Below are 114,599 nucleotides of genomic sequence, written 5' to 3'. Positions count from 1 at the left end.
ATTTTTAGCTTAATCTTGGACAATGTCAACTGGCCGAATTCTCTATTATCCACGTAGCTTGGCGTCCTCACCAGAATTTTGGTTCAAGATCAACACAACTGACTCGATTAGTAATTTGAGATCACCATAAAATTTTATTGAAATTTTTAGTGCAAATTTGGAAACTGAATTTTGGGATATCTTCTTTGAGTTTATAACTACACCCCAAAGAAGACATGACAATATATAGGTTGAAATTGTTTTGGACTTCTGTTAAAGCGATTTGAACAACTCTCATACAGCTTCCCTTCTTGTTGCAATCATTTAGTCGTTACTTGAGAAAAATTGAAACGTGTCATTTAATCATGTGTTTAGAAAAAGAAATGGTTGTACATCTGCATTAGCCAAATTTAATTACATTCAATCGTTCTTTTTGGTTATTTATGATTCTGGTGCTGTTTATTTGCAAATATATTGCTTTCTTTTCTTTTCAATAATAATAGTAAAAAAAAAAAAAACTTAGGCAATGCTACCGGCCTTATATAACTAGATACACACTTTTTTATAGTTGATACACAGAATTATCTTGAATTATTTTCTTGAATTAACTATGCATAATTATAACACAAATTAATTTTTTTATGGAGGCTACATTAATGTAGAACGCGGATATGGAGAGCAGGGGAGCTTTACCGGGCTGTGGTGTCAGGAAGACACTAATCAGACCGTGCGACTTGCTTAAGAGAACTCAGACCCTCCGATTTTCTCTTCCAAAAGCGGACCATCCGATTTGCTCTTTTCCAGGCCACGTGTCGTTGGCGTGGTGCTTCCCACAAACGGTGCCCCTTTAAGAGTCATTGCATGCGTACCCAGGGAATTCACTTTCCCTTTCTTCCCCACCCAGCATACAGAATTCCATCTTCTTCCTCCCTCAACGTTTTCAGCTTCATCTGTTTGAGGGGAAAAAAAGCTAAAATGTCAAAGAAATCGAAATCTAGAAATGTTGATCGTTCGGAACTTCACATTGTAAAATATCTCAACTATTCTGATTATGTAAGTTTTTTTGTTAAATCCCTTTTATATTTTTAGAATTATATTTTTTATTTTTAGAAATTTAATTATATTTATGGTTGTTAGGAGTTGAACTGAATAACATATATATGAGTTAGTGTATAATTTTATTGATAGAAATTTAAAAATAAATGTTTAAATAAGGTGTAAATGTAGTTGGTTCTTGTTTAAAGTTGTTTGTAATATAATAAATTATTAAAAAAAATTAGTTTTAAGAATTTTTTGGAATAATATTAGAAGTTATGGTTAATTGTAGAAGTTTAGGAATATATGTTTAAATAATAGTTAGAAATATATATGTTTAAATGTAGTTAATTGTTGTTTAGATTCTTTTTTAATATAACATATTAGAAGTAAAAAAATTGTTGTTTAGAATTTTTTGTAATAATATTAAAAATTATAGTTAAGTGGTTAATTGTTCTAATTAAATTTAAAAATTTAGAAATATGTATTTAAATAATAGTTAGATAAGGGAGTTTAAATGTAATTAATTCTTGTTTAGAATTTTTTTTTTCGAATATGAATAGTTCAGTATTAAAAACGAGTTGTTTATAAATTTTTGTAATAATATTTGAAATTAGAGTTAAGTAGTTAACTGTTATGTTTAATTCTAAGAATTTATGGTTATATGTTTAAGTAATAGTTAAAAACATGTGTGTTTAAAAATAAGTAATTCTTGTGTTTAGACTTTTTTCCAATATAATAGATTAGTATTAAAAATGACTTGTTTATAATTTTTTATAATAATTTTAGAAATAATAATTAATTAGTTAACTATTATAATTAATTAAAAAAATTATAATTTTAGGATACTTTCGGTGTATATTTTTTTGGAACAATGTTGATAATTTTAAATAGTAAATTAGGATCTGTGTAGTATAATGTATTTGTATTTTTTGTAGTAATTACTTGTTTCTTATTAGCCTTTTAATGGACAAAAGTATGTTATTTTAGTTGAGGTTTTATTATTATTACATTGGAACATTATTAGTTAGATAGAAAGTGAAAGTATGTATTAGTGATTATTATCTGCAGTAAGTTAGACATAGGCTCTATGCACATTAATTAAAATTAGAGATGAAAATGTTATTACTTAGTAAATTGGATTCAATATAATTATATATTTTAATTAGATTTTTTAAAATTATGTATGATAGTTGTGTAATTTGAATCGTGCTTGTGCTATGTTTTTGTAGGGTTTACGGATGTTGACATGTGATCACCCTGTCCCTCCGGATCGGTACAATGAGAGAGTGAAGGAGCATTTACGATCAACTGGGTTTTACCATGTCACCCAGATTGGAGTAGTTCAATGTCAGAAAGTACTGGTAAATGCTTTAGTGGAAAGGTGGTACCCGGACACACATACCTTTCACCTTTCGGTTGGTGAATGTGCCGTGACACTGGAAGACGTGGCTATGATCTTTGGTCTTCCGACCGACTGCCTTCCAGTGACAGGGATGACTTTGAGTAGTTTTGAAGCCTTAGAGGCGAAGTGTCTGCACCAATTTGGGGTCGCACCGAGAAAGTCGGATTGTCGAGGAAGCGGCATAAAACTGACGTGGCTACAGAATTTAAAAGAACGGTTACATTTGACTGATGAGAACAGTATACAGGTGTACGTTAACTGCCACATCATGTTGTTGATCGGTACGATCTTGTTTGGAGACAAATCTGGGGCATCTGTCCACTGGAAGTTTCTGCCTCTGCTGAGTGATTTTGCTAGTATTGGACAATATAGTTGGGGATCAGCATGCCTAGCACACCTGTACAGGAGTTTATGCAGGGCATCACGTTTTGACTGTAAGGAAATCGATGGCCCGCTAAAACTTCTACTGTGTTGGGCATGAATGCGCCTACCATATCTAGCGCCGGTTCCTAGGGAACCTCATAGTTTTCCGTTTGCAAACAGGTTACATTATCTTACATTTACCTGGTATCTTCATGTTTAGAATCCAATTGTGTTAATGAGATGCGTTATATTAGGTGGCGTAACTGGGAGCGTGGAGACCGAGTCTATAGATATCTCAAGCTTGCTCATTTTAGGAAAGTCTTGGATGATCTTCAGGAAGGCCAGGTGTGTTTGCATTAACGTTCTATTTGGGTCAAATCTAGTGATTTAGTTATTTGGATTTTAATTATTTGTTTGCTTTATTGTTACCAGTTTTTGTGGGTTGCATATTCTGTCATAATTCCTACAGACATCTACATGCACTCGGTGATCTGGAGTGCAACGGTTCCGTTGGTATCTTTTGAGTGTATTGAATGGCATGCTACCGACAGGTTTAGACGACAGTTCGGTTTCGTTCAGGGAGTTCCTCATCAGGAACGGAATCTAGACCGGGCACACGGAGAAGTCTTAATTGGTCTTAAGAATCTGAACTGGGCCACAGCCACGAGTCATTCATTTTGGGTGATGCAGTGGACAAACAGGTATAATCACGTTCTTACTGAGGAACCCATGGCTCCGCAGCATCCATTAGATACTTATATGTACTGGTACCGTTCAAAGTATGGCGATCACTTGAACTTGTCAGATCTTGTGGTCCAAGAGGATGTTGAGGGTGACCAGATTATGGATGATGTAAATGAAGAGCAGGAGCCACAGTCACCGCTGCCTCCACCGCCATCTCCACCTCCACCTCCACCTCCACCGCCAGAAGAACAACGTCATTCCACAAGCCAATATGTACCTCAGACACAGTTTACTACGTCGTTCCCGATACATAAGTAGAATTGGGTTATGCCACAGTTTGACTCAAGGGACGAAGGTTCTTTTAGCCAGTTGCTTGGGTTCATGGCCTCAACATGGCCATTAGGCCGACTTCATGGTGGGTAGGCATTTGTTTGACGCGAGGTATCCATTTCTCACCTACTCAGGTGCTTCTGGAGGGTTTGTATCTGGTGATTCTAGTAGGAGTGACGGTAGTCGAGGAGTTCTGAATAGTCAAAACCCAAACCGTGTTTCGATGATTTTGATTGAAGAAAATGTTAAGACATTTGAGCATGAGACTGATGAGTACTTAGTGGATGAGCCAGATGACAAGGAAGACGAGGGGGATGAGAACGAGGACATGGAGGAGGAAGAAGATGAGGACATGGACCAAGATGAAGAATTCCGTAATGACGCAGGTTCAATATTGTTTTACTTCTTCAGTCAATTGATGTTATCATAGTATTGTATGGTTTGTTGGGTAGGAATGATTAAATTATACGCTTGTTTGGTCAATTGATGATATTATATTCATGTATGGTATGTTGGTTAATGTTGATCATACTATATACTTGCTTGGTCTGATTGCATTATATACAGGTGACAAAAATACTCCAGTTGAGACAGGCAAAGGCTACAATCTCAGGATTGATCCACCGCGTCGTAGCGCGAGTCGATACACACCGTCTGTGTTCAAAAAGGCCGCGAAGAAATGCAAGAACCTTGTGAACTTTGGAAAGTGGACAGCGAGGAAGTAGTTGTGGTGTAGTTAGTTTTCTCTATGTATCTGTTATCTTTCGTCAAGTATACTTTAACTACTTATGTATGACTAAACTTTCCTAAGTACTAACTAAGTATTGTATGTTTCAGTTGAATTTTCTAAATTTCATTAAACAATTATACGTATGATGACTTTGCATATGAATCTTTACTTGGATATAGATTACAATGATTCAATTATCATAAAGTACATTGACACAGGTTACAATGATTCAATTATCATAAGGTACATGTACATAAGGTTACAATGATTCAATTATCATAAAGTACATATACATAAGTTACATTTTTTTTAAATATCATATAAATCTACTGCACATTATGATCAGTACCTGGACCACCTCCCTGTCGGCATCTACTACGACTGTGTCCCTCAGCCTCACATTGCCTACATCGCCTCGGACGACGTAACATCCGTGTGTCCATCTCATTCAAGAAGCGCGTCATCCTGGGGCAACCTTTGGAAACGCGTCTCAGATACGGATTCGGTACGAATCAAGGACCATTGTAAGAAGGCCACGTAGTTGGATTCCCGAGTGGCCTAAACCTAGCCCGATAAACGCGTCTAACTTGGTCCATCTTAAAAACATCATGCACATACACCTGCCAATCTAGTCGTTGATTTGCACAACATGCAAACACATGCCGGCAAGGAATCCGGTCCACCTGGAACTCACCACAGTCACATCGTTGACGACGGAGGTCAACAGCATACTCCACTCCACTTGGCATCTCGCGTACTTCAAAGACCTCATTCTGCCTGTCGAAACAATTAACCTGAATGTTTCTTGATGCAAGTTGATTTGCATGAATTTTGGAGGTCACATACTCAGAAAAAACATGGCCAGCATTGATCCGAGCCTCCGCCTCATCTCTTTTCCGTGTGAACAACTCATTAAGTCTGTAGAATGTTACTTTCACAAGTGCAGTGATGGGGAGATTGCGTGCACCTTTCAAGACTGAGTTGATGCATTCCACTAGATTAGTCGTCATGTGACTCCATCGGTAACCACCATTGAATGTCAACGCATACTGTTCACGGGGTATACGGTCTAACCAGTTAGTGTACGCCTCGCCCCGCTCTCACAAACGCTGGTACCACACTTCATACTCGCGAACCATCCTCGAATATCTTGCACAATATCAGATACCAGACAAAAGATAAGGTTCACGAAGTTTATATTTATCGCAGGTATGTTAATAACGAACTTTGAAGAACTTAATGTTACCTATATTGACGACAAGCTTTTGAAGGTACAGTGCCTTGAATTTTCTAAGAAAGTTCGACTCTATATGCCTGATGCAAAACATGTGAAAAGTTCTAGGAGATGACCAAGCTCCGTTACTGCGTTCCACAGCTGCATTTATGGACTCATGTCGGTCCGATATAAGTCCGACACCATCCCGAGTCACAACATGTTGACACAGGTTACTAAGAAAAAAGTGCCACGCATTAGAAGTCTCTCCCTCGACAATAGCAAATGTAATCGGGACGATATTGTTGTTACCATCCTGGGAAACGGCCACTAACAAGCAACCCTTATACTTTCCGTATAAGTGAGTCCCGTCCACCTGTACAACTGGCTTACAATGTCTGAATGCTCTAATGCAGGGATAATAGCTCCAGAAGACTCGATGTAATACCCGGAAATCAGTTACCAAGTCATCCCCTTGATATGCAGGCATAGTCTCAAAATGTACGACAGCTGATGGCTCCTTATGACACATGGCCTCGAACCATATGGGCAACGCTTCGTACGATGCTTCCCAACCTTCAAATATTTTCTCAACTGACTTTTGCTTAGCCAACCAAGCTTTCCGATAACTGATGGTGTAGTTGAACTTCGACTGCACTTCAGCAATAACTGATTTTACCTTTAACGAGGGGTCAACCTTAATCAACGGCTTTATGGCTTTTGCAATTGTATTTGAATCCAGCTTCGAATGATCCTGAGAAATGGTTGTTCTGGTACAAGTGTGACTGTCGTTGTACCTCCTAATAACCCAACAGTACTTTCTGTTGATCATGCTAACTCTGATAAGCCAATCACACCCTGACCCGTACTGTGTACACTTCGCATAAAATGTCAACGGCTCCGACTCGTACACACGGTAGTCTACACTTCTTCGGAGGGTATACTCATTCATTGCCTTAATAATAGCTTCCCTAGAACTGAATTCCATCCCACGGCAAATTCACCATCTGCGACAAAAGGAACTTCTGCCAGGACGGTAGCCATACCATAAGTATTTAATAAACGATTGTGTAATGACCAAAATTAAAAGTAAATCAATACTGACAACATCAATAATGATATAAATAAGTTTTACATTACGTTATTATCTCAATCTCAATAAAATAAAAACACAAACACATTAATACATACTGTTAATTAATACAAATTATCTAAATAACTAAAAATAAATACTAATCGCCTAAATAACCAAAAATATATACTATAACAAATACTCATTAATAAACCCTAATTAACTAAATAACTAAATAAACACAAATTAACTAAATCACTAAAAATAAATAGTAATCGCCTAAATAACTAAAAACAAATACTATCACAATACTAATGAATTAACCCTAATTAACTAAATATCTAAATTAATACAAATTAACTAAATAACTAAAAATAAATACCAATACCCTAAATAACTTCATAAATACCATAATAAATACTTATTAATAAATTCTAATTAACTAAATAACTAAATAAATACAAACTAACTAAATAACTAAAAATAAATACCAATTGCCTAAATAATTTCATAAATACTATAATAAATACTATAACAAATACTTATTAATAAATCCTAATTAACTAAATAACTAAATAACTAAATAAATACAAACTAACTAAATAACTAAAATAAATACCAATCGCCTAAATAATTTCATAAATACTATAATAAATACTTATTAATAAATCCTAATTAACTAAATAACTAAATAAATACAATTTAACTAAATAACTAAAAATAAATACCAATTGCCTAAATAACTTCATAAATACTATAATAAATACTTATTAATAAATTCTAATTAATTAAATAACTAAATAAATACTAATTATTTTAAAATATTTTTATCTTAAACTTGACTAAATAAACTCTTTTACAAATAATAGATTGAGTACTTGCACTCATATAGTCTGGAAACTCTGGAGCATGCATAGTTTCCAAATCCAAAACTCGCATGAAAGATGGCTCCTCAAATGGCACCTCGTTCACGAGTGCATTTGCCACGTCTGTCACATTCGGAGCCACAGTGTCGTCACCTTACTCTTCATCTCCGTCTGGACCAACAACTTCGTAATTGCTTTCGAACTCTTCCTCACTATCACTATTATAGTCTTTCCGTAAAATATTTTGGTCGGCCTCAGATTGTTTGAATTCAATGTATAACTCGATGAACGAGATTTGAGCACGACTTTTAATATACATTGAAAACATCTCCTGCATGCTCGCCTCATCCGTTATATATTTGGTCTGAAATTGAATGAATCCACCAAATACTGGTACAGGATATCTGTATAAAATACATGATATTTTTCTTAACATCTCCGAATCTATCTTCTCACAAATCACGCCTTTAAACTCTTCGAACGAAATTGTGAAGGGAATAACAACATCTAACGGATCTTCACAAACAAATTTTACTCCTTCAGGCGTTTGCAACAAAATCTGACCAAAATAATACACTTTCAAAAGGACTCTATCATCCATTCCTTTCACTCACTTAAACAAAAACAGAAATTTCACCATCAACTTTTTTTTTCCAACCCAAGTAAACAGACACCAGACCCAGAGAAAGAAGAAGAGAAGTCGAACAAGATGAAGAAACTTGGATCTGGTCGGCTGTCTGCGGTTCGCACACCTTCACAAGTATATATATACACACACAACTCGGACCAACCGAGTTGTTTAACCTAATTCAAAAATACTATATAATAATGAAAACGGACCGTCCGATTTCATTTACTGTAAATTAAAAAAAATAGTCCTCATGCACAACTCGGACCCAGCGACTAGTAGAACCAAATTCGAAAAACAAATCAACGGAAAAAATGGACCATTCGATTTGATCACGAAGATATCGCACGGTCCGATTTTGTTTAAGTGAATTTCGTATCCTTCAAACAAAACGGACCCTCCAATTTGCATACAAAATTTTAAAAACAAAGAATTCAAAAAGTCCGATTTCTTCACACCAAATCTGACCAAAAAGCTGTCCACAAATTGGTATAGTATCCCATCTTCCATGACCCAGCACAACACCTTCACCTCTTTCATAATCAAAAAAATAAGTCTAATTATAAACGGTTAAAATATTTTTATCCATCAAACATTAAAAATGTATCCGATCCTTAATTATCTAAGATATGTCCTTCGCTTAATCTGAGAGAATAATTCGTTAACTAAAAGTTAACAAATGTTACTTTAAGATAATCCTTCGCAATGGTACAAGAGTTACAGATAACCATTGAACAAAATTTCAGTTTCCAGAATAATTGAATCTGATATCAAACCATATAATAATGTTCTATGATTCACGATCTTGAGTCATGCCATGGAAAACAAAGCCAAGTGAAGCGATCATGCTTTATAGATAAAACTTGAAAAACATATATAGGACTAAAAAGAAAGATTCAAATACAAAACGGTAGAGAAAATAAAACATAACCATACATTAAATAAAAGGTATGCTTAGTTGTCTTCGTGTGAAGTTGATAATTGAGAATCATTAGATAATAATTTAATCAAATATATCGAATCATTTAACGATTCTCAATTAACGACTTCACATAAAAACAACTGTACATGAGTTTTTGTCTTAAATTAAATCAGCTAGCACCAGATTCACCACCGTGGCCATGGCCATGGCCATTTCCATCACCACCACCACCGTCGGCGGCGGTCACTGCAACAGCATCTCCGTGAGAATCAGGAACCGCTGCTGCTTCTGTTTTTGAAGCTTGACCACCTTTGATGATGTTTCCCTTGTCAGCATCATCTTCCACCTCGTTTTCCTTATTCTTTGGCCCTCTGATGCAGAAACAAAAGCCATTGAACTTCATGGTTGACGACACAAGTAAGAAGCTAAGTGATGAAGGATTAAGGAGTATAAGGGAAACAGAAAAGAAATAAAGTAGACCACACTGCCAGCTTACATTTGCTGTTTAATTTTTTTTTTCTTTTATAGCAGAACGATCAAGGATGACTAATGAGAATGATTGATAGGTACTATAATTGTTTTAATTATTATTATTTTTATGTTTTTTGCTTTTCATGGTCGAAAAAGTCACCCGGACTAAACGGACATTGATTGAATTTTGCTCTCGAGTGAATATTTCATTCGATTCCTGACAATTACTTCGAAAGAACAACGAGGTCTCTAAGAAAAAAAACATCCAATTCAGCTTTTGATATTTTTTTTTGGAATTGATTAGTCCCTGTGTCAAAAAAATAACATTGATTTTTTTTTTACACAAAGGTCGCGTTGTCCTTTCGAAGTAATTATCAGGAATCGGGTTGAATTTTTTTTATCAAGAGTCTCGTTATCTTTCGAAGTAATTGTCAGGACTGTTTTGAATTTTTCTCTAACAAATAAAGGCATTCATAGGTCTAATCTATATATATATATATCCATTCTATATTATTAATATCGCATTCTTTCGATTAATAACATCATTGACATGGGATTTAAAAAAATTTGTCCATTGAGACAAAATATACATAATATAAAAATAATTTTTATAATTAAAATTTGTTATTGTAAAATATAATTAATTTTTAAAATTTTAACTAATAAATTAAAACACGCACTAAAATAATAATTTAAATAATAACATATAATATAGAATTTTATTTTATTAATATAATTTAAATATAATTAATTATTTATTGAGATAAATATTATATTTTTTAATATTTAATTTGACTGAAATAAATAAATTAATTTTATTTTAATTTGTATTAATTTTTTGTCTTATGTATTTTGATTAATGCTTTTAAAAGTATTATAATTAATTATTTATTTAATTTGATTGAAATAAATATTAAATTATTTAATATTTTGTTTGACTACGTTACTATAACTCATCAATCATATTAGTTATTTAATTTGATTGAAATAAATAAATTAATTTTGTTTTAATTTATATTAATTTTTTCGTCATATATATTTTGAAAAGGATTTTAGTTTCTGCAACTATTTAGAAGTGATACTTAGCACTATTACCTAAACCATCAATAAACAATCGTTTAATGTTTATTATCCAGTAGCAAGGTCCATCTTTTCATTTTTCTTAATAAGTGAAGGCTTGCTTGAAATTTAAAAATAATTAAAATATATTATGTCTTACCAAAAAAAAAGTCAAGAATCAAATAAAATCTTTAGCTTAGTATAATATATACTTCTATGAATAAAAAAGTATGGTATTAGTATAATTTACCTTTCTAAATTTGTAATAAACAGAAAAAATGGGAAAGACAGACATATGGCAGAAAATTAAGTAAGTAGTACCTAATCGTAAGGAGAGGGAATAAAATTTTATAGGTGAATTTTCTGTGTAAAAAAAATTTATCGTGTATCTATTATAAATCTACCATTTTTCTAATAACCATCATAATAGTTATAAATAGGATTGGAATAATACTATTTAACCTCGGGGTCTTACCCCAAAAAAAGTGTATATGCTACAGAAATATTGCTTTAATTTGAGATTCTTCTTTTACATGTTGGTCCTAATATTTTACAGAGATTCGATGCCTGTTTCTAACGAGGCAGGTAAAAATCCATTTTGGCTTAATTTTTAATCAATGCAAACCATAATAAATAAATACATATGCTTGCAAGATTGAGATGATGCATTATTTGGGTAAACCACAAAAAGATAAACCTGAATTATTTCATTGTCGATAAAAATATTTTTAAATTTTATTATCGACAAAAATACTATTAAATTATTTAAAAATAAGACAAAAATATTTATTCATGAATTGAGATGTTTTATGTTAAAAGAAAAGAGTAATGTGTAAAGTACAAAAAAAATGTTTTTGTTAATGGAGTAGGTCTAATCACAACTGAATATTTTTGGTATATTTTTAAATTATTTGAAGATATTTTTGTTAATAACAAAATTTAAGAATATTTTTATCAGCTCTAAATTAATTTGAGTGCATTTTTTATGATTTAACCCACGTTATTTTATTTCATGGGTTTAATACTTCGGTTGCTTAAAGAATCAAGAAATTCTGCGTGTATATATATATAATATAACAGAAAAAGCTATGATTGATGACGTGATATTGGTCTCTATATGACGATAAAGAACCACTGAATCTTATAATAAAGAAAAAGAATCAAGAAAATTTATATATCAAAATAAGTATGAAAAAAAAAAGTATTATTTATAATGCCAAATTGGTCTCTATACTAAGTGCACCGGGTTTTCAAACAATGGTTATTCTAACTTTTAAGAATAGTAATTAATATGCAGAAACGATGAGTCGTACGGTAGAAGGTTAGTATTATTTATATAAAAAATGCGTTGTGTGTAATCGAAACGCCCCCAAATTTAATTCATGAGAATTAATTGTTCTACTCAAGAAAGTGATAGTGCTTTGATTCTACTATACAAAATGAAATGGTACAAAGAATGGGCGTTCTAGTGTTCTGCAAATTCATGTTTGAGTTTAACAAAGGCTTCACATGCTGAGTGTATAACAAAATTGCTCATATTGAAACCATCTTGCTTCTTTTCTATTAAACTAAATATTAATGATGGTGAAAAAAAATAATAAGAATCTGTCAACCATACAAATACACGTCTTCAAGGCTTCACAATTGCAACCAGAATATTATCATCCCGTTAACTCCTCATTGCCATCACTGTACAGCCAACGATCTGTCTTGCTTCATTTTCACAAGATTGCTTTGAATGTTGCGAAGAACTGGCCCATAGCTGCAACATATCAATTACATTAATTTTGATGCAATAAACTTAATACTAGAGCGAACAAGTGTGCGCATCATAGAGAGAAAATATGGATAGAACTTTACAAGCGTGTAATGCCATCGTATGCTTGTTTGACTTGTTCGAGTTGTGCAGAAAGCCGCATGACTTCTGCTGATAGTGCCTCTGCTCTACTCTGTTCTTTTACAAGTGCACCCTGCCACATGAACAAAAAGGTGCAAAAGAATAATGTGTAGATGACAAATTGTCAAAGCAGCACAGAGAGATCTCAACAAGTTTTCCATAAGGAAAAAATCAGACTGTTCTTAAGATCTAATGTGGCAGTTTATTTAGACATCGGATGTGTAACACATGGGACCCATCAAGCCAACATGAAGAGACAACACAGACTAAGGAACAAATATGCTATGCATAAGGTAAGTACTTTACCTTCACAGATGCCATCTCAGCCGTGGTTGCCGAGGAACCAATCTCATGAGCCTTGCCCTGGAAGCCCGTGGCCTGTTCCATTCTTAATTTATCTAGAATCCCACGAAGCTCTTCATTTTGCTTAAGACACTCCAGTACCTGCATCATCACATGTCAGCAGACAATTTACCCAAAGAAGCAAAATTCTTTACAGCCTGAAACTATCATATTTGTTTGTAAAATCAGAAACCCCAAAAAACGATCTAAAAATTAAACATGACACAAAACAGGGCAGCTTGTTACCTGGTTTTCCCATCTCGCTGCAGCTCCAACTGCCTCTTGATATGAATTTGAGAGATTAGAATTCTCCTCAAAAAGTCTCTCTATTTCAGTGGATTGAGAATCAATCTGCCAACATGATGTTCAAAACAATCGTGAGACAAAATGGAATATAGACAGCAAAGTACCTAATAAAATGTAGATATACCTCCAGTAGAAGTTTCTGCCTACTGCTTTCCAACCTTTCAATGGCTAATGCCATATCATGCAACTGCCTTTCAAGTTTTTGCTTGTCTTCCTGATAGACAGGAAATTGAAACAACATTAGACCAAACTAACTCAAATCAGCTCACAGATGTCAAGAAATTAATTCACTGAATAATCCATGATAAAGAAGTTTATCTCACCATAGATAATGGCTTGTTAGCTACTACTTTATCTGAGACTTCTGCATTGCACAAGCCAGGGTCAATGACATGTTATAGTGCATCAAATCTACTAGATGAAATGTCAACTCAAATGTGAGAATTAGAACCAAATGCTGAGTCCATAGAAATTCTTGCTAGTAAATATGCAGTCATTTGTACAAAGAATAGTTGAAACGAAACAATCATGGGCTATGAATATACATCAGTTTGAAGTCCAAATACCATACAACACCACTAACAGCAGTAATAAACAAAGAATCAACTGATATATGAAAAGCATAGTGCTTCCACTAATCTCTTCAATGGCTTCAAAGGTCTTGAATTCAGATCCAAGGATGGCATAAACATAAAAGAAGAGCAACTAGTTACATACATGAACGGCATCATGGTTTGTTTAATTAAGCTTTTAAAATTTGGGTCTTGATAACAAGTGCTCCAAGGGCATTAGTTAAGGACACCACAAATACGAAATTTTAATATGCATTGAATGCATTGATAATATATATGTGAAGAGTCAAAACTCGCTATTAAGCTTTTAAATTTATAACCAACGCCCTTAGGGCATTCTTTAGCTAAATCCTTAAAAATTGACTGTAACTTGTGCAGGAGTGTTGATGAAAAGAACCTGAAGCTTCTCTAGACATGGAGTTGAGTTTCTCTTCCAACTCCTGCTTTTCGGATGTCAATGCTACAATGCGGGTTTGTTCTTTTGCCAATTGTTCCTGCTCCTGGTGCCTCAGCATTGTCTCTCGCTATAGATTTTAATCACCATCGGTATTCAGAAAGCAACCCAAACAGAAAAAACGACGTCACAATTGGTAAAAGGCTTATATCATAACATCACCTGCAACTGTAATCTTAAGCCAGCTAACTCCTTTTCCAATATTTGAAGTTGATCTGGAGGAGGACCAAGTGGTGAAATTGCATTAACTGGACTTGTCATTGATTGCTGCTGAATTGAGTTCAATTCAGCTCTCAATGCAGCTGCATCTTCCTCAGCCTATAACAAGAGCAAACAAGAGTTTATAATAAAAAATTTACCAGCATTGCACGGATTTCATCTAAAATAAAGCAACCATACACGATATTGCTCATCTTCTGCTTCCTTCAAACGCTTCTTCAGGGTACGAAGTTGTGCTGAAAGGTCCTCCTGCACTAATATGCATGATGTCATATAGATAGTGAAAGATAAAAAATAAGGAGCAACTAGGGGACATGAATACATCATGTGAGTGTAGTTACCCGTGCAACAACTGCAGCATCTTTCTCCATTGCAACATCCTTGAGAGCTCTCCTGAGAGATGGCACTGTATTTTGCTCCTGCATGAATCAGATTAAATCTCAAAACTACAATGCACGTGTTGAAAAGCAAAAGTGCAAAGCTATTCCAATTTCGCGAGGCAGTAATATTTATAATCAGATTTGTAACTCCAACCCAAAAAGAAGAAAACAGAAATTCAACAACTTTCTTTTGTTTACCAGATCATTCAATTGCTTGCGCATTGTGTCGTTATCGATTTCCACCGTTTGAAGCTGCAATAATTGACAGATTAGAAATACAATCAGCCTAGTTTGTTAACTTCTAATCTTTCATTGGCTTCAAATAAACAAGTAACATATATATATATATTAAGGTTCACCTTGAAAGTTATTTTCTTGTTTTCTTCCTCCAACACTGTATTCTTCTTTTGCAGGTCTTTTAGTTGAGATAATACCGCACTAATGTCTGTCTATATAATTTTAAACGCACAGAAAAAAGGAAGGAGGGTTTCAATACCAAATCAGATAATTCATTGTGTAAAGGCATAAACAAAATAGACATGGTATCAAATAGCATGCTTAACACGTAACCTCAGACAATCTATTGGCGCTCTCAGACTTTGTCATTCCCGCAAGTTCTGAATCCAGAAAGGAAAAGGAAAAGGAAAATCGTGTTCATTGCAGGAACCGATACTGCATATTAGAAATCGTGGAAGATATTAAATGGATAGTATTCTAACCGGAGCTTCTAGGAATCTGGCTCAGATCTGGCCCCGAAGATGTCTTGCTCAATCTCTCCGCCGCCCTCTTCTGACGAATTTCCTCCAGCTGAGACCAATCAATCATTCAATGCAAACGAAAACTCAGACATGGATAAACCATCACGTATCGAATAAAAGAAAATCATCACCAAAAAAAAAATCAATATGATAAACGTGGTGATGGAGAAAGGCGAGGGAAGAGAGAGTTGATTGATACCGTTCGTCGACCAAGAGATGCATGGCGCGAATCCATGCTCAGCAATTTTCAGTTTCAGATGGCGACGGCGATTGCTATTGCTATGTCCCTCTGCAATTTCACCGCCCCCTAGTTTTCTTTTTCTTTTCCCTTTCCTTCTCCGTCGAGTGACCGGTTTGTATTCGAATAACAATAATGTTGAACCAAAACTGAATAATAACGTCTGGGTGGTGTAGTTGGTTATTACGCTAGTCTCACACACTAGAGGTCCCCGGTTCGAACCCGGGCTCAGACATTTTTTTACTTTTGTTGGGCTTATCCTTTTTTTTTTTGTAGTAAATGGGCCTACCAACTAAATGCTTGTCTTTTTAAGTGCTTGTCTTTTGTTGGGCTTTTTTTTTGTAGTAAATGGCCTACTAACTAAGTGCTTGTTTGGAGTCATTATCTTAATTAAAAAAAAAAATTTTCAATAAAAAATATCTCTTTTTATTTTTTAGCGTAATTAGCAAATTTCTAGTAGTAAAAATAAAAGTACTATAAAAATAAAAAAATATCTTTTTTAAGAAGCTGAAATTTACATCTTTTTTTAAAAGATCTTTTTCCTTAAAAAAATATTTTTTATTTAATAAATAAACAAAAAAATATTTTTATATTATTATACTCAAACATAATGCTTGTTTGGGCCCCATTATCTTGATAAAAAAAAATTTTTAAAGAAATTTTTTTTTATTTGTTAGCGTATTTGGTAAATTTCTAGTAGTAAAAGTAAAAGTATTAGAAAAATAAAAAAACATCTTTTTTAAAAAGTTGTAATTTACATCTTTTTTTAAAATATTTTTTTCTTTAAAAAAATATATTTTTCATGTAATAAATAAATAAATAAATACTTTTATATTATTATACCCAAATATAATTGATATATAAAAAAATATTTTTATATGAGATATCCAAACATAAAATCACTCTTATTTTTATATAAGATCTTTTAATAAAAGATAATTCAAAAAAAAATTTTAAAACTCACCCAAACAAACTCATAATTAATAAATAAAAATATTTTTTTCATAAAATATCTAAATATAAAATTACTTTTATTTTTACATAAAAAAAAAAAAAAAACTCAAAAAACATCATTCTTATAAGATCACCAAACAAGCCCTAAGCCCAGAAGACCCTTACGCGTGTGCCTGCGTGAAGTTTCATTTGAGAGTCAAAACTCGGAAGCGATCGTTGGTGGTTTGTTTGCACTTTGCAAGGCGAGGTGGTATTGGTGCGAGGGAGAATCGAAAATCGCAAGATGAGGAAGGAAGACACAGTGAAGCTGATTAGCGCTGAGGGTTTCGAATTCGTTGTTGATAAGGAAGCTGCTATGGTTTCACAGACCATACACAACATGCTTACCTCTCCAGGTTGCTCTTATTTCCATCCTTGTTAATAATTCTTCCACTTGCGCTGTAAAATTAGGGTTCCGCTCATTTCACTCTTCTGATCGTATTGATAGGGAGTTTCGCTGAGAGGCAGCACGGCGAGGTTACCTTCCCTGAGATCAGCACCACCATTCTCGAGAAGATTTGCCAGTATTTTTACTGGCATCTCCAATTCGCGAGGTATTTGCTCCTTTTTTCAGAGGCATGTGTTCGTGACTTCATGAAATTTAATGTGAATTCTGTTGTATGAGAGTTTTTCGTGAATTTTGTGGTAGTGTATCCGAAGCTACCTATATTCGAAAATTTTGTATATGCTATGGATTTTTAGATCTGTGATCCTTGGTTTTATCGTTGAAAAATGTCAACGCAGGGTTTTGGGGGGAAATTTGTGTCGTTAGGGAAATTCAACTTATTAACACTCCCTTTACATGGCCAGCTAAACTGTGATTTTGTTGTCCTGGTTCTAGTAGGGCATTTGATTTTTGCTTGGTGCCTACCATTGTGTGATCCTTCTATTAAGTAGGATGGATTCTCGATGAGCAAGGAGGTTTTTACTCTGTTTAACTATTTGATTCTAAAAAGCGGCCGTTTGTGTTTCACTTCTACTTCTTAGGTTTCAGACTGGATTCTTCATGTATTAGAGTCTGGGATTTTGCTGAATTCAGTGCTCCATCAAAGAGATATTGTTTTACATGGTCTTATGTATCATGTGGTTGCGCTTTTCATTGTGTGCACTTCTTTTATCATTTTACTTTCTCTTGTCATCCGTTTCAAATGTTTGAATACTACTGGACAGCTTGAAAATTCGAAATACTACTGAAAAATCGCAATGCTAATTGAGTTGGCCCCTTTTTTCTATCTGATGTTTTGGCCCCCTTCCCCCCTTCTCTAATCTAACCATCATCAATGTTAGTCTTTCTTATGTGTTGCAATGTAAGCTATACTTTCCTTTAGGAAGTAATTGAAAGCTCTGTAGCTCTGATCTGAAATCTCTTAATTCATGCGATGTTATTTTCATAAAAAAATAGTTCTATTGACTTGAATAGTGAAAATCTTGCTGTTGTTAGTGGGAAAGAGACAGAGTTTCCTATTGAACCTGAATTAACTTTGGAGCTAATGATGGCTGCCAATTACCTCCATACATGAGCATTTCCTAGGGGTAGTAGCTCTCCATTCTCATTGTAAGCCTTCATTATTCTCTTGGATTTAACAAGTTTATTATCTATAGTGATTATTTTTGTTGACTTAGCGTTTGTTTTTGGTGTTTTTATATCCACTGTGTCATTCATGCAGATGGAGCTGTTTCTCAGAAGAGCTTTCATAAAGATGTGACTGTATAATTTGCTGCCATTGGAGACTGTATCTTTGCAGGAACATAGTATTATGTAATATGTGTAATCTAATGGTCATAGGACTCAGCTTGAAAAAGTTGCATATGAGAGTGGCTGTTAGATGCTTACTGTCGATGATGCCATTATGTGTACATGAACTGATTCAATGAAAGTGTTGATTTAAAGTGAGCATTACTATCTCAAAATAATAGGAAAATCATGCCTTTCTTATTCTCAGTTAGGTCCTCCATATGACCACCCAAAGAAAACATTGCTATCCGAATATGGTAAAGAAATTCACTAGCGTCTTTCGCGATTCAAACATGTGGTGGACACTCCCTTGCTTAATGCATAACAAAGGCGTGGAGTCTGAAGTGGTTGAAAATGAAAGGGAACTTGTCACCCTTGATCTGAAAATATTTGTCCATTCCCTATTCCATTGAACCAAGACAAAAGCATCTGAATATTTTTTCCTTCTCCCCATGACACAAGAATATGTTGAAAAATGTCATTATTCTGTCGACATATTAAGTAATTGAAAACCCAACTTTGGTGTAACTCTGTTTTCAATTTCCCTTTCATTTTTCACCTATGTTGCGAACACTTTGCTGGGTACTGTTGTCCTAATCATATTATCAGTTTCTTATACTTTTTTTTTCCCTCCTCCTCCTTTTAGGATCTAATTGTTTTTTAGATGCGTAAAATCCTCCCAAGTTTCTCATTCTCGCAATTCTCTACCGATATTTATAGGTAGAATCATGGTAAAGTCTTCATTATCTGATACTGTCCTATTGTATGGTGCCTTACTCCCTAGGCAAGAATTTAACGTAGATATGTTTTAAGGAAAACTCAATACAGAATTAATTCTTGTGCAGCCCCTCTTGCAACTTCACAACTTGCAAAGGGAACTAACACGATTGCACTATATCATATAACCATGCATGTGGATTTGTTAATAAACAAAGAATAATTTGTTTTGACTACAGAAAAACAGATACTTTCCAAACAAGAAGAAGCTGCTTCTTTTTTCCCACTTTTTCAATTAACTGACTGTTAATATTGACAAAAATGGTCATCATTGTTTGCACTTGAAATGCAAAGAAAAAGCCGTTCATATGCAGCCACCATCTTGGTGGCAGTGAACAATTTCAAACCTCTTTGACGAGCAACCTGACCTTTATTGTGTAGAACTTCCTTTCCATCCACCCATGATTCATACACAGCCTTCTTTAGAGCATTCACTGTTGGTGAAAATGTATAACCCATTTCACCGCCAACAATCACAGACCCCACAATGCTTGCAAGCCTTGTAGCCATTACTGGTTTCCCACTCAGCATAGCTTCTATCAAAGTGTGATCCAAACCCTGTGCTCTCAAAGTGGGGTTGACAAATAAGTCAATAGCATTATAGAATGAGGCCAATTCAGATTGTTCAAGAGGCCCCAGAACCACTACATTTTCCCCAAGTCCTCTGTACCTTGCTGCCCAAGGACCATCACCTGCAACCATAATGATGCTACTCTCTTGGAATGTGCTGTTTTCTACCATTATCTGCTTCAAAGCTTCAAGCATCAAAGGGTGTCCCTTATCCTTCACTAATCTCCCAGCCAGTCCTATCACCAGTGATTTAGAATCCGGAATGCCATGCCTCTTTTTGAACTCCTTCCCTATCGAAATATCCGGCCTGAAAACATCTTCGTCCACGCCATTCAGTATTATGTGCACCCTTTCTTCCGGGATCATGTAGACCCTCTTTAGGATATCTCCTGCATGATCACTGGTGGCGACGTGGTGAGCATAATTTGGGAAGAATTTCACTTCCTCAACAACCTTGGTAACTCTTTCAGCCAATGCATTTGCCTTTGATTCTTGGGGGCTTCTTAGAAGTTCTTGAATGATGTCGGAATGAATAGTCTCGTACGCAATACCATGCCAACTAACAGCCAATTTAGTGACATTGCGCGATCTAGTGTACCTAAGGCCAACACTTTCAGTATGAACAATGTCAAATGGTGATCCTGTTTTGTTCTGTTCCTGAAACTGTTCCCAAACTAAAGCTTGGTCAAGGTAACCACCTGGTGTTGGTTTTGAGAAGTGAAAGTACAAGTTTCCAAGTTCAGATTTCGGGATAATAGAGGAACCTGGTGAAGTGGTGAATATGTGAAGTTCATGGCCTCTTTTTGCAAGAGCAATGTGGAGAGTCATAGCATGGCGTTCGAGCCCTCCGGCATGAGATCCCTGAGGCCATTTCTTGACAAAGAGTGCAATCTTGAGAAGCTTTGAAGGTGGCTTTGATGAGAAGATAAGGTGGTTCCATGCAAAAGGGTATGAAAGGAGGTTGATGATGGTTTGGTTTTGCTTTTCTTCTGTTACTCTTAGATGGTATGGTGAGAAATAATAGCAGTGGCTCCACGAGTGGAATATGATGACAGAACAGAAAGAAAGGGTGAAAAGGATGTAACAGATATGTCGAAAGCTGAACATGGAATTAGAAGCTCTAATTTCCTTTGCCATGAACATATCTGAAAATGAGATGAGAGTGAGACCACTCATATGGTAGCTTTAAGGGTGATGATATTTCTTTAATAATTAGTTTTGAAAACACGCAAAGGGTAGCAGACATAAACACATGGTCTCAACTCTCAACGCTAATTTTGCTTCACCAAAATCTCGTACATCGGTGTAGTTTTAATTAATTCACCGAACCCATGAAGTGCAAAAATAGAGAAATGTAAAAACTCGCCGTTGCCGGGGATCGAACCCGGGTCGTCCGCGTGACAGGCGGAAATACTCACCACTATACTACAACGACTTTGATGCTAATCCAGTTGGTAATTATGTTAATTTCTATAAATATTTTCATAGTCTTTCCAATTGAAGAAAGTATAAATCCACTTACAAATGATCAACCATTACTATTTTCATGGTATTTTAGTTTCACTCAACATCAATAAGACTTGGATAGCAAATAACACCAACTTTTTCTTTGGTTGTCCATAATATTCTTAACTTGATAGATTAAGGATTAATCTGTATATATTATATAATATATAATATAATTAAGAATATAAAAATTTTTATATTCTAATAAAAAAAAATTTAATATAATAATCAAAGAAACACTTTTTAAGTTAATAAATAATTTAAATAATAATAAATAGAAAATTTTTCAAACATAAAAATCTATTTCATTTTTATGGAATATTCGAGCAGAAATAGATCCCTTTTTATTAGAAAACAAAAAAGCTATCGAATGAATCGTTGTACATTTTAAATTTGAATTAAGAATTTGACAAAAAATTTAAGTGGTTATTAACAAAATAACTATTTTTTGATAGTCCTATATAAAATTATGTATTAGAAATTGAAATAAAGAAAAAGGAAAGATTAAAAATGCGAGATCTTAAAACATATCTCTTCGTGGTACTAGTGGTAAGTACTCTATGGTTCGGAGCTTTAGCGGGTCTATTGATCGAAATCAATCGTTTTTTTCCGGATGCATTGATATTCTATTTTTTTAATTATAGTTATTGTCGCAAGAAGGGGTGAAGAGGATTCAAAATCGAAAAAAATATCAAAAATTCCTCCTATTTTTTTTTTAGAATTCGAATCGAATAGAATAAGTTAGAAAAGAGAAAGAATAAAAGAAAAGGTGGATTTGGCATTCGCGAAACTCGAAATCTGGTACAGACTTCAAGCGAATCTGAGCTCTATTTAAGAGTCTACTGTTTATTAATGGATTGCTGCATGCATATGGCAGAATTTGAACTCACAGCACTTGTTTAAACGAAAGAGTGAATTGACCACTGGACCAAATCAAGTTGATTAAGTAATACCAAATTTAGTAGGCAAAAATAGAAATATACAAACTCATCATGTATTAATTAATAGTTCACCTGATTACAATGCGTCATTGAAGGCGAAGGATTGAAGGACATGATACACATAATCTTTTATAAATTATAAATCGTATTATTTCATTAGCTCATAGCAAATTTTATATATTGACTACTATTGAAGATATGAATTATTAAACTTATCCAGACATAAGCTCATAGTTTCCTATTATATATTTGCGTGCGATTTGGTGTCTATGCATTCTATTATATATGATTTCTGGTGTGTGGTTGCCATAATGAAACGCAATACTCTCCCACGTTTGAAGAGGCAACACTATTACTTGTTGTTCTATCTTCTTTAATTTCTTGCAAAGAAAATAATGACCTGCAATACTACACCAAATCAACTGAAAGTATTATTATTCAGGGAATAAAAAACAAAAACAAAACATATAGACAATAGCATAAATAAATAAATTAGTTAATAGAGGGGGAGGGGGTGTGATCAATTTGTTGGAAGTGGTTAGCATGTAATGTAAATCAACTATGTTTTTTTTTTTTTATCAAAGAAAGAAGATTCGAATCCGCAATCTCTTAATTGAGCATGGAAAGATTATGTCATTTGAGTTATAACTCATTGGCGTAAATCAACTATGTTAGGTATATACTAAAATAATTATCAGTATAAAATATATATATTAAAAATAAATTAAATTATATGTTTATATACGAATAAAATAATATATAATTTTGATGATTAATTTTAATGTTTAAATAATATTTTTAAATGTCAATGGAGGCAGGTTGGGTTGTAGGCTTGTAGCAAGTTCAACGAATGGCTGGTGACTGGTGAGTAATATTAATACAGGTGGATAAATATACCGTCCAACTACTAAACCCAACATATATCAAACTAAAAAATGGCTTGCTAATTAACATATTATCTTTGACAGTGATATTGATTTGAGGTCTGAATATGAAAATCCATGCTAGACAAATTATATCTTTCAATAAAATCTCTAATATTTATCTTTCTATAAAACCGCATCTGTTCATCAAAAGGAATTAGTTATAACAAGATAATAATTTTGGATTCACGTCGTAAATACTATATCGAGAAACTAACAAAGTGACAGATAATTTTACAAATAAGGTATGTTTTTAAGATTTGAGGCTTCATGTGTACTTCAAGGTTATTCTAACCCTATTTTTGTTTAAAAAAAATTGATCGAGTTTACAGAAAAAAAAATTGTTATATACACATCAAAAATTAACTATTTAACCACTCATCATTTATTTATGTATAAATATATATTTTAATTTATTTTTAATATATATTTTATACGAATAAAATAATTGAACAATTAATTTTTGATGTATAGATTATAGATAGATGGATTTTACATTCTTATCCCATATTCAAACAACAAATTATAAAAACACTAGTTGTCATTTTTAAAGATTTATTATTATTAAATTAATTTAAATATTTATTTTTATATGCCAATTGTTTAAAAAATTAAGAGAATTACTTATTTTTTATTTTTTCTCTTCTCTAAAAATTGAATAAAAAATAATATTTAAAAAATACTTAATTACACCGAAAAAATTAATGTTTGCAAATATTTTATATACATCTTTTAAAAAAAATAATAGAAAATTATTAAAATTTATTATTTTTTATTATCAGTTAACTATTAATGTTTAAAAATATAAAATAAAATATATTAAAAATTACTAAACTAAAGTAATTAAATTGATGATTAAGTAGTTGTCAAAAACAATAAATTTTGACAACTTCTAATGTTTCTTGAGCTATTAAGAAGAATGTTAGGGGTTAGTAATTTTGGTGTTTTGTAATCATCAATTGTCTATTAATAGTATTTTTAATGGTGTGAGATTACATCTAATAGTGAGAGATCACTCACTTTTATTTTAATAGTTAAGTGCTGACAAAAAAACATAAAAATTGCTGGCCCTAAATTTTTCCGATCTATTAATCCATCACTTTATAAACCCTCCGATGAAATTCATATATGAGGGTGGTTGATATATATTCCGGTTGCAAACATTTTAAAAAGCATGGCATCACCTGACTCCTCTCATTGATTTAGCCAAGTCTCCGTTTTTGGTTTCAACTAGTCTCTTCTCAAACACCCCACTTTTCTAAACCAATTAAATAGGCACGTCTCACTGTCTGACTAACCTCACCCCAAAACAGAGCACACACTATGTAATCATTATACCCTGCTTCTCCTTCTTCTCCTTTTTCTCCTTCTCCATCATCAACTTCATCTCCTTTTAGTCAGTTGTGATTATTATTATTATGGCTGCTGATGACACTTCACTACCTTCTCAACATCATCAACAACAACAACAACATCTTCTTTCTCCAAACCTGCCACCAGAGGAATTTCACCATAAGGAAGATGATCTCATCGCGGAACTAACTCACCACATGGATCGCTTCTTGCTTCAAGATCATCATCACGATGATCATCATGACAAATACGATTTCTCATCACAACTTGTATTCTTCTTCCTCCTCTCTCTCTCTTGTTGTTTTTTCAGTTTTCATTTTAACAACTTCCTCTCCTCTTTTTAAAGTCATGGGACTTGATGGCTTCACCGCAATCAACTCTCTGGTCACCTTTGCCATCTGAAGCTTCCTCTCAAGAACCCTCGCCGCCACCTACACCCAAGGGACTCTGCTCCTACCAATCTCTCATCCACGAACAAATCAGAGCCATTGAAGTAAGATCGTCACACCTCATAACGCTTCTTCTAATTTCATTAATTTCGTTGCTAACTTAATTCCTATGTGATTATAATGAACAGTTGTCACGGTTAAAGCAGGAGCAGGTTCTTTCATTGAAGCAGAAACTGATGAGTGAATCCGAGGACAGAGAACAAAATCACGACGACTCTTTGTGTCAGCAGCAGAAAGGTAAAGGTGGTGGTGGCGGCGGCCTTGGAAGGAGGATTCGTCCGCCTCCACGGCCAGCTCCTCTGCTTCTGCAGCAGCAATGTGGTGGAGGCATGAGGGCACTCTTCCTTGGTAGTTCCGCTTCAAGAGGTGGCACCGGAGTTTTCTTGCCTCGTGCCGCCACCGCCACCACTCCCCCACCACATTCAACCGCCAAACAAGGTAATAATAATACGAAAATGCTTGATAACTAAAGAAAATCAGCAAAATACAATCATAATTTATCTTATTTAATATTTATTAATTATTATAATAATTAATTAATATTAAATAAAATAAATTTTAACTATTTTTTTTTTTTATTTTCTACTTAATATTATCCATCTCATCATCTATCACTTTTATCTTTTGAGAAATTTCATGTAAGTAAATGGTTTTGACTTTTGACTTTTAACACAGATTAAACTAGAACTAATATAAAATGTGTGGTTTAAGTTTCTTTCTTTCTTTTTCTTTTGTATAGTTATCAAATTTAATAGTTATTACTTATTAGTATAAAATTCAATGTAATTATGATTTATGGAGTAGTGATAATTATGTATCATGAGATGTGTGTGAGTGCAGTGCGCCAGTGCGTAGAAACTTAATGTATATTGATTTTTAAAAATATTCTATCCGTATTAAATATCAGTTATTAAATGAATTAAATATATATTAAAATACAAAATATAAAATATATGAATTAAATAATATATGTATTTTTATTTTTTTATTAAAATTTTTTTTATGATTATTTTATTTTATAAATTTGGTGAAGATAGATCTGGTTCATTCACTTTGGGATTCTGTGTCCTTTCCCACAGTGTTGTGTCGGTTTCCTTGTTGTTGAACAAGTTGGTTAGTGAAATGGAATATGAACAAGAACCATTCCTCTTTTTTTAAAAATATTCCAATAAATTGTGTAATCTAGGAACTAAAGTGGCTTTTATCTTCAAAAGATTTCATCCTAGTTTCATCCCCCAAAAACCTATGAGAGAGGGGAAGATCTATAATATAGTGTGGGAAATTGCCACTTTGCATGATAATAGTGACCAAATATTCTTTTAATGGAGTTTGAACTAACATGCTTGATTCTTCCCTGATTTCCTTTCGGCAAAAGTAGATGCTCTACTAATAGCAAAACTCATTACTTTACGTCATTTAATTTGTTGAGCCATAATCATAGAAACAAACAAGTACAACAGTAACTCACAGCTAATCTAAATAAACACACATTAATGAATAATAAGAAAAAAAAATGTTTTTGCCCAAAAAAAAAAATCTAGATTCCTCTTATCACAACAAATAATTGATTTAATAATTAATTTTAAGTATATATATAAAAGAGTAAATGCCCTTTTCGGTCTCTAATTATTTGTTCGATGGACTTCCCACCCCTTAAGAAATCTAAATACCCAAATCGGTCCCTATCTAGTTTGATATATGTACGTTCCAGTCCTTGGCTAGGAACCGAAAAGGATATTTACTCAAAGTAAATAGGGACTGGAACATACATATATTAAAGTAGATAGGGATCGATTTGGGTGTTTAGATTTCTTAGGGGTGAAAAGTTTATCGGATAAATAGTTAGAGATCGGAAAGGACATTTACTCTATAATATAATTAAAAATTTTATTATTCTGTGTCTTAAGTATATAAGTTAATTATACTATACAAAAAATATTTTAATGTTATTTATTATTTTTATATATTGAAAATATAAAAAAAATTTATTTTACAATAAATATTATTAAACTAATTTTTTTTTATGGTATGTTTAATTTATGTCCTTAGGACACACAGTAGCAAAATCCTATAATTAATCATAGAATTTCTAATTAATACTTCATTACCATTACTAGTATCATGTTAGTTGCAAATCTTAATTACATGAAAATTGAATTAAGTTTTGTGTTAGCAGGTAAAGGTTGCTCCACAGTTCTGATACCTGCGAGAGTGGTACAAGCTTTGCAACAACACTTTGACCAAATGGCTGCCACAGCTGGACCCAAAGCTGCTGCGTTTCCTCCTCTCCATGGTATCCTACCCTAATTATCAAGCTACCATTTTCTTCTATATGCTTAATTAATTAATTTCCAACTGTCTAATAATTAATACTAAGTTATAATATTTATATCAGCTCAACTGTGTACTTTGATTTGCATGCAAGTTATTGGTAATCACTATAAAAAGACAAATACAGCCGTATCCTTTAATATAGGGTGTTCCTATATCCATGGTATGCTTAATTAATGGCAGATAGCAATATTTCATGTCCCCATTTATTGCCCCTTTGTTTTTGGGTGCTGGAGAAATCATTTCATTTGACTAATAACAGCACAAGAAGAATGTTAAAAGAGTAATAAAATTTATTATTTTTTGTTAGTAATTAATTATTAATATTAAAAATAGGGGAGTGCTAGGGGAACAATGAAAATTTTGAACAACATGAACAACCACCAATCAAATGAAAATACACTATACTCTAATTTAATGCTACTAATTAAATTTACTCTTTTAACCCTATTAATTCACATTGTTTACACATTGTTCAAAAATCTTGTTTGTTACCTATACTTTTCCTTAAAAATATAGGTTAAAAATATATTATTAAATTATTAGATTAAAGAATAAATTTGGGTTGATCGAGTAGTCAACTCATTCGTCCAATTCAAATCCACAACAGATTAATCTTTGATCTGTCGATTTAAAAAATACTGTAGACAACAAAAAAAATTATTCAACTAAAGACAAAAAATAATAAACAAAAATCATAAATTCTACTGATTTTTTAGATTTTTCATAATATAATACTGTAATGGAATTAAATATAATATTATTTGTATGATTTTGCAGATGTTCTAGTGAATACTAATAGGGATGGCATGTATTCACTTGAGAAGCGGCAATCACGGAAAGCACCGATCCAGAATGATATGATTCTGCCTCAAGAGTGGACGTATTAACACTTCACAGAGGCACATTCACATGCACTTCTTTAGCACATAGGAAAATAATGATAACAATAATAAATAATCTTAATCATAAAATTATGCAAGGAAAAGGAACTGTCCTTGAGGAGGGAATCTTTTCTCAGATGCATTGTGGGACTAGGAATGATCAATAATACATACGGATTTTTATAATAATATATTTTGTTTTAGGTAGGGTATAAGGTACTCAAGAGCCGTGACACACAAGAATACAAAAAATGTGTAAAATAATAAAGGGTATTTTACTTGTTTGGCTAAGCAATTAAGCTGCGGTGTTGACTCTCAGCGGAGGATGTCTTTTTTTTAAAATCCTTTGTAGAAAATAAATAAATAAATAAATAATAATTCAGCTCAAGTTGTGGCAGGAGTTTCCTTCATCTTGTTATTTAATTAATTTGCTTTCCTTTTCCGCAGGCCATCATATACGTATATTATATGATGCAAGTATATGTGTTGGTAGCATATTATTATTTTTGGATTATTATTCATTCATAGTTAACCAAGGTTCTTCTTAATTATACACTCTGGCGTCAGGAATCAAGTTGGGAGTTTGGGGGTTTTTAGATTCCAGAATCTGGAATATGGAAAACACGTCAACCTAATCGGACAAATTATTTTGTTGTGCTTTTATCATCATTATTTCTCTTTCTTTGACTAGCGTAGCATAGAATAGAATAAGATAAGGAAAGAAAACAATTTGATATCTTTTTCATGTTTTTTGTTTTGTTAATTATTTTTAATATATCATTTTTCATAACATAAATGAATGAATCCAAGTAAATAAATGGGGGTAAGTAATGAAAGTTTGGGTGTTGAAGTGAGGGGTTAGTTGGCGATGATGTTGAAATGTGTGCATGTGGTGTGTGGGGTCATGAGGTGGCAGATTCCTTCCCTTTCCTTTATTTTATTTGGTCAAACCTTCAAATATTTAGAGAGAAATGTTATGTTGCCTATTATTTTGTACTAAGTTATTAAAAAATATAAATAAAAAGTATTTAATAAATTTTACATCATTTATTTTTTATTTTAAATATTTTATTTTTTACTTTAAAAAAGAAATTAGACAATTTAAGCACTATAATAAAGACACTATCAAATTTACCATATTTATATCTCCAAATGTATGTATTTGCTAATTGTTAATTGTAGACTTTCATAGGGGATATAGGTAGTGCTATCCCAATTGCATCTGCTATAGTGCCATACCCCAGTAGTTAATAAAGAAAAGAAAAAGAATAAAAAAACAACAATGAAATTAAAAATTAATTATAAAATTATTTATTTGTATAAAATATATTAAAATATAAAATATATAATAAAAATAAATTAAATATATAATGATTAATTTTATAATTAATTTTTAATATGAATATAATATTTTTTAAATTAATTATTTATATAAAATATTTAAATATAAAATATATATTAAAAATAAATTAATAATATTTATATTTATATATTTATTGACAAATATATAGTAATTAATTTTTTTTGTTTACGTAAAATTTGGATGATGTTCCACCTGACTTTTTTTTGTAACATTAACCAAAGCTCATCCTCATCCACCACCCACAATAATTCTAGGCCTCGACACATACAATTCTCTTTTATGCATAACAACTTATTTATACACCAGTGGGCTCTTATTTTTCTTTTACGGGTTTTGGTCAGAAAAAAAAGCATGCGCTCTTAGCCCAAATAAGTTTTTCACACATGTCCCACCATTTTTCATACGGCTCCACTAGAAAGACAATAAAAAATCTGAATAATGTGGACAACCGGCTGAAAATTCGGCCCAATAAAATTAAAAAAAAAATATTTCACTCAAATTACTCAATCAAAAAATCCAATTAAGTAATTCAAAAATGAGTAAAGTATTATTTTTGTCCCCAACGTTTGGGGTAAGTCTCAAAGTTGTCCCTAACGTTTCAAAATTGACTCAATGCTGTCCTGCCGTTAGAGATCCGTTAATAGAATTGACGGTGGGACAAAATTGAAACAATTTTAAAACGTTAGGGACTTAAATAGGACGAAAACGTTGGGGACAAAAATGATACATAAAAATAATTTTTAATTCAATTTTGTCTTTCAATAATATCAATTTTTTACTGTACATAGTATTCAATTATTTTTTAACTACATTTAAGTAAATTACACTTAATCACATTATTTTTATCTTAAAATAAAATTATTTTTTTATAATTTTAAAGAATTTTGATACATTAGAGATAAAAGATATAATTTATATTTTATTGTATATATATATTTTTTTCTTTTCCGCAAGTTTATATACTAATCATTCTACAAATATTCCATGATAACTAAAAATCTTTAAGAGTAAAATTATAAAAAAAATTAATTTATTTAGAATGAAAGTAATATGATTAAGTATAATTTACTTAGATGTGATTAAAAAATAATTGAATACTGTGTATAGTAAAAAATTGATATTATTGAAGGATAAAATTAAAATTTATTTCTATGTAATGTTTTTGTCCCCAACGTTTTCGTTCTCTTTAAGTCCCTAACGTTTCAAAATCATCTCAATTTTGTCCTGCCGTCAATTCTGTTAACGGATCCCTAACGACAGGACAACATTGAGTCGATTTTGAAACGTTAGGGACTTAAATAGCACTAGGGACAACTTTGGAACTTACCCCAAATATTGGGGACAAAACGATATTTACTCTTCAAAAATTTTAACCATCTATTATACCTTACTTTACCAAAGCACAAGTTTCTCCCCCAAGTTCTCTACTGTCGCCCCGCCGTCACTTCCCCTATCGTCGCCACCGAGATCCTCCTTACTGTTGCTAGTTCGTTAACAAGGACCCTCATTGGCATTTAAGAATAACCATCCACTTAAGAATAAAAACAATCATCTGCATACCTAATAAATTGAACATCTAACATATTCTAATTGTATCTAACTAAACTCGTTCCAATCAAATAACCATCTACAAAAGAATTAAAATAACTATCCGCATACCTACTAAAATGACTATCCGGCCATAATATGAAAATAACCATCGCATCTAAAACTAGAACTTTCACTGCTTACCTTATTGGATTGTTGACCATCTATAATGCATAAATTGATAAGATTGTCACCTGAAAAGGAAAAATTGTCACTGCTTAATGAGGATGGGAGATTAGAAACTCCATCAACGATTACCAAAGGGGAAGGCACGCGTTGCTATTCACTGCTACGTCTGAAGTGGCTGCGGATGGACAGCGGTGCGCAATAAAGCTACGTCGGTACGAGCTACTAAGGAGGAGGGGCAACGGCGCAGGGTGAGTCTGCAGCGTCGTGCATGGGCAGCGGTGTTGGAATTGTGTCTGAACAATGTTACGAAGCAACAGCGTCGGAGATGTGCCTCCAGCACCGATGACGAGTATTGGGCATGCATTGGAATTCGATGATGGTGAGTTTTGGGAGAGGGATCGAAAATGGAAAATTATGGTAAAACTGAAAGTAACCGTCAATAGTTTGAATGTGCTTAATTGCTAATCCTAATTTTTCAAATTTTAAATTTTGAAATGAAATGAAATAATTAATTAAGATTCTGATTTTTTATTTTTAATTTACCTTCCTTTTTAAATCTATTGTTCACATTTCACAACTTCACATTCTTCACTATTCTCATTGTCTCTTTGTATTTTTCCTTTTTCCTAAACTATTTTATTTATCTCTCCTAACTCTTAACTCTTAAATCCGAACTTGTGTTCCTTTCAACCAATAACAATCAAATAAGATAATTTGTTAAATAATTTCACTTCTTTTCTAGGGGTGGCAAGTCAACAACTCTACCTATCAATAAAGTTAAACGCAAAGCAAGTTGATCTGCCTTATCAATATGTACTCTATATATATATTATATAAAAATATATTAGAATTGAGTGTTGAATCAAAAACTTTTTATTTATATAAAAATTCTTTAATTATTAAACTAAGATCTTGAATTACAAATTTAATATTTTATTTATATAAAAATTAAATTTATTTAATAATATATAAATATTAAGTTATAATCCAAAAATTTATTAAATTATTAAATATTATATTTTTTTTGTTATAATCTACAAATAGAGTCAAGATACTTACAAATTAAAAATAGATAAAATTAAAATTGACATGTTATATATTGACAAATAAAATTAGGATTGAATATAAACTTTACTTTGATCCAATTCTTTTCTACCTTTTTTTCTCCCCTCTCACTTGAGTCACTTCTATCCTTCCTGCCTCATTCCAAACAAGCAAAGCTAAAAAGGAAAACGAGGCTTTATCGCACGCACTAACTTCGTTATCACCTCCACCACTTAACAATGTTTGGTTTACGTGTAAAGAACAATATATCCAGCTTTTATTAAATCTCACCAATTTTTTTTTTTTATTAAAAGTCACAAGTCATTTTATATAAATACATCGATTTTTTTTTTTTTAAATATGTGTTATAGGTTTAAAATTGTAAAATATGCACAGTAGAATCCGAAATGCACGGGTCGTTCTCCACCGCACCAAAACAAAAGAAAACGCATCATAGCGAGAAAGTGAGGGAGCTCTTTCAAGGGTAGAGACATTGGAGTTTGGGGAAGAAACGCATTGTCGTTTGCACTTCGAGGAAGGACACTCTATTTAGTATTTACTCCCATTATTACTACTAAAACCCTCTCATGCTTCTGCGTTTTCTGGGGTTTCTCGCTCACACGTCGTTCTGCTGCTAAACGACGGCACCGACACTCCTTTTCTTCTTCTACAAGCTATAAACGACATCACTTTTACTTGCTTTTCTCGTTTCCCCGTCTCTCGCCTTCCTCCATGGTAACTGAGCTTCTGATTTCTGTTTTCGCCTTTGCTTTTGTTTTCAGATTCTTCTTCTTCTGATCTTAGCTAATGCTTTACGATTTGCATAGCTCAACGTTTTTTTTTAATTTATTCAAGCTGAAGTGCTTTTTCGTTAAAAGGTGTTTGTGTTGTTCCTTTTCTCAGCTTCTGGAGTTTTATCGTTTCCATTTTTGTTTTATTACTATATTTTTTGGAACTCCAAACGAGGCGCTAGTGTTGTGGACTTGTGGTGTTTTTAGATTCTCATAGCAAAGTGCATTTTGTGAGTTCTGATTTCGGAATCGGTAACTTCTGGCTAAGGTTTTTGGTATCGCAGAATCAACAGTAGTCGCTCATTTTTTTAATTTTTAATTTTTATTTTTTGCTATATCTCTTTGGATTTATCAAAATTTGAGATTGCGTTCGTTGCATTGCATGGACCACTTGTGTTTGTTTTTACTTTCTGCATATTTTGGTTCTCTTGATTTAGGTTTTTGTCCCTATGCTTCTCATTGGCTTTACCTGTTTGAATTTTGTTTAAACGAACGTTTTATTTGTTTTTATTGTTATCTATTTGTTCCCTTGTTTTTCTCATACTTTTTACCCGTTCAACCGGGTCAATTTTTGTTATCAGAATCGCTACAATTGAAACCAGAAAAACTCCACTTAGCCACACACTTGAGCTTGGCCTTTGCCCTTTACTCACTGTTTACAATTTCAATTTTTTTAGTCTTATCCATGCCTACCATATGTGGGATTCTCCATTTGCATGTACCCGAGGTTAATTTCTTTTATTAATTTTCCCCTACTTTGTTTCTTAGTGTAGTTAATTGTTTACAGAGCTGGAGCTTGATGTACTTGATTAGTTGGTGCGGTAAATCTATAACTCAATGCCGTTCCGATATCACTTATTTGTTTTGCATTTGGTTCACAACTCCATATGGTTATAAAATTTAAACAACGCAAATTAATATGGTTGTATAAGATGCCCCTTATATTGATTTAATTTTACATGTTCACTAAAATCAGCATGAAAGCTCTATTTTTGGAATTTTTTTTTTAATATAATCCAGCTGTGTTGTGCAGCTGTAAAGGTGAGACGAAGAATTTGCTCAACTGCAATCACTTTTGAAGAAAGGTAGTAGATTGTTTCCAGAGTGGGAGTTCGGAAAGTCTATGCAGTTGATATTAGGTTAGAACATAGTTTAACCATCTGCCAGCATGAGCAGAAAACTTAGTGATAGTTCAAAGCCAGAGAAATCTTTTTTGTCATATGCTGATCTTCATCATGAAATCACCAAAAGTGAGGAAGAGATTTCATTAGAACCCAATGATAATCATCTAAAGCAAGAGGACTGTAGAATGGCAAGCGAGGAAGATGAGCTGGTGAAGTACATGTCAAAGTTGCCTGGCTATTTAGAGAGAGGTGTAAATATTAATGAGAAGGTTTTGAATGTTGGGGTCCTAGACTGGGCCCGTCTGGAGCAATGGAAGTGTGGCTATAAGCACGTACCTGATAGAAGTAGCCAGAGCTTGTCATCTACTAGTCATACATCATCTTCTACATCAGCAGATGGATTCTCTGGTAAGTCTAACAGAGGTCCTAGTTTGTCTCCTTGTCAAAGGATATTCCGTCCATCAATTCAGTCTCACTCTGTGGCATCTTCAGTGCAAGAGAACCCTGGAGTTGTAAAATCCTTTGGAGGAGGTGTTGGGAATTTTCAGAATGTTGGAGGAGGTCGCCATAGTAACGGTGTCACAAATGGCAAACATGTTCGAGCTGGTGATCATCTTCCCCAAAACTATCCTACCATTATACCCAAAGTATGCAAAAGGGAAAGTACGAATCCATATAATGATAGGGAAAGTGGCATCTTGCCAAATGTCCGTGGGTATGAGACAGCATCATGTACTAAGCTGGAAATCAACAAGCAAAATGGTGGATCGGAAAAGAGAGTGGAGAATTTGAGCAAATCAAATATTGATACTGTTGACCAGGGTGCAGTCAGGGAAAGCAAACCCATTGTCGTTCTTTTGCCTAGAGACAACCCCCAAAACAGTCATTGTGCAGCTCCTAATATGCAAACATCCTCAGATTTTAAGTTAGGAACTCCTTCTCTGACAAAATATTCAGAAAAAGTTAAGGAACATTCCCACAAACATGCCTGTCATCTGTCAAATGAAGTTAGCAGTAGCTGTTCACAGTTTAAAGGGTCAGGATCTAGTCCCACAGATCTAGAAAGCATCAAAGTTCCAGCCTCTACCATTTCTGCACCATTTCCTGTAAAAGGGGGAATAAGCCCATGCAAATCTAGAAAGACTGAGGAAAGGAAACAAACAATTGCCACAACTTTATCTGCTAATGGGCCTCCCCATGGAATAAATCAGAAAGTAACTACTGAGAAGTCAAGAAGCTCCTCGCCTTTTCACCGCCTAGGCATCAGCATTGGCTTTACTAGCAAATCTGGCTGTAAGGACACTTCACATGTGCCACATCAGAGCTCTTCAGCAACTCTTAAATCTAGTTCAGAACATGTCAGGGGTTATGCTAGGTCCAACATATCGGGCAATGATAGAGCTGGGGATGCTGCCAAAGGCAGGACCAGCCCTTTAAGGAGGTTATTGGATCCACTACTAAAACCAAAGGCAGCAACTTCCAGCCACTCCATGGAGTCATCTCAGAAAGATTCAATGTTAATAAATAAGAATTCCAGGTTAGGTAATGAGAAATTCTCTATTCTTATGCCTGAAAGAGAATCGGACAGGGACCACAGGGTAGGTTGTGCCACAATAAATGCTGCTAATTCATCAAAGGACAAGAAATACATGGCATCAACGTTTCAAGGTCTTTTGAGAATTGCTGTGAAAAATGGCCAGCCCCTTTTCACATTTGCTGTTGACAACAATAGCAACATTCTAGCAGCCACTGTGAAGAGCTTACCTGTCTCAGCAGAGGATGAAAGCAAATGTATATATACCTTTTTTACCTTTCGGGAAAATAAGAAGAAGAATGGAATTTGGATGAATCAAACAGGCAAAAGCAAAGGTCCTGATTACATTCACCATGTTGTTGCCCAGATGAAGGTTTCTGATTTGCACCATTATGATTCAGCCAGTCAGAACTTTGTGGACTCTTCAGCGAAAGAGTTTGTTTTGTTTTCAGTAAAGCCAAGGCAGGGTGATTCTCAGGTCACTGACTACCAGCCAAATGATGAGCTTGCTGCTATTGTTGTCAAATCACCTAGAGCCATCAACGTCATGAAGTACGAGCATCAGAGCAGTTGTCAAAATGACATTATTAAAAACAATGTAGGGGTAACAGTGGTACTTCCTGGTGGTGTTCACAGTCTTCCAAGTAATGGTGGGCCTTCTTCACTAATTGAGCGATGGAAAACAGGTGGATCATGTGATTGTGGTGGTTGGGATTTGGCATGCAAACTTAAGATTTTTGCAAATGAAAAACATACCTGTGGAAAATCAGGAACGTCCAAAGCTTATCTTTCAGATCGATTTGAGCTTTTCCTCCAGGTATTTTTTGTTGATTAATGTTATTGCCTCCTAATTATTTTCTCTGTGTTGATTGCAGTTGATTATCATATGGATAACTAGTTACTAATGTGTATCATGAATATCAATGCTAACTACAGGGGAATGACCAAGACCAAGGACACCAACCTGCTTTCAGTTTTTCCCCATTCAGACCTGGTATATATTCAGTAGCTTTTGATTCGTCGCTCTCACACTTGCAAGCTTTCTCCGTCTGCATTTCGCTAGTGGATGGCAAGATGCCATATGAACTTTGTCGATCAAGAGACTCCACTGGAGTAAAAAACCTGAGAGAAATGATGTTGGCACAAACAGAAGAATTAAAGGCTTTTGGTACTTCGGAGGACACTCCTGCAAGTTATGTGGCTTATCCTCCTCTCTCTCCTGTTGGTAGAGTCTAAAGTTAAACATGGAGTAGAGTCAAATTCTGATATTTCCTTAACTGCATTGAATGTGCAATAAGAGAAACCAGAAAAGAATGGTTTTCCCACAGAGATTAGCATCAGTTGCTCGAATCTACCGCATATAGATAATAGCTTCACGAGTTCATGACTTGATCTGTTGTGGCAAAGCGGAATATGAGAGAAGAATGATAATCCCTTTTTACTCCATTCTTCCAACAGAAGCAGGTATTCAAATTGTACTGTTTGATAAACTATGATTATGAGATATCAATCAAGGAAGTGTGAATAGTTGAAGCAAGCTGTATTTTGTAGCCTCTAGTATAGTAGTATTTCTTAAATATTTGTATCTATTACTTGGTTGAATATCAAATCAATGAATAAAATCAGGCATCCTGACTTTAGAGTCGTATCCATTACTATCTCAAGGCAATATATAAACTTGATCACCACCGTGTGACAACAAAGGCTCACATACACTGAAAGAAGGAAGTATCTGGTAGATGGTGCTAGTTCTTGTTGCCATGGTGATTACTTCAGTCTCTCATCGCATTTTCTAATTTACAAATTGCAGAAACGGGTTGAGTCAGTTTTCATCTTACTATATATGCATATGCTTTTATTGATAATAGCTTTCATGACTGGAACTTTGAATTTGTTATTGGGCTCAAACATCGAGAGAAAAAGGGGGAAAAAAGGGGGGGGGGGGGGCTAGAAATTGTTAAAAGGGAAAAGTGGTGAGAATTTAGTGTGTAAATGATATAGCATATTTTTATTTTTACAGTATATATATATATATTTGTTGGTTGGGGAATAGGGACTCTTTCAAGGATATGACTAATTCTTTGTTATTGCTGATCATTCATTTACGGACAAACAGCAATTCAAACTTTTGACGTGTTGGTTAAGTTTGCAAAAAGGGTGTAGAATATGAGCCCACACAACACATTTAATCATGATTCAAAATCTAGGCAAGAGCCAAGAATATATTTTGTTACAACATTTAAGGTATTGGAGTGAATTGATGGTGCAATTGTGCAACAGTAGCCATGGTCCAATCATGCAACTACTTGTTAGTAGTTAATTCTCCTTTCCTTTCAATGTTGGTTTTCAAAACCTTTTCTTTTTCTATAACCGGAATCCAGACACAGTTATTCACTGGTTGCTACGTCACAAATGGCCCCTTTGTTCTGGTTTCTCTGATTTTCCCCTTTCCTATCATCAGAGCCACTGCCCATTGCACTGCTGTTTTACCTTTTCTTCTTCTGTACTCATAATTAACATGACTATTTCCCCCCTCCCTCCCTCTGTAATATGTTAAATGTTTGTCCTTCTTTTTCAGTGTCTCAAAGGTCAAAGCACTCCATTTCCATGCAAATGACGTACTCTCAATGCAGATACTAACAGATATTATTGCCGCCTCCTCAGCCAGAACAAGCTCTTTAGTGAAAAACACACAAACCCAGGGGTAATAAGCAATTAAGCCCAACTAACTCTGCTTATTCTTGCTCTGTTCCCACCATCACTTTTAGGGTACTCTTCACTCTTTAATAACCATATAATAATTATTAAGTAAATCCCTTTCAATTACTACCAAACAATTGTACTATGCCACTAGTCACTAAGCTATTTATTTACATACCACCATGGAGAGTCTAATTAATTAATTAATTAATTTATCTCTCTATCTTGGTCAGTCAAAAAATGTTCAAAGTGACTGCACTTTCTGTATATGTATATGTATTCAAAATTTAAAACCATATATTGGCCTAGCTAGTTAACCATTGGTCACATATTTATTCATCATATCTTTATCTTGCAGCTCTTATCTTCAATTTGATATATCTAAAAATGCAAAAGCTACAAACACAGCTAAAGCATGTCACGGAACCAAAACTAACTTCTTGTAAGCAATCCACATATCCAGTGAACTCATCTTTTTTGTTTGGCTTTTGACGATCGAAGAACATTCAAGTCCAGCTTATCTACATTTGGTTTTCTGAAAGAGCCGAAACTATTTTTTGGAGCAGATTGATTAGCAACATCATCATCATTTTTTGGTGATTTGTTTGGATATTGATCTTCACAATTTACTTCAGACTGTTCCTCTTCACCATTGCCATTGACACGTTCCGAACCTTCTGTTGTAGAGTTGTTTTCTCTGAAACAATGAATCAAATTTAAGTTCACACAGTAAGTAAAAATTTAGGCCGCCTCTATTTTTATTATTTTCATTTAACCAAAGAGAAAGCGAGGATGACATGGCACCGGATTCGATGGTCTCACAACGTTTGGACCATTAAATGGTCTCGTAACAAAACATGTTTTTTAAGTTTTTCAATAACTGCTAAATAGTCCGTTTTTAATTTTAATTACAAATTAACTCCATATATTTTATTTAATCATAAAAACTATTTTTTATTTTATAAATTATTATTTTATCATTCATCTATTATTATTAATAATCAAAAACAAAAACAATAAAGAATTAGATCTTCATTGATCGTAGTAACTTTTTGTCCCAATCGATTAAAAGTTTATCTTTGATCTATTACATCCGTCGAGAATTTTAAAATCGTGTTTCTTAGAAAATCAATCGATTGAATTAACAAAACAATCGATTGAATTTCAGGTTTCCCATAACTCAATCGATTGGACTTCAGGTTACCAATTGAACTTTGAAAATTTTTTCTCTTTTCGGCCAGATTCTCGCTGTGTGCAGATGGAGCAGAACGTTAGCCGTGCACATAGGAGAATTCTTTCTTAAATCTGCAATCCTTCTTTCTCTGCTAAAACTTTTATTTACTGTAAGTCCATTAGTTTTTATGCTATATCTGCCATTCTGTAGTGTGTTTCTCTTTTCATTCTGATATTCTCTTTACTAAAAATGTGAGTGCTTTAATTTCTTTCTTTTCATTTATCATAATTTCTTTTTTGATTTATGATTGAGACTCTAAACCCTTAGAAATTGTGTTCAAAGTTTGTGAGTTTATTTAACCTGCCATTTTCAACACTCTTACGGATTTACTTGTTTTACTTATATGTTGATGTTAAGGTCTTAATTTCCATTTGGAAATTTTCATATACATGGTCTCTCGAATTTGAAGTCAGTTTTCAATGGCACTCCCTATTGATTTGCTTTTCTAATATGCACTCTTGGAATGTGCATTTTTCCTTCTTTTTAAGCATTGTACAACAAAGAGTTCATTAAAAATTTATATGTTTTCTTCACACAACGATAAGTAGTTTCATTCTTGTGTCTAAAATGGTGATTATCTTATCTTCTTATTTATTCTTTTTCTGCTGGATGGTTGTAATTTAGCCTCTAAAGTCTAAAATGGAAAACAGGAATCAGTTCCAGGAACTTTCAAAGGCCAAATACAATTGTCTTTTGTTTGGTAAGACTTCTAGAACCTGGATGACTTCATCACTTACACATTCTCGTGTTTATATTTACATTTTTATATTTTCAGATCTTGATGATACCCTTTATCCTTTTAGTTCTGGATTATCAGCGGATATGACGAAAAATATTCAAGGTAATCAATCAGTTAAACACTTGATGGTTATCAGTGGCTAAGAGAAGGGGGTTGAATCTTAGCCCCTTTTTTGTTGAGTAAATCTTGCTGTCCTTTTAAAACGCTTAAGGAGATATTTCTACTTTTTGTCTCGTCACTGATCAAGAGACTTTTTCTTTTTGTCTCGTAATCAATGAGGAGATATTTTTTTAATTTTGTCTTCTACGAATAGAATCAGAATTTGAGTAGAGTAGAAGGAGAGAATCACACCCAAAAGTATCCTGGTTGAGCTGCTAAGTGCAGTGCAGCCTACATTCAGTCTCCATCACAACAATGATGGAATTTCACCATAATCAAACAAATTACAAACACCAATTCTCCATAGGAACTACTCTTCTTATCCGGGACAAGTCCAGAATCTATCCCCAATCCTGAACTTGACTTGGTCACCTACCAAGTTTTCAACTGCTAAGTGCTAACCCAACTTGTAAGGGGATTCCCACATAATCATGAAACACAACACAGATGTACAAAGGACCTATAAGGACATCTATGGCTTTTTCTTTTAATTTTGTATACTCTGTCTTTTTCCGCTCTATGATTTTTTCATACAAACCTCATTGTTTGCCTTTTTCCATGAGAGTCAAGCCAGACAAAACTAAACAAAAAAATACAACATGAAAAACATTGAAGGAGAACTTCTATTAACTTGGGTAGCTATGAGAACTCTGTGCTTTACACTCTTTTCTCCTTACTTCAAGTCTTGACTGTTCACCCTTATTATAGAAGGGGAAGCCTCCAAGGTTGAAACGATTGAACCGAGCTAATATTCTTCTTCTTCAACACTAAACCGGTTCGGCCAGAGAGAGAAGAGAGAGAACCGAATGTAAAATCCAACATGCAATTACTTCTTCCTCATCCCTTCTCACCAAGAAGGATTCCTGACCTTTGATGAGTCCTTGATGCTTGACAGCTCATCCTGCTCCACTTTTGCTTCCTCCTTCACGTAGCCTCTCTAGCTACCTTTTGTGATGGGTGACCACAAAGTAGAGATGAGCCATGCCTTTGGGATCTTCTTCTCTGACCGAGTTGGATCTTTTCCATTTTCGGGTATGGAGAGCTTGAGACTTCCTCACCACTTCTTACCATAAGTGGCAAAGATCTCAGCCACATCCAATTGTAGATCTTCTTTTTGCTAATGTCATCATCACAATAGCTTCTTTCTTGTACCTAGCTTCTTCTTCTTTCTTCTGATAGCTTGTTCTTTCTTCCATATTTCCTGTGAAGTGACAATTGAACAGAGAAGAAAGAGAAGAGAGAGAATGCAGAAAAGATTTCAAAGGAAATTAAGAAAGGAAATAAAATGCATTAAGTTTCCAAAACCCCTTTCCTTGTAACGTGTGAGAGTAATGATAGCAATCAAATCAATTTTGAAATTTCTCTCTCATATTACTAATGCCTGCATTAAATTCATTTAATCAAAATTTGAATTCCATCAAATGAGGGGAGTGGTGTCCGTGGAAGCATGCAACAATTTAATTAAAGAACTGGATTCATCATGTTAAATGAGTAACGAAAATATTGTGCCCCATTTCCCTTTTTATTTCGGACAATCCACTTTGTTGGACTTCAAATTTATTTTTCCTGGCCCAAACAAGCATAACAATAATTCAGCCACTTATATTTAAACATTTTTGCACAAGACTGAAAATTATTATTATATTAGTCTTATTGTTGCTTAATCCCAATGCCCAAAATCCTGCATACAAAAACAGAAATTATTAATCAAATAATTTGAAGCTGAAATTAAATTAATAATTTTTTAAATAATATTTTTAATAATGTTTGATCATCATCATATTAATTTAGAGTTTTCCAAACTCATCAACACTTTATGATCTCAGTATCTGATTGCTTATAACTTGTATCTCAAGTTGTGATTGTTTAATTGAATTGTTGCACAGATTACATGCTTCAAAAACTTGATATGGAAGAGGCTAAAGTTTCTGAATTGTGCTATTCACTATACAAGGTTTATGGGACAACAATGGCTGGTCTCAGGGTACAACTCAATTAACCTTCATTAAGAATTTTGTTTTCTTTTTCTTCTAACGATTAATTATATACATGCAATTGTGATGGAATTTAATTAGTCATTTTGCCTCTTTTCTTCTCACCAGGCAATTGGATATGACTTTGACTATGATGACTTTCATGGGTAAATGCCTTTACAAATTGGTCATTTTTTTTATGTGACCATCTTCTAGTATAATCAATTGATCTTAAATATGCATCTAAATTTTTTTTTTGTACAGATTTGTTCATGGGAGATTGCCATATAAGTTGCTGAAAGCTTATCCTGTTCTTAAGGGAATTTTGCTAAGCCAATAACATTATTGGATGGTTAACAAAGTAGATATATAATAAGGTTAAGCTGTGACAGATGTTTCAATTGAAACCTTCTTAAAATACTTGACCCCTTCAGAATTTTGAAACCTTCCTAAAATACTTGACCCCTTCAGATTTCTCAGCAGCTTTCCACAGTTCTGGAAGTGCTTCCTTCATATTATGTATACTTTCTAATGCATGATCCACTCCTGCTGTTCTAACAGAAATACCCACCTGCATTCATATTATATTTAGATTTCACATGAAATGCATAGATTTGTATGGATTTAAATGCATACTACAACACTAAATATAAATAGACATCAAACTAGAACCTAAAACAAATTTACTTCAATGCTAGTCATTATGAAAAAACCTAAAACAAGTTTACTTTAGGCTCATCATTGTAATTATGAAGTGAGAAATTGAGAAAATAATTGGCTAATAAAGCATCACAAATAAGTCGAAATGTAGTAGCTATTATGGACAAAAGATATTCCTCAGTTTCTAGATGTGATAATTTCAGGATTCAAGGGGTACTACTATTAACTAAGAATGATCAATATACTGCACAAGAAGAATCATGATATGCAAAAATATGCAATAATGAAATCAATGGAAAAATAGCCTAATGAGGATCAACTATTCAATGAATACTTCTTTCTGGCGAAAGCTTGGAATTTTGGTGCTTCTTCCTTATGTGATATGCTTAACCTGTGCTCTTAGGAAAACTTTTTTTTTTTATAAATGGAAGAAGATGGTATGTAATTCAGTATAATGATTAGTTGGTAGTAATTTTCAAATAACCTATTCTAATTCCTAAGTATTTCATAATACTAAATTGTCGATGTTTTTTGTTTTTATTTTTTTTCAAGTATCATCTCTCTAATGTCATTTTTTTTTATCATAGATAGGAGACTCAAACTCACAACCTCTAAGTGAATATGGAGAGACTATGTCATTTGAGTTATACCTCGTTTGGCTCTCTCTAATGTCACTTAATTGTTATCGTAGCTAATCTAATTATGATTTATTCATTTTATTTTATGATAAAAGATATTCAAAACAAAGAATTAGACTAAAAAAATAACAAAAATATATGTTTAATAATATTGTTGTCTAATAATAATTAATCTTTACCCGATTGCAGATGTTTCCGAGCGCTGGAGATGCTTGAGCACGAATATTGCTATCTCAACTCTCAAGAACAAATTACATGAATTGTTCCAAGTAAATTAAAGTTGCACTCTAATAATAATGAAGTTCTATTAAATTAAATTATTGTACACTAAAGTAAATTTGATGGTAATAATGAACAGATTGAACAGCGACGTGCTTTGGCAGCAGGAGTAAGGTACCCGGTGCAGAAAAAATTAACAAAGCAAATCAAAGAAGGGATATGATTGGATTCAAACTAGGACTTTTTTTTTCTTTTTTTCCTTTTTTTTTAATTTTATTTTTCCATTCCCATGCACATGGTTTTGTTACTATATAAAGGTAAAACCAGGAATGACATGTCTTTCCGACTTTAGAAAAACTAAGCCACACAAAATTTTTATAATTGATTAATAAGAAATAGAAAACAGGATCACTTTAAATATCACTTTATAGTAAATTTATATTTGAAATTATATATTTAGAATCATGTTTTTATAAATAAAAAGGAACACTTTAAAATGAATCCAAATATATGATTTCAAATATATATTTATTATAAAATGGTTATTAAAGCGGTCATTTTTTTTCTTACTAACCAATTATAAAAGTTTTGTGTGGCTTGATTTTTCTAAAATCGAAAAGACATGCTATTCACGGTTTTACTTATTCTAATTCCTAAGTATTTCGTAATACAAAATTGTCTATGTTTTTGTTTTTTTTTTTTTCATGTATTATCTCTCTAATGTCACTCAATTCTTATCGTCGCTAATCTAATTAGGGTTTATCCATTTTATTTTACGATAAAAGATATTCAAAATAAAGAATTAGACTATAAAAAATAACAAAAATATATGTTTAGTTGTTTACTATATTTTACATTAGGATAAAGTATATTTTTTGTTTCTGAAGTTTGACAAAAGTTTAAATGATATCCCTAAGTTTTATTTTGTTTCAATTTTGTCCTAAAAGTTTTCGATTTGCATCAAATATACCCCTGACAACTAATTTTCAAAAAATTTAAGACCAATTCAACAACAATCTCATAAAAACAACTCTCAACACAAGCAAATCAAGCATAATTTTTATATATTATTGTTAGATTGGTTTTAAATTTTTTAAAAAATTAGCCGTAAGGGATATATTTGATACAAATAAAAAACGTTTGAGATAAAATTAAAACAAAATAAAATTTAAAGATTTTTTTAAACTTTTACCAAACTTTAAAATAAAAAATATACTTTATCCTTTACATTATTTCTTACGTTATCATCCACAGCTAATAGAATTAAACACCACAGCACACCACTATTTTGTGCAAGCGTGGGAGTGAGTATGTATGGCTAGTAGTGTTTTATGAAAAATAATTACACATATTACTTTTACTATTTGGACATTATTATATTTGCTCTATGAGAGTACCCTCTCAATGTATTCTGGTCTTAAGAAACTCTCTATTGCACAAACCTAGCTATGTAGCTACCTAGTTTGTGTTGGTTGCCATATGATTCCAATTTAATCAGTGAGACGAAAAAAAGATATGTTTTATATGGAAGACAGATCCTCTATGCACTAGACAATGGGAAAGAGGGCTATCCCATAGCTCAAAAGGTTCATCAAGAAAAAGAACCTTTTTCAAGATTTCTATAGCAAGATAGAATTATTTCTTCATGTGTGAAACAATTAATATAATAATAAATTATATTAAATATACACTAAAATTAGGAGATAATACTCAATTTGGTCCCTGAACTTACACGCGCGAATCTCAATTTAGTCCCTAAGATTTCAATTGCCTCTATTTAGTCCTCAAACTTTGTGAACATAACTCATATTAGTCCTTTAAATAATTTTCAACGTACAAACGTTAACGGAACACTGTCGTAAATAGCCGGATGCCACACTAAATCTTGTCAAATGATGTCATTTTAGTTTTGGCACTCAAATAACCCAAAAACAACATCGTAAAGGTCTTTATTAAAATTTTACTTAACAAAATAAGTGATATGATACCGTTTTTGAGCTATTTAAATGCCAAAACTAAAACTACATCATTTTACAAGTTTTAACGTGACATCTGATAGTCTATAACAGCGCTCCATTAATGTTTTTATACTAAAAATTGTCTCAAGGACTAATATGAGGCACGTTTATAAATTTTGAGAACTAAATAAAGACAATTGAAACCTCAAGAACTAAATTAAGACTCGTGTGTAAGTTTAATAACCAAATTGAATATTAACTCCTAAAATTAGTTATTAATATAAAATATATGTTATAATCTAAAATATATATTTAAAATAAATTAAACGATACATTATTTATTTATAAATATATAATAACTGATTTTAGTATTGATTTTAGTATACAGATTCGATTTTTAAATAACAATAAATAAATAAATTGGATCTTTTGGTTGTCAAGTGTCAAAGCTATACCAAGAATGGCAGAACAACTGTGTGTGCAGTACTGAAATAAAAGAACTTATTTTCTGGGAAACTTCTTCAGTTCTCAATGTCAATTCTATAGAAGAATCAACAGTTAAAAGCTGCAACCATGTGCAATCAGCAGATAAATAGTAAATACTTAAATCTATCAATTGGATTTTCGAGTTGATTAGATTTTATTTATGTTAAAATAAACTGATTACCGAAATTAGTACAGACCAAATTTATTAATTTAATTTGAACTTTTAAAATTCATCCCATCAAATTCAATTCATTTTAATTTTGAGTATGATTGAGTGAAAAAATTTTCTATCAATTTACAAAAATATTATATTTACATTAAAAACCAATTACTCAATTAATTATAATATATTTGTGTATACATATATGTAATATTTACACATAGTATAATTGATATTTTTTTTTATCTAATGTTCGATTTTTACTTAACGTTCCAAGCATGAAAAATTTTAAAATGTCATACTAATGTAACAATCTATTAAAATACTCAGAAGAAAAAACATAAATCCAATTCACTTTACTCTCCTAATAATTGAAGAATTAAGACACCATCATCGTAACATTTGTCATTTTGTTAAATTCTATATTATCTACATTCATTACAACGGTCAACTCAATTTCAGCTTTAGTTTGGGTCCCATTTCTATAAAAGCTTAAAATAAAATGAAACATTTAAAGTTTAAATCCTTAATTATACCAAAATATGCAAACGAGAGTTAAATTCCTGCTTTTATCAACAAAATATGTAAAAATTTTCCATACTTTCAACTTTCAAGTTAACAACAAAAGACACTTGTCACAGTTTGTTTACATTTCAACTTCTATATAATTAGTTAATTACCGGTATGCGTTATGAGTTGTCCAAATTATTTAGGGTAAAAATTTACAAAAAGAAAATTGATAAGAGAGTATAAGACCATAATCTTTACCTTTTTCATTTTTTTTTTGGGGGGAATAAATAAAAATATTCCCCATGCTACTTTGCAGACAAAATAATTAGTATTACCATAATCACAATCATTAGCACATGGGGGATTGCTCTATAGTCAAATAAATATATAAAAATATAAATATTCTACATAAATGAATTTCCAAATATGGAGCTTGATTGAGTGACTTTTTAATAAAAAAAAATTTTTTGAGTTATTTTTTTTAAAAGATCTTATGAAAAAATAAAAGTAATTTTATGTTTGGGTATCTCATGCAAAAATTTTTTTTATTTATTAATTATGTTTTGGTATAACAATATAAAAGTATTTTTTTGTTTATTTATTACATGAAAAATATCTTATTTTTAAGAGAAAAAGATCTTTTAAAAAAGATGTAAATTACAGCTTTTCAAAATTTTTTTTTATTTTTCTAGTATTTTTATTTTTACTACTAGAAATTTGCCAAACACGTTAAAAGATAAAAAAAATCTTTTTTTATTGAAATTTTTTTTAATCAAAATAATGGCACCCAAATAAGCACATAATATAATATTATTAACAATAAATAAAGCAAAAGGAATATGATAGAGCAAATCAAAATACTGTATGTGCTTCTTGATGACTAGGGTTAGCCGTAGCAAATTAAGCAAATCCATGTAATTAGTCTTTGTCTACTTCAATAGTATTATGGTGAAAAGGACAGCACAATTATTAATGCATATATTTATGTGTGTATGAATGTATATAAAAGTGTATCTAGAGGTTGAGGTTGCACAAGAGCATGAACCCGTTATTGGTTATCTTTTACTCCAACTTTGACCCATTATATCACCTTCAGATATCATTTGTCGGGCAATTGATAGCGATCTCTTTGCCCCATTTCTATCTTCTTAATCACAATAATAAAAGGATTCATATAGGAATAAGACATTATTGCTATGCAACTGTTCACACAACATTTTTGAAGGAAAAAAAAAAGGTGTAACCATGTAAAGGAAATCGAACCAACCATTGTTCGGTAGTTAATTCGATTTACTAGCATCTATTTAATTCATTTCGATTTACTATTAAAAAATCTAATTCGAAATAAATTAATTTAATTTATGTAAATATGTGTATAAAACTTTGACGTAATAATTTTTATTTTGAGAGATTCTACAATTTTAATATGTCTTTAATTTAGTTATCGGTTTCGCTACGTTACCAACAGCATATCTGCCAACTTCTGCCAACTCTTATTTATAATTGTGTTTCATGAGAGTGTGTTCTTGGATGTGTCTAATAAAAATGTCTTTTTTATAACTGTGTTTAATAGAAGTGTCTTTATAGATATATTTTCTGGATGTGTCTCTTTATATATGTATTTAAAATATATTAATTATTAGACACATCCACGAATACACTTCCATAAAACACAATTATAAATAAGAGTTGGCAGAAGTTGGCAGATAATATGTTGGTACCCTATACTTTTCCTTTAGTTATATATTTTATTTTATTTATATTAATAATAAATACTAAAAATTTCATAAAAAAATGACAATACACATTAGATAACATTAAAAAAAATCCCAAAAAAATAACAACATCCATAATATGAACCAAAAATATATATAAAATATTATTTTTTATTTTAATTTTTTTAATTGAGTTTAAAATTTAAATATAAAATAAAAAAAATTAAAAAATTGACTTATATTAGTTAAAAGAAATTAATTATATAATTGAAGTGAATTTATTTTAATTTATAATGTTAAATATTGTTTGGAAAGATATATAAACAATGCTTTAACAAAAAAGCAATTCTACTGAAAATTAAAAAAATTAAATGATTTGACCGCTTCAGTACATGAACTTAATTAACTGTCTTTGACTACCTAAACTACCAAATAAAAAATTTTAATTTTAACTAATTTAGAGTATAAAATTCTTTCTATTGATATAAAGGTCACTTTAACTTAGAAACATGTTCTTCACTCTATTACTCTAGCAAGATGATTGGTATCATGTTTATCTGACTCTTTTTAGTGAGGGAAAAAAAAAATACAACAACTTCTTCTCCCAAAAAGAAAAAGAGAAAAGAAAAAAGAGTAATTTTTTAGAAGAAGTAAAGAGTAAATAGCAATAGTAAAACAGAGAGAAAAAAGTGTGCAGAACAGAGAAAAGCAGAGCAAAACGGAAAGCAAAGCAGGGAGAGTGAATGATGCAGATGTAGATGCAGAGGTACTACTCTCTGTTACTACCACCACACTCAAATCCTTTGGATCCGAGAAACTATACAATATTAATCATTATTTTATTTTTCCCTTTCCATCTTCCCCCAAACACCGCCGAATTTTGGTTATTATTTATCACTTCTATTTCAATTTTTGTATTTCTTTTTTTTTTTCTTTGCCCCCTCACCCTTATCCTCTTTTTTTTTTTTTTTTTTTTTGTTCTCTGCAGAAAGTGATAGAAAGATAAGGAAGAGAGGTAGGGACAAGAAGAAGGAACCAAAGTGTTTGTGAAGTATTTGCTTCATTATCAGCAATGGGAAGTTGTTGCAGCAAACTCTGCATATGCTGGTGGCCCTGCTGCTGCAACAAAAGATCAAATCTTCAAGACTTACCCGAAAATGGTGAAACTTTGTAGCTACCCATTATTTGATTTCACTTCACTATCATGTTTTGCAATTCAAGTTTCGTTCTTTAACACTGATTCGTTTCTGGGTACACAGAAGATGGGAACAAGGGTGAGAAGAAGGGTCCTGCTAGCTCTAGCTTCACTGAGTTCAGCTTCGACCAACTGCAAACTGCCACGTCAGCATTCTCGCCCGACAACATTGTTTCTGAACACGGTGAGAAGGCTCCCAACGTTGTCTACAAAGGGAGGCTTGAAGATGATAAGCTTGTTGCTGTTAAGCGCTTCAACAAGTCTGCTTGGCCTGATTCTCGACAGTTCCTAGTTCAGTTCGTGCTCTTCTATGCATTGCACTCTTTGGCCGCTTTTGTTAGTTGGGATATGATGCAAATTTAGAGATACAGAGATAGAAATTTGTGTTCTCTCTGTTTCCAGTGTTTAGAAGATCGAAAATATAGAGATTTATCTACGGTTTGAACACAATTTTGTGTCTATGTATTTGTGTACTCCTCTCCTAGCTATCAAATGCAGTCTTTGTGTTTTTGTGTCAGTGGAAGTTGATGGCTTTTTATGCGTCTTTGTTTGGTTTGTGTTTTCAGGAGGAAGCACGGGCAGTGGGGCAGCTGAGGAGTGAGCGTTTGGCTAATTTGGTTGGGTGTTGCTGTGAAGGAGAAGAGAGGTTGCTTGTGGCAGAGTTTATGCCCCATGAAACTCTCTCCAAGCACCTCTTTCACTGTGAGTTCCATTCATTTTTTCTCTGTCTGGTTTTGTTAATTGTAATCATTTGTAACAGATAGGGGAAATGAATGTTTTGAGATATGCCATGTTGTGTCAACAATTGCCATGGACTAGACATTTTGCATGAGAAGCTAAATGTTTTCAGAAATGTTAACTTCATAACCACTGATTTGTGATTTTGTGATTTGTGCGAAATCCGTCTGGCAGGGGAGTCCCAGCCCATGAAATGGGCAATGAGGCTGAGAGTTGCCTTGTATTTGGCACAAGCATTGGAATATTGCAGCAGTCAAGGAAGGGCATTATACCATGATCTTAATGCTTATAGAATTTTGTTCGATCAGGTAGTTAAGCTTCTACGAGCAAGCTTATTCCTTTTCTTAAGTCAGTATGTTTTATCAAGCAATGTTTATGTTTACATGGTATCAATGGTGGACAGGATGGCAACCCTAGACTCTCTTGTTTTGGACTAATGAAAAACAGCAGAGATGGCAAAAGTTATAGTACAAATTTAGCCTTCACCCCTCCAGAGTATTTAAGGACAGGTAAGAACCAAATGAAATAAAATAAAATATTGAAGTACATATATATATGTTTGGGATGAAGGAATGAAGAGGCTGAAAACCATTAAAAGAGCAGTGAGATTGCAGTACATGAAGTAGTTGGATTATATAGCTACTTTGTTAGTAACATTCCATACTTCACCCCATTAAATTGTGATCAGGATCCTCTGTGGTATCAGTATTTTATAGTCTTACCTTTTTCTGTTTTACCTCATTGAAGTGGAAAATCAAACCTTTTCTTTCAATTTTGGTGTTACCTTATTATTGTGTTATGAGTTGGAACCATATCTTCATTGATTTATTTTGTATTTTCATGCCTTTTGACTTCCTGACTTATTCAATTTATTAACTTCTGCAGGAAGAATCATCCCAGAAAGTGTGATTTACAGTTTTGGTACACTTTTGCTTGATCTTCTTAGTGGCAAGCATATTCCACCAAGTCATGTATACTTCTTGTTTCCTATTGTATTTTAATCTATTCATTTCAATTCAAGGAGCCATTTTGTTCTCCAAAATCTTTTACCTTTGGCAAATTGTGCTTAAAATATTGCTGGACCAAATAAAATGATCACATCATCTATGGCGATAATAAATTAGATGGGTACTGTAATTCTTTTACATGCAGGCACTTGACCTCATACGAGGGAAAAATTTTTCATTTCTGATGGACTCATGTTTGGAAGGTCATTTTTCAAATGATGATGGAACTGAAATAGTGAGACTAGCTTCGCGTTGCTTACAGTATGAACCTCGAGAAAGACCAAATGCCAAGTCGCTTGTGACTGCTTTAACTCCTCTTCAGAAAGAAGCTTCAGTATGTTCTTTTTTTCACTTTCCTGCTTTTGGTGTCAACTTTCTATATAGAAGGTTAATCAACGGTCAATGTTACTTGGTGTGAAGCACACTGGAAAGCATACATGCATTTGGTTTACAACAGATCGTATTTGGCAGGTACCTTCGCAAGTTTTGATGGGCATACTGGAGGAGGGTGCATCATCAAAAGAAACAGTTTCATTGACACCTTTTGGTGAAGCATGTTCTAGAAGAGATCTCACTGCAATATATGAAATACTGGAAAAGGTTGAGTATAAGGATGACGAGGATGTTGCAAATGAGGTAATTTACTTTTCCCTGTATTTCTTTCTCATGTAGCAGATTTTATGCCATCATAGGCTTGTCTTGTCTTGTTTTTCTTTTTCTTTTCCCTTTTGTCTTCAATTCACAAAGTATATTATGCAGTGCTATTTTCTTTCACCACTAAATTTTCCTAGATTTCTAAGCAACTTTTCCATTGCCTCCTTCATGTTTTAATCATTAACTGAGGGGTTTGCGTGTCTGCATTATAAACTTTTACCATCAAAGTGAGCTATTTCTTCTACCACCACTTGCCTCTGAGACTTTTCATCTTGTGAAAGAAGACTGTGTTGCTTTGGGGATCAAAGTTTCAATAAACTGCCAAATTCTCTTTCTTCATGTTAAAATAAACTGTCTGACTTATTTGACATCGTCTGCATTTGGTTTTTGGTATCATGATCCATCTAAAGACACTGGTTATAAATAACTGAAGATATTGTTTTGTGAATCTCTTATACATGATTAGTACCTTTTGAGTTCACTTGCCCAAAATTATTTCTTTTGTCAGAAGTAGTTTGATGAATTATAGTGAAATTTTTTTCTTGTTAGTTCTCGACAGAGCTTGATTTCGGTTAACCTTGTATTATACTTTCTTTGGAACACAGCTTTCCTTCCAAATGTGGACAGATCAAATACAAGAAACCCTAAATGCTAAGAAGCATGGAGATTCTGCTTTTCGTGCCAAAGATTACCCTACAGCCATTGACTACTATACAAAGGTAAGTCCCATAAAAATAAATAGAATGCAGCTTCCCTAAAACAAACTGAAGAGAGTTAAGTGGTTACTATGGAATATTTTGTCTGAGAATTGCACCATGCTTGTTTTCTGTGTAGTTCATTGATGGTGGGACCATGGTATCGCCGACTGCTTATGCAAGGCGCTGCTTGTGTTACTTGATGAACAACATGCCTCAAGAAGCTCTTGGAGACGCCATGCAAGCTCAATCAATATCGCCGACCTGGCCAACTGCGTTCTATCTTCAAGCAGTGGCACTCTTCAGCCTTGGCATGGACAATGATGCGCAGGAAAGTCTTAAAGACGGCACAATGTTAGAATCCAGAAACCAGAGAAATTGAATTGAAGTGTATATACTCTTTTTTCCTTTCTTTTGGTTCTCTTTGTTAGAAGCATTAGCTGTATGTATCTTTTCTTTCCAGTATGTTCTGCAGCTTCTGGATTCAGATTATTGACTGTCTATGCCTTGCAATTTTATTTCTCTTTTCTTTCAAATATATAATTAAAGCTGTGAACATCAAATTTGATCAAGTGCCTGTAAAGTTATTACAATTCTGATCATATTTAGGGATATTCAAAGAATCACTCGCTTCCAGTAAGACTCAGTTTTTCCGTTTAAATAGTGTCGAAAATTCTGAGAATTTGAAATTTTTACTAGAACATTACATTCGTTATTCGTATCATATTTTCACATCTATTCTTTTGGATAACCATTCATACGGTTAATGTAAAAAAATAGTTATATTTATTACTTACGTAATTGGATATAAATTAAACTATTTTACATTAATAATGCATCAAAATTAAATTCATAATAATAATAAGGGATAAAGCTTAGAATTAAACTAAAGAACGAGTTTGATTAACTGCTGAATTATTTTTGGAGCTTATCATGGGCTAACTCAAGTTCATAACAAAAATCAATCCCTGTTCAAAGAAAAAAAATTTGACCTAAAACAGACATGGAGAAGAATAAAAGACCTCCCAAATTGCAAAGTATTAAATTGGCACTTCCTCACATAACCAATGCAGAACTACCCTCAAAAAGAAAACACAAGGGTTCCAAATTGAATTACATAGGAGGCCTCCCAGTGCCAAGTAGCTGACCAATTAGATTAGTCACCTGCCATGGAACACAAGAAGAAACAACAAAGACACACATTTAGACAGCAAGGCAAAATTACTATAATCAACATTAGCAGTTCCATGATATCAGAGACAAGAACTTCCATGATCCATGATCAATGTAGATTGTAGAACATGCTTTTGCATTGCATCAAATTATCAGAAATATAAAGCAGCACATAATCAAACATGTACCAAACCATGCAATGTGATATAAGAAATAAATACTGGATGAGTATGAAAACTAGGCAAGATCTTCTTACATGCCAGTATTTTGAAACACAGCGATCAATGCAACTATTTTCGCCCATGTTCAGCTCAGATTCCTTGTACCTGAATTCCACCATTATCTCAACCATGAAAATCAGCACCCATGAAAACAAAAATGACACTAAAATCTATGCAAAACTAGAAGAAAGGGAAAAGGGAATTTCCATACCTATTATCAACACACTTGTTGAAACAAGTTTGGGTCATCCTGAATCACAAAACAACCAAAACAGATTACCAAATTTCTTTTCTTTTCGAATGGAAGTGTTAAAAGATAATCGAAAAACAAAAGGATTAGAGGAATTTAAATTGAAATCGAAATCCCTACTTGTTGAATAAGTCGACCCTGTACTCCAATTCCTTTTCAGCCATTCCAAATATCTGCTCAATTAACGCACCAATGACTCAAATTGCAACCCAAAAACAAAGATCAACAATGAAATCAACCCCGCCAAAAAGAAAACGAGGAGGAAAATGAAATTCGTTCGCGAAGGGTCCAAAATCAGAGAAAGAGAAGAGAATACCTGCCTGTTCTTTTTCGAGGCCAGAAGGGGCGTTGTTTGCAGCCATTGCAGCTTGAAACTCCAATCGAGGGATGAGAATTTGGAAGGTCGGAATCAGAAGAGGGAGTGTTAAGCTGCAAATAAACCCTAAGTCCCTTTGCCTTCTGATTCGTTCTGTTATATTGTTTAGGGTTTAGGGAACCTACAATTTTGATATTTTTTTATTAAAATAATAAATTTATATCTTATTTTCCAAACTGGTATAATAAGCTTAAAAAGTCGCCAAAAAAAAGCTTAAAAAAATAAATAAATAAAGAATAAATGACCATTTGTATCCATAAAAGATGAAAACACTGACATATATACATACACTAAATCGAAACTAAACTTGTACCCATATAAGATGCTTTTTGTGTGACAAAAATACTCTATATTTGGAGGATTGGAGTGCCACGCAGGATACTTTTGTCACACAGAAAACATCTTGCGTAAATACAAGTTTAATTTTCATCTAGTGTTAATATATATATCAGCGTTTTCATCTTTTATGAGTATTAATGGTCATTTATTCAATAAATAAAACTGCTTCTTAAATTTTCTGTCAAAAGTCAAAACATTAAATATTTCTTCTTAAGAAGAGATATACAGAGAATAATGTTTCTTTTTGTTTTTTTGGATGGTTGATGATCAATTTTTTTTTTTTAGGGTAGTGAACTTTTTTATTACTTGTTCCTTTATATGCTGACTTCAAATTAGAAAATTTTAATTTAATATAAAATTAATAATTTTACAATAGAATATAATACATAAAAGTTACTAACAAAAGAAGTACATATTTCATCTTCTATAAAATAACATATTGTATAATTTTTATCTCCTATAAGTCTATAACAAGGAGATTTTCAGTTAACTAATAAAAATATAAAAATGAACTAACTACAAGTTCTTGAATATTATATGGCAACTACTCAAACATTTTAAACTAATTTCTATAAATTAATTTGCGATTAAAATTAGTTCTTAAAAAGCAAGTTAATTCAATTTACTTATATACACATCATAAATCAAAGTAGGTTAATTCGATTTAGTATTGTGTTATTTATTTAGGATTCAACTTTCCTTCACAGAATTTATTTTTTATCGTTTTAATGAGCAACAAAAAGCATATTAATATATACAGGTTTGGGTCAATTTAGATAGAAAAATTATTATAACTAAATTGTACTAAAGTATGTATTAATAATTTAATATGCTCTTTATTGTTTGTTAATAGGATATAAAATATGATGTATTTTCTATACACATAAATTGAATTAGCCTATATCAATTTATCATTGAAAGAGGCCTAGATTCCAAAAAATTAAACAATTTCTCTTGACAAAGATAGGAGACTCGAATTTACGAACTCTTAAATGAGTATAGAAAGACTATACTATTTAAGTTATAACTCATTGGCATTTACATAAATACTTTATTTTGTACATAAATCGAATTAGAATTATTCAATTTATGGGTATATATGCTTGTTACGGTGGGTAACCGGAGATTAATGGGCCGGATGGCGTTGGTTGGCCCAAACGTATGAAGGAGGTGGCTTTCGAGTGGACCTGGTACTCGGTGTTCCTCCGTCCGACTTGTACGTGAGAAAGAATGTGGGGTGGTACCTGCAAAGACACTCCGATGCCTAAGTTAGCAAGAGTGTGAGCAGGTTAGAGAGTATTGGAACTTAGAGATACCTGAATGGTGTCAGTGTATTTATAGTGGTGAACCAATAACCACCGCTGAAGTAGTGCCACCTTTTTAGGCGGATAACCGCTCCCATATCTTAGGGAGGTTAAGATATGGCCTTATGAAGTGGTTAGAGAGTTTCCAGGGGCAGTTACTCATTCGAATGAGTGTTATCTGCCAGCTAGTCCTCGTATCCGACTTCTTTGGAGCAGGTCGTGTTCAGTACCGACTTCTGGGGATGAAGGCTGGTACTGGGGAGGGCCAACCCTTTGGGTTGGGCTTCTTTGCTTGGATCCTGGGCCCTATTTATTGGGCCAGGGTATGAACAGTGCCCCTACTCGAGCCCAATTTCTTTTTAAGAGTTGGGTTCGAGTATTCAACTCGAGGTCATAGCCGATTTGCAAGAGGACCGACATGATGGTTTAAGAACTGACGTGATTTTTCGTGACTTTTGGGTTCTGACAATTACGTCTAATCAAGCGTCGTGTCCGTTAGGGGTGTGCGTAGGGATTTAATGGCCTTGGTAACGGTACATCTTCATTAATGATTGCCCCAATTTTACCATTATGCCCCTAACGTTCTTATAAATACTTTCTCTCTCTTTCGTTGTTTCGTTTCTGCGATTTTTCAAATTTCCCTTGCATTCATTCGTGCTGCATTCTTGCGTTTCGAAGGCTTTTACTTCCTCCAGTCTTGATTTCAGACTTAAAGGTTAGCTTTTTTCCCCTTCTGTAACATGCTTTCTATTTGCGTGCCTTTATTTTGTAGGTAGACTGGTTTGTAGGCTTTAGTTCCGTACCCCCTTCCTTTAGAGACCGTGTGTTGATTTTCCTTTTTTTTTGTAGGTTTCTTGTCACCCCTTTTAAGAAAAGAAAATGGCTTCCGTAGATGTTCTTTCTCAGTGGGTTGATGTCACGGTCCTAGGGGAGGAGCCTTCAGTCGATACCGAGTTTATCACCCATCTTCGTACTCATCATAGAATTTGTACTTCTGAAGAGGATGAGCCGAAGTATGAGTTGGTAGTCCCGGGTCCAGAAGACCGGGTTTGCTTCGGGAGGGCCGACGAGGCGGCCCCTCATTTCTTTTTTATGTATGAGAGTATGGTCACCCGTTTGAGCGTTTTTCTTCCATTTTCAGAGTTTGAAATGTCTGTGTTACGTCATTGCCGGGTTGCTCCCACCCAGCTTCACCCCAACTCTTGGGATTTTTTGAAAATTTACCAATTTATCTGCCAGGCCTTAGAGTTCCCGATTTCTCTGAGGATTTTCTTCTATCTCTTCCATATGACCAAGCCCTTCAGTGAGCTAAATAATAAGCAACAGTGGGTGTCCTTCCGAGCCATACAAGGTCGGAGGCTTTTTACCCTTTTTGACGAATCCTTTCACGATTTTAAAAGCTATTTTTTCAAAGTTCAAGCAGTAGAGGGTCACCACCCCTTTTTCTTAGATGAGAGTTCTTCTCCTCGCTTTCCTCTATACTGGTTAGAGGCCTCCCCCTGTGAGAAGTATGGTCTGGACGACCTGGACGAAGTGGAGGCGGCCATCGTAGGGTTCCTCCGAGAAGTGTGGGGGAGGGCCCCATACTTGGATACTAAAAAATTTCTCCAAGGGTCGCCGGCCTTTGTCCAGTCACAACTAGGTAGCTTTTTGCGTTTCTCGCTTATTTCCGACTTGTAATTTCTTTTACCGACTTGTCTGACTTTTAGCTACCAATTTGTTTTTGCAGAGATGGCAAAGAAAAACGCTCAAGAGTCTTACCAGAGGGTTCAGGAAGCCAAGGCAAAGTCTCGTGCCAGATCTGGTGGTGCTAGGGCGGTTGTCTCTCCTCCTCCTCCTCCTCGGAACGTTGGGACTCCCTCCCAACCTATTGTAATTTCTTCCTATGCTTCCTCTCTGCCACCCCCTTCTGTCCGACCTACTCCTGAACCAGAGCCGAAGAAGCGCAAGACCTTAGAGTCTGGCGCTTCTGGTGAGGCAGACGCTCTTGCGTTCGTCCGAAAGAACATTTATCCTCATGCTCGTATGAGTATGGATGATGTTTCTGTTCGGCACTACCTCACCACTGTGGTTGAGGAGAGTCTCAAGACGACGGGGGTTTGTGGCAAACTCTTAGATATATTTGAGAAGACTCCTATCAGCTCTTTAGGGACGACCTCGAGGGTCGAGGAGCTGGAAGGCAGGCTTCGCATATATCAGGAGCATGAGAGGGAGTTGGAGGGGGAGGTTGCCAAGCTGAAGGAGGAGAGAGACAGCCTCCGGGAGAAGGAGAAGAAGTTGCAAGCCCAATGCAACATGGAGGTGGATTTGAGGAAAGCAGCGCAAGCCAGCTACAACAGTTTATTTGCTGATCTTGTGTCTGTAAAGAATGACTTGCTGAATGCTCGGAAGGCCTATACCGAGTTGGAGGACTCTATTGCAGAGGGTGCTGATGAGGCTTGGAGGGTTTTTAAGGGGCAGGTTGGAGTTATTGCTCCTGACTTGGACCTTTCTCCTTTGGACCCTGATAAGATTGTTATTGATGGTGCCATCGTGGATCCTCCTGTCCCCGTGGTGGAGTCTGAGTCTGATTTGAAGACTCGGGGGCAGAGGATCATAGAGTCCCCTCCTCGCTCTAAGGACGCTCCGAGTTCTTCTGCCGCTCTTCCGACTTTCTCTCCAACTCCTGGTCCTGGTGGTGGTGATCCTTCTACTCCTCTTGCTAAGAAGTGATTTTGGCTATTGGGGCCCGGCCTGTGGGCCCCTCTTTTTAAACTCTTTTATATTTATTTGTTGATGTTTGCAACAATTTTTTGGCCTTTTAGGGCCGTAAACAAAACAAATTTTCGATACCCTTTTTAATAAGGGTTTAATTTAGCCTTTAAATAAATGCCCTTTTTTGGATAAGGGTTTTGAGTTACCTTATGCGCGCATGCTTTTCTGTTCGTGGTTCTTTTGACTCTTTGATCTTTTCTGGAAAAAACCTTTTCTTTGGGGCTTGCCTACTTTTCTGAATCTCTTTGATCCTCAAGGCAGCCTTACAACTTTTTCTTAGTTTTATCCTATCTCTTTTTGTTATTCCTAGTACTCAATTTTGTTTTATTGAGTTTTTCGTGACTTAGGCTACTTTTGCGATTCATTTTAATTTTACTCGGTTTCGCATTCCGACTTATGAGTCGGACTGCTCCCGAGTTTATCATGATCGACTTCTATAGCCTCTTTACGCCGACTTGTACCTCGTCGTTTTATCCTGACGACCATCTAGGTCGGTTCATGGGATTTTCACGTTTTGTCGAGCTTAAATCGGCGCGTTTCGTAGAAAGAGAATAAAAAGGGAATTTAAAAGAGATATTTAAAATGAAAGAGATCTTTATTAATTGAGGAGGTACCTTATTGCTACTAAGGGCTTTTGATAATTTATTTTCCCTTAGCCCCTACTATGATGCCTCGTTAAAAACCCTTTTCAGAAAAAACCCTTTGATTTTGGAAAAAAATCATGAAATTGGGAAAAGAGTACATCAGGGAGTAGGGTTCGCTTTTAGCTGTAGTACCTTTTCATATTACAAGCATGCCATGATCTTGGTAACTCGTTGCCGTCGAAGTCGGTTACCCTATAATAGCCCTTTCCTAAGACCTCGTTGATCTTGTATGGTCCTTTCCAATTAGCAGCGAGCTTTCCTTCCCCTGATTTGTTGACTCCAATATCGTTTCTGATTAGGACCAAGTCATCTGGGGTGAAACTCCTTCGAATGACTTTTTTGTTGTATCTCGCGGTCATCCTTTGCTTCAACGCTGCTTCTCTTATCTGGGCTTCTTCTCGGATTTCGGGGAGCAAGTCGAGCTCCTCTTTGTGCCCCTGTATATTCCCGATCTCGTCGTGGAAAATCACTCTTGGGCTTTGCTCATTGACCTCTATTGGGATCATGGCTTCTACGCCATAAACTAGTCGGAAGGGTGTTTCTCCAGTGGCGGATTGGGGGGTTGTTCTGTAAGCCCATAGTACTTGTTGGAGCTCTTCAGCCCAAGCTCCTTTCGCATCTTGTAATCTTTTCTTCAGCCCTGCCAGTATGACTTTGTTGGCTGCTTCGGCTTGCCCATTGGCTTGTGGGTGTTCCACTGAGGTGAACTGGTGTTTGATGTTCATACTGGCTACTAGGCTTCTAAAGGTGGAGTCGGTGAATTGGGTTCCGTTATCTGTGGTAATGGAATAAGGTATCCCATACCTTGTGATTATATTTTTGTAGAGGAACCTCCGACTTTTTTGTGCAGTGATGGTGGCCAGTGGTTCTGCTTCTATCCACTTTGTGAAATAATCTATTCCCACTATTAGGTATTTGACTTGTCCTGGCGCCTGGGGAAAAGGACCTAACAAATCCATTCCCCATTTTGCAAAGGGCCATGGGGAGGTGATACTGATGAGCTCCTCTGGGGGGGCCACGTGGAAATTTGCATGCATTTGACACGTTTGGCATTTTTTCACAAAGTCTGTGGCATCTTTCTGCAAGGTTGGCCAGTAGAATCCAGCCCGGATCACCTTTCTGGCTAATGACCTTGCTCCGAGATGGTTCCCGCAGATTCCACTATGTACCTCCTCTAATACCTCGGTGGCTCTTGAGGTCGGTACACACTTTAACAATGGTGTTGATATCCCCCTTCTATAGAGAATATTTTTCACCAAGGTATAGTGTTGTGCTTCCCTTCGGATTTTCTTGGCCTCCTTTTCCTCCTTGGGGAGGATGTCGAATTTCAGGTATTCGACCAAGGGGTTCATCCATCCGAGGTTTAATCCGACCACTTCAAAGACTTCTTGTTTGTTTTCCATTTTTACCACTGAAGGTTCCTGGAGAGTTTCTTGGATCAGGCTTCTGTTATTTCCTCCTGGCTTGGTACTTGCTAACTTGGATAGGGCGTCTGCTCTGCTATTTAGGTCCCGAGTTATGTGCGTGACCTCGGTTTCTGCAAAACGCCCAAGGTGCTCCAGAGTTTTTTCCAAGTATCTCTTCATATTTGGGTCTTTTGCCTGATATTCTCCACTTATTTGGGAGGTCACCACTTGAGAGTCACTGTATACCATTACCTTTGTAGCACCGACTTCTTCTGCCAGCTTCAATCCTGCAATCAAGGCTTCATATTCTGCCTGATTATTTGAAGCTGGGAATTCAAACTTGAGGGAGACCTCTATCTGGGTTCCCCTTTCATCTACCAATATTATGCCTGCGCCGCTTCCTGTTTTATTGGAGGATCCATCTACGTAGAGTTCCCATGTAGTTGGTTTATCCTCTTGATCCCCTGCATATTCTGCAATGAAGTCGGCGAGGCACTGGGCTTTAATCGCCGTCCGAGTTTCGTACTTCAAGTCGAACTCGGAGAGCTCTATTGCCCATTGAACCATTCTTCCTGCAACATCCGTCTTTTGGAGGATTTGCTTCATGGGTTGGTTCGTGCGGACTCTTATTGTGTGAGCTTGAAAGTAAGGCCGTAGCCTTCGAGAGACTATCACTAAGGAGTAGGCAAACTTCTCTAATTTGTGATATCTTAGCTCAGGGCCCTGTAGAACTTTACTGATGAAATAGATTGGGTGTTGACCGTCCTCGTCTTCTCTTATCAAGGCTGCTGAGACAGCCTTGTCTGCCACGGATAGGTATAGGACGAGGTCTTTTCCGGCTACAGGTCGGGTCAAAATAGGAGGTTGGCTCAAAAACTTTTTGAACTCCTGGAACGCCTCCTCGCATTCGGGAGTCCATTCAAATTGGTGTCCCTTTCTCAATAGGGAGAACAGTGGAAGGGATCTTAGTGCTGATCCTGCCAAAAATCTGGAGAGAGCTGCTAGTCGGCCATTCAGCTGTTGGACCTCTCTCAAACAAGTCGGGCTTTTCATTTCTAGGATAGCTCTACACTTGTCGGGATTGGCTTCGATCCCTCTTTGTGTTAGCATGAATCCTAGAAATTTTCCTGCCTCCACCGCGAAGGCGCACTTTGCAGGATTTAGTCTCATCCCGTGCAACCTTATGGTGTCGAAGATTTGTGAAAGGTCAGACAAGAGGTCGACTTCTTTCTTGGTCTTTACCAGCATATCGTCGACGTACACTTCCATTAAGCTCCCTAGGTGAGGGGCAAACACCTTATTCATCAGCCTCTGATATGTGGCCCCTGCATTTTTCAATCCAAATGGCATGACCACGTAGCAAAAGTTAGCTCTGGGCGTGATGAATGATGTTTTTTCCTGGTCTGGTTCATACATCGGGATTTGGTTATACCCTGAGTAGGCGTCCATGAACGACAAGTATTGATACCCCGAGCTAGAGTCTACTAGGGCGTCAATGCTTGGTAGTGGATAAGGGTCCTTGGGACATGCCTTATTTAAGTCGGTATAGTCGACGCACATTCTCCATTTACCATTTTGTTTTTTGACTAGCACTACATTGGCTAGCCATGTTGGATACTTGACTTCTCTGATGAAACCGGCTTCTAGGAGCGCTTGTACTTGCTCCTCTACTATTAGAGCTCGCTCTGGGCCGAGCTTGCGTCTTCGTTGTTGTACAGGTCGAGATCCCGAGTAGACCGAAAGCTTGTGGGACATGAGCTCGGGATCTATCCCAGGCATGTCGGAGGCCTTCCAGGCGAAGAGATCAGAATTATCTCTTAGGAGCTTAGTCAACCATTGTCTTAGGGTTTCCCCTAGGTTGGCTCCTATGTGAGTGTTTTTTCCTTCCTCTTCGCCGACCTGAATCTCCTCGGTTTTTCCCCCGGGCTGGGGTCGCAGCTCTTCTTTAATCCTTGCTCCACCGAGCTCTATTGTGTGAACTTCTTTGCCTTTTCCTCTCAGGTTTAGGCTTTCATTGTAGCATTTTCTTGCCAGCTTCTGATCTCCCCTCACCGTTGCTATCCCCGCTGAGGTCGGGAATTTCATGCAGAGATGGGGCGTCGATACCACCGCTCCGAGTCGATTAAGGGTAGCTCTACCGATTAAAGCATTATAGGCCGACCCCACGTCGATGACTATGAAGTCTATACTCAGAGTCTTTGATTTCTCCCCCTTTCCAAAGGTGGTGTGGAGGGGCAAAAATCCTAGTGGCTTTATTGGCGTGTCACCTAATCCGTACAAGGTGTCGGGGTAGGCTCTTAATTCTTTCTCATCTAAACCTAGTTTGTCGAAAGCGGGCTTAAAGAGGATGTCCGCTGAGCTTCCTTGGTCTACTAGTGTTCTGTGTAGATGGGCATTTGCCAAGATCATGGTAATTACCACTGGGTCGTCGTGCCCAGGGATTACTCCACGCCCCTCTTCCTTTGTGAATGAAATGGTTGGAAGGTCGGAGGACCCCTCTTCGACCTGGTAAACTCTCTTGAGATGTCTTTTACGAGAGGATTTTGTGAGTCCCCCTCCCGCAAACCCTCCTGAGATCATATGGATATGTCTCTCCGGAGTTTGTGGTGGTGGGTCTCTTCTATCCATATTATCTCGCTTTCTTTTTCCATGACTGTCCGACCTTTCTATGAGATATCTGTCAAGCCGACCTTCTCTGGCCAGTTTTTCTATCACATTTTTAAGGTCGTAATAGTCGTTTGTGGAGTGTCCATATATCTTATGGTACTCACAGTAATCACCGCGGCTCCCCCCTCTTTTATTTTTAATGGGTCTGGGAGGAGGCAGCCTTTCGGTATTGCAAATTTCTCTGTATACGTCCACTACAGGAACTTTCAGGGGAGTATAAGAGTGATATTTTCTTGGCCTATCGAGGCCGAGTTCTTCCTTCTTCTTAGCTTCCCTCTCCCTCTCTTTCGTTGAGGGAGGGTGACCTGGTCGCAAACTCGGGTCTCTTAGCCTAGCGTTTTCTTCCATATTGATGTACTTTTCAGCTCTTTCCTGTACATCACTTAAAGAGGCGGGATGTCTTTTTGATATGGACTGTGAGAAGGGACCTTCTCTAAGACCATTGACTAGCCCCATGATGACTGCTTCGGTGGGCAGGTCTTGAATCTCCAAACATGCTTTGTTGAACCTTTCCATATAGGCCCGTAAGGACTCTCCGACCTCCTGTTTTATTCCCAGGAGACTTGGTGCATGTTTTACTTTGTCTTTCTGGATGGAGAACCTCATCAAGAACTTTCTTGAGAGGTCTTCAAAACTGGTAATTGACCTCGGAGGGAGGCTGTCGAACCACTTCATCGCTGCTTTTGACAAGGTTGTCGGAAAACCTTTGCATCGCGTAGCGTCAGAAGCGTCAGCCAGATACATCCGACTTTTAAAGTTGCTCAGATGATGCTTTGGATCAGTGGTTCCGTCGTAGAGGTCCATATCGGAGCTTCTAAAGTTTCTCGGAACTTTTGCCCTCATTATGTCCTCGCTAAAAGGATCTTTCTCCCCTAAGGGCGAATCTTCTCTCCCGTCGTGGGAGTTCTGACCTTTGAGGGAGGATTCTAACTTTAAGAGTTTTCTTTCTAACTCTTTTCGTCGCTCCATCTCCTCTTTTAGGTTTTTTTCGGTTTCCTTTTGTCGTTCCCGTTCCTGTTCTAGCTGCTCGAGGCGACTGTGGATTAATCCCATAAGCTCAATTGCGTGGGATGGTCCTTCTTTTTCTGATTCGCGCCCCTCCGAGGAATTCACCTTCGGGTTTTTGATTCCGGAGGTGCCTTCCCTGTGTTGATCATTGGCTTCCTGGTGAAGGGTCTGGTCTGCCTCATTGTTTCCAGTGTTTAGATTCTCTTGTTCAGAATCTGTCTCCACATGACCCTCTTCAGGAGATCTATCCGCCATCACTGGTTGATCTCTCGGGTCCCCGGCAACGGCGCCAATGTTACGGTGGGTAACCGGAGATTAATGGGCCGGATGGCGTTGGTTGGCCCAAACGTATGAAGGAGGTGGCTTTCGAGTGGACCTGGTACTCGGTGTTCCTCCGTCCGACTTGTACGTGAGAAAGAATGGGGGGTGGTACCTGCAAAGACACTCCGATGCCTAAGTTAGCAAGAGTGTGAGCAGGTTAGAGAGTATTGGAACTTAGAGATACTTGAATGGTGTCAGTGTATTTATAGTGGTGAACCAATAACCACCGCTGAAGTAGTGCCACCTTTTTAGGCGGATAACCGCTCCCATATCTTAGGGAGGTTAAGATATGGCCTTATGAAGTGGTTAGAGAGTTTCCAGGGGCAGTTACTCATTCGAATGAGTGTTATCTGCCAGCTAGTCCTCGTATCCGACTTCTTTGGAGCAGGTCGTGTTCAGTACCGACTTCTGGGGATGAAGGCTGGTACTGGGGGAGGGCCAACCCTTTGGGTTGGGCTTCTTTGCTTGGATCCTGGGCCCTATTTATTGGGCCAGGGTATGAATAATGCTTAAATCAAATTTAGATATGACCATGGAGTGAGCTTCAACATCTAATAGATTTAGATATGACCCTAGCCAATTAATTTGGTTTTGTCTCTTTTTTTTTCTTTCTTTTCTATTTAGTCACCAAAAAAAAAAATTAAATTTGCCTAATTCAATTTATATAAATTTATTTAGGATAAACATATAACCAATTTTTATTCAGCGCTTTTACAAAATTTTAGTCTTGATCAATGTAAATTATCCTTAGTTTTATTCTATCGTAATTTGCCTTCTTATTTATTTCACCTTTTTATACTACTTTTTCCTCTTATTTTTTTCCATCAACTATTTATAATCCCCGAGAGCCTCCAATATCATCATTCATATGTCGTTTACCACTATCTACCATCACATCTACTATTGTTGTTGGTTAAAATTAATTATTTGTTTAAGTAATGTAACTTAACATCATATATACACTTAACTTTTAAAATGAACATCATCTAAAGGATACAAATAATAACAGCATCCAACAGTCTAATCTGCTGAATACGTAGATGCTATATAGAATATAAAATATAGGTAAAGATTTGCATCGAATTCCTTGCATCAAATCAAGCAAGGAACTGTGAACATTTTTCTTTTCTGAATAGTCATTATAGATTAACTTCATAGTTCTCAACTGAAAATAATCAGAATATGGTAAAAGTGAAGATCAAAATTCCTAATGCATAAGGCTGAACACAAGCACAAGAACAAGATGAATTATACTAGCTTGCTCTCTCTCTCAAAGCACATATTTTATGGTCTCGAGGTCTTTCAATTGAGGATTCAAGAAAAAAGAAGCACAAGAACCTTACATGACTGACTGCAGAAATATATTTCCCAGCCGAATAAAAAATGCTACTATAGTCAAAATAACTATGCCAAATGAACTGAAACCCAGTTCAATAACCCTAAATCCCAACTCACTTGAAGAAATGCATCAAATTGCTTGGGGTTCAACTTTTTGGTCATTGTCTGTTGAGGTCGCCAGGTTTTGTGAGCTTTCCGAGGCTTTTACTATATTCGGGAGGTACCTCCAACAGCGCTTGTGAACGCCACTAATTTTCTTGGGAGCATCGGCTGGCAAGCCTGCGATAATTTCTATGATATCAGAGCCAGCCAGACAACAAGTACAAACGATCTTTGCTGTTCATGTAATGCCGCATATAATAGGCTTGTTGTAATTTGCAAATGGCTTAAAGAATTTATTGAGCAAGGCTTCTAAGTTCTAACACATAATCATATTAGCATAACTTAGGAGACTTGGATCATAAAATTCGACATTATTGGACATGATACAATATGAATCAGACAATTAGAGAAAGTTCAGCCAGTAAGAAGAACAAAAGCATTCAACTAGATATTCCAATAAACTAAAAATTCAACCAAGAAGCACATCAAAACCATACATAGCACATTCCAGCTTCCTGATTCAGTATTTCAGCTTTTTAATCACATTCACTCCCCTAAACCCCTTCCAACCACACCATAAGATTATGTTACAACAAGAGAAAAGTGCATCAACAATATGCTCAAACACTTTTCACTTATCAACATTTTTTATTGATTATGCAGACTCTTCAGATATGGATCCCTTGCAAAGAGATTATAATATACATTACCCTAAATGATTACCAAGCCAAATTCATATATAACACTCCAATTGAAAAATAAAAATTCAGCATAGTAATCACTGCCTTCAACAAACAAAACTAATTGCAAATCCACAACTTCTTAATAAAGCACTTCTACTAAAAATGCAAAACAGATTTTTTTTTAAAAAAAAAAATCAAAACTTTGATAATAAGAGTTACGAGACTAACCATTTTTATAAGCAATTCCCCATGCCTTGCCATGTCTTCCATCCTGCCACCAAAAAAAAGAGGGATTTGAGTTTGATCGCGAATTTCAAATAAGACGATGAAATGATTAAGATTGAGAAAAATGGAGGAACCTTGTAGAGATTAATTTTGGTGATTTCATAAGAAACTTCTTTCCAGTGACTCTTGGCCATGTGGTACCCGATTCCCCAATTAGGTAGGAACTGAGCGACCTCGAACAAGTTCTTCTTCTTTCTTCGCTTTGATTTCTTAGGGCTCTGAGAAGCTGCAGAGGAAGAGACAGAAGCAGAAGTCGAAGGAGAAGTGCTTAGGGTTCTGATGAAGCTGAGTAAGGAATAGCTTCGAAAAGTTTCGAGCTTGGTACCCAACGCCATCGCCATTGGTGTTTTCTGTTCACTGCTTCCTCTGTTTCAAGCTGGCGGCGAAAGTTCCCATTTTTCCCCCAAAAAATAGTAATAGTATCGTTTGTTATTATTATTTATTATTTATTAGTAAATAAAAAAAGTTATTTACACTGTAAAATACGCATTATCTTTTTATTTATAGATAGTAGCTTTACTAGGCTTGACCGCTTAAGTTTATTTAAATTAATAAATATTTAGACTATTAAAAGAAAATTAATAAGCCAAGAAGCAATAGCTCAAATAGCATAGTCCCTCCATACTCAATTAAGAGGTTGTGGGTTCGAGTCTCCATATCTTCGGTAAAAATAAAAAATAAAAGAAAATTAATAAAAATGTATTTTGAGATAACAAAAAAAATAAACCGACTGATTTCCAAAAAAAAATTTGATCAAATATTGATGTACCAATTTGAGTTTAAAAGTAAAGAAATATAAAAATATTACAAAAAATAATTATTATATGAAAAAGTGGGGAGCCAATGGAATATTTGTACCGTACAATGGAGATATATGGAGTATTAGAGTTTCTCTATCAACGTAAGTTTCTGGGATGAGTTGTATCATGACATGGTATTAGAACTCTAGATCCGAAAGGTTAAGAATTTGATTTTGGATGAACCCTAAAATTATTATATATTTATGTATATTTATATATATTATTTAATTCATTTTTAAGTGTTTTCTAAAAAATATCAAAGAGAAGTTTGCATATAACTTATATAACTAACTAGTTTACATGAATCAAATCAAGTAGACAAGTAATCAACTCAAATATTAATTAAAAGATGACTTATCTATATTTTGGATATTTTATGATTATGATAATTTAACTTACTTTTAGTAAATCTCTAAAATTCACTAATCTAATTCAATATTTGGTATATCAGTTCTTTGTTTCTAGTAAGTTTAGCAGAAATCAAATATGTTTTTTGCATAATTATTCTGCATTGCCAATTAATTCACATTATACTGATAAATTTAACTACTACTTTTTTCTAAATCATAGTTTTAAATGAGAAAATGTTATAAAAAAATAAAATAATAAAATGTCAACTAATGATATAAGAAAAAAACAATATTGGAACCCACTATAAACATGATAGTTTCTACTTTCTAAGGTTCAAATCTGAAGAAAACAAGAATTCCGCATCATCTACATGTTTCATGCAAACTTTCAGTGTCATCCACACTTTCATAAACTAACCTTGCTGCATGGACAGCATGGTTAAATACAAAAATCTCGATGCTATTCTTGATTTCAAAACTCTCTCTCTACATACAAGACTAAGATTACAGTTGGAATCTTCCTTCTTTGGTCTGTACACTTGAATGTATATCAATAACACCACTCAAACATGATTGCATTCATCTCCATAGGAATTCCCAAGGTCCTGATCCTGTTCCAATCCTGCATCATATGATCTTAATTACTTCATTGATTGAAAGTGAAAATTTCAATTAGGTGAAAAGAAAAGAAAACATGAGAAAAAAAGGAAGCTTTTAGTTTGGAGAGTTTAATTTTGATGCTGTAACGCGTTTTACACAGTCGTGCAATCACATCACTTCTTTTGGATAACCATTCATGTGGTCTATTTTTACTGATATGGTGTTATGTAATTGGATGCACGTGTAAAACTACTTTACATTGAACCAGTACATCAAAATTAAATTGGGTTTTCATTATCTGTCTTTTCAAACAACAAAACACAATGATACATTAGAAAGTAGTTGGATTAATGAATCATTGTCATGTTTAAGTAGATAGAACAGAGAAGTATATAGTGGGGTTGAAACGTTACCTCAAGAAGCCAGCAAAGGCCCTAAGAGACATATAAATTGTCAAAGCAATCCATATTCCAATGAAACCACCAGCAGATGACATGATAAGTAAACATACTATGCTAATGATGGCCACCACAATCTGAGAATCAAGAAATGCAATATATCATAAATGAAGTAACTTTTCCTGCTTGTTTCTTATATATTGACCCAAAAACATGGAAGAAAAACCCACCATAGAGAAGGCTGAATATGCGAAATCAGATGCTCCAAAGTTGACACCATCAAATACAAATGCCAATGAGTTCAGGGGTTGTGTTAATGCTACAAACTGGAAAAACAAGTAACATCAATTTAGAGGACTTTTAACACCATAGAACTGCTTTAATGATTGAACAAGGAATAAAATTACCGGTATCCCCATTCTAATGAGATGGAGGACTTTAACATCTTCAGTAAACAGCTTAGCTCCAAAGTGCAATCCTGTTCCAAGAATAAATGCAAGTCCCACACCTAGAACCAATCCCATCTGCAGAAAAACTTGTTATGTTTAAAGTTTTGCTTATTCTAGAAGAAAGACTAGTCGCTGGAATTCTTGTCAAACATTGGAAAGAACCTGCAATACTCGCGAAGCAGTTGTTGTGGCCTTCTCATAGTCCTTATTAGCAAATGCACCCGCAAGAATAGCCTAAACAAACATCATAATTTGCAAGTTATGAACAAACAGAAACACAGACAACCATAGAAATCGCCTTTTCCCTTCTATTTCTAAAATCTAAATTAATTGTTTCGCACTGAAGTCGAACGAGTATGTATCTAACCTGCCCAGCAACAGCCAGACCATCAGCCAGAAGAGACACTGCCAGCCAAATCTGTAGGCACACTTGAAAAGCTGCCATGGATGTTGATCCGTGGCGCGCAGCTAAAGACGCGGCCAGTGTCACACAGAATGTTACAGCAATGACTCTCATTAACAATAGGAAACCTATATGACAAGAATGAAAAAGAGAAAGAGCAATTTTAATTGTGGTCTAAATGATAGAATCTTAATATTTGGTGAAGAAGATTATATTCTCACCATTTCTAAGAAATCGGTCAAATCTCAAATGCTTGATGCTTGGAGGAATAAGATCAACTTGTTCCATCAACCTCCATAGAAGTATAACTGAAATAAGGTACCTGCATTAACAGTTAAGTTTAAAATATGAAATTTTGGCATAGAATAGTTTGCAGGGTCAACTATACTTAATCAAGAGTGTGTAATAACAGAAAGGAAATTGAAAACAAACACAAAACATACTGAGATATAACATGGGCAATGGCTGCACCGCTGACGCCTAAGCGAAATACAAACATGAATAAAGGATCTAATGCTATATTGGTAACATCTCCAGCCACTAGATTACATCAAAGAAAGAGTAATTAGAATCAGATGATAGCAGGATACTGTGACACTACTAAATCAACATAAATTCTAGTATGTCAAGGAATACCAGTAGCATATAGAGGAGTTCTAGTGTCCTTAAATCCTCTGAAGACTCCCTGCATCGCCAACGAAAGAAGAACCGCAGGAGCACCAAGGGACCGCAGTGTCAGGTACCGTTGCGCAGGGTGTAGCATAGGAGAGTCCTGAACAAATATCCTGTATTATTAAGCAATCATCCTCTTCTGGTTTAAATTGCTGAAGCTTTAAAGTAACATAAAAGTTCTTACAGAAGCTACTCCCATGAAGTTCAATAAAGGTTTTGCTGCAGATATAAGTAGTACTGCCTGGATGAGGCCAAGGATGCCGCCGATAAATATTGCAGATGAAGCCGAAGGGATATGCCTTTTCTTTTGTTGCGCCTCCTCAACTGTGTCAAAGCTTTCACCAGCCAAATCTAGTTTCTGAATACTTCCAACAATGGTACCTTTCTGGGGTAGGAACTCTTTGGTTTCAGCATCAGAGGGTGGACCTGCTTCCATGGTTTCGCTTTCATCTACCGGAGGACTTGCTCCGGTGATGCTGTCTTCCTCAGCCACAAAAGAGGTTGTGCAACTGACAAGGGGGAATATTGCAATCCTTGACACTTGATTGAAGAGAGCTATTGAAACTCCTACAGCAGCAAGCTCCACTGCACCTGCATGAACCAAAATGCATTATAAGAAATTCAACTTATATATTCCAATTCTCATTTCTACCATAGTTCCATGGAACGCAATAAGTTCTGGTTTAGTACACAGTACGCGACATGTAAAATATTTTATATGAAAAGTATATTGAGAAATGTTTAAGTACCAACAGAATTTATTGTTTGTGGCCATCGCTTTCAGTCATCAATCTAATTCCTTTAGTCTAATAATTCAACAACATACTTTTAGTCGACGCTTTTAAACATTGATGGCTAGCTGCTCGCCAAAAAACAATAAATTCTACCTACCCTCTAGCATTCTTCGAGTATATTTATGCGAAAAGTACAGTAGGTGAATTCATGTAACTATGATTTCTACTAATCATTACAGGAAACATACCGATTCGGCCTATGAATGCTGTGTCAACCAGTGAAGCTATGGGGTCTGCTGTCAAAGCCATTGCTGCAGGCAGTGCAATAGACAATATTTCACGACCAAGACTATCTAATTTGAAAACTTGTCTGCATTAACAATAAAATCAAAAGTTAACAGAAACAACAACACCCCAAAAGATAAAATCAAACACAGGAACAGGATTATATGAAATCAAATCAAACCTGGTATCCTTAAAGAAAGTGCAAAGTGGTATTCTCCTCCAATCCCCTGATGATGTTGAGGAAGACGGTTTCTGCTTCTCAGCCATTTTCTCTACCAAAAAATCACTGTGTTGTTTGGAAAACCAACGAAACAGATAATAAATAACTATTAATAAGAATTTGTAGCTGAAGGAATGCAAATAGACCTCCACTATCTAATAATGCATTTAATCTTATCATAAAGATGGAATATATGTGAAGGAATAGTGATCACAATCAACAAAACAGATGCTATTTCACATATTATTCCCCGGTGGATATTACTCTAAGACAAAAACAGAATCACAAGTTTTAAAGAACAAAACAAAAAAGGGGTTAAGAAAGAAAGAAAGTGGTACCTATGTGACGTTGAGATGAGTAAGTTCAGTGCAGAATGAGTCAAACTTAAAGCTGATATCAAACTCTGAATTCTGAATGTTTCTGGTAACTGTCTCAAGAACAAAAATCAGAGACAGAAATACACTGATTCCAAACTTGAAACACGAGCCAAGAAAGGATAAAAGAAAACGCAGCTGAGTGAGTGGAGAAAAAGTGAAGAATCAATCCAATTTGCAAAAAGAAGACAAAGAAAGTGCCACTCGGATTTCCACTCCAACGCTTTAAAACTTGCACACACACTTGTCTTTTAAAATATGTAAAATAGCGTCACCATCCAAAAGAATTCTTGTACGAATTATGATCATCACCATAATCATGTATATAGATTCATATATCTCATCCCAGAGGCGTAAAATTGAAGCCAATTATTGGGAGAGGAGATAACAAAATCTGGAACAAGAACAGAGGCACCATCATGCATGCATATGTCCCATGTTATATATATATAAAATCAGATGTCACACAATATGCGTGCGACATTAGAAGAGAAAGGCGGAAACATTTTCTGAGGTAGCAAATCTGGAATCATAATAATGGTGAAGGAAGATGAAATAGCGTGGGGGTCCCACCAGTTTTCAGGGCACAGATTCTTCCGGGAACTCAGATAATTATTACTTTGAAGACTCAGATAGATTTAGAGAGGCGTTTTTCACTTATTACGCCGACCATGAATAATGTTGTGTTATGTGTCAATACGAGGATATATAGACGAATTTCAAAGCGGCACTGCATGCTTACCACACCTTGCCACGTGTCCATGCGCTTCCATTATTCTTAGCCTATGTTTATTTGAGGGTGAAAACTCAGGTAACGTGAAGTTGATATATGAGAGTCGTTAAAATAAAAATTTAGTCAAATAAGTCAAATTATCTAACGATTTTCAGTTATCAATGTCACGTGAAATCAACTGTACCTGAGTTTTCATCTTATTTGAGAGAAAAATAGAAAAAAAAAATTAAAAAAAGGTTAAATAGTACAAAAAATTAACGAGATTTACTATTTTTTTAAAATATAATATTAGAAAAAAAAAATAGAAAACTTGTTATGTTTTTCTATTTTTAATGTTACCTTTTTTTAAAATATATTTTATAATATAAAAATAAATTTATTTTTTTTAATATTTTTTTATTTTTAATCTAAATATATCTAAAAAAGATAAAATTTATTTTTTTATTTCTTTCTTTTTATATTTTTTTTCCAATTAAACATAGTCCTAATGAATGGAAAGTGGATCTTCAAAAGATTTTTTACTAATATTCTCCAATTTCAGTAGGTTAAGAATTAATATGTTACGATGTGAAATTTTCAACCTTTATTTAAACGAATTAGTGGACGACATCAAATCTTTAATATTGTTTAAATGAATTAGTAAATTAACCAATTTAATTAAATAGAAAATGACTTTTGATTGCAAAGTAAAGTTAAGCTAAGCGTTAGGCGACCGTCTGGCCATATTATTATTTCATTTCATAATCGCATTTTTTGTATGGTCCCATTTCTGTTTTATTTTGAAATAATTTTACATGATTTAATGTGGCCAGTTTATGATGCAATAATTTATTTAACGGGTTAGTTGTCCACTTGCTAATATAGGAAATAAAAATCTATTCAAGAAAGAGTTCATGGCCACTGCAATTGTGCAAAGGTCATGACATCTTCACGATAATATGAATTTTTGGCCCCAAAAAACTATTAATACATTATATTGAAATTCAGAGAGTTAAAATAAAATAAAAAGTTCTGTTAGGGAGCTAATGAAATATTTGTATAATGTGTATAATGGATTATGAGTTAAAAAATGAACATCATCCATACTATTCAGAATAATCATTCGGCTACCAGGAATGATAAACATCTCATGTCATAAAACCACTTATCCTTTAGGATAAGTGAGTGAATTTTGGAGTTCACCAAAGATCGAACTCTTAAACTTTTGAATTTAGAGCTCTAATACCATGTCATGAAATTACTCATCCCAAAAGTTTAAATTGATAGAAAAAGATAATACTAATAGTTATATCTCTAATACTGAATCAAACATCCCTAAACCTCTATGTACACATTGTACAGCTATTGACCGAATACTTCCTCTAAAATAAAATAAAATGTTGTGTGAGTGAAATGAAAAGGTTCAAGTGCGTGGTTATCATGATTCCAAAGACATGGACTAGAATCTAACCACGCATAACGCATACCGTCCGGATAATAATTTCATGCATATATCACAAAGTGTAACGCTTTAATTTGGTGACTACTGACTAATACTCCACTAATTAGTACCACCAGACCTAAGTCACTAATCAATTAAAACTTGGAGGCCACTCAGATAAAGACGCCTAAAACGTCTTTTTTTAAATATGCTTGTATGTTGTGTTTTAATTGGTTTCTGTATAATTTATTCGGTGTTCCTCGTCACATATTATTAAATTCCTCAAAAGATTTTCATTCCAGAAACAATAAAAAATATTTAATTTGGACTAAAACAAAAAAGGTAATAAATTAACTATTAGATTCTTTTTAAAAGATTATTTACATAAAAAATATATCACATTCATCAAAATATATATATATATATATATATATATATATATATAAAATAATTATTATATTATATATTAAGATTCACTAATTTAAATTTTTTTTTATTTTTAATATAAACATTAGAAATAAATAAAATTTTTATAACTAAATGTAGTATAACAAAATATATATAATATTAATTAGTTCTCAAAAAATTCTAAAAAAAATAGTTTCTTTCATTTTAGTAAAATAACTATTTATTAAAGTAGACAAATTAATTATTTTCTTCTCATATACAATTTTTTAAGACATAAAAGTAATTAATTAGGACATTAGTTAAGATAATTAAAGTCACAATTTCATTAAATTTTTAATTTAAAGAAAAATTCTAGTTAATTTTGGTATAGAAATTTCGAATTTTAAAACATTGATAAAAATTATGTTGAATTTTGATTTATTTGATTCTCATTTAAATTAATTACTACATAAGTTAAAGTTATATTTTGAAGTTATATTCGAGCTTTAATATGATTTTTAAAGTTTCAATTTACTTAGTTTGATTTTTTACCTTAGGTATCCGTGACTCATATTAGGGTTTTAAGTGTTTAGTTGAAAAAAAAATAAGGTAAAAAAAAAATTCAATTGTCACATCAAACAGTCGCTAGAATGTATAATGTAACAGTCGTTAGTCCATCTCAGCATGTCGTTAACGATTTTGTGAGACAGTGACAAAAATAAGATTAGGAACCAATGTGAGTCATAACTATTAAGTTGGGAGACTAAATTGAGTAAATTGAAATTTTTGAAATTAGATTGAAACATAGTTGTTAGAACCGAACCAGTGATCGAACCGGTCAAGCTACTGGTTCACTAGTTTATTGGTTCAACCGATAAATCACTGGTTGAACCGATAAAATCGGTCTCACGTAAATATAAAATATAAAATAGTTAAAAACTTAAAATTAAGATTTGAAATACATATCTTTACTAATATTTTATGAAGAATCAAGTCTCAACTTCTAAAAATAACTAATATAAAAAAATTATAAAATTTTAATACTACAATAGTATCTTATTTTGACACAATAAAAAAATAATTAATTCACAAAGCCTATCATCTAACTATAATATCAATAGATTTTAACACTAACATCAAAACAAATAACCTTAATCACAATACTAGCAATAAAATAGATCAAGTAAATTAATAATTTTTTAGTGAAATTTATATTTATATTAATAATGGTATATAATTAAAATATAATTAATTTTAAAAATAGCAAAAATAAAAATTAAATTAAATTAGATATTTATGTATACTATATAATTAGTATTTGTCAAATATAATACTTAGAAGTGCAATAGTTAAGTGGCAAGTAGAGGTTGCTTTTCATCCAAAGTTCTTGATTCGAGACCTTGTGGAGACATTTTAAAAAATTTTTCAAGCAAGCTAGTTTGGTTAGACCGGTTTGTACCGGTTCTTACCAGTTCACACCGGTTTTATTCTTTAAACGGTCTAAGGAGTAAATCGAACCGAACTAGAGTTTGGTTCTAGTCCGGTTCACTATTTTTCGGTCGAACCAGCCGACCTAGTTCGGTTTTTACAATTATGGATTATCTCTTTGTTGACAATTAAGTTGTTTTAATGGTAATTAAGATCTAATAATGGTTTATAATAAAAGAAGCATTCTTTTGCAACAATGAACTTATAGTAGTAGTTAGAGGTGTTCATAGATTAGATCATATCCATATAAATCTACAGTATTTATCCGTATCTAATTTGTAATTTGAGGATATGATATGATCTGTAAGAAGATCGGATTGGATCGAATCGGATCCACACTCTAATCAGATAGAAGTAAATATGTTTACAAAAGTAAACAAAAAAATTATTGACTTTTTTTATAAAAATAATTTTTTTTAATATTTTTTATTTTATGGATATATTTGATATCTGATCCAAACATAAAAAGTGTGAATATCGAATTTGATCTAATGAGTTTAGTGCGGATTGGATCGAAATTTTAGCCATATCCCATCTGTAAACACCCCTAGCAATAATAACTAAAAAATTATAATGATTATATTTTTAACTAAGAGGAAGTGCCAAAAAAAGTACTAAATACAAGAACATTTAATCAAATATTAAAAGAAATTTTTACTTTAAAATAGTTGGACTTTTTTTGCTCTTATATATAATAATAATAATAATAATAATAATAATAATAATAATAATAATAATAATAATATGATAATTATTTTATATATCACACAAATATAAACGTTTTTTTTCTATGATCTTAAGAAAGATTTTGTAAGTCCCTAACCTTGTTATCGATTTTTGTAGTGTTAACCCTCATATTATCAATTTGATTCATATATAATTCGGATGATAAATTATTTGGTGACGTGCTTCCTTTTTAACTGTGATATACTTATTTATTATTATTATTATTATTATTATTATTATTATTATTATTATTATTATTATTATTATTATTATTATTATTATTATTAAAAATAACAGGCCAAATTATTGCCATAACATAATAGAAGTATGGAAATTTATCATTCTTCTCTAATGGAGGAAACAAAATTCTTTTCAATAGTTTATTTAACGTTTAGTAGAATAAAAATAAATTTTCTTAGAATAAATTTTAGTACGAGTTTAATATTTTTATTTATCATAAAATATTTATAGAATTACTCGTAGATAAATTTTGGAAAAAAGAAAAAAAACATGATTTTTAATTTTATTTTTAAATAAACTTTATTTTTAATTTTAAAATAAATTTTATTTTTATTTTTTAATAATATTAATTTTTTACCGTATATAATTATTCAATTATTTTTTAATCATATATAAATAAATTACTCTTAATAAGACTTTTTTTGTGTTATTCAATTATCTTTTTTAAAAAATAATTAATTATTAAAATAATTAAAATTTTCACAACAAAAATAATAAAAAAAATTATGAACGAAAAAAATTAACTATCCTGATAATTTTTTGTATTTTTATTCATATTTTAATTATAAACATAAATATAATTTAATTATATTATTTATGAAATGTGACTATAGAAAATTTAGTTATATCACTTATATATAGTTTCATTGTATTGTATTGCTTATAAAGTTATATTATAATTATGACAATAGAATTGTTCTTGTATTTTTATATGTGTGACTAATTAGTGGTGTTAAAATATTACTCTTAATTATAAATAAGGTTTATAATTTAAAAAATCAAAAACTCAATTAAAAAGATACGAAAAAATGATGTTAAAATATTCTAACTCTTTAAAATAAAAATATTTGAAATTCAATTAAAAATTATTTAAAATTTAAACTCAATAAAAATTTATATTCAATGTGTTTTGTATTAAATATATTTAATAACCTATTATATCATATTTGTTGAAATTAGTTTTTATAATGTTAATTTTTTAATAACACTTTATTAAAAAAAATCATCTTTTCAGAATTTTTTAAAAACTAATATTACATCTTGTTATAAAAAATTTATTTATTTCTAATACTTATATTAAAAATAAAAACAAAATTTAAATTAGTAAATTTTAATCTATAATATAATAATAATGTAGTAATTTTTTTATATATTATACGAATAAAAATTAATTATTTTTTTTTATAAAAATTTTAAGAGTTTGTTATATATATATATATATATATATTTGATGAATGTGATATATTTTTTTATGTAAATAATCTTTTAAAAAAATCTAATAGTTAATCTATTATCTTTTTTGTTTTAGTCTAAATTAAATGTTTTTTATTATTTTTGGAAAGAAAATCTTTTGAGGAATTTAATAATATGTGATGAGGAACACCGAATAAATTATATAGATACCAATTAAAACACAACATGCAAACATCTTTAAAAAAAGACGTTTTAAGCGTCTTTATCTGAGTGGCCTCTTTAAAACTTTTATATTAGACTTTTTTTTTGTGGACGGGATCTTCGTATTAGACTTTAAATTTATTCTGTTTAATTTAATATATAAAAGATAATCTCCAACACAAAAATATCCATTATTCCAGAATTTCAACATTTATTCAATTTTTTATTGTTCTGATTTTTCTCTTATCGATATATGTTATTAATTTTATAATTACTCCACAAATCAGAAATTGAACCTCAAACGATGGGGAGAGCAGGTCTTTGCTGTTTCTACGTTAGATATGAGGGAGGTCATTGTGCAGTGATCCCTAAATTCCCAAATAAAAAGAGAAATCGATAATGCTTGCTTTCAATTTTTGTAATAACATTATATTTGTTAGGTACTTAGGTGTATAATTATTAATTTAAAAAACTCCCCTTACTTTATTAAAGTCTTAACTCTCTCTGACATGAAATGCAATTTTGGTGAGATAGTATTCTCCTCAAGATATTTGGTTTAAATGAAAGATCATTGCATCCCAAAATTTTATTATTAAATAAAAATATAACACTAATAAAATAAGATACCAATATTATATTATTATTTTGAGTAAAGTATCATTTTTGTCCCCAACGTTTAGAGTAAGTCCTATTTGTGTCCCCTAACATTTAAATCGTCCTATTTGCATCCTTAACGTTTATAAAAGTGATTCAATGTTATCCCACTATCAATTATACTAACAAATCATATTATATTTTTCAATTATTCTCTTTGGATGTATTCATTCTCAATTAGGTCTCACTTGGATGTGGTCGATTTTAATATTATACCCACTATTTGTGTTTAGATTCAATTATGTCCCTAAAAAAGTGAATTATGTAAATGTTGTAGGAATTAGTTTCAACATTTGATGAGCTATTTTTCGGAGTAGATCATCGATTCTATCCCAAATATTTGTATTCTAACTTCAAGAAGAGATTTTTAAAACTCAAATTAAAGTGCTCATGATGTATTATTGACGGCAAGATAACATTGAATCACTTTTACAAACGTTAGGGATACAAATAGGACGATTTAAACGTTAAAAACACAAATAAGATTTACCCCAAACATTGGGGACAAAAATGATACTTTACTCTATTATTTTTTTTATACCATTTACGTGTTTAATGAACAATTACAGGTAGTAACATATATTTGGGTTTTAGTCTAAATATATATTTGATTTTTTTTTATTTATAACCACGGAAACTACTATATTTAAAATATGAAAAAATATAGATAGATAATAAAAATATTAAATAATATGAATAATAAATAATTTTATTAGGTGAATAATAAACAATACGACGTGAATAACGCCATAATGGACTGTATTTCAGGCTCACTAACAAAGTAATAAGAATTATATCTAATTAATTCAAAATTTAAATTTTAAAATTAAAATTAACTTTTTTTAAACTTATTGTTTAGGTGGTTTAAAAAAAGTATTATTTCTTTATATTTTCTCATAAAATAATTATCGAACTAGATTTTATCAATTTCATAAATACTTTAAATTGAGTTATTCTTTTTTAAGAAAGCCTAAGTTTGCTTGTATTCATATACATCTAAATGTTATTGTTTAAAACTTAAACTTTTGTTAGGTGTAACGACTATTATATACAAAAATGGTGAGATTTTATGAAAGTTGTGAACCTCGACGGATTGAAGAATCATTGCTTTGCAAGAAATAATAATTTGGATTTAAATAATAATATGTGTTAAAATGTATTATTCTTCCCATAAGAAATTATCAGTTTAGCATGTATTATATATTTATCTGAGATTAGAAGTTTTATAAAATGATTTTGTTTTAATGGACCAATATCCTCAAATTTAAAATTAATTAAAATAAATATATGGTGTCCAGTTATAAAATATTATTATCCAAACCAAATATTTAAAATATGTCATATTGATGTTTTGAAAGAAAAAATAACTAAAATTATTTTATCCCTTAAGTATAACAAGTTGGATACAACTTATAAAAATTGTGAATTTTTTTTTATTGAATCAGTGCTTTGTAAAAAAAGACAATTTGAATTCAAATAATAATATTTTTTAAAATATATTCTTCTTTTAGTAAGAAGTAATTATCAGTCTAGTATCTATTATTTATTTGAAATTAAAAATGATAAAAATTAAATTTGTTTTAGTGGACTGATAACCTGAAGTTTGAAAGTAACTAAAAATGAATACAGTATTAAGTTATGAAATATTATTATTCACGCGATAAAAAAAATGTCATATTAATATTTTGAGAGAAAATATAACTAAATTATTTTATTATTTAAGTATAGCAAAATAGACAACTTATGAAAGTTATGAACCTTTTCGGACAGAATTACGAATCACTATTTTGTACAAAAAATATAATTTAGATTTAAATAATATATTTGATAAAATGTATTATTATTGTAATAAGAAGTTATCCGTTTAACATGTATTATTAATTTAAAATTAGAAGTGATACAAAATAAATTTGTTTTAGTGAATTAATAATCTCAAGTTTTAAATTAACTAAAAATGAATATAGTGTTTAGTTATAAAATATTATTATTTGTGCTCAATAAAAAAAAGTATGTGATATTGATATTTTGAGAGAAAATATAACTAAATTTTTTTTTTTAACCATAATAAATTGAATGCAACTTTAAAATTGTATTAACTAGAGTATTTTTTTTAGAAGTCTTTAAGTGATTGATAGCTAGTGTTTTTATATAATAGTTTATTAATGTATAAAGAAATATTAATTAAAATATTAAAGGATATTAATCACTCTAAACATTAATTATATATTGTTTTTGAATAAATGCTCTTTTCGGTCCTTAATCATTTGCTTGATGGACTTCCCACCCCCTAAAAAATCTAAATACCCAAATCGGTCTCTATTTATTTTGATATATGTACATTTCAATCTCTGGTTAGGGATCGGAAAGGGCATTTACTCAAAGTAGATAGGGACTGGAACGTACATATATCAAAGTAAATAGGAACAGATTTGAGTATTTAGATTTCTTAGGGGGTGAAAAGTCTATCGGACAAATGGTTAGGGACCGAAAATGACATTTTTTAACAAGTTAACTAAATAAGTTAATTTTTTTAAATAAATATATTGATTTTTTTAAATAAACTATACATAAATATAATAAAATAGATTAATTACAGGATTCTGGCCTAGTGCGGTTCATATCACTAGGTAGCGTTTGTTTTGAGGATAAAGATTAAGAAATTGAGATTTAGTGTATGTTTATTGACTCAGAGATTGGTACTAAAATTTTTGTTTCTGTCTTCAAATTTTCAGTATTTTATTACTTCCAAAAAATAAAGACAGAAAAAACTAAAACTTTTAGAGACGAAGACTAAAATTTTAATAACATTTTATACCTAAAATACTCTCATTTTAATTAATTAATTTTAATTTTATTTTATATACAAATTAAATTAAAATTTTATTCTTATTTTAATTTTATTTTCTACTTTTTGCATCAAATAAAATATTAAAATTTATTTCAATATCTATTTCTAAGTCTTTCTGTCTTTGTCTCTCTATTAAGTATAATTAAAAGTAGTTTGGTCACAGGCTCACGGTCCACCATTAGGTTCGGAAAACAACGTTCATTCAAAAACTTTACGTGATGGATTTGATCAGTTTCAACTTAAATTATTCACAAAATAATAATTGAGGCATCACCATCAGTCATCAGATATTCAATCCATGAAGAAGAATTTTGGCAGCACATATGTACTAGTTATAAAGGGTGTGTTTGGAATATAAACTTTCGTCTAATCTTTTTGAAAGTTTAATTTTTTGTTTGGTTATTTTTTTTTTAAATTTGATTCTATTTTTTTATTCTACGTTTGTCAAGAGTTACAATTTTTAATTTTTGCATTCAATTTTTTATTTTAGACTGAAATTTATTTTTATATACCAAGTGACAAGTGTATTTTTGTTATTTATATGATAAATTTTATTATTTTTTATAATATTATTTTTTAAATCCTCTCTCATGTATATTATTATTTTTTATAAAACTCTTATTATTTTTTATTTATATAAATTTTTTACCGTTATTTTTATTTTTTTATATGAAATATTTTTTTTACTTTTGAATTATGATTCTATTAATTTTATTAGAGTATTAAAAAATGCTGAAAATACTAAAAAAAATAAAATATATTTTTGCTTTGAATTATAATTTTATTAATTCTACTAGAGTACTAAAGAGTACTAAGAATACTAAAAAAATTAAAATTTATTTAAATATTTAAAATAAAATTATAAAATAACATAAAATAATTATTTAAATTTATGTCTTTTTTTGTAATTTTATCAATCTTTTGTGGATTAGTTGTTGGATTCTTTATTTAGACTAGTTAAACTCATCCACTCCTTTATTTTTTTTATTTTCTCTTTAATGAATCTCATTGGATAGTAAAAAGAATGAAACTTTTAAAGAAAGCGTATTGAGAAAAATCTAAACAAAGCACAAAAAATTTACTAATTTGACAATCTTAGAAATTTCGTTGACAAGCAACCGCAACAAACTATTGGATGAGTAGTAGATAAGAAGAAAAGGTTTTAACGCATGATTTTAACAATATCATTAGATATAACAATTATTTTTTTGGAATGTTATATATAGTCTTTTTTTTTGGTCGGTATATATATAGTCTCTTTAAACCACTTGCTAAGCCAACTTAAGGCATGAATCATTATAAAAAGAAAGTTCAAGTATTGATTCGACTTGACTTCACTGTTTGTTGGAAAAATATTGGGCTTCCATATCAAAAAATCAAGTAAAATTACACTCGTTGGATCTAGAAAAGAATGATACAAAAAAGATGAGTAGAATTGGCCTCAACTAGAATATGTGTACAAAAATCTGCAATGTAATTTTGTTACCACAAGCCAATGACTTTCCACCAAACACCCCCAAGACCCAGCCAGATAAAAATATTAACGATACTAATAAGCAGGCCATAGCCCCACCATTGAGCAAGGGGCACATAGTTGGCTCCATAGAAAACAGGAGCTGAGCCAATTCCATAGTGGGTAAGGCCACCCATGAGATTGGACAGGAATGACAGCACCATGGCTCCAAAGAATGGAGGAGTCCCCAGCGCAGTGGCGACAGAGAGGAAGGCAGTGAACATGGCACCAATATGAGCAGCTCCACTTGCAAAGAAGTAATGCGAGTAGAAATACAAAAGTACTAGAATCCCAAATGATAGTTGCCATGACAGACCTAATCCTCCCACAAACTGCAACACAAACAACCCTCAGTCAGTTCAGTTAGATGATAACATGTCATGATAATACAGAAAATGAGTAAAAGAAAGAAATAACCTTGACTACAGTTTGGCTGAACCAAGCAATGAGGCCATATTTATTCAAGTAGGCAGCCATTGCAATGAGAGCAGCAAACCAAGTGAGAGTATCCCATGCAACTCCCTCTCCTAAGCACTCTTTCCAAGTAACAACCCCTGAAACAAGGAGTACCGCTAATCCAAGAATCGCAGCAGTTACCGCATCTATGTTAAGAACCCCTCCGAACACCCAAAGTCCCACCTGGTATTCAATTAATTAATAACATATCACTGCATATAATCTATGAATTGAATTGAATTGAATTGGATACCGTAAGAAGTAAGGTAGCAGTCATAATCTTCTCATTAGAAGACATAGGACCCATGCTCTGCAACTTCTGACGCGCAAGCTTGGGAGCATCGGGGCTTGATTTCAGAGTTGGCGGGTAAATGATGTATAATATCAAAGGGACTAACACCAACGACACTAAACCCGGAACAATGGCGGCTCTGGCCCAATCCAACCAACCAATTGTTTGATTGATTGAGCTCTGAGTCAGATTTGCGCACAGAGGGTTAGCCGCCATCCCGGTCAGGAACATAGCCGAAGATATTACCGAAGTTTGGAAACACGTCAGCGATAACCACGCACCTAGCCTCCTCTCTGTTCCGTCGCCGGGGTTGCTACCACACGCGGCGCACAGAGACTTCACCAGCGGCAGGAAGATCCCGCCGGCTCTCGCTGAAACTGATGGAATAGCTGGCGCAAGCAAGGCCTCGCTGAACACTAGGCTGTAACCTAACCCTAGCGAGGAGCTACCGAAGAGGGAGACGAACTGGTAGGCGACGCGGTTTCCGAGGCCGGTCTTGATGAATCCTTTGGCGAAGAAGAAAGCGAAGCAGATGAGCCAGGGGATGGGATCGCCGAAACCTGAGAATGCCGCCGCGAACGTCAAGGTTTTGGTGAGGACAGAGATGCCGAGGCCTAACAGCGCCACTGCACCAAGTGGCAGTGGTTGAGTGATGATTCCGACGATAGTGGCCAGGAAAATTGCCAGCAGCTGCCAAGCGTTTTTCGACAGGCCGCTAGGTACGGGAGCAAACCAGAGGATAACTCCAGTTGCTATGGAAGCTAGGAGAGGCTTTATGGCTGCTCCTTGCCATGCCGGTGCTGGTGCCGGATTTACAGAAGCTCCGGCAGCTGAAGCTCTGACTGTGCTACTTACGTTGGATAGTTTTTTCCTGCTCCAATTGTGTTTGGTGTTGACGTTAAAGGAGTGTTGGAGCGGCGGAGTGAACCGGTGGCGTTTTAGAGGATAGGAGAGTGGTGGAGTTAGGTGGTGATGTGAGGAAGAGCGTTGTCGGAGAGGAGGAAGGGTGTAAAAGGCGGTGGTTAGAGCTACGGAGGAAGCCATCGGAATCGGGTTGACAGATCAGCACCATGTGAAGTAGTGCGGTCTGTGTGGAGGGAAATTTGTAATGTTTGGGTGATGGAGATAATGTGGGCCGTTGGATGTGGATACACGATTTGGATTTGAGGCTTTGTTTGCAGGTGGGGAATTGGTGGCTACTGTGAATTTGAACTTTGCAAGTTCCTTGAAGCGAAGCTCGAGAGTTGTCCATATGGCACTGACACGTGGCTCCTTATGACTGGATCTTTGTTCAATGAGGTGGACTGGATGAAACATACGTGGTTAGTTTTGGCTTTTGGAGAGAACATAGAGATAGACTAACCAGTAACCAGAACCAACAGATGAGCTAATTTTATAACACAATTCACTAATGATCATAATCTTTCAACCACTTGCTATTTGTTTTCTTCCTGGTGCTTTTACTGCTGCCCAAAATAAGTAGACCAGCTGCCAACTGTCGAAATAAGTAGATCAGCTGCCACTTGTCCATAGTTTGTTACAACCCTTTTTTTCAACCCTACCTGACTTTTGTTTATGTACTCCTTGCTTTTATTTATGTACTCCTTGCTTGCTATATTCGTATCACATGTATATATAAGCAAAAGAAAGAAATGAGTGGACCATATTAAAAACAAAAAAAAAAAAATTGTCAATAATAAAAGAACAATGAAGTATACACATCTATAATATAATTAAATATCTTTATTTAAAATATTTGTCTAAAAAGTAAAAAGAAATATATTAATTTAAAATAAATCCTAGTAACATTTAAAATTATTACGAATTGATAAAACTACTGTTACATAAAAGAGCATGTAGAATTAATGATTATTCAATTATCTCAATTAAATTTTTAATATACAAATTTATTTTTTATTTATAAATATTTCTTACAATATATATTTCACAAATATAAATACTTTTAAAAATATAATTTTGTTCATGAAACTCTATATGAAATTGAGACAAAAAAAAAATTGACTAGCAGAAATAATTTGAGTGATGAATATCACATTTTCTTGACTAATTGCTAATGTCAGCAACTAACTTCTTAACTAATTTAATATACTGATTTAACTTACTACTACTTTACATCTTCAATTACTTCCCTCTCAAGCTGGAATGCATGAAAATTGATCAGCCCTAGGTTGCTTTTACATGATATGAATGGATTAGGTGGTAGTGACTTGATGAGCCGAATATACTAGGAGAAGCTTCACTACTCTTCAGACTTTATCTTGGACAATGTGATAATCTATCTCTATATATTTAGTACGCTCATGAAAAACTAGATTAAAACTAGATTAACTGCAATGTAAAGAGCGGATTGGTTGTCACAAGTGACAAGTGTCATTGCTTTGTCCTCAACTTCAGCTGAGGAATGTGCTATTGTGTGCCGCTTCTTGCTGGCCAAGATATCAATGATCTCCCAAGAAAGAATAAGAATACAGATACAGAATGGCGAGTATCATGGCAAGTACCCTAGTATAAGTCAGAAAAAAGTAGTAAGTGAATTCAACAGAGGTGGAAAACAACACTCCGAGCACGTTGAGGTAGTGAAGAACATGGAGCTCAGCTTGGAAGTGCTTACTAGTGGCATAATCAAGAAAATGACTAAGCTTATTCATGGTGAAGCATATATATCATGACGTATATTGGTATTGGCTAGATAAATTAGACGCCCAATCAACCTCCAATGGTGAAGATTATCAGAATGTCAGACCATTGGGGTGGTGGCCGCTTTGGCATTCATCAACCCAAACTCATCTGGCAAGTTCAAAGTATACTTGCGTTGATACACTGCAATACCCTGTTGACTTCTAGCAATTTCTAGACCAAGAAAAATTTTGAATTCATGTAAACCCTTGATCCTAAACCTGTCATCAAGTAATTTTACAATCTCAGTCCAATCATTTCCTGCCAAAACTAGATCATCGACATATACAAGGATACATGTAAAACCAGAATCAGAAAACAAGGAAGAGAAAGATAAGTAATAAACCAATCTTTATTATCTGCCGAACTTAGTATAGTTTAAAATGTTGAGACTCGCCAAATTTTCTGAAGTGAACTCATACATTTGGTTAGAAAACCACAAAACATAAGCAATCTGAGTTAGTACGAGATATCAAGGAAAGAATAAATATATTTTCACTTTGATACAACAACACAACAAAGGATTACAGGTCAAAATTGGCCACTATAGTTCTCATTCCTTAATCTAGTCCTACTACATTAGACGTTGCAGCCATCCTAGCAGCAAGCTCACTCGTCAGTGATTCCTGCAAACCCCTCAAGATATGGCTGTTCAAATACAGAGGCAACATAGCATCAAGAATTTGAACCGGATTCTGCTCGAACTCCATAACCGGCGGCGCAGCCTATTCGTCACAGCAACATCCCTCTCCACTGCCAACTTCCCTTCCTTCCTCCTCAGCCTAAAGTACTCATCATCAATGGCATTAATGCAGTTCCCATTTGCATCGCGAACCTCGCCTTTCACTTAACATAATTTGAATCACGGGATCAAACTTACCAATGACACAAACTTGGTGTAAACAATCTCAACCTTGTCAACCTCCTCTGTAACAAACAGTGAGTACACATCATCAGCAATGATTTGAACTTACGAACCTATCAACCCTAACACTTCCCTTGCGGCTGAAAAACGCGTTCCCCTTCTTCTCAACGCTTATCACAACGCAATTCAAGCCAAGCTTGTGTAGCTGTTCGATCCGAGTTTCGGCTTTCTTCAAGACGGTGTTATTGAAACCGCCGGCCGATGACGACAACGAGGGCGACAGAGTTCCCGGTCCTGACGTCCGTTAGGGGGACGTCGTCGCTCCGAGACGGCAGTTGATGTCGTGCAAGACTTCGACGAGCGTCTCAGTATAGGGCCTGCCGTTCAGGACGGCTTCTTGGGCCCATCGGACCCTGGCGGACGCGATGCTTCGGTGATCTTGTGAGTGTTCTTAACGGTATTGATTCTTTCTCGGAGTTCCCTAATGCCGCAGCGAAGGAAGGAGGAAACAGAGGGCGAGAGTAAGGGAACGGTGGTTGGTGGAGTCTAGCGGGCAGTGGGAGTGAGAGTGGGTGATAGAGCCAGAGAGGTAAGGTTTTGGAGGAACTGACGAAGGGAAGTTGAGGGTGATGAGGAAAACATGGGCGGTGGAATGAAGAAGCTTTGGGTCTTCATTTTGGGTTGGATTTCGGAGGTGTTTGAAGGGGCTAGCGGGTATGGTGGTGGTGGTAAGGCTAGCGGTTCTTTCCAACCTTCCAATTTGTTTGGTTATTGTCTCAACATAAATAAAATATAAATACATAAATATAAAATGACACTAATTTTATATTGTGTTTGGTAAGTTAGATAGGATAAAAAATTGTAAAAAAATTAATATAAAAAATTATAAAAAAAATTAATATTTCAAGTTAAAAATTTACATTTCAACATTTTAGAGAGACATAAATACATGTACTCTCATGTATTCCCATATCTATATTTTTGTATCCAAATTTAATTAAGTTCAAACTCAATAAAAACTACTTTTATTATATTTATGTGTAAACACAAAAAACACATTTTAATTCATTTTTGCATATAAATGAACTCAATTAAATTAAGAAATAAATTAAATTTTTTAAGAAATAACATATTTCATAAATACTTAAAAATAAAATCAAATGAACGTAACTAAATTTTTAAATGAACCGAATTTAATTCGAATTTAAACTATAGAAACCAACCCTTAGATCAGCCAATGCCAAGGGAACGATAAAGAACAAGATTACTACCATTATGGTGAACTGTATCTTTTGTGTATCATAGTATTAATTCTTGTTTAATGAATGTGTTTGTATGTCTTGACTCTTGAGTCTTGACTACGAGATCGAGAATTCCAAGCATGTGTATATATAGTGAGCTTTAGGGTGCGATCGTTTGAAAGAAAAAAAAAAAGTAAAATATTCAAATTATTATTTCACTGAAAATGTGATAAACATTTCATTAATAAGAAAAATATAATTTATTTTATTTTCGCATGTAAATAAACTTAATTAAATTAAGAGATGAATCAAATTTTTAAGAAATAATAAATTTAATGAATATTTAAAAGTAGTATAAGTAAACCTAACTCAATTCACAAATAAATCGAATTCGATTTAGATTTGAATAAATGATTAAAAAATCACTTAAAGAATAAAATAATTAATCAATACTTATAAGGAGCATCAAGTGAACCTCGTTATTGGTGATAGCGATAACGAAGGAGGAGGAGGAGAACCTGTGTGTGCGAATTTGGAAGAAAAAGAAGAAGGAGAATGAAGAGGAAGAGAAGAAGAAAGGAAGAAGAAGAAGAAAGACAAGGAGGAGGAGGAAAAGGAAAAAGAAACAGAAGAGAAGAAGAAAGAGGCGCGCGGATTACAATAATTAACACTAAATTAAAAAAAAACAAATAATGTATAACTCATTACTTTTTTATTAGTCAAATTATTATAATTTAAATTAATTTTAACAAAATAACTTAAAATTTTAATTTTAATTTTATCACGTGGCACGGATAATTACACTTGTATGTGTCCTAAAAACATATGACAAGCTTAGTATTAGTAAAAAGTTTTAAATTTTTTCATTTAATAACTGCAAATAAATACATTAAAAGCTTAAATTTTTTATATTTTCAACAAAAATATTCTCAATTTGTAATTTTAATATGTACCTTTAGGATACAAGATAAATAAACTCTAATAATTTTTATAATAAAAATATTATATTGCATAAAAATCAACTATAAAATTATTTATTAATCATTATGTATTTGTGTATAAATATATTTATTGTTTAATTCATTTTCAATATGTATTCTATATGGGTAGTTATGTTTTATGTATATATAGCATAATTATTGTTATAATTATATTTTGTTATTGTAAAATATGATTAGTCTTCAAAATGTATAATTTACAAATTAAAACACTAAAATAATAATATATAATTTATAATTCTATTTTTTAGGTTTCATATTTTAAAAAAAATGGAGTAATTTTTTTTAACAATATAATCAAAATATCTATTTTTTTATATATATATATCACTAAACAATTATTTAGAAATTCACTTCTCTTACAATCAAAAGCCAACTCTCAGTGATATTCATAGTTGAAAAAATTCTTTCAATTAATATAGTTGATACAGAAAAAACTAAAACTAATTTAAAAAAAAAAGATAAATAATATATTTTGAATTCATTTTTAAGAAAGAACACTAATCTTATTTAAATTGAGAATTGATCATTCTAATAAACGTCTAATATGAAATTTTTAAAGTGATTATTAAATACCAAAACTTGAGTAAAAAATTTTTGTGGGGTCAAATTCAATAATTTTATGGGGACAAATAAATATTATTATCATATACTACTCAAAAAAATTTCAAATTGTAGTGGGGTATATAAATCCGTCCCTGCATGGCACTCTCTTATTAAAATTGAGAGAAAAGATCTTTTTTCAAAATTAATAAACTTCATTCCTAAATTCTCTCTTTTACCTCTCTCCATTTTTCTATTACTCTCTACTATTTTTACTCTATATATAATTTATATTTTATATTAGTAATTTGAAAATCCAGATATCTCATTCGATATTTTTTACAATTAAAATATTTTTTTCTTCCAAAATTAACAAACTCTCACTCTCACTCTCATTCTTCATCTTTATCTTTCTCTCTCTTTATTCTCATTCTCTATTTTTGCTATCTTTCTCTTTTACAGAAAATAAAAAATTAATAAAATAATATAATTTAAATAAAAAATATTATTATTATTGTTATTATATACATAATTTTTTAGTTTTTTATTTAGTTTTAAATTTTCACCGCTTATCTTTCTAATCTATATTTTTATTTATCTTCTTTCAAATATTTATTACATATAATTTAGAGAGAATACTAATGTTATAATTAAAAGTTAAAATCAACATCTTGTGTTAGACTTGATTAAATATTTTGCTTGAACGTAGAAATAAGATAAAAAAAAAAAAAGAAATATGCGAAAAAAAATATTAAATAATAAAAAATTACACTTCACTAAAAAAATTCATTCTTATTTTTAAATATTTAATACTTATATTAAAAAAATAAATTTAACACCAAATTATACCTCCATTAGAATTTGGATGAATAAGGAATAGCGAAGAAGTTAGTTATTGTATGGGAATGGGACGTGACAATTCTTATATGAAAAAGCACTACGTACCCTTTATTTTTCTTTTCCATCTCTCTCTATCGAGGAGCCAACAAACGAGTCCATTTCAAATTATGAGTTGCTTAAAATTCACATCACTTCTTGATCATTTCTCATCGAGATCATAATTATACTTATCTTACTTTTAAGACGTCAAATCAAAGTTAATGTTATAATTCAACCATATGGCCTAATAACAAACTTCCATATATCTAATATTATGAAAACCCTGAACATCAATATTATAAATTGACCCGAGTGATTAATGCCCATTAATCGTCCTGGTATTTGCATCACGTACGCCTACTTTTATGATGATTAAATTAAATGAGAAAGTATAGATAGCTAATGATCTAAGCGTACAATATGTACAATGGAGATTTAAAAGGTATCAGAGATATGACCATTAGTATTACATTATCATCGTCACCTTAATATCACATTTGATTTATTTTGAAAAGAACGCGGATATTATAAGCAATGTAAATTCTTCATTTTCTCTATCTCTAATCATACACGGTCAATATATGCTTCACTTTTTATTCACACCTAACTAGCTATACCATAATTCTTTAATTTTCCAGATCATGATAGTGGAAAATCAAGAAACGGGGAGGAAACACTTTTGATCATCATCAAGTCCTCCAACTCCCAATCTTCCATGCTTATTAATGAATCCTCCTCCACGTTAACAACCTTATTATCAAAATAAACGTTGCTCGTAGTAGCACTCTCTAGTAAAGGAGGAACAAACATATTATTATTATTATTGTTGATTCCCATAGCTGCATGCATGTTATTATTCTCCATCGGCATAGGCAAATGCTCATCGATAATGATTGATGGTGATTGAGATGATGAACAACTGAACATAGGCATCATTGTAAATCCTTCCATGCTGTTATGATCATGTGGTTCAAGCCATGATGATGAGTAGGACTCACTCGTGTTTTGGGAGGTTGATGATGAGGTGATGGTTATACACCTTTTCTTTATTGTTGAATTCCAAAAATTCTTGATTTCATTGTCTGTTCGACCCGGTAACTGTGCCGCTATTTGAGACCATCTAAAAATATAATTAAAAGAGAAAATTTTACTCCATTCCTTGTGAGATGCTATAATGATATTCTCCTCTCTTCTATTTTATAAATATACATTTTCCTCTCTTCTAACTTTTAAAAAACCTTCTCTTTAATTTATTTAAAACTTTTTGTATTAACTAATATTTACTTTATCTATTTTTAAAAAAAATACCCATTAACAAAAATTTTATTTTTTATCATTAAATTTTACATACCAAAATACCATTTAATAAATTATTCTTTTATTGATTAAATTATATTTTTAGAAAAATATAATAATTACATTTTTTTCTAAAATACCCTTCAATAATTTTTTTGGTAATTTTGGTAAGCAATTTCATCAATAAAATTTCTAAAATACCCTTCAATCATTTTTAAAATACAATTTAATCAATAAAAAATAATTTATTAAAGGATATTTTGGTAAGCAAAATTTAATGATAAAAAATAAAATTTTTGTTAATGGGTATTTTTTTAAAAAATAATTTTTTTTCTTAAAAAAAATAGATAAAGTTAATATTAGTTAACAAAAAAAATAAAATTGATTAAAGAGGAGGTTTTTTAAAAGTTAGAAGGGAAGAAAATGTACACTTATAAAATAGAGGAAAGAGGAGTGTTATTTTAGCATCTCGCAGGAGAGGAGAGTAAAATTTTCTCTAATTAAAACTATGAGTTAAGAAATTATTTATCATAAAAATTTAAATCATGTTTAAAAAAATCAAACTGAATCAGTTCGATTTTACTAAAAAATTAACGAATTAAATCTCAAACTGATTCAATTTAGTAATAAATATATTATTTAATTGATATATAATAAAATAATATAGTTAAATTATTTTATATTTATTTATTTTTAAATTATTTATAATTGTTATTATAAATATAGAGTTCATTAAACATCTACTAAAAAATAATAAATATTTTTATTAATTATAACATAAATGTTTTATGATTATATGATATTTGTTAATGTTATTTTTTTCATAATTACACATAGTATATAATAATATAATAAGTATAAAATAATCAATTAATTATTTAAATATAAAAAATAATAGTTACTTTGTTATAAAAATAAAATTAAAAAACTAATTATAAAAAAATTAAAATTTTTTATAGTTATTTAATAATAATTAAATTAATCGATTTAACTAATAATTTATAAATTAAATTAATAAATCAATAATTTGACCGGTTCAATTCTAACAGAATATATGTTATACCTGTTGCCAAGAAGGGAATGTAAATGGATGATAAGTTGCTGTTCTTGTGGTGAGAAAGCACCTCTCTTAAGATCGGGTCTCAAGTAATTAATCCATCGAAGGCGACAACTCTTTCCACACCTTTGCAACCCAGCATTCTTAGCCACTTCACCCCAACAACCTTGTCCATTGTTCATCATGTACCTCATCAGCTTCTCATCTTCTTCTGGTGACCATAATCCCTTCCTTAGCTTATTCTTACTCTTGTTATTCTTCTCCTCGTCGTTGTCTTTGCTCATCATTATTAATTATTGTCCTACATATGCAACCTGATCAATCAAATTAATGTTATTATTCCTCTCCACTCTCTACTCTTACTTGTTAGTGACTAAGTTGACGTATACACATAAATGAGGGATTAATTTATATATAGAGGTATAGAAAGAAGTTTGATTTGGAGGCAATTAATTAATAATAACGAGCGATGATGTATTACATGATAATAATGATGGTGGTGGGGTTTGCTTACAACACAGAGAATGAAGAGTAGTAATAAGATCAAAGGGGTTGGTTGATGAGTCTAGTACTAATTATAATTACAAACGGTTTTGAGAAAGACCTCAAAGATAATAGATATTACTTTCATCTCTTTTTTTTCTTTGCTCACAAGTTATATATTGCTGGTAGAGTAGGAGTAGTCACATTTGCACAATAAAAATTGTCTAATTATATATTTATAGATGCTAATATAATTTTAGTGGTTGAAATTAAGAGTTAACTAATTAAAGTGTTAACATGTGAGTAAATGTGGTGGCAAGATCAAGGACACAACATACATATATTGGAAGTCATTACTTACATATATTATTATAGGAACATATGATATTTAATGCATTTTATTAGGTGGTTAATAAGGCAAAAAATACAGTCAAAATTTACTTTATTTAACATTCATTAATTATCGCAACAATTAATAAATACTAAATAAGATAATTTATGACTGTTTTTGGCTAATTTTATTTGATTATCAAACATTTCCGGTTAATAATAGGTTGAAAAACATATAATTTGTGGTGTTGTGGATCACTATATAGTTGGATTAAGCTGAAATACAAATTTTCTAGTTGTATTAAAATTTAATAAGGATGTTAAGTAAAATGAGTAGTCTCAACATGCATGATTTAGGAGAATTTAATCTCAAATTTGTAATTATTACGTTAGAACTAAAATAAATTTGTTTATATAAATAATGTCAAAAATAGATATTGTCACTTCTATTTTGATAGCATCATTCTTTTTTTTTTTTCTCATATAAAGTAATGTTATAAAGAATTGAAGTGGAATTATCATTTTTGAATAATGTCTCTCTATCTTAAACTTTTGTCTCACATTTTTTGTCTAATAAAAGAAATGGCAATTCGTTTAGTGTTTTTTTAACAGAAGAATGATAGAAAGTTATCAAAATTTATTATTTTTTATTAATAATTAATTATTAATATTTAAAAGTATAAACTAAAATATGTTATTGAATTACTATACTAAAAGAATAATCAATGAGTTAATAACAAAAGATAATGACCAAAATAATAAATTTTGATAATTTTTTAGTATTTTTTATTTGATATATACAGAAATATTTAATAACTAAAAAATTAATAAAAAATTATCAAAATTTATTATTTTTAACCTTATTTAATGTATCATATAATAAATAAAAATTTAAATTAATTATTTTTTTTATCTTTTTAATATTACCGTGATATACCTGCCGAGCACAACCTGAGTAGGGTACATAAATCTATTTCTAATCATGGTTACCTTATAGGATGGCCAGGCAGAAACTAAAATATATATAGAATTTTTTTTGTAATACTTTACAGTTTACATAACCTCTCTCTCACATGTGCAGATAATATATACATAGACAATAATATATATTATTAACTTAAATTTTTAAATAAATAATTTTATGATATAATATAAAAATTGTTGTAGTTTCATATTTATTAACCTAAGAAAAACCTTCAGCTAGCATAAAAAAATCTAAAAAAGAAAAAATCGTACATACTTGCTATCAATTTCAAGTTTTAATACAAGTAATTTCACAACAATAACTATATATGTGTAAAAAAAAAAAGTCTAAACTAAACCTTGGATATCCCAACCTAAAACTAATTGAAATAATGTCATTTATTATGCATGAAGGATGAAGAAAATTTAAAAATGAGTAAAATTGATTATTTTTATTATTATTTTTAGTTATTAATTAAATTTTTTAATTTAGTAATATAATAATATACTTTTAGTTTATATTTTAAAAATTATTGATAAATTATTAATAATTAAAAATAATAAATTCTAATAATTTCTAAACTTTTTTTTTTCTTAATGATGCATCCGAATATCATGTATTATTCGATACCACCACCGTCCACCAATGTAATTAAGCAATGAAACGATTATCTGAGACCATCAATGTCTATCTTAGTTGACTTTAGCTTCTTAAGGCAATTCCATAAAATTATAAACTGCTAATTTAATTAACTAATTAATTAAGAAACCAATGTTCCTTAGCTTATCCTATATATATAGGATAAGGCTAGTGTACTCCTGGTGTGTTTGTTGGTTGCCTCTTATATAGGCAAAATAGACTTACAGGAGAATCAATTTTTTTAATTTTTTTTAAAATTATTTAGTAAAGTCTGGTTTTTTACTTTATATTTTTAAATGAGACAAAAAAAATAAAAAAAATTCCACTTCTTTTTTCTACGAGATGTTAAAATAACACTTTTCTCCTCTCTATTTTATAAATGTACATTTTTCTTCCTTCTAACTTTTAAAAAACATTCTCTTTAATCCATTTTAAACTTTTTGTGTTAACTAATGTTAACTTTATCCATTTTTTAAGAAAACAATTATTTTTTAAAAAATACCCATTAACAAAAAAATTTATTTTTTATCATTAAATTTTGCTTACCAAAATATCCTTTAATAAATTATTTTTTTATTGATTAAATTATATTTTTAACAAAATTTAATAATTATATATTTTTTCTAAAATACCCTTCAATAATTTTTTAATTATTAAATTATAATTTTACCAAAATTTTCGTTAACAATTTTTTTATATTTTACTCTTAATTTTTTGATTCTATATATATTATTTTAATATTAAATAAAAAATTTTAGTGAGATTATTTTTCAATATCAATATATATTAATTGTTATACATATTAACAGTGGTAAGATTTTTTTATTTAATGTTAAAATAATATATATTGATATCAAAAAATTAATAATAAATATAAAAAAAATTATTAACAAAAATTTTAGTAAAATTATAATTTAATAATTAAAAAATTATTGAAGGGTAGGTATCTTAGAAAAAATAATTTAATTATTAATTTTTAAAAAAATATTTTGGTAAAAATATAATTTAATCAATAAAAAAATAATTTATTAAAGGGTATTTTAGTAAGCAAAATTTAATGATAAAAAATAAAAATTTTTTAATGGGTATTTTTTCAAAAAATAATTTATTTTTTTTTAAAAATGAATAAAGTTAACATTAATTAACACACAAAATTTAAAATGGATTAAAGAGAAGGTTTTTTAAAAGTTAAAAGAGAGGAGAATGTACATTTATAAAATAGAGAGGAGGGAGTGTCATTTTAGTATCTCGTAAGAGAGGAGAGTGGAATTTTCTAAAAAAAAATATTACATGATAAAAAAATTATATTTTATCAAACAATAAAAAAAATAATTAAGATACATAACATGCACAAGCCACTATTATTAGCACCAATTTGTTCATCAATAGTAACTAAGAGAGTTACATAAATTGTAATTGAAGTAATGAATTGATGATGAACGTTACCCACGCTGTTTCTGTCATGCAAAATTCTTTATTCCAGAGAAAGGTGAATCATGCATGAGAAAAATAAAGAAATAAAGAAATGGTGCAACGAATTATATTGACTTATCATGTCAATTTTTTTTATGGAAGGACAAAAATGCACATATGGACAACTTCAGTTTTCTTAAACACATTGCCAACTGAAATAATTATTGTATAAAGCAGATTTTTAATTGGAGATGATTAATTACTAATTTCTCCAATTCACTATGTGTATCACTTTAGTTATTTTCACATTAATAAAATTAAGAAATCCAAAATTAAAATTTATTATAATAGTATTTCAAAAATATCTTCATTGAAGAAATACTTTTATTTTAATTTTGATGTACAATATAATATAGAAAAATTTATACACTTATTCAATCAAATTTATTTATCTAAAATATCGTTTACAAGTAATGAAGGTAAAATGGTTATTTCTTTGTTGTTGCATGCAACAATACATATATATATTAGATGTATGTATAAATCGAACTTTTTATATTGATTATAAGTTAAAATTAAATTTTAATATAATGATATTATAAATAATTTTATATAATTATTTAATTATATTTATATATTTAAATAAATTTTTAAATAATAAATTTAAAATTAATTATTTTTATTAACGTGACAATATCTTCGGCCTAGAATATGTGATATGTGCTTTCTTATACTTTACCTTTTGTTTATCAATCTCGCTACGTTAGTATTTCTGTTAACTTCTGCCAACTCTTATTTATGATTGTGTTTAATAGAAGTATATTTATAGATGTATATAATAAAAATATTTTTTTTATGACTGTGTCTAATGAAAGTGTCTTCTAAAATGTATTTTTTAAATGTGTCTCCTTATACATGTATTTAAAATATAATAATTAATTATTATTAACAATAAATTAGTAGATAGTATATTAGTATCCTATACTTTTCCTTTATTTATAAACCAGCTTCCGGCAAATGTACTCTATTTGGAGGAGGAATTATTATTATTATTATTATTATTATTATTATTATTATTATTATTATTATTATTATTATTATTATTATTATTATTAAAAGTTTTAAAGCTATAGAATGATAGGAAAAAAATATTTTCATTTTTCTTTCAATCTCCACTTAAAAATTTTTATTCATATAAAAAAGTATTTATGGTTGAATTTATTCATAAACTAAACTGAAATTATACTAAATTATTTTAAATAATTTAAAAATTAAATCAAAATATTTTTTTACACAACAAATTAGTTTTAAATCAGTTTTATAACATAGTGCACCGATTTAAACTAATTTATAAAAATAAAATTAATTTTAATTTAAAAAAATTTAATATTAAATTATTAACATATAAAATATTAATTTTAACTCCTTTCTTTTACTCTCTCTTTATTTAGTGCATCTTTTTTATTATAAGTCGAATTTGTATCGAATTATTTAAAAAGTCAAAAACTATAATTTCAATTTAATTAGTTTACTTAAAAAAATAGTTTATTTAAAGAGAAGTGCTACACATACAAGTCATTTGGTTTACAAAGACATACAAGTTGGGAGAAACTTAACAAAAAACACGCTGACCCATATACGATTTTCATGGCGTGCTTCCCGTTCCTCCTTCTCCTCCTCCTCTTCCTTCTTCTTCTCCTTCTTCTTCTCCTACTCTTCTTCTTCTTCCTCCATGAAAACGAGTTTCTTGCCAAATTTGATCTCTTTCATGCGTTCTCTTTTTAACTTTTCATTCGTTGTTTTATATGCGTTTATCACTGGTATTCTTGCTTTGTTTTTTATCGATTTTCATGGTTTCTAAAATCAAACTTTGAAATCGTTTTGAAGATAATGGAACTTCAAAAATACACCCAACCGATTACAGAAATACACCCAAACGGTTACAGGAATTTACCCAAAGTCCCAAACGATTATACTTTTCCTCCTCCTCTTTTTCCTCCTCATCTTCTGCTGCTTCTTCTTCTTCATTTTCTTATTTCATATTCTTATAATTCTTTTTTGGAGGAAAAAATCAAACAAAGAAAAAAAAAATACATAATGTTGCAAAATCAAAAGAAGAACGAGGAGAAATACGACGATGAAGATGAAACACTTCAAAAACGAAGATGCACGGAAAAAGAAGAAGAAGGAGAAGAAAAAGAGGAGGCATGGAGAAAGAAAAAGAAGAAGAAATTGTTAGTGTTAGGTTGTTAGGTTGTTATTTATATAGTTCACAAGTGAATAAAATTTCCTATATTATAGTATTGCTAGACCAGCAAATGCACCCAGCACTCACACCCTTGTATATATAAATATCACATATACAATACAATAATAGATGATTGAATTCATTCTAATTATTTTTCGTTATTCTTGGATTCAATATGGTATCAAAAGCTATCATTTTTCTCTCACCTTCCGTTTTCTTCCTCCTTCAATTGTCTTTCATTTTCCTTCATTTCCTCTGATTCTTTCTCTTCTTCCTCCATTTCTTTTCTTCCTCACTCTCAAACTCTCCCAATAGAGTTGATGAGAGCCTAATTTCTCCAAATCAAACTTCATTATTTGAAGAAGTTAGGGTTTCGATCACGAGATCAAGTGTGAGAGACCGTTCTTTACTCAAGAACAAGTTTATCCATGGCAGATCCATTTTTCTTGTCCTCTGCGGACCAACCATGCAGAACTCACTCTGGTTACTCAACAACTCACCGAAGAGAATTATAACTCATGGAGTAGAGCCATGAAAAAGGCCCTCAACGCTAAGCGTAAGTTTGGATTCATCAATGGTTCAGTATCGCGTCCAGATCCTAAACTTGATGCCGAGCAATTCGAGACTTGAAAATGTGTGAATGATATCGTTAGCACCTGAATTCTCAATTCGGTGTCCAAAGAAATTGCAACATCCCTGGTTTATACTGATTCTGCTGAAAAGCTGTGGAATGATCTCAAAGAAAGGTTTCAACATGGCAATGGTCCAAGAATTTTCGAACTCAAGCGAGAATTAGTGAACTTGCGTCAAGGTTCGATGACGGTTTCACATTACTTCACAAAAATAAAAGTTCTTTGGGAAGAACTCAACTCATATCGTCCAATCCCTTGCAATTGTGCTTATTCGCGGCCGATGCAAGCTTTTCTCCAAGACGAGTACGTACACTGTTTCCTAATGGGGTTAGATGATTCTATGCTCAGATTCGAGGATAGATTCTATTGATGGAGCCTCTACCGTCAATCAACAAGGTCCTATTCCTAGTGGTCCAAGAAGAGAAGCACAGGGCGATTGGCGCTCCCTCACCCCAACTCAACTCACTTTCCTTGCAAGAAATCAGCATGTGCCTCCACAATCTGGAAGAGGAAGAGGAAATGCGAAAAAGGATAGGCCTCTCTGTTCTCAATGTGATATTCTCGGTCACACAATTGATAAGTGCTTCAAGCTTCATGGTTTTCCACCCAACTATAATAGAGGCAGAGATCCATCCATGCATGGTTTGAAGCAAGCAGCACACAATGTCATTGGAGGAGAGTCTCAATTACCTCAAGATCCATATTCAAAATTGACCTTAAGTGCATCCCAGGTGCAGCAACTGATGCAGTTACTTAATAGTTAAAAGCTTCAAGAAATTGCTTCAAATGAAACTACATAGGTAGTCACACCAGCAGGTATCGTTCTCAATGTCTCACTTACAAGGTCAACATTATCAAAATAAGATTGGATTCTAGATAGTGGTGCCACAATCCATATTGCATGTGATTTGTCTCTCTTTCAAACTATTCACACCTCCCAAAACTATTCAATTTCTCTTCCAAACAATGAACTATTTCAAGCTAATTTCATAGGAACAGTAGTTGTTAGTTCAAATATCACATTGAAAAATGTATTATATGTACCTGATTTTTGTGTCAACCTTTTGTCTGTCTCGGCCTTCCTTTCAAACACTCCTCTTGACATCACTATTAGCTCATCTAATTTTATAATCCAGGACTCCAAGATGTTGAAGAAGATTGGGAAGGGTGAGCTGCATGAGGGACTCTACATCCTTAGAGCAACAACTCCCTCCAATCAATTGAAATTCGAATCTCACTCTATCAATTTGTGTAATTCCAAGCTTTGGCATGCACGACTGGGTCACGCTTCAAATAAAATCATCAAACATGTAACTTCTTCTTTCAACTTGTCACAAATAAATTTTCTAGAAGAGTCTAACTCTATAGGTTGTCACATATGTCCTCTTGCAAAGTTTAGAAAGCTTTCTTTTGAATCAAATAATAATCTGTCACCAAATTCTTTTGACCTTGTACATTGTGATATTTGGGGACTATATCATATTTCTACATATAATGGAAAGAGATATTTCTTAAGCTTAGTTGATGATGCTACAAGATTTTGCTGGTTATACTTGTTGCAACATAAATCTGAAGCTACAGGTTGTATAAAAGTATTTTATGCAATGATAGAAACTCAATTTAGCAAGAAGATCAAATGCTTCAGGTCCGATAATGCAAAGGAGTTGGCAGTGACTGATTTTCTGCAGGAAAAAGGTGTGTTACATCAATTCTCCTGTCCATACCGACCACAACAAAATGCGGTGGTAGAAAGAAAACACCAACATATACTCAACGTTGCCCGAGCTTTATATTTTCAATCACAAGTTCCAATTACCTTTTGGGAAGAATGTGTGTCCACTACAGCTTTTCTAATCAATAGAACACCGAGTCCACTCCTCAAGATGAAATCTCCATTTGAGTTGTTATTTGAAAAGTCCCCAGACTACAAGGCAACGAAGATTTTTAGATGTCTTGCCTATGCTGCCACAAATACCAGTTCTAGATCAAAGTTTGACCCTAGAGCAGATCCAGCCATGTTCTTGGGTTATCCACTTGGCTACAAGGGTTATAAGCTTTACAATCTATGAACCAAAGAATTCTTCATATCAAGGGATGTGATATTTCATGAGGACACCATGCCTTTTGCTCAAAGCCCTCATAATCAACTCATCAATGACATCTTCTTTGACTTTGTCCTCTCCAATCCAATATTAGATTCTGAACCGTTGCCTAATGCTCCAACAATTCCAACCGTACATGAGATACCTCAACCATCAACCACAACCAATAATCCATCCCAAATTCTCCCTCTTATAGAAAACCAAATCACACCTTCTACTTCCATCCAACCTAGAAGATCCACCAGGACTAAACGTACTCCTCCCTATCTTCATGACTACATTTGTCATACTAAATCTCCTTACCCAATTTCAAACTTTATCAGCAACCATAGATTGAACCACACTTATCATAATTCCATTTACCAAGCCAACCTTATTCCTGAACCACAATTTTACCATCAAGCAGTTAAACATGAGGAATTGAGGAATGCAATGAAAGAAGAACTTGAAGCTTTGGAGGCCAACAACACTTGGAAATTGGTTCCTTTACCACCCACCAAAGTTGCCATAGGATGCAGATGGGTTTACAAAGCCAAACTAAAAGCTGATGGCAATTTAGAAAGGTACAAAGCAAGGTTAGTAGCCAAGGGATACACACAGCAAGCAGGAATCGATTTTAAAGATACCTTTAGCCCTGTAGCTAAAGTCACCAATGTACGAATTCTGCTAGGCATTGCGACAGTGCGTAAATGGCATTTAATCCAATTGGACATCAATAATGCATTTCTCAACGGGGATTTGGATGAAGAGGTATATATGAAAGTTTCAATGGGGCATCCCGAACGCAAGAAAGACCTTGTATGTAGGCTTACAAAGTCACTTAATGGGCTCCAACAGGCTTCGAGACAATGGTTTCACAAATTCTGCTCAACTCTTAAGCAAAATGGTTTCACTCAATGCAAGAGTGACTACTCCTTGTTCTCAACAGGTTCTGGTGATTCTGAAACCTTCCTATTAGTATATGTAGACGACATCATAATTGCGGGAGCTAACCTTGATATGATGACGAAAGTTCAATTAAAGCTGCAATCCATTTTTAAACTCAAAATATTGGGGGACTTGAAATTCTTTCTAGGCTTGGAACTCGCCAAATCTTCTCAAGTATACTCTCTCTTTACTCGACGACACCAACCTCTTAGACTTCAAGCCGGCAACAGTTCCTATGAATGCCAATCTCAAATTAAGAGCTAAAGAAGGTGACCTGATCCCTGATGCTTCTGCTTATAGAAGGCTCATTGGTCGCCTCATGTATCTCACTATCTCCCGGCCAGACATCACCTTTGCTGTCACTAAACTGGCCCAATTCATGTCTGATCCGCGGATGTCTCATTTACAAGCTGATCACCAAGTATTAAGGTACCTTAAGAATGCATCAGGCCAAGGGATTCTGTTTTCAGCTGCTTCCCAACTTACCTTGTCCATATATTCTGATGCTGATTGGGGTAGTTGCCTCGACACAAGGCGATCAACTACAGGCTACTGTGCCTTTCTCGGTGACTCTCTCATTACTTGGAATAGCAAGAAGCAGACAGTAGTTTCTAGGAGCTCCACCAAAGTCGAATATAGGTCCATGGCGCATGCTGGCTGTGAGGTTGTTTGGTTAATTGGCTCACTTCAGTTTTTTCGAGTCCAAGTCAATTCGGCCAGGTTATTTTGCGACAACATCTCTGCTCTTCAATTGGCATCGAACCCCACCTTTCATGAGCGATCCAAGCATGTTGAAATTGACTGCCACTTCATCCGTGAGAAGATTGAAGCTGGCACCATCAGATTGATTCATGTACCTACTAAACATCAACTAGCTGATATTCTAACTAAAGCTCTCCCTCCACCTCAATTTTACTTTCTTATGTCCAAGTTAGGAACATACAATTTGTATGCTTCAACTTAAGGGAGGATGTTAGTGTTAGGTTGTTAGGTTGTTATTTATATAATTCACAAGTGAATAAAATTTCTTGTATTGTAGTATTGCTAGACCAGCAAATATACCCAGTACTCACACCCTTATATATATAAATATCACATATACAGTATAATAATAGATGATTGAATTCATTCCAATTATTTTTTGTTGTTCTTGGATTCAATAGAAATAAATAACTTGTATGAAAAAATGCTTATACATAGAGAATTTATCTTGTTTAAAATAGTTTTAGTTTAGTTTCAGTGCTTATGATTAAACTAGTTTTCTTGGACACCTCTATAATCATGTACGTTAGCATCAACACGTCATTTTACTTTGACTACAAAATATTATGATGATTAATCACAGACGATGATAGCTATTAGCTAATACTATATACAAATAGAGTAATTAGTAATTACAAAAGTCAAAAACATCGCAACACGGAGAGTAAGTTCACATCATAAGAATTGACCCATGTTTGAAGTTGCTTCAAAATGCATACATCCTCAATTAAACATATATAAAGCTAATTACTGAAAAATAAATTAAAGAAGCGTATATAATTAAGGCAGAGATGAATGAATTATAGGGTTAGATTATTGATTCAGTCTCACTCTCAAAGAACAAAAATAATCTCCTATGCTTTATTTGTACTATTCTCTTGCCAAAGCTAACTTAGCCCTCTCTCTATGTTGATTACCTCAGAAATAAGCAAGCATGACTTTAGATAATACGGTGGGATCAAGGTTAACCGATTATTAAATTATTAGAGTTAGAAATATAAAAATTAAATGGAGATTTAATTTAAAATTGAATTAAATATAATAAAATGATATATTTATGTATAAAATATATATTTTAAAAAATAATTTTTTATTTTATTATTTTAATAGATTTGATCGATTAATCGATTAACCAATTTTATAATTGATTTTTTGAATTCTTTGATAATTCCATTATCAACCAAATATTTATCTAGATTGAACTAATTTAGTAATTGATTTTTGGTTAACTTAGTTAAATCGACTAATTTAATCCAATTTTTAGAACCGTAATCGAAACCACGAACAATCATATATTTCCTTAGCAAATTAATAAAACCAAGGAAACAATAGTGCAATCACCAGCGTACGTAACACTCTTATTTCTATCAAAGAAATGGAATTATATATTCATGTGAGATAATAAGATATATAGACATAAACTTATTAATTCTATATAAATCAAGTTTCATTTGTTTACTAAATCGTGACCAAACTAATAGAACCAAACTGTTAAATTATTGATGATAATGATGATAACTTCACAAACATATGAGTGCACAAAGATACTAGGTTGCCATTGTTTTTGAGAACGGAAAATGAGAAGAAGACATAAAGAATAAAGAATAAAGATATAAAAATTTGTGTTTATGTATTCTATTTAGTGATAAATTAGAACAGATTATAAAAATTTAATTTATTTTTATTTTTTTATTCAAAAAATTTAAGACGAAAAATATAATAAAAAAATATAATTATAAAAAATTAATAAAAATAATAAAAGAAAAAATAAAAAATAAATTATGTCTCTTGTTAGTATTTTTGTGTTTTTACTGTTAGGATGGACACAAAATACACTAATTTAGTGTCTCTGGACATATTATTTCTGTCTATATCTCTTTTGTCAAATACAATTGTGTTTCTGTGTCCTTATTTTAGTGTTCTATCTTTGTAAACAAACGCAGCCCAAGTGATTATGTAAAAAGAAAGTATAAGAAAATAATGCTTTTTTTAAACAATATAAACAATAAATTAAAAAAAAAGTTAATTTTAATTTTAAAACTCAAATTTTGAATTAATTGGATTTATTTATGTTTAGTGGATGTAGTGCTAGCAATTTATACCCTACCGGCGGGTATCCAACCTGTTCGGGTAGGGTAGGGTACGGGTTTAGGTACCCTACCCTACCCGCACCTCATATATAACACATATTTTTATGTAATGATTTAAAATAAGTGAACAACCACTAAAACTAGTTAGTTAATTTAGTAATTTAGAGCATTAGTTTTTTATTTTTTATGTTATTAATATGTATAAAATTCGAAATGATTGAATTTAATATTTATTTTAAAAAAGTTTGATATTTCTGCGGGTAAGGTAGGATAAAATAGGATTTAGAATTTTAGGATGCGGGTAGGGTTAGGGTTGAGAGATTCTCAACTCGCAAGTAGGGTGCGGTAGAGTAAAATTTTAATAAAATTTTCAATCCACCAGTAAAGTTAGGGTAGGCCCTACCCATTGCCAGCCCTAAGTTGATGTGAATGTAATACATTATACATATTATTCACAATTTTTATTGTCAATCTAGCAAAATTGGCATGTAAATTACCTTAAACGAGAGTAACAAGATTTTTATTCTAACATTCTACTTTTAAGATTTTTAAATAACACCATTTATACATCAAACACTTCTAATATCTCTATACAAAATACTTGTTATTATTAATTAATAAATCTTAATGACTTTAATTAACAAAATAGAAAACGTGTATTGATGGTTAAAAAATATTATATCAAAATAATGTTTTGCAATAAAAATGTTTTTTTTTATGGTGTCTTCCAATTCTTATCAAAGACTAATAAATCATGAATCTAAATTGTTATATACATAAAACAAAATTTAAATTTCTAACATTTATTTAAGCAGATTAAAGTAACCCAACTTAATTTGCAAGAAAAATGTTTAAACATAGCAGGATAATTAAAATACTAACAAGACATTTAGTATTTGGACCAAGATGTTGGATTGTTGTTGGTCCATCCTTAATCTGGTTCCAAAAAGTTTGTTGTCATGAGTCTGCTGTTGAACCTTTGAGAAGATATGGTAGGTGCTAATTAATAGGATTTCGATCAATGTAAATATTAATAGACAGAATAAAAAAAAATAAGAACAACTGGCTTTTATTTTCTTGCCGGTCACTCGTATTAAAAAAAATAAAATAATGCCAGAAAATAATCAACACTAAAGTCTATATTAAATGTGTTACCAACATCATAAACTAATTAACTACTTAATTAAACAGCATTGAAATGTATTAGAGCATTACATCGTCAACTAACTAATTAACCCGTTGTTTTCTCAACACAATTGAACTTTTTGGTATAGTTATCAAAACCGAACTGGTAATCAATCCGATTATATGACCGGATTATTAAGTTGTTAGTTTAACTGATGGATCACTAATTTATCCGATTAATCCGGTCATAATTAAAAAAATATAAATTTATATAAATAAAATTAAAATAATATCCTAAAACTTAAAATGCAAGTCTTTACAAACATTAATAATCTAATATCAAGCCTTAAACATAACTAATAATCTAAAAAAAAGATAATAAACTAGTTTTTAGTAGGGGTGTAAGTTACCGAACTGAACCGAAATTTACCGCAAAATCGAACCGAAATTTACAACAAGCGAATGAAAAACCGAAAAAATCAGTTTTTTTTTTTTGTTTTTTCGAACTAAACCGATCGGTTCGGTTCGGTTTTCGGTTGGTTCAGCAAAAATCGAACTGAACCGAATCGAATCATGGGTTTAGAAATACTCGTTTTTACAAATTTGCCCTCTAACGATCTAACCTAATAACCAAACCCCCAAATCCCTAACTAGGGGTGTGCATGGCCCGGCCCGTCCCGAAGACTCGGCCCAGCCTTGAACACTTTAGAGGCTATTTTGGTGTGATTTCATCGGGTCTAGGGCCGGGTAAGGGTCTCAAAAACAGACCCGGTCATTATTTCGGGTCGGGTCCGAGCCGTGGCTCGGGTCACCCGAATTCGGCCCGGTGGCCCGGTCATCATACACAATTAATATTTTGTGTTATTAGTGATGGATAATGTTTGTGTTATTAGTTATTATAAGACTATAAGTTAATGTTTTATGTTTAAATTGCATAAGATTTTACACTAATGTATAATATTGTGTTATTTGTATTGATTTAAATATTTGGTGTTATTAGACAATATTAGTATTGATTATGGTTATGCTTTAATTTTAGAGAAGAGCTGGTTCTTGTTATATTTTTCTAAGTGAATTTTACCATGTCAAATAATGGTTGGAGTCTTGAAAATTTGGATATTTTCACATGCTAGCTTATAAGAAGGTATCAAGGTAATGTAATATTAACGGCCCGATTTTCACCCGGTTTTTACCCGTTATAATCGTGGCCCGAAAGTGTATAGGTTTCATCGGGTTTAGGGCCGGGTTCGGGTCTAATAAATAGGCCCGGTATATATTTTGGGTTGGGTTTGGGTCACATCAAATCCGGTTTCATCCGACCCATGACACCCCTATCCCTAATTTACCACTCACCCCTCAGCGCAGCCACACACAACCCCCAACACAAAGCTTCAGTAAACTCACTCTCTGTCTTTCTCCTCCATGCCTGAGACTCTGAGAGGATGAGAGCCTGAGAGAGCCAGTGAGCCAGAGAGCTACCGCCGTCCTTCAGAGTTCAGTCGCAAGTCGTCCATCGTGACCGTGAAGGACGTCGTCGATCTCCATCGCGCCATCTCTAACCGCAGTCTTCACGCCGTCGTCGATCTTCATCTGATCCGTTCTTCTCCGTCGCCGAGCAGCAGTCTCTGTCGCCGAACAAACCCTTAGTCCGAGCCCTCTCCTGCAACTCAGTGTTTTCTTCTGAAGTTAGTAACTTGGTTTTTTCACAATTTGTTACAATTTATGAGATGTTCTTGTTGCTGCTCTGTTCTTGTTGCTCTCATAAAATTCATTGTCACAAGGTTATTCATGCATGTTTGTTGGTACCTGGTGGAAATTTGGCAACAAAATCGAATCTTTGTGATAGGATTTGCCACTCACATACATACATACATGATACATGATGGAGAAATTTTCATTCTACTGCCAAAAGCACGCGTTGCATTTTCTATATATGTTTTTATTTTATTTTATTTTGTTTCATATCTTACGGTGAATGAATGTGTTTTTTTGACATCTTGGAAGCTGATCTCACAAATAATTTTATTTATGCCAAAAATATTATATGCCAAAAAGTCTTGAAATGTATTGAAATGAAGAGCAAGTTAGAGATAATTTATGCCAAAAATATTATATGCCAAAAAGAATATTTAAGAATCCATTGAGATGAAGTTTGAAATGGAAAGAGTGCAAATGATAAATATTTTCTGTAAAAGTTTAGGAAAAATTTATCTTTTTAGTTGTGTTTATCTTTTTTTTTCATAAGAAAAAATAATATATTAGGAACATATAAAAGAACTATAAATTATTAAGTTGTTCGATAAAAATATTCTTTAAATTTATTAATAATAAAAAGAGTTTTGCTAACTTACGACCACATTTTATGCATACTATATTAGGAAGACTCACAAACATTTTTTATATTCATTATGAGATTAATCATTATATACTATTCCTAACTTTATTGTTAACCAACCAAATAGTATTTCCGTTATGATTGTTTTTATAGCCTTTGATTGTTTTTATCTTTATATATTGTTGTTGCTTTAATAACCTAATATGTTGCTGTTGCTGTTGCTTTATTTTGCTTTCATTACTGTGTTTTGAACTTAGTATGTTTTATAATTTGTTGTTGTTGCATAAATGCTGGAAAGTGGCTTTTTGAACAAGTTTGAATGCTGATTTTTTAATAAAATCGCTCTATCTTTGTTGTTCATTGTTATGTATTCATCGTTTATTTTTATAATCTATATTGATTTCTTTATTTTGTATTTGTAGAAATTGCACCAAACGGAGAAGATGATGATGAGTCTGGTGTGGATTTAGATTAAGTATGGTGGCTGTTTTGGTTTTTATTTGGTTTAAAGTGGTTGTTTCACTTTTTAAAGTGTGTTTGTTTTTATTGTTTGCTAGACATTTTTTATTATCCTTGTTTTATGTTTAATTGTTGGGACAAGTTGAATTTGTATTGAATTTGGATGTCATATACTCTTGTTATTCTAGTTTATTAATGGTTTTAAACTTCATTTTATGATGATTTAATTCTGATTATTAGGTTTAAAAGAAACCGAAAAAATTGACCGAACCAAACTGCTGTTGGTTTGTTCGGTTCGGTTCAGTTGTCTAGAAAACAGCAAACCGAACAGTTGGCATTGTTGTAAAACCGAACAGGTTGGTTCGGTTGGTTTTCGGTCCAAAATCGAACCAAACCGAGCCGATTACACCCCTAGTTTTTAGTACAAAATATGTTCTCAATTTAAATCAAGAGCAAGTGAAAGATAACACAATCATTAAATTAAGTCCAAGGGTGAGCTCAAAGTCGGCATCAACATCTTCATAGGACAAATTTAGAGCTTGATCAACATTTTCCTCATTTTGATTTGCATCCATACCTTCCATAGCATTATTATAAACTCTTTTAGTGGTAAGATCAGGGGTAAGAGTTGCTAATGATGCTTGTTCTTGAGATGGTGGTGTTTCTGATGGTGTTTGAGATGAAGACATTTTTAAAATTCTAGCAAAAAAAAATCAAAAATATTTTCAGCAACAATAGATTTACTTAAGTCAGTTTTTAAACAACACAGCAACCACCACCTTCCCCCAAAGTTCACTGACTTCGTAATTCAACAAAGTGAACAAACAGCAACTTTAAAAAAATATAGCAACAAACAACAACAGCTCTAAAAGACACAGCAACTCTACAACACAGCAACTCTAAAACACGGCAACCAGCAACAAACAACAACACCAAAAAACTAAATGCAACATCAACAGCCACCAAATTCAAGTTCAACAATAATTTTAACTAAAGTAATAACCACCAGATTCAATAATAACTCTAAAAAATCAAATACAATAGTAATAACCATCAGATTCAATAATAATACTAACTAAAATATGCTCAGCTTCAACAACTTTAAAATTCAATTACAACAGTCAACAACAACCACCAAGTTCAGTATTCAACAATTCTAGATTTCTGGTGAAAGACCAGGGTCAAAAACTTGAAGGGAGCTCACCTGGATAACTGGTTCCCAGACCGCGACCAAGAAGACGACCACCACCACCCGACTGACCCGAGGGAGCAGATGCAGAGATGCTGCTTGATTTCTGTCTTCTGTGAGCTTTCTGCCGCCAACAAAGTGAACGCAGGGCAGGATTACGGGACCGGGACGAGGAGGAGGAGGTGAGGAGACGAGGTGAGAGACTGAAAGAGCGACAAGGTGAGGCCGTGACCGTGAGAGACCGAGAGTGACGAGGTGAGCAGAGAGGCGACGAAGTAACGAGGTGAGGGGAGAGACGTTGGAGTGACGAGGTGAGGGCGAGGGTGAGCGACTGCCGAGTGCCGACAACGAAGGAGCAAAGCTGGAGGGTTCCACACTTCCACTGGAATCAGACTGATTTGATTTCTTAGATTAGGAGAAATGGGGAGGGGGGAATAGCCATTAGGGTTCGTCGAAAGGGGAGGAGGGGATCTAAAGCCAAATGACATTGTTTCTTTTTTTTTTTTAAAGAAAAGCACGACTCGGATTGAATTGAATTAACCGACCGGGTCACCGATTTTAACATAAATCTGTCAAGTTAAACCGAATTTCACCGGATTTTATGCATAACCGATTCGACGAGTGACTCGACTCGGCAAAGTGACTGGGTGACCGGGTTTTCAGTCGAACCGGGTTTGATAACTATGCTTCTTGGACACGAGAGGTCACAGCTTAATTTTGATTTAAATATGATGAGTGACAGACGAAGAATACATTTATGATTTAACTACTTACTGGGAAATGGAAAACTAAAGAAAGGGAAATTTCGAGACATGCCAACTTGCCAAGTCCCAATGCAATTTATATATGATATGATATGATATGATACGATGCATCGTGATCAAAATAACTAAATTAACTTAAAATGGATAGAGACACAACGACATTTGCCACGACCTAGCTAGCCATACATACATAACATTATATTATTACGTTGTTTAAGTCCATGCAACTGGCTAGCTACGCTGGTTTATTTTAGACTTTTCAACGAAAAAAAAAACGTGACCAAATGCAATTTAATTTAAGATCACTGCCTACATGAAAATATTTTTATAAAAAATATTATATAATTAAGATGTAAATACGAATTATCCTAAAAAAAATTTAATTAATTAAATATGTCAAATTATCTAACCTTTAAAATTATTATAAATTATCCAGTGGCCTTTTTTAGGGTTTTTTTAACTAATGAAGTAATGATGTTTTAGGCTATTAATATATTGAATTATTTTTTAATTTTCAACTACTGATTTGATCACTAAATAATTTTTTAATTAATTGACAACCATTATTGTATTTGTCTCACTGATTTAGAACTTGATTTGAAATTAGCCAGAAAAATATCAATGGTTAATTAGATGACAGCTAATTCTTTTAAAATTGATTTTCCTTAACAAATTAGTGACAATTTTGCAAGGTTCTGGAAACCGGTTCGGACCGGTCGGTTGAACCGGTTGAACCGTAAACTGCACAGAAAAATGATTCGGTTAAACATCAAAACTGCAGAATTTGAAAATCGGAATTGAATCGGTAAACCGGTCGGTAACCGGTCGGTCGAACCGAACCGTGACCCGGCTGGTT

General features: G+C 32.7%; 14 protein-coding genes, 2 non-coding genes and 2 pseudogenes across 25 annotated transcripts; 7 read left to right on the top strand and 11 right to left on the bottom strand.

Moving 5' to 3' along the window:
• Positions 1–5,038: 5,038 nt before the first annotated feature.
• On the bottom strand, positions 5,039–6,691 carry LOC107610261 (uncharacterized). Its single transcript, XM_016312332.2, has 2 exons — positions 5,753–6,691; positions 5,039–5,575 (listed from the first exon to the last, which is right to left on the bottom strand). The coding sequence occupies exons 1-2, from the start codon at positions 6,689–6,691 to the stop codon at positions 5,039–5,041; spliced, it is 1,476 nt and encodes a 491-aa protein (XP_016167818.2).
• On the bottom strand, positions 6,688–8,278 carry LOC148547000 (uncharacterized; annotated as a pseudogene).
• Positions 8,279–12,150: 3,872 nt separating this feature from the next.
• On the bottom strand, positions 12,151–16,097 carry LOC107612608 (myosin heavy chain-like protein). Its single transcript, XM_016314303.3, has 15 exons — positions 15,885–16,097; positions 15,647–15,734; positions 15,498–15,544; positions 15,287–15,376; positions 15,126–15,179; positions 14,889–14,966; positions 14,728–14,796; positions 14,491–14,646; positions 14,272–14,398; positions 13,626–13,666; positions 13,427–13,516; positions 13,243–13,347; positions 12,961–13,098; positions 12,618–12,727; positions 12,151–12,519 (listed from the first exon to the last, which is right to left on the bottom strand). Exons 1-15 carry the CDS (start codon positions 15,918–15,920, stop codon positions 12,444–12,446), a joined length of 1,305 nt encoding a protein of 434 aa, XP_016169789.1. The 5' UTR covers positions 15,921–16,097; the 3' UTR covers positions 12,151–12,443.
• Positions 16,085–16,158, top strand: TRNAV-CAC (transfer RNA valine (anticodon CAC)). Its single transcript has one exon. It is a non-coding gene; the product is annotated as a tRNA-Val (tRNA).
• An 841-nt stretch (positions 16,159–16,999) lies between these two features.
• LOC107612609 (BTB/POZ domain-containing protein) lies at positions 17,000–18,827 on the top strand. Its single transcript, XM_016314304.3, has 4 exons — positions 17,000–17,272; positions 17,365–17,470; positions 18,358–18,471; positions 18,584–18,827. Exons 1-3 carry the CDS (start codon positions 17,161–17,163, stop codon positions 18,434–18,436), a joined length of 297 nt encoding a protein of 98 aa, XP_016169790.1. The 5' UTR covers positions 17,000–17,160; the 3' UTR covers positions 18,437–18,471; positions 18,584–18,827.
• Positions 18,828–19,551: 724 nt separating this feature from the next.
• LOC107612136 (UDP-Glycosyltransferase superfamily protein) lies at positions 19,552–21,174 on the bottom strand. Its single transcript, XM_016313957.3, has one exon. It carries the CDS (start codon positions 21,172–21,174, stop codon positions 19,675–19,677), a length of 1,500 nt encoding a protein of 499 aa, XP_016169443.1. The 3' UTR covers positions 19,552–19,674.
• A 187-nt stretch (positions 21,175–21,361) lies between these two features.
• Positions 21,362–21,433, bottom strand: TRNAD-GUC (transfer RNA aspartic acid (anticodon GUC)). The gene has a single exon. It is a non-coding gene; the product is annotated as a tRNA-Asp (tRNA).
• A 3,065-nt stretch (positions 21,434–24,498) lies between these two features.
• LOC107613777 (uncharacterized) lies at positions 24,499–28,782 on the top strand. 4 transcript variants are annotated; one of them, XM_016315928.3, is made up of 5 exons: positions 24,499–24,990; positions 25,068–25,214; positions 25,299–25,608; positions 27,347–27,463; positions 28,282–28,782. In XM_016315928.3, the coding sequence occupies exons 1-5, from the start codon at positions 24,787–24,789 to the stop codon at positions 28,389–28,391; spliced, it is 888 nt and encodes a 295-aa protein (XP_016171414.1). In that variant the 5' UTR covers positions 24,499–24,786; the 3' UTR covers positions 28,392–28,782. The 4 variants fall into 4 exon arrangements, with proteins under 4 accessions (XP_016171414.1, XP_016171416.1, XP_016171413.1 ...); XM_016315930.3 differs by having other exon boundaries at positions 24,500–24,990; positions 25,317–25,608; XM_016315927.3 differs by having other exon boundaries at positions 24,500–24,990; positions 27,344–27,463.
• Positions 28,783–32,846: 4,064 nt separating this feature from the next.
• On the top strand, positions 32,847–39,094 carry LOC107613368 (uncharacterized). 4 transcript variants are annotated; one of them, XR_015896290.1, is made up of 5 exons: positions 32,897–33,243; positions 34,333–36,774; positions 36,894–37,421; positions 38,536–38,661; positions 39,016–39,094. XR_015896290.1 is itself a non-coding variant. In XM_016315332.3 (3 exons), exons 2-3 carry the CDS (start codon positions 34,468–34,470, stop codon positions 37,191–37,193), a joined length of 2,607 nt encoding a protein of 868 aa, XP_016170818.1. In that variant the 5' UTR covers positions 32,847–33,243; positions 34,333–34,467; the 3' UTR covers positions 37,194–37,607. The 4 variants fall into 4 exon arrangements, 2 of the variants coding, with proteins under 2 accessions (XP_016170818.1, XP_016170820.1); XR_002351747.2 differs by lacking the exon at positions 39,016–39,094 and having other exon boundaries at positions 38,536–38,969; XM_016315332.3 differs by lacking the exons at positions 38,536–38,661; positions 39,016–39,094 and having other exon boundaries at positions 32,847–33,243; positions 36,894–37,607.
• Positions 39,095–40,530: 1,436 nt separating this feature from the next.
• Positions 40,531–43,217, top strand: LOC107612055 (uncharacterized). Its single transcript, XM_016313888.3, has 5 exons — positions 40,531–40,591; positions 40,667–40,732; positions 42,676–42,773; positions 42,892–42,929; positions 43,027–43,217. The coding sequence occupies exons 1-5, from the start codon at positions 40,531–40,533 to the stop codon at positions 43,100–43,102; spliced, it is 339 nt and encodes a 112-aa protein (XP_016169374.1). The 3' UTR covers positions 43,103–43,217.
• Positions 43,218–49,612: 6,395 nt separating this feature from the next.
• Positions 49,613–54,020, top strand: LOC107613434 (serine/threonine-protein kinase BSK5). 4 transcript variants are annotated; one of them, XM_016315419.3, is made up of 11 exons: positions 49,613–49,874; positions 50,097–50,268; positions 50,368–50,594; positions 50,870–51,005; positions 51,216–51,349; positions 51,445–51,550; positions 51,927–52,012; positions 52,194–52,382; positions 52,520–52,684; positions 53,308–53,421; positions 53,537–54,020. In XM_016315419.3, the coding sequence occupies exons 2-11, from the start codon at positions 50,181–50,183 to the stop codon at positions 53,777–53,779; spliced, it is 1,488 nt and encodes a 495-aa protein (XP_016170905.1). In that variant the 5' UTR covers positions 49,613–49,874; positions 50,097–50,180; the 3' UTR covers positions 53,780–54,020. The 4 variants fall into 4 exon arrangements, with proteins under 4 accessions (XP_016170905.1, XP_088353701.1, XP_088353700.1 ...); XM_088497575.1 differs by having other exon boundaries at positions 49,736–49,874; positions 50,371–50,594; XM_088497574.1 differs by having other exon boundaries at positions 49,836–49,991.
• A 275-nt stretch (positions 54,021–54,295) lies between these two features.
• Positions 54,296–55,532, bottom strand: TIM10 (Tim10/DDP family zinc finger protein). The gene is made up of 5 exons (XM_016313700.3): positions 55,362–55,532; positions 55,162–55,214; positions 55,003–55,041; positions 54,827–54,896; positions 54,296–54,561 (listed from the first exon to the last, which is right to left on the bottom strand). The coding sequence occupies exons 1-5, from the start codon at positions 55,401–55,403 to the stop codon at positions 54,511–54,513; spliced, it is 255 nt and encodes an 84-aa protein (XP_016169186.1). The 5' UTR covers positions 55,404–55,532; the 3' UTR covers positions 54,296–54,510.
• Positions 55,533–57,939: 2,407 nt separating this feature from the next.
• On the top strand, positions 57,940–59,772 carry LOC148546999 (uncharacterized). The gene is made up of 2 exons (XM_088496155.1): positions 57,940–58,702; positions 58,790–59,772. Exons 1-2 carry the CDS (start codon positions 57,940–57,942, stop codon positions 59,770–59,772), a joined length of 1,746 nt encoding a protein of 581 aa, XP_088352281.1.
• Positions 59,773–66,978: 7,206 nt separating this feature from the next.
• LOC107614237 (28S ribosomal S34 protein) lies at positions 66,979–68,682 on the bottom strand. The gene is made up of 3 exons (XM_016316463.3): positions 68,343–68,682; positions 68,212–68,254; positions 66,979–67,477 (listed from the first exon to the last, which is right to left on the bottom strand). The coding sequence occupies exons 1-3, from the start codon at positions 68,607–68,609 to the stop codon at positions 67,329–67,331; spliced, it is 459 nt and encodes a 152-aa protein (XP_016171949.1). The 5' UTR covers positions 68,610–68,682; the 3' UTR covers positions 66,979–67,328.
• Positions 68,683–69,694: 1,012 nt separating this feature from the next.
• LOC107612990 (protein DETOXIFICATION 42) lies at positions 69,695–74,243 on the bottom strand. The gene is made up of 13 exons (XM_016314805.2): positions 73,518–74,243; positions 73,141–73,245; positions 72,923–73,044; positions 72,125–72,531; positions 71,905–72,040; positions 71,712–71,808; positions 71,490–71,590; positions 71,233–71,396; positions 71,028–71,099; positions 70,824–70,940; positions 70,647–70,742; positions 70,432–70,553; positions 69,695–70,040 (listed from the first exon to the last, which is right to left on the bottom strand). Exons 2-13 carry the CDS (start codon positions 73,224–73,226, stop codon positions 69,998–70,000), a joined length of 1,563 nt encoding a protein of 520 aa, XP_016170291.1. The 5' UTR covers positions 73,227–73,245; positions 73,518–74,243; the 3' UTR covers positions 69,695–69,997.
• A 10,497-nt stretch (positions 74,244–84,740) lies between these two features.
• Positions 84,741–86,896, bottom strand: LOC107612991 (dicarboxylate transporter 1, chloroplastic-like). The gene is made up of 3 exons (XM_016314806.3): positions 85,667–86,896; positions 85,375–85,596; positions 84,741–85,289 (listed from the first exon to the last, which is right to left on the bottom strand). Exons 1-3 carry the CDS (start codon positions 86,747–86,749, stop codon positions 84,927–84,929), a joined length of 1,668 nt encoding a protein of 555 aa, XP_016170292.3. The 5' UTR covers positions 86,750–86,896; the 3' UTR covers positions 84,741–84,926.
• A 1,900-nt stretch (positions 86,897–88,796) lies between these two features.
• Positions 88,797–90,541, bottom strand: LOC107610262 (ATP synthase gamma chain, chloroplastic-like; annotated as a pseudogene).
• A 2,914-nt stretch (positions 90,542–93,455) lies between these two features.
• LOC107612092 (uncharacterized) lies at positions 93,456–95,672 on the bottom strand. The gene is made up of 2 exons (XM_016313919.3): positions 95,288–95,672; positions 93,456–94,048 (listed from the first exon to the last, which is right to left on the bottom strand). The coding sequence occupies exons 1-2, from the start codon at positions 95,566–95,568 to the stop codon at positions 93,568–93,570; spliced, it is 762 nt and encodes a 253-aa protein (XP_016169405.1). The 5' UTR covers positions 95,569–95,672; the 3' UTR covers positions 93,456–93,567.
• Between the last annotated feature and the right edge of the window lie 18,927 nt (positions 95,673–114,599).

This window comes from Arachis ipaensis, chromosome B8 (assembly GCF_059453495.1).
Source record: "Arachis ipaensis isolate K30076 ecotype BB chromosome B8, ASM5945349v1, whole genome shotgun sequence".
NCBI lineage: Eukaryota > Viridiplantae > Streptophyta > Magnoliopsida > Fabales > Fabaceae > Arachis > Arachis ipaensis.
The sequence above is the reverse complement of the archived record's forward strand: the minus strand, read 5'-3'. Positions and strand labels throughout refer to the sequence as shown.

Coding starts and splice junctions, on each gene's coding strand:
- LOC107610261 (XM_016312332.2), bottom strand. CDS start 6,691: ATGAATGAGTATACCCTCCGAAGAAGTGTAGACTACCGTGTGTACGAG. Junction 5,576..5,752: donor GTAACATTAAGTTCTTCAAA/GTTCGTTATTAA, acceptor CCCCGTGAACAG/TATGCGTTGACATTCAATGG.
- LOC107612608 (XM_016314303.3), bottom strand. CDS start 15,920: ATGGATTCGCGCCATGCATCTCTTGGTCGACGAACG. Junction 13,517..13,625: donor CTAACAAGCCATTATCTATG/GTGAGATAAACT, acceptor CCTGTCTATCAG/GAAGACAAGCAAAAACTTGA. Junction 12,520..12,617: donor TACGATGGCATTACACGCTT/GTAAAGTTCTAT, acceptor GATATGTTGCAG/CTATGGGCCAGTTCTTCGCA.
- LOC107612609 (XM_016314304.3), top strand. CDS start 17,161: ATGAGGAAGGAAGACACAGTGAAGCTGATTAGCGCTGAGGGTTTCGAA. Junction 17,273..17,364: donor CAACATGCTTACCTCTCCAG/GTTGCTCTTATT, acceptor TCGTATTGATAG/GGAGTTTCGCTGAGAGGCAG. Junction 17,471..18,357: donor TGGCATCTCCAATTCGCGAG/GTATTTGCTCCT, acceptor TGCTGTTGTTAG/TGGGAAAGAGACAGAGTTTC.
- LOC107612136 (XM_016313957.3), bottom strand. CDS start 21,174: ATGAGTGGTCTCACTCTCATCTCATTTTCAGATATGTTCATGGCAAAG.
- LOC107613777 (XM_016315927.3), top strand. CDS start 24,787: ATGGCTGCTGATGACACTTCACTACCTTCTCAACATCATCAACAACAA. Junction 24,991..25,067: donor ACGATTTCTCATCACAACTT/GTATTCTTCTTC, acceptor CTCTTTTTAAAG/TCATGGGACTTGATGGCTTC. Junction 25,215..25,298: donor AACAAATCAGAGCCATTGAA/GTAAGATCGTCA, acceptor TATAATGAACAG/TTGTCACGGTTAAAGCAGGA.
- LOC107613368 (XM_016315332.3), top strand. CDS start 34,468: ATGAGCAGAAAACTTAGTGATAGTTCAAAGCCAGAGAAATCTTTTTTG. Junction 36,775..36,893: donor GATTTGAGCTTTTCCTCCAG/GTATTTTTTGTT, acceptor TGCTAACTACAG/GGGAATGACCAAGACCAAGG.
- LOC107612055 (XM_016313888.3), top strand. CDS start 40,531: ATGGAAAACAGGAATCAGTTCCAGGAACTTTCAAAGGCCAAATACAAT. Junction 42,774..42,891: donor CAACAATGGCTGGTCTCAGG/GTACAACTCAAT, acceptor TCTTCTCACCAG/GCAATTGGATATGACTTTGA. Junction 42,930..43,026: donor GACTATGATGACTTTCATGG/GTAAATGCCTTT, acceptor TTTTTTGTACAG/ATTTGTTCATGGGAGATTGC.
- LOC107613434 (XM_016315419.3), top strand. CDS start 50,181: ATGGGAAGTTGTTGCAGCAAACTCTGCATATGCTGGTGGCCCTGCTGC. Junction 50,595..50,869: donor CTGATTCTCGACAGTTCCTA/GTTCAGTTCGTG, acceptor TTGTGTTTTCAG/GAGGAAGCACGGGCAGTGGG. Junction 51,551..51,926: donor TCCAGAGTATTTAAGGACAG/GTAAGAACCAAA, acceptor TAACTTCTGCAG/GAAGAATCATCCCAGAAAGT.
- TIM10 (XM_016313700.3), bottom strand. CDS start 55,403: ATGGCTGCAAACAACGCCCCTTCTGGCCTCGAAAAAGAACAG. Junction 55,215..55,361: donor CTGGCCTCGAAAAAGAACAG/GCAGGTATTCTC, acceptor TTAATTGAGCAG/ATATTTGGAATGGCTGAAAA. Junction 54,562..54,826: donor GTGTTTCAAAATACTGGCAT/GTAAGAAGATCT, acceptor GTTCCATGGCAG/GTGACTAATCTAATTGGTCA.
- LOC148546999 (XM_088496155.1), top strand. CDS start 57,940: ATGGCTTCCGTAGATGTTCTTTCTCAGTGGGTTGATGTCACGGTCCTA. Junction 58,703..58,789: donor CTTTGTCCAGTCACAACTAG/GTAGCTTTTTGC, acceptor TTGTTTTTGCAG/AGATGGCAAAGAAAAACGCT.
- LOC107614237 (XM_016316463.3), bottom strand. CDS start 68,609: ATGGCGATGGCGTTGGGTACCAAGCTCGAAACTTTTCGAAGCTATTCC. Junction 68,255..68,342: donor CCAAAATTAATCTCTACAAG/GTTCCTCCATTT, acceptor TTTTGGTGGCAG/GATGGAAGACATGGCAAGGC. Junction 67,478..68,211: donor GGGAATTGCTTATAAAAATG/GTTAGTCTCGTA, acceptor AAATTATCGCAG/GCTTGCCAGCCGATGCTCCC.
- LOC107612990 (XM_016314805.2), bottom strand. CDS start 73,226: ATGGCTGAGAAGCAGAAACCGTCTTCCTCAACATCATCAGGGGATTGG. Junction 72,532..72,922: donor AGCATTCATAGGCCGAATCG/GTATGTTTCCTG, acceptor TGGTTCATGCAG/GTGCAGTGGAGCTTGCTGCT. Junction 70,743..70,823: donor TCATTAGAATGGGGATACCG/GTAATTTTATTC, acceptor TTGTTTTTCCAG/TTTGTAGCATTAACACAACC.
- LOC107612991 (XM_016314806.3), bottom strand. CDS start 86,749: ATGGCTTCCTCCGTAGCTCTAACCACCGCCTTTTACACCCTTCCTCCT. Junction 85,597..85,666: donor CTGCTACCTTACTTCTTACG/GTATCCAATTCA, acceptor ATTGAATACCAG/GTGGGACTTTGGGTGTTCGG. Junction 85,290..85,374: donor TCAGCCAAACTGTAGTCAAG/GTTATTTCTTTC, acceptor TTTGTGTTGCAG/TTTGTGGGAGGATTAGGTCT.
- LOC107612092 (XM_016313919.3), bottom strand. CDS start 95,568: ATGATGAGCAAAGACAACGACGAGGAGAAGAATAACAAGAGTAAGAAT. Junction 94,049..95,287: donor CATTCCCTTCTTGGCAACAG/GTATAACATATA, acceptor TTATATTTTTAG/ATGGTCTCAAATAGCGGCAC.